General features: G+C 44.3%; 2 protein-coding genes across 2 annotated transcripts in view; both read right to left on the bottom strand.

The window, feature by feature from the left end:
• Nucleotides 1-9,957: 9,957 nt before the first annotated feature.
• Nucleotides 9,958-88,301, bottom strand: Dbp21E2 (putative ATP-dependent RNA helicase Dbp21E2). The gene is made up of 12 exons (XM_045751563.2): nt 87,857-88,301; nt 83,089-83,232; nt 82,288-82,434; nt 76,262-76,378; nt 69,192-69,392; nt 55,936-56,086; nt 48,682-48,788; nt 42,809-42,928; nt 38,115-38,272; nt 37,385-37,568; nt 20,006-20,158; nt 9,958-10,280 (listed from the first exon to the last, which is right to left on the bottom strand). The coding sequence occupies exons 1-12, from the start codon at nt 87,932-87,934 to the stop codon at nt 10,170-10,172; spliced, it is 1,671 nt and encodes a 556-aa protein (XP_045607519.1). The 5' UTR covers nt 87,935-88,301; the 3' UTR covers nt 9,958-10,169.
• Nucleotides 88,302-93,540: 5,239 nt separating this feature from the next.
• The window catches only part of LOC123764066 (uncharacterized), a gene marked incomplete in the record, with an annotated part of 50,737 nt that continues 34,485 nt past the window's right edge, over nt 93,541-109,792 (bottom strand). Inside the window, 2 exon segments of the mRNA XM_069329874.1 lie at nt 93,541-95,811; nt 101,927-102,721. Coding sequence (XP_069185975.1) covers nt 95,737-95,811; nt 101,927-102,721 — 870 coding nt within the window.

Genomic DNA, 109,792 nt, shown 5'->3' on the forward strand with positions numbered 1-109,792 from the left:
CGATGGACGTCGGCCCGCACAGTCAGGCGGCATGGAGAGCCAAGAGACGGAAGACTAGAAGGAGAGGAAATAGAAGACACAGGAGACGTGACAGACTGGGTAGAAAGAAGGGGGGCCCTAGACAGAGAACCAGGAGGGGGACCCTTTGGGACAGAACGAAGGGAAACAGGGGAGGTGGTGGTGGGCGTGTCCGGGTCTAAGGCTCGGAAACGGTTGTGAGACTGAGGAAGGCGGGAAGGACGAGGAGAGGAAGAGCGCACCACGCGAGTATAAGAGACACCGGCGAAAGAGGGGAGACGATGAACTTGGCGCCGAGCCTTGGGAAAAGACAAACGGTCCCGGTGCTTCAAGTTGAGGACAGCCGCCTCAAGTTTGTAATGAATACATGCACGGGAGAAGGTAGGGTGGGCCTCACCGCAAACCAAACAAAGCATGGAACGAAGTAGGATGGGAAGGGAGCATATGAGAGCAGCCGTGGCGGGTACGGCGATGAGAACCCGTAGAGAGAGACAGGTCGAAAGGTGCAGTAGTCGCAAGAAGAGATGGAGCCGTGCAAGGGGACGAGACGGTCACCACAGCAGGCTTGGGGCTCGACCCAACCACAGAGGAGGGAGGGGAGCAGGGAGGAAGAGTCCGGTCTGGGCCTAAACCGGGCTCTGTAGCGGAGGCTACAGATCCCGGTCTTCCAGGATGGTCCGACTCAGGGGCCTGGTCGCCCACCCCATGAGCCTGGTTAGGAGTAGTCAAGTCGTCATCCATATAGCAAACCAATATACAAGGGATGGGACCCAGAACCAAGGGATACTACCTACCAGGGCAGCCAGGGAGGCCGAGCGCGGGCCAGTGCAGGAAGGGTGTATCGTCCCCAGCGGTGCTCCCCCTTTCCAACAGGGGAGTCCTACTACTTCGTTCATTCTCCCACACTGGTGCTAAGACCCCAGTCCCCCTATCGCCCCAGCCTGGACACCCAACCATCCACTCAGGGCGGCCTCTCACAGGGGACCCCTCCAGCGGGTGGTCCGATGGCTCACAAGGCCCCTACATGGTGCCCTTCAGCACGTACACCACCCAAAGAGGGGGCAGGAGAGGGGCACAGGCAACCCACACCTGTCCCAGGGAGGTGTACGTGAGCCCCTCACCACGGCAAGGAGGCACCACAGAGGGGCCTAAACAATAGGAAGCAGAGAGTTACAGTGAGGAGTAAGACCTCAGATTGGCATGAAGTCACCAGTGGGGGTCCCACAGGGCTCTGTACTCGGACCTATCATGTTTCTGATATACATAAATGATCTCCCAGAGGGTATAAATGTTTGTATTCAAATTGTATGACTGTTGGGATGTAGCCAATCACAATCAAGTAAGCCTCTGACATAATTTTCTACAGAGAACTGAGACTAGCCGTTCCAGTGACCTGTCAGTATCTCACAGACCTCACAGTAGGTAGGACCTCGGCAGGCCAGATATTCAACCTGTTACCTTCCCCAATAAACTGCTTAAGTCATAAAGTGTATTATCTACTATCCAGCAAGAACCATACATATCCAAGACGGTAACTAATACTGGTGGCAGCGGTGGGATCAAGAATTAATTTTCTGGCAATCGAAAATTCAAGTACCCACATAGCCACCCGTTTCCAACTGCCACCCACGCATCAATTATTGTGCCAGTCCGGGGTCCTACCATCAGCCACTACTTTAGGTTGACGATTTCAGAAGTAAGACGCAATATTTGCAAGTGAGAATGCAATTTCATCAGTGAGGGGAGAGGAATTTGTGCCACCAGCGTCTTGAATTTCCCGCGCCATCTTGGAACCTGTGCCACTACCACAATCATCACCTAAGCTGACAGCATCAAACCTTGTGAGTGTTCAAGCTACTGCAATCGCCGTCAGTCATCGTCGCAAGTATCAACTGATCGTGTGTGTTGTACAGATATTTGAGAATAATTGGTGGACTGCAATTGTCTGACTAAGTGTCACCACAAGCTTACACACACCTTGCCTCCTCTCACCATCGCAACAGCCCCCTGCTACATCATTTTGCTGTGAACTCCTGCCTAGCAAATCGTGCTTCCTCCACCGCCATCAACGCAATATCGTCGTCTCAGCATTTATCGTCGCACCGCTAACATCAATTCCAGTGCAGGATCCCAGAAGAGCTTCATGTACGGCCGCTAGGAGCGTTGCATGCCGCACCAAAACAAAAACAAACCCTGCATGTGCCCTTCACGCACCTTCACAACGTTTCTCCTATTTTGGCTACTGGCGATACTCTAGATGACGCTATAAAAGAAGAAAAAATAACAGAAATGCTAAAGTGACACGACTTTCCTGTCAAGAAGAAATAATTTAAATAGGGAGATTGAAGAAATCGAGTGGAAATTGAAAACTCATATCAAACTGAAGAAAGGCAGTTAGAACAGAAAGCAATTCAGGAAATAAAGACAAATCCAAAATACTTCTTCACGTATGCGAAATCAAAAGTAAAAACCACTGCCAGTATTGGACCTATTCGTAGGAGTGAAAGTTCATACATGGAGGATGACAAAGAAATTAGTGAAATCCTAAAAAAGCATTACGAGGACATGTTTAGCACTCCAATAAACAACATGAAGTGGAAGATCCAGACAATTTCTTTGTGTGATATTGAAACCCCTGTAAATATAACTGATATCAACACGAGCATACTAGATTTTGAAAGAGAAATTGAAATGATTCATTCATAGATTCATGGACTTCAATATTTATAAAGAAATGCAAGGTGCCAGAAGTACAGGCACTCAGTATAGTGTGGAGGAAGAGCTTGGACACGGGGGAGATACCAGATGCACTTAAAGTAGCAGACATAGCCCCTCTACACAAGGGAGGGAGCAAAGCATTGGCAAAGAATTATAGACCAGTTGCACTAACTCTCAAATATTTTTATTATGTGGGACGAGTGATTAGGAGTCAGGTCACCAATTTCATGGAGACTAATGACCTTCACAACCCAGGCCAACATGGATTTTGAGCGGGAAGATTGATTGATTGATTGATTGATGATTAAGCCACCCAAAAGGTGACACGGGCATGAATAGCCAGTAAGTGGTGGCCCTTTTGAGCCATTACCAGTATCAAGAGCTGATACTGGAGATCTGTGGAGGTGCAAATGCACCCTGCATGATGGGAGATGTCTCCCTTGTGAATGTGTTAAGATGAAGATGAAGCCACCCAAAATGTGGCACGGGCATGAATAGCCCGTAAGTGGTGGCCCCTATTGAGCCATCACCAGTATCAATAGATGATACTGGAGATCTGTGGAGGTGCGACTGCACCCTGCATGACGGGAGATGTCTCCCCTTGAGCGGGAAGATCGTGCCTCTCACAGCTACTTGATGACTACAACAAAGTCACTGAGCCATTAGAAGAAAAACAGAATGCTGATGTGGTATACACGGAATTCGCAAAGGCTTTCGATAAATGTGACCATGGAGTGATAGCACACAAAATGAGGTCAATGGGAATAACCGGTAAAGTAGGACGCTGGATACTCAGTTTTCTGTCAAACAGGGCACAACGAGTAACAGTCAATCATATAAAATTAAGTCCAAGTGCAGTTAAAAAGATTTCAAGATGTTTTCCAAGATGGAAACGGAGCGGGAGTGTGAAGAAATGTGCTCAAGGAAAAGGCGGTTCAGAACCGTAGGAGGGGTAAAAGCTTTAGTAATGCGGGTTAAGAATGTTGACCAGACCACACACTAGAAGGTGAAGGGACGACGACGTTTCGGTCCATCCTGGACCATTCTCAAGTCGATTGTACCATTATTAATCCATTCTCAATCAATCCTCAATCTCAATTGACTTGAGAATGGTCCAGGACGGACCGAAACGTCGTCATCCCTTCACCTTCTAGTGTGTGGTCTGGTCAACATACTTTAGCCACGTTATTGTGACTCATCGCCTGCACGTGGGTTAAGAAAGTACAAAACTGTGGAAGGGGGACTCCACGGGGACAAAGAAGGAACAACACGAGGAGAAATATTAGAAATATGAACCAAAAGAGAATTCTGTAAGCGAGATAACCGGACAGAAAGAGGGAGGTTGTGAAGAGGAACAGGAACCACAGGAGGGGTAAAAGTTAAAAGTACAACAGAGGCGAGAGGAAGGATGTTGCAAGGACCATGCAAGATAGCGAAGACAGTAGCGATTACGGCGATCCTGGAGAGAGAGGAAGCCAGTGTCAACATACAAGCTGAGGACGGGAGTCAAACAAAAGGCACCAGAACTGAGGCGCAACCCAGTATGGTGCAAAGCATCAAGACAGCAAAGAGTAGGAGGAGGAGACGAGTAAGCAGGGCAACCATAATAGAGTTTAGACAGGACGAGAAAGGAATGTGAGGAGAGTGCACCTATCCACTCCCCAAGAAGTATGGGATAACACATGAAGGAGGGTAAGGGCCTTAGAGCATTCAAGTCGGAGGTAAGAGGTATGGGCTGACCAAGACAAACGAGTGTCAAAAATCAACTCCAAAAACTTAGCAGAATCCTTGTACACAATGCGGTGACCATAAAGCGACAAAGAAGGACAAAGAACGACACGCTTCCGAGTAAAAGTCATAGCACAAGTCTTAGACGTAGAGAACCTGAAGCCATGATCGGTGGCCCAAGACGACACGGCATCAATTGCAAGTTGAAGCCGGCGTTGAAGGAGAGGCAAATCATCATCCCGACAGCAAAGAGTAAAATTGTCGACATAAAGAGCAGAGAAGATACCAGAAGGAAACGAGGCAAGAAGACCATTGAGGGCAACCAGAAAAAGAGTAATGCTCAAAACACTACCTTGGGATACACCTTCGTATTGTCGAAAAGAGGCAGAGAGAGTGGTACCAAGCCTCACCTGAAAAGAATGACGTGAGAGGAAGTTTTGGAGGAAGAGAGGGAGATTACCACGAAGGCCAAAAGAACGAAGTTGCGACAGAATATGGTATCTCCAGTTTGTGTCATAAGCCTTTTCCAGGTCAAAAAGGACAGCAACAACGGAGGTCTTCGCAGCAAAGGCAGTACGAATATAGACCTCCAAGTTCACCAGGACATCAGTTGTGCTGCAACACTTGCAAAAACCAAATTGAGAAGGAGAGAAGTGGTGATGATGTTCCAAGAACCACACCAGACGAACATTTACCATAACCTCAAGAGTGTTTGCAGACACAACTCATAAGGGCAATAGGGCGGAAGTTCTTAGGGGATGTCCTGAGAGACCCTGGTTTCCGAATAGGAAGTACAACGGCATCGAGCCAGTCCTCAGGGACTGACAACGACTCCCAGACCTGGTTATACAGACTTGGTAAATACCGAGACGTGCAAGGAGGGAGATGGCGAAGCATCTCATAATGAATATCATCCGAGCCCGCTGCCGTAGAACCGCAGAGGGCCAGGGCAGACTGAAGTTCAGAGAGAGAAAAGGGCTCGTTATAGGGAAGGCAGAAATGAGTGCGGAAATCTAAGGGATGAGATTCAAGAACAAGCTTATGAAGAAGGAAGGATTGAGGAAGATGAGAACCAGAGCTAACAGAAGCTAAGTGGGAACCCAGTTCAGTCACGACCTACACTGGGTTCTCCGAAAGAGTACCACGGAGGTGAAGAACCGGCGAGATATCTGGAACGAACTTACCCGCAATCTTGCAGATCTGCGGTAGAGGAGTTTCGAACGTAATGGTGGAAACGTAAGATTTCCACCTCTCACGCTTAGCTGTACAGATGGTCCTACGGGCCACTGCACTTGCTTTTCAAAACGAAATAAAAGAATCAGCCGTCTGTCGGCGTTGGTGTTTCTTCCTGGCTGCACGCTTACAGTGGACAGCCCGAGCAGTCTACATTCCACCAGGGAACGCACTTCCGCGTGTCCCAGGAGGTAGAGCAAGGAATAGAGTGGAGGGCAGCATCGAAGATGGTGTCATGAAAAAGGAGGAGGGTGCGAGGAAGAGGCAGAGAGGAGAGGTCAGTGAGAGTAGCACAGAGGGTGAATAGGTTCCAGTCAGCTTTGGGAAACTGCTACCTAGGGAAGGAGAGGGGAGTGTGAAAAGAGAAAAGGGAAATAAGGATGGAAAAATGGTCACTGTTGTGGAGGTCATCAAGAACCCACCATGTGAGATCTAAGTAAAGGGATGATGAACAGAGAGAGAGAGATCAAGACAGGAAAAGGTGCGAGTTCGAGAGTCTACATGGGTGGGCTCACCAGAATTCAGAAGAGACAGGGAAGAAGAGAAAACAAAAGGTTCGATTAGGCGGCCTCGGGTGTTTGTCAGAACATCACCCCAGAGGGTATGTTGACAGTTGAAATCACCCAACAGGAGCACTGGCAAGGAGTCCAGGAGGTGCTTAAGATCATGAAGGAAAAAGCGGGACATTTGGGGGAGATAAATGTAACAGACTGTATACCATTTACTCACAAAAACACAGGCAGCAGAACAATGGATAGGCGATGAAAATAGTAGGGGGACAAAGGGAATATCAGTACGAATCAAGAGAGCAGTAAAGTTATGGGCCCCAGCAAGAGCTGGGGGGAGGGGGGGGGCAAGAAAGAAAGGAATAACCACGAAAGTGACCAGGACGAGCACCAAGCATCAGTTTCTGGAGACAAACACAAAGTGGTGAAAACTGTGTAATCAGAAGTTAGAGTTCATGGAAGTTGGCATAAAATCCACGAATATTCCATTGAAGAATAGACATTATCAAAAAGAGAAAGGACAGCAACAGAGAACAACAAAGAAACAAAGGTAAAGAGGAACACAGTATATTAAATAAGCTTAGGATCAGTAATATCAGGGTTAGGGGGGCATGGGTAAACTGAGTAAGGTTTGAGTGAAGGGAGCGGGAGGACAGACCAGAGGCGGACAGGTAAGGTCCGGAGGAGGAGGAGACAACTGAGAGGGAACGTCAAGGACAGCAGGAGAAGGGGGAAGGGGCAGAAACCAGGAGTGTATCTCAGCAAGGGCAGCAACTGAGAGGGAATCAGAGGCTAAAGAAACCTCCAAAGCTGGGACAGGGGGCCCGACCACCGAAATGGAAGGAGACGGAGCGAGAGAGTCAGAGGTGGGTGGGGGGGGGGGGGGGGGGGTGAGGTAGAAAGTGATGCCTTCTTACCCGCCGGGAGGATGAAGGAGAGGAGCCAGGCTTGCGTTTCTGACTCAAAGAAACAGGTGTTCCAGCAACAACTTACTGGGCGACAGACTCAATTGTCTCAACAGAAGATGAATGAAGTGAACAACATAAGATTGCTGGGAGGGTGATGGACATCAGCCTGGGCAGACAGGTGGCGTGGAGGGCCAAGAGACTGGGGGAAGGGATGGGAAGAAGGATTGGGGAAAGAAGACACAGGAGACATGGCAGACTGGGTAGAAGGGAGGGAAACTTCAGATGGAGAACCAGGAGAGGGCCCCTTCGGGACAGAATGTAAAGGAATAGGGGAGGAGGTGGTGGGCGTGTTCGGGTCTAAGATCTGGAAATGGTTGTAAGACTGAGTAAGGTCGAAAGGACGAGGAGAGGTAGAACACAACATGCGAGCGTAGGATATGCCAGCGAAATGGGTGAGACGGCGAACTTGGCATCTCGCTTCAGGAAAAGGCAGACGATCCCGGTGTTTCAAGTTGAGGACGGCTTCCTCGAGTTTGTAGTGTATACACGAGCGGGAGAAGGTAGGGTGGGCCTCACTGTAATTAAGGCAGCGAGCTTGGGAAGAAGTGCACTCGGGCTTAAGAGTGATCATCGGCCCCACACATGGCGCATCGATACACAGTACTTGAGGATTTGAGGACACCATGCCCGAACTTCAGCACTTATTACAAAGTCTAGGTGAGGGAATGTACTCCCGAAAGGAGCATCTGGCACCAGAAAGAATTATAGAGGGCGGAAGGGTCCTACTATCAAAGGTGATTTTCACAACTCAAAGGGGCTGACGGCGACGACCATGAGGGGGTCGAGTGAACGTGTCTACCCGGAGGACAGGATAGCCTTGGGCTTCGAGGATATGTTTAATATCCTCATGGCAGTCTTTTAGGTCCTTAACACCAGTTGCAACATGGTGCGGGAGGAGAACAGTGCCAAAACTGGCATTTAACCGAGCGTTTTTGGAGACCCGAACAGGGGTTTCTCCAATGCAGGACAATGCGGCTAAGCGGGTAGCTGCATCCAGTGAAGGAGCAGTGACGACACGTGTACCTAAACGGGTGGGGTTAAAGTAACAGAGGCATCCACCGAATCAACAAGATGTTTATGGAGTGAGAGATCATCAGGAGGTGTAGAATCCAGAGGGAGGAGATCAAAGTATTTAGCCCACGAAGCAGGACCAAACAAGGCTTGGTACGTATTAGTATGGGAAGGGATCATGCGAGTACGGCCGTAATGCTGTCTGGGGACGGCGTTAAGAACCCCCCCAAAGAGAGAGGGGTTAAAAGGTGCAGTAGTCACAATGAAAGACTGAGATGCGCCAGGGGACGGGGTGGTCACTGCTGGGGCGTATGGCTCGACTCAACCACAGAGGGAGGGAGGGAGAGTAATCAGGAGGGTCAAAGAAGGAGCTAGGTCTGGGCCCAATGTAGTGGGGGATACAGAGCCCGGTCTTCCAACACAGTCCGACTCGGGGGCTTGGTCGCCCACCCCACGAGCCTGAGAAGTCATAAGAGGAACGGTATTTATGGACATGAAAACGAGAGGCAAGACTTTCATTCATGAATGTGCCCTCAAACCCGCCACAATTAGAGGGTAGAGCACCCAACAAGAGATTTATTGCCAATCTTGCTTGGGACCCCAGGGGTGCGTCGTGAGTATACGCCCCACAAATGCCACCTTATGAACCATCAGTCCGTCGTGATCGGGTTCAGTGACGAAAGGAGGATTGACAATAAATGGGTGTCCTCGCTCGAGACATTGGGTACTACAGTTCTATGGGTGCAAGAGTATGCCTCCTCAAACACCCGGGCACCAAAACAAAGGAAGGCCGAAAGAATGATCAAAACAGGCAAAAGGTCGGCGGGAAATGACAATTTGAAAGAAGAAGAGGGGGGAGAAAAATGAAACACGAGGAAAAGGAAAAGATGTCTGGCACAATTGGTAAAGACACCAACAGGAGCATAAGGCTGCAAAAGGACAGAGGACTGACCCATGGAGCATCACACTCTGGCAGCTGCCCACCAAGCCCCCTCACAGCGACAACATGCCAGACAGGGAGGGGAAGGAAGCCAAAAGTGCATGCAAGATATTTGAAGTGTATATTTTAGTCCAAAAGTAATGGTTATGTACATCATCTAGACCATAAACCATTAACATTTCTCATTCAAATGAAGCAGAAAAATCAGTCTACTGTGTTTCTTATTTGTGCAGGATTTCAACCTGAACATTCACCACTCACCAGGCCAACATGTACTCTGACAATGGGAGGACCAAGAGTAGTAGTAGCATTGATATATATATAACCCTCCACCAAACGACAGAAGACCCAGGCAAGAGTATGACAACAACAACATAGCAGTTAATACTATAATTGAGAGGGCGGCCTCTGCTGCCTGTAGAAATAGATCCCATCTGCTCATCATGGGGGCCTTCAATCACGGAAGAATAGACTGGGAGAACAAGGAACCGCATGGAGGTGAGGATACACGGCGAGCTAAACTATTGGAGGTGGTGACAAAAAACATTTTAAGCCAGCATGTCAGGGGACCCACAAGAATGAGAGGCAACAATGAACCACCAAGACTCGACTTCGTCTTCACCCTAAACGACTCCGACATAAGGGAAATCGGTTTCGAGGCCTCAGTAGGAATGAACAATCATAGTAGTAGCCTGTATAGTAGTATAATTAAACAAAAGTGTATTGACGTTTGAGTATCTGGTCGAAGAAGGGTTAATGAACTCAAGGAAGGGACCTGAAAACAAAAGGCTGGCATTCCGAAAGGGAAACTACGAGGAGAAAGAAAATCAGCCTCTTTGAACTCTTATGCTATTTTACTCACATGCCTAACTAATTTACATACAGTTCTAAAAACCATAACAGTTACAGTCATCCATTCACAATGTCCTTAATTTTACAAATTTAACACTACTAATCCAAGCTGTGCTCTCTAATGTCTTCACACACGTCAATAAACACACTGTTTCTTTAACTTTTAATTGCTTTTCTCGTGTCAACTTTTTATGCTTATTGATTAAGTCTATCATTATTTTCTTCAGCTCTTGAAGCATTTGCAGTAATAATTCTTTTTATATTTGCATTGACATTGGGAAATTCCTCTAGTTTCCTTGCAGCATACTGAAAGAGAGATAAAATAACTGATTTAAAAGAGCTTAGAAACATAAAAGTATCTTTAAATACACTATAGTTTATTTATAAATAACAGCTTACACTCACCAAATTTATATATCACTAGTAAGGTACACACACCACAGCTTAAACATACAAATTTATATACCCAAACTGAGAAAACAAACAGATTTATAAATAAAATACACAACCCGATCCAGACACCAACATGATTCAGGACAATGAGCAGGCCAGAGGTAGAAAGGCACATGATACAACTTACAAAATGGTGCCGAATGCCAACAAAAACTGATACGCCAAGATTGATCAATAAGAAGCGACAGTGCTTACTTATTAGCGACTACGAAGGAGTGGGATCTAGCTCTTTATGCCCAATCCCCTAGCAGTTTAAAGCTGATGTGTTAACTACCTCTCTCAACATTATTGGTCATCATGCTTTTTTCATAACACTTTCGCTGCTTGATGCTGCATATTCCATCACGGAACCAAAATTCGGAGCGTGCATGATGATGCAAACAGCGTCATTAACTTGTGGTGTCCTGTCAACCCAGCACTCTTCGTCATATAACAATTTGAAATTATGTTTTGATCTCCATCACCTTCTCACCTAACTTGTTCCAACTGTCTACCACTCTGTTTGCAAAAGTGAATTTTGCAAACAGAGTGGTAGCAGCTTCAGCAGCTTTGTTTAGTTAGTTTAAATCTATGACCTCTTGTTTTTGAAGTTCCAGGAATTCTTCTCTATCAATTTTATTGATTCCCATTACTATTTTGTATGTAGTGATCACATCGCTTCTTTTTGTTCTATCTTCTAGTTTTGGCATATTTAATGCCTCTAACCTCTCCTCTCATAGTTCTTGTCTTTTCTTGGTAGTCTTAGTTGCATGTCTTTACACCTTTTCCAGTTTGTTTACGTCCTTCTTAAGATATGGGCACCATACAATTGCTGCATATTCCAGCTTTGGTCTAACAAAAGTCATGAACAATTTCTTTAGTATTTTGCCATCCATGTATTAAAAGCAATTCTGAAATTAGAAAGTGTAGCATAGGTTCCTCACACGATGTTCTTTATGTGGTCCTCAGGTGATAGTTTTCTATCTAGAACCACCCCTAAATCTCCTCCTTTATCAGAATTCTTTAAAGATTTCTCACATAATTTAAAGGTTGTGCAGGGGTCATGTTCTCCTATTGCACATTCCATAACATGGCATTTATTCACATTAAATTCCATTTGCCAAGTGCTGATCCATACACTTATTTTGTCCAGGTTTTCTTGAAGGGCATGACAATCTTCTAAGTTTCTTATCTTCCCAATTATCTTAGCATCATCAGCAAACATGTTCATATAATTCTGTATTCCATCTGGTAGCTCATTTATGTAGACAATGAACATTACCGGTGCAAGAATTGAACCCTGTGGTACTCCACTTGTGAAATTTCTCCAGTCCGATACATTGCCTCTGATTATTGCCCTCATTTATCTGTCGGTTAGAAAAATTTTCATTCATGTTCCACCCAGAGGGCGCCTGAGAGCTGGGTGGACAGCGCTTCTGATTCGTAGTCCGGAGATTCTGGGTTCGATCCCCGGTGGAGGCAGAGACAAATGGGCAAAATGTTTCTTTCACCCTGATGCCCCTGTTCCTAGCAGTAAATAGGTACCTGGGAGTTAGACAGCTGCTACGGGCTGCTTCCTGAGGGGTGTGTAACAAAAAGGAGGATTGGTCGAGGCCAGGGGAACGCTAAGCCCCGAAATTATCTCAAGATAACCTCTCGAGAAGATATTAGAAGCTTACCTGTCACCCCTTTAATATTTTCCAGTTTCCAGAACAACCTTTTATGTGGAACTCTGTCGAAAGTCTTTTTTTTAGGTTCAGATAGATGCAGTCAACCCAACCATCTCTTTCCTGTAAAATCTCAGTGGCTCGATCATAGAAATTAAGTAAATTCGTTATGCAGGATCTTCCAGATCGAAAACCATACTGTCTGTCTGTTATTATTTTGTTTTTCTCCAGGTGTTCTACCCATTTAGTTTTAATTATTTTTTCCAATATTTTGACTATTACACTTGTCAATGATACAAGTCTATAATTGAGGGGGTCTTCCCTGCTGCCACTTTTATAGATTGGTACTATGTTAGCCTTTTTCCACACATCTGCTACAACTCCTGTACACAGGGATGCCTTAAAAATCAGTTGAAGTGGAATACTGAGCTCAGGTGCACATTCTCTCAGAACCCAAAGTAAAACTGGTCATCTGGCCAACTGCTTTGTTCTTACTAAGCTCCTTGAACATTTCTTTCACTTCAATTCTAGACACCTCTATGTGCTCTATGTTGTTCTCTGGAATTCTTATTGTGTCTGGTTCTCTGAAGATTTCATTTTGTACAAACACACTTTGTAACTTTCGTTTAATGTTTCACACATTTCCTTTTCATTTTCTGTGAATCTGTTTCCCATTTTCAACCTCTGAATATTTCCTTTACCTACAATTTGTTGTTAATGAATTTATAGAATAGGCCTGGTTCTGTTTTACATTTGTCCGCTATCCCTTTCTCAAACTATCTTTTTGCTTGTCTCCTTACTGCCGTGTAGTTGTTTCTCGCATCTTTGTATCACTGGTACTGTATACGTTTGGGGGTTTTGGGCTCTTCCTATATTGATTTCATTTTGAACTTTTTTTTTGGTCTCTGGCCCTCTCGCAATTTCTGTTGAACCGATCCCGTTTCCTAATTTTACATCTCTGCTTTGGTATAAATTTGTTTGTGCCTTTATCATATACAGTACAGTACTGTAGAGTGGAACCTCGGTTTTCGTATGCCCGCGTTCTCGTATTTTTTGGTACTTGTACTCAATTTCTCAGAAAAACTTGATTAGGTACTCATTGTTTGCATCGGTTTTCAGAGTTTGTTTATACGTGTATGGGTCCACCGCGAGCGTGGTGCTTCAGTTTACCAGTGTCTTCCGCCTAGTGATGATCGCACTTGAATTGTTTATGAAGAATTTAACAATTTTTATACTTTTTTTGGTTTCTGAATATAAAAGTTCTTATTATATCATGCCATGGGTTCCAAGAAAGTCAGTGGTAATGTTCAACCTAAGAAAATAGTTGTGAGGATGACAATAGAGGAAAACAAGAGATCATTCATTGTGAAACAATATGATGTCTCACTACAGACAAGTGTTAAAACTTAAGGAAAAACAAGTGTCTATAGACATATTCTTAGTAAGATAAGCAAGCAGTGAGCCACAACCAGGTCCTAGTGGTATGCCTGCAAAAACGTGACAGAGAGAGAGAGAGTACCCCCTTTCACTGCTGTCATAATGGAAGGGGACTCCCCTTCCACACACTAACCCCTCTTCTCCCCCCTTCCTCACTGTCTTCCATATCGCAACAAAAGTCCTCAATAAAGATAAGGTACTTAAGAGTATTATTCTGTATAAAATGTATTTTTTAGTTAATATATTTTGGAGTGTGGAACGGATTAATTCAATTTACATTATTTCTTATGGGAAAATTCGTTTTGGTTTTTGTATTTTTTGGTTTTAGTACCGTTTCTGGGTACGAACTAACTCTGAAAACTTAGGTACCCCTGTATTTCACAAAACTTGACATACATATCATTTACTTCCTTGCCTAACAGCAAGTCTTTCCAGTCAAATTCCTTAAAGAAATGTCTAAGTTACCCATAATGTCCTCACCTGAAATCAGTTTTTTCAATTGCTTCAACTTCCTCATTTTTTTCCAGATTATAACTCATTGTATACTTTATTCCCAAAAAGACACGGTCACTTTTACCCAAGGGAGGAAGGTACTGAATGTCAAATATCTCTTCTTCTTTCCTGGTAAATAACAAATCCAGCATGGAGGGAACATTCTTCCCTCATCTTTGTAGCTGGTTGAATGTGTTAATACATGAATGTTTCAAGCATGAGGTTTACAAATCTACAGGTCCAAAAGTCCTCTATTCTTGCTTCATATGCCTCCCAGTTTATAGATTTCAAGTTGAAGTCTCCAACTACCAACAGTCATGATCTATCTTTATCTGCTACTGCTATAATCTCTCTCATTATTGTTATTAAACCCTCTCGTTTATTATCCAGCTCATCCTTTGACCGTGTGTTGCATGGTGGTGGACTATATACAGTACATTTATGATTATTAGTTATCATCCTGATCGCATATCTCCAGTGCTATTATGTCCACTTCTCGTGAATTGCCAATCAGTATTTCGTTTACCTTTAGGTGTTCTTTCACCAGCACAGTAATGCCACCGCCTTTCCTAATATTTCTGTCTCCTCTCCAGATTGAGTAGCCCCTTGGGAATATGACCTCATTTAAAATATCGTTTTCAAGTTTGGTCTCCGTAAGTGCAACAATGTCTGGTGTCTGCAGCTGTATTACATCACTTAACTCCACTATCTTCGATCTCACTCCATCCATGTTGGCGTTTACAATTTTCAGGAACATGTTCCCTCTCTCCTTATTCTTCACTCCCCTTTTCTCTATTGATTTTATTGGTTTGCCTTTTTGTACCATTTTACTGGCCTGCCTACCCCTATCAAATTATAGAAAAAAAGAATTGATTTCTTCCTTGTTCCTGCTCTCATTTAGATATTTTGCCTCGACAAGGTTCGGTTTCAGCTTCTGTCTTCTTTTGAAAGATCTCGTCTTAATGCAACCCATCCTCCGAATTGACAGTACGATTTAATACTAAGTGTAATAAGTACATCTTCTTACTGTCATAAACAGTGCATAACTGCACTTATGGGGCTGTTACATTTACCCAACCCCCTCCCACGATTTAATTCTCCTCGTTTTCTGTTAAGACACTCAAAATTTTAGGATGAAGTTTTCAATATGAATTTGCAATACACAAGTTTTAAATTTCAGGAATTTCTTTTTCAGGTTTATTAAACAATATAGATTTTATACAAAATTTTAAAATATCCTGAGTTACTTTACAATTTATTGATATATTTTAGTTTTGTTTTATTAGTTTTATAAAACTGTAATATCAATATAGCTATAGGTTAAGTACTAATTGTAATTAAGAAGCAATAAAATTATTATCTTCAAAAACTAAGACGGTTAGGTGAGGTTGTGGTTTTCTATTCAGTTTTTCAGGTAAACTCTAAAATTCACAATATATATGACAGTACGATTTAATACAAAGTGAAAACAAGTACAATTCCTAACTGCTATGAATAGTACATAATTGCACTTATTTGTCTCCTTATATTTACCGCCCCCATTTTTGGAGGACGGGCTGCGCAATGACCAGAATTTCCTTTCCTCATCACTTTGTAATTTCCTAACATTTCTTTGTATTATTTCCATCTATTTAGCACTGTTTAGAATGATCCTCAAGGGCCGATCTTTCCCTTTTACGTACCTGCCAATTCTCATATAGGTGCAGACATTCTCTTTGGTTGTAAGACCTTCCACTAGCCCAACTATTTTATCTACTACTTTCTCTTCTTATACAGCTCTTTCTGACCTAGATGTTATCTCTTTTTTTTTTTTTTTTTGCAACCAAAAATTAATAGTACACTTACACAGGACTTATACAGGGACTTACTTCGATTGACTGCGTTTTGCACCAATTTTGGGTTTGATACCAATTCCTTTCTGACTTCCAGCCTAATGTTTGTTTTGTCCTGGTTACTGCAGTGTTTGGCTTCCTTTACTGCTGCTTTTATTTTTTCCTTCTCCTTGGCTACTTGTGCATAGGTGAGTTGCATATCCTTCTTGCACTGTTCTATTCCGTGTAACTTCCTCCATCTGTACTGACAAAAGCTGTTTTTCCTGTTAGATTTCCTTACCTAACCTATCGTAGTCATTTATGATAGATTTACTTTGACTTCTTCCAAAGCTATTTTCAAGAGTTGATTTTCATCTTCTATGGCTTTGCAATTTGCTTACAATTTATTTTTATCCTTGCATAAATCGTTCACTAATCCATCAAGATTTAAGACTTTGCTACTCAAGTGGTCATTACTTTCTCTCAATTTACGGATTTTTTCAACATGATAGTTCACATTAATGCTAATTTTGCCAATTTGTTGTGTAGACTGCTTATATTAATACTTTCCTCATTGAATCAACCAAAATCTAGTTCTGTTTTGTTTTTCTTCCTGCCGGTGGCCATCTTGAATTTTGTCGTCTTCACTGTTTTCACTAGGGCAACTTTTATCTCGTCTGTTTTTCAAATACACTACACCTTTATATTTCTTGGGACACCACTCACGTTCATCAACCTGTTCTACAATATTTAGGAATTTGAGATATCCTGGAGCATCTCTGTACTCTGGTGCATGCACTGCTGCATGCACAAGAGAGCCAAACCCTTGTAAAGGTTTGGCTCTCTTGTAATTTGCCCTTGTAAAGTGTGCAGCAGGTCGCCTACTGGCCCAGCTAAAGTGTTAAAGTGGTGGATGAAATAATCTTCAAAAACCTCTTTTCTCAATCCATTCCACTGGCTGACTACCAAAAAAGGGAACGAGAACTTCCTTATATCTCTAACTCAAATGCATGTCTAGCTTCCACTTATGTCCCCTTGTCCTACCTGTTTTAGTTTAACTAGGCTTCCTCTGTCTACTATGTCTATTCCCTTCAAGACCTTGTATGTAGTTATCATATCCCCTCTGTTTCTACACTACTCTAAGGTTGTGAGGGTGAGTTCTCATCCTGTTCTCAAAGCTGAGGCCTTTCAATTCTGGTACTAATCTAGCTGTAAACCTCTCAATTATCTGAAGTTTTTGTTTGTGCTTTACAAAGGCTGCATATTCAAATCATGGTCTCACATAGGCAATGTGTATGGACATTTTTTTAGATTCTGAAATTATGTTCTTGTGTTTGGCAACTTCCCATATGTTGCTGATGCTATTGTGTACACATGAGCTTCTGGTGTTAATGTTGGACAATGTTTACTCACAGGACTTTTTCTCTTATTGTTTCTTGTACTGTAATTGTCTTCCTGTACAAAATAGTAACACAAATCACCAAAATTGACAATAAATTATTTTGAAAAACTACAACTTAACCCTCAAACCGCGCATATCATATATAAATGATATCAGTGACAAAACCGAAACCGTGCACATCATTTATATATGATTTCGTGTCTAGCGCTATAATTTAAACGCCCCGCCTGGGATAGGGGCAGCTATAGTACAGCCACGACCGATAGTTGCCAGATGCCACCTAGAAAAAAAAATCCAGGCCAACATTCTTGGGTGTTACAGCGTCAGTATTGAGCAAGCCACCAAGGCTGGCGCACGCAGCACGAGCTCACAGCACCGCTGTTCAGCTTGTGACCACAGCATCGCCTACAAATACCATAATATAAATGATACTGCTATTATTTAGCAGTGATAGTATTACTGAAGCCCCCTGACTGTGATAAAACTGACCAGGATTCTGATAATAGCAGGATTGTGGTGATATTTAGCGCTGTGCTCCACGGAGGGAGGAGTAAGGCTGTGGAGGGAGGGTTGTGGTGTCGTCTTCTGACTGTGTGTGGCCACCATTTATTGACTGCACTCACCATACCAGCTTAGTGGTTCGCTATGGTGAACACAGATGTAGATACTTATATATAACGTGTGTATAGTGTGAGATAACACCGAGAGGAGTAGGTTGGGAGCCGCCATTTTGGTGAGGGAGGAGCGTCGTCTGCACGACTTGTCATGGTGTTTACTGATGGCCACTATGGTCTTTGGGCACCATACCAGCTTATTTGTTCAGGTATGGTGAATAAAACAGGTAGATACTTATATATAATGTGTGTATATAGCGTAATAACACCACAAACAATATTGTTGGAGGACAAATATTAGTGCCTCTGGCCTTGAGGGCAGCCGCCGATCAGCTGACTATGTGAGTAGCTATGTCTTATGGCCTTCACTCACCATACAAGCTTAGATGTACAGTTATGGTGAACAAAACATGTAAATACGTATATATAACGTCTGTGTATAGTGAATAAATACAGAAACAGTATTGTGGGAGGTGAATGAGGGTGAGTGAGGTGGTGTTGAGGGAGGGAGTGGCAGTGAGTGGCTCGCTGGTGTTTGGTGTTTCACTCCTCGTTGCTTTTTGACTCACAAGACCAACTTAGTAGTTCGTTATGGTGTACAAAACATGCAAATACTTATATATAACCTGTGTATATAGTGTAACAACAGCAAAACTATTTGTTTATTGTTTTATGAACATAATAATTGAATCACTAATATGCACACCATAATTTTGAGTACAGTGATGGTTCACACATTTTATAATATAAATATACCACAATTCACTGTATGGAATAATATTACTGCAAAAAAACTAAGAAAAAAACAATCAGAGGCATTGAAATAACTAGGTAATAATATATTTGTGGCAACTGCCGTCTGACAGCTCGGGCGGAGTAGACCTCGTCTAGCGAAGGCTCTGCCAATGCCCCTTTTTTGCCACACTTCCCTACCCTATTGCGGCTAAAATATGCCACCTACGATTTTTTTGTTATTTTTTCCGTGATCAGGGAACAAAAATGTACACTTCTATAAGACGAAAGAATTTTTTGGAATTTTTTTTTTTTGTTGCGCCTGTGGGTGTGAATTCCATTTGGGCCCCTAGCGCTTTGAGGGTTAAACAACAGGAGGACATAGATTCAAACTATGAAAATAAACCTACCAAAATAACATTAGAAAGTTCATAATTCCAAACAGTTGTAGACAGTTGGAATAAGTAAGTGAGAAGGTGGTGAAGGTCATAATCATCAATAGTTTCAAAGCGTTATATGACAGAGTATCTTGAGATTATCTTGAGATGATTTCGGGGCTTTAGTGTCCCCGCGGCCCGGTCCTCGACCAGGCCTCCACCCCCAGGAAGCAGCCCGTGACAGCTGACTAACACCCAGGTACCTATTTACTGCTAGGTAACAGGGGCATTCAGGGTGAAAGAAACTTTGCCCATTTGTTTCTGCCTCGTGCGGGAATCGAACCCGCGCCACAGAATTACGAGTCCTGCGCGCTATCCACCAGGCTACGAGGCCCCTTAACCTAACCTAACCTAACCATGAGCATAGCACTCATCCTGTAAGTACACTTAGGTAATTACAGTTTCAAATGTTGAAATGATAAGAGCCCAATAGGCTCAAGAATATGTAGGCCCAATAAGAATGTGTACCTGTAGATTCGTAAACCCTCATCCTGGAAACATTCATGTATCAACACATTCAACAAGCTACGAGGATGAGGGAAGGGAATGTTCCTTTCATGCTGGATTTGATATTTACCAGGAAAGAGGAAGAGATATTTGACATTCAGTACGCTCCTCCTTTGGGTAAAAGTGACCATGTCTTTTTGGGAATAAAGTATGCATCAAGTTATAATCTGCAAAATGAGGAAGTTAAAGCAGTTGAAAAATTTGATTTCAGGAGAGGACATTATGGGTAACTTAGACATTTCTTTCAGGAATCTGACTGGAAAGATTTGCTGTTAGGCAAGGAAGTAAATGAGATGTATGTCAAATTTTGTGAAATATATGATAAAGCATGAAGCATGAACCTATTGGGTTCTTGAGCCCAATAGGCTCAAGAACATCATTTGACTGACAACTGAGAAGTGGGACCAAAGAGCCAAAGCATAACTTCTACAAGCACAATTAGATGAATACAATTAGGAGAGTACATGCTAAGTTGAAACAAGGTTATTATGTGAGCTTACCTCAATCTTCTGAACCAGTTCAATTTCTTCGGGACGGTGAACCAGATTTGTCACTAGACCAGTAATTTGACTTCCAACTCTTCCTATTCGTCCACATCGATGTATGTAGTCAGCAATAAACTTAGGAAACTCAAAATTGATCACATGACCAGCCTTGCAGTTGGTAAAAAAATAAAAAATAAATAAGTAAATAAATAAATAAATAAATAAATAAATAAATATATATATTAGAAACTGCAGATAATTTTATGAGGAGCAACATTTCACTATCATATATAACATACTATACATAATAATGTAAAAAGACAAAAAGAACATTCTTAAAAATAGAGCATCAAGTATAATAAAAAAGCCCATTTTAGTGGCTCCCCAGATATTACCACCACAACCAAATCTAACATACTAGGCATCTGCGATCATCTCGCATCCTACTGAGCGCAGGTACAGTACCAGAGTCCTGTCTCCTCAATGAGGCGGTGAATGGAGGAAATTAAAATACTCAGTGTATTGGGGAACCGCAAGAATGTCTGAAATGGAGTTGCAAAAATAAATGCATTGAGAAGTGTTTGGTATACCTTGAGATGAGGTGATTTTGGGACTTAGCGTCCCTGTGGCCCGGTCGTTGACCAGGCCTCCTATGAACGTCATACAGGCCTCGGTATGAACGAATACAAAACAAAAACTATCCCAAATACCACAATATGACTGCAATGCTTCCTCCTGCCATCACCAGATGGTACCACAAGACAACCAGGGGTCCAGCGAGACCACTACCATTACACTCATGTCTGAGCTAATCTCCCAGAACCTATGTGTAAGTAGAGAAAACTGAACAAGAAAAGGAGAGGCACTGAGAGACCACAGAATGGGGTATTTCATTATACTAAATGCTCTATTTCTGGTGGTCTCCTCAGTGGTTGCACAGAGCTTATCTCCCCCATTATTTTCATATCAGATATAGACAAAAAACAAGTCACAGCTTCAGATCTTCATGTTCCTGTATTTAGGGTATTTCTGCAGTTTCTTGGGTGGTTATATTTGCATGCTCCATTTGTTCTTCCCGACAGCCCATATTTACACACACCCCATGCATAATATTGACAGGTTCCACGTTCATGCTTTGTTTATCATGGTTCCTCTTCACTAGTTTCTGTGGTGGTTCTTTGCAAATATATTTAGGAGATCTTGCAGAGTTCTGTTGTTGCTCACTAACATTCTTTTGTGTTGGGTTAGGGGAGGATCTCCATATATGTAAAGTACTCAAATAATTTACTGTATTGACAATAACAAATTTCAATTTACCTTGTTGGACTTTATCAGTTTGTTTGATGAAGGGCTTCAATACAATACATTTACCTAACCTAACACAACACTAATACACGAGTTCAGCAAAGGCCTCACTGGCTGAAGACCCTTGGCTTTCTTTTCTTACCAAACAGCAATTACATTTGACTTGCTTCCTTTTTTCACCATCCACTTTTATGACTAGTTCTTTGCCCAGCCTGAAGTATTGATATGAACCCAGAGTTAAATGCAATGAAATGTCTCCTACTTGGAGGAGCCCTGGTGGCTCCTGGATTCCACACCCCCTCCGTGTGAGGGGTGTGGGATCCTCCAGTTGGGGCGTAAGGTGTAGGACCACTTTGCCCTTCCATTCGAGTGCTTGTGGTGTCATACATAAAAACTTGGACTGGCTTCAGTAGGGACCGCCACACTTCCTGTGATTTCAGTAAAAATTTGGTTGCATGACTTTTACAAGTCAACGATGGTCTAGTGGTAGAGTATGCGGATGGCAATGCCGCGGTCGTAGGTTATCTTGAGTTGATTTCGGGGCTTTAGTGTCCCCGCGGCTCGGTCCTCGACCAGGCCTCCACCCCCAGGAAGCATACCTGCTTGATGGGGTTCTGGGAGTTCTTCTACTCCCCAAGCCCGGCCCGAGGCCAGGCTCGACTTGTGAGAGTTTGGTCCACCAGGCTGTTGCTTGGAGCGGCCAGCAGGGGAACATACCCACCACAGCCCGGCTGATCCTGAACTTCTCTTAGAAAACAGTCCAGTTTTATCTTGAAGATGTCCACGGTTGTTCCGGCAATAATTCTTATAGTCGCTGGGAGGACGTTGAACAACCACGGACCTCTGATGTTTATACAGTGCTCTCTGATTGTGCCTATGGCACCTCTGCTCTTCACTGGTTCAATCTTGCATTTTCTTCCATATCGTTCACTCCAGTACGTTGTTATCTTACTGTGTAGATTTGGAACCTGGCCCTCCAGTATTTTCCATGTGTATATTATTTGGTATCTCTCTCGTCTCCTTTCTAGAGAGTACATTTGGAGAGCTTTCAGATGATCCCAATAATTTAGGTGTTTTATCTCGTCTATGCGTGCCGTATATGTTCTCTGTATTCCCTCTATTTCAGCAACCTCTCCTGCTCTGAAGGGGAAAATGAGTACCGAGCAGTACTCGAGACGGGACAACACAAGTGACTTGAAGAGTACAACCATTGTGATGGGATCCCTGGATCCCTCGAGCAGCCCGTGACAGCTGACTAATTCCCAGGTACCTATTTACTGCTAGGTAACAGGGGCATAGGGTGAAAGAAACTCTGCCCATCGTTTCTCGCTGGCGCCTGGGATCGAACCCGGGACCACAGGATCACATGTCTGGCATGCTGACCGCTCGGCCGACCAGCCCCCACGCCCACCTCACTGCCCTAGTTGATTTTCTCATTTATATATATCACATTAATGTAATTTGTGTTATTATTATTAATTATTATTATTATTATTATTGTTATTATTATTATTATTATTGTTGTTGTTATTATTATTATTGTTTTTATAGAATATTAGAGAAAGAGAGAAGAGTAGGCCAACACAGTCCAATCACACAGTTGTAAAGGCCAACCTCAGCGTCCTGGTAAGCTTGCGCAAACCTCAGTGCCAGAATCACTACCAACCTGAGGGAAGACAGAAAGCCAAAAACAACAGACTTACCTAGGGTGAGGACTCACGACAAGTGAGGAGGACCTCTTAGGAAGTGATTCTTGAACACTCCAGGGAAGACAACCTTGGCAGTGTTAGGGCAGCACTAGGGAACACACATGGGAGATAAACCTGTGCACATGCAAATGCAGCTCAAAGCACTCTTAACTCCTGGCTGCTGCTGCAGAAGAGTGCACAGAAACAGCCACAAAGGCAAAAACCACTACTTAGCAATAATAGGACACTGAAGCTAGAGTGACAGGGGGGGGGGGCAATCAGGCACAGTTATCATCAACAATAAAAGTGTGGGTGGAGCAACCGGCTGACCCCGGGCTGACCCCAGGCTGACTCCCTCCTTCGTCCAGAGGAGGGGGGGGGGGGAGGGGGGTGACTGAGCTTGCGCTAGTTTTGTGAACTTACTTTCATTTGTTTATATTGTTGGGGGAGTTCTTTAGACAGTTCTCGAGGCTCCGTTCTCACTTATAATCAGCAGTGGCATGTTTTGTTTTGCTGACTTTCTGGGGGTGTCCTCAGTGGTGGCAGAAATGAATAAATTTATAGAAATTTTATCACAAGAGCCACCATTCCCTGCACCTTTCTAGAGGTGGCAAGGTTCTGGCTCCTGGGCCCCGGTAGCCCAAATATAACTTCGCAACTGATGGCATCTAGTTGTTTGGCTCTATATCAGTATGGTAGCTTCAGGGAGCCACAAGGAGCTGCCCCCAGAAAAAAAACTCAGTTGGACTAGGTGGCTCATCTGCCTCCCTGCCTGAGGTGGAAGGAGCAACCCCCCAAAGAGGGTCAAGCCATACCCTGAGGTAAACCCCCAATCTGATTCCAAAACCCTTAGAGCAAGGTGTATGGAAATGAAGCCGGAAGCACCACACCCAATGGGGAAGAAAGAGGAAACATATATGGAACCAAAGTGAAAATCACCAACACCTCTAATTCCGAGTCCCCTCCCCCCCCCCAAAAAAAACAGCATTGCATATATTGAAATGCCATTTTCTGGGCGAGACCTGGAGGCTCCTCGGAGCTATACAGGGCTGATGTGTATATATTAGACCGTGGCAACAGTCAATCGAAGGAGTTCTAAGCCCACCGGAGACCAGAGCCAGAACCTGGCCCCACCTTCAAGAGAGGCACGAGGAGCAATGGCCTAAAGACACACCCGTGTCATTGGAAGGCGTCTTTGTCTGCCATCTACCAGGTCAGGCACCCAGAAAGGTAGGAATTTCAAAACAAACTACTGCTGGTCAAAAATTGCAAACCGAAAGCTGAACTAGTAAACAGAACTCCCCCAATCAAAAACAAGGAAACAAACACAACGCCACCACAATTGCCGCGCATCCGTCTGTGCAACCCCCCCTTCCCGGGAGGTGGACAGGGGGGATGGTCCCAGGCCTCCACGCCGGCAACTCTTCTCAGTTTAGAGGCTGAGTATCGAAAAACGCGAAAAAACGCTGACCGGAGGGATGCCGGGAAGCCTCCGGATCTCACCCAGAAAATGGCGTTTTATTACATTCAACGCTGGTTTACTGTGGAGAGCTCCTTCGGCCTCCCAGAGCTACTTAACAAAACATAAGAAGAAAAGGGACTCACCTGGAAGATGGTCGTCATTCGCTCCTCAACTCAAAGTCGAGACAACAGGCCTCGACCTGCGACCCAAGGCTGTACACGCCCGAAAAGGACTAGGAACATTAACATGGTAACGTGCAGCCAGGACCCTGTTCGACCTCCAATAGCCCCGTGCCCAAAAGATAGGCTAGGACATTACCAAAATAGCAGCCGAATGCCGAACTTACGAACGGCGTGGGCACGGGGAAAGACCACAGGCTGGCTGGACCGAATAATCTTGAGGACAACCTGGGATACCCACGCCCTGGAATAAAGGGAAGAAGGGAAACTGGGTCAACCCGAAGCGCGTCCTCTGCCACAGAGGCAGTAACGCGCAAATAACGGCGAAGACCTACAAACAGACACAAAACATCATGCATCCCCGGCCTAACCAACCAAGCATCAACAACCCAAGGATCCCTTCGAAAAGCAGCAGACTCACTCTTCGCCAGAAAAGAAGGAGACGGCTGCAAACTAAGAAAAGACTACCCGGACCGAAAGAGCAGAAACCCCTGCGCCAGAGGAGCGCATGAAACTCTTTGACCCGACCCCCAGAGGCCAATGCCAACAAGTAAAGAGCTGTAGAAAAACAGTCCTGAACCGAGGGGCCCACTCCAAACAGAGGAGAAGGTAGAAGAGAGCACCCGGTGCAACAACCAAGACAGCTCTGGCAGCACATGAGCAGGCTGGTGGTGAAAACAACGCCCGAGAAAGCTTGTGGAATGGAGCAGAAGTGACATCCACCCCAAATGCAAGCTGCAGCGGCTCCGCCAGCAGCACCCGAAACGAGGCGACAGTATTTGGCATAAGAAGACGGTCCTGAAACATCCTAGAGAGAAAGGACAAAACAACCTGACCAGAAATTGAAGACAACATACGAAGAGACAAGTACCGAAAAGACCGCCAGGAAATTTCATACTGCCGTCGAGACGAACTCGCAGGTGGGACACCAACTAAGCCACCTGATCACCATACAAGTGGTGATAAACCCACGTCAAAAAGACCAGACGTGAGAAGCAGAGAAGATCGAACCAGCCACATACCGGAATGGACTGATCTGCTAAAAGAGGCGGAGCCGCGGGAAGACCCTCGGGTTCAGACATTGAGCACGAAGCGCCTGAAACCATGGCTGGGCCGGCTATCACAGAGCCAACAGGATTACTCATCCCTGGTAAGTCTCTCTAAGCTAACCAGGACCCGGGGCAACAACCGAACTGGTGGGAAGAGGTACAGGTAACTCCAACTCGGCCAGTCCAGCTGAAAGGCATCGACCCCGACGATCTCTCAGTCTGGTAAGTGCGCCACATACACTTTTCACCAGTTGATTGACAGTTGAGAGGCGGGACCAAAGAGCCAGAGCTCGACCCACGCAAGCACAATTAGGTGAGTACATACACTGGAAGACGCCTCGACCAAATCGATGTGAAGAGAACCACCTCTAAGTGTCCGTACGTCCGGCAGAGCCAACTGAACGAGTCTGTGTCAACTGTCCATTCCATGGGTAGAGGAATGAACTGAGACAGTCTATCTGCCAGGATGTTTGACACTGCCAGGAGAGTCAAACCCCGAGAACTCAGCATACAAGTCACCTCCACGAGCAACACGAACCCTCTGAAGCGAATGCCACACCACCGTGAACTCCTACGCTGTGCTGTGAGCCCAACAGAAGGACGGACTCCACTGATTCTGGCTGGTCCGGTGACCACGGGTCACCGAGCTGAGAGACAAGGCATCTGTGAAAACATCGAGCGAGGACTCGGGAAGGTGTCAGGGCATAGAACCCTGAAAAAACCCTCAAGAGGAAGCCGGCGATGCAGCAGCCGACGCAAGGCTCCCGGGATCCGAACACAGCGACCACGAGAGCGGTGGAAGGGACGCCCCCGAAGAAACCAGAACATTCACTGAAGCCAGATCTGACCCGATGGGTAGACCAGCACGGCCAAGATCAGGCTCCCGCACCGCCGCCCATACAACCAACGTGTGACCCGGGTGCCCTCCAAAAACAGTCGTAAGCAGGACTGCAGCTGCAACAACGCCGCCAGAGGGAGAGACAAGGAAGCGGTCTGAGAGTCCCACACAAGACCCAGCCCAGTCCGAACCTGAGAGGGAACCAAATGCGACTTCTTCCAGTACACCAAGAACCCGAACCCGGCGAGCTGGTAATTAACCAAATCCCTGGCGAGCAGACACGCGGATTGGCTGGGAGCCCACACCAGCCAATCGTCGAGGTAAGCCAGAACTCAAACAGGTCACCACGACCCGGTTAAGGCGTGTGGACATGCAAGGTGCCAGATCCAAACTGGAAGAAAGGCAGCGAAAGCTGCAAGTCTATCACTCCACGACAAAACCGAGCCAGTCCCTGAACACTGGATCAGAGTGGTCATCTGAAAGGAGGGGGGCAAAAGACCCAGGGGATCAGATGGGACAAGTCCAGTACGAATCGCAGATCTGCCCAGTCCCATTTTGGAACTGAAAACAGGTGGGAAACCCACTCCAGGAAACCACACAGAGCGCAGGGAAAGAGGCCCGACCCGCAAGCCCCAATTCCCCCCGAAGGAGAAGGAAAGAAGCAAAGCCACTGCAGGCCGGAGGAAAATGACCCGAATAGCCCACGAGTCGTGGGACCAGGCGAAAAAAAACAATGTGAGCCTCCCCCCTATCGCCCCGCCAATAGGGCGAACAGTGAAAGGGCCGAAAACCCCTACGAGAGCTCGATTGACACTCAGATCGATCACTGAGCTAACGACTCCGCATGAGGGCCAGACCCGAATCTAGCACTACTAGTTTACGACGACTGAAGGAACCCCAAGAGCTGGTGTGTCAACTAGACAAAGCCGCCTGCAGAAGGTGCACCACCACAGACTCTGCAAACAGCAACAGACAAAAAGGGGATGAAAATCTAAGAGCCAGGACCCAAGACGATTCCAAAAATGGACGAGCACCACCTGTCAGCATGCGAGGCGAGAAGTGATGAACAGACACCGCCTCCCTCAGAAACGGTGCATACAACTTCACCAAGGCAGCCAGCACCTGAGCTGCCAATGCAAGCACACTGGACACTGGCCCAGAACCCAGCTCTTCCACACCCACCATGAGCCAGCCCGAAGACAGCTCCAGCAGGGAAAAGAAGCGCAAGACCGAAGCCAAGTGCCCACGGGCGCACAAATCCTCGGCCACCAGGGATGCTGAAAGGGAGCCGCACCTGGCCAACATCAGAAGGAAGGATGGAGGCGAACAAGCACGCATTGAGGTGCTCCAACTCACCCCCAGGAAAACCTGAAAGACCGTAGGCAACTCTCGCCATTCAAGTGAGCAGTCTGTCAGGACGAATGCCAAGCCCCCAATGAAATAAAAGGCAGTCTGCCAGCCAGGAAGACTCCGGCACCTTGTAATGCCCCCAATAATGAAAAGAGGAGCCAAACTCAAAAGGCGGCGGCTTCATTATCGAGACGTAATCCGGGTCTTGCAGGAGGTAAGTGGCAAGGACCTCCCACACCTTCCTCGGTGAGATGCAGGAAGTCAAAAACCTTCAGAAGGAGGGAACCGAAGAACCCAAGGGAACTTGGAATCGAACCCGAGGAGGAGTTGAACTCATAACAAAATCGTACAGGGAGGGGGGATGGGAAAACCCCCTCCCCCTGTAACAACAAGCCCCGTGCCAAGGGTACCAAACACCCAAGCAGGGACAAGTGGAGCTTAGGCCCCTCCCCCCCCAAGTCAACTCCTCCCCAGCCCCGGAATCTTCCACTTCAGGATCCGGGGCCAAGCCGTCCGCCAAACCCTCTGCCTTTGGGAGAAAAAGCAGAGTCCACCGGAAAAGCAGGGATGAAGGGGGCCCGCTGGCGTGGTCCAAAAGCTCCAGCAGGAGGACCAGGCTCGAATGCCTTCGCCGCCGATCAGGAAAGGGCAATCCCCCTAAGCCGCCTGAGTCTCACTACCAGTATAATTCAGCGGGGCAGCTGCAGGGCATCTGGAAAGGCAACCAACCTCAAACGTTGCTGCTACCTAAACCTCGCATGCAACGTTAAAGCTGCCTGCACCCGAATATCAGTCTCAGTGGACTGGTGAATCGAGTACAAGCAAAGAACACCACTCGCAGGACTCCGGGTCATAGGTGTCACTGACCCCAACAGGCAGCAAGGCGGAGGCAGACAACGAGTGTCACCCTGAGACAAGGGGACAGAGCAACCTTCAAACTCGCACAAGGCAAGGTGGGACTCAAGAGGTCTCCTACATTGAACCACTGAGCTCCAAAGGGGGTTTCCAGGGCCCTTAGACTGACTGCTAAGGGAAGCCCAGGCGAGGTACTGCTAACCGGTTATCCCAGAGTACTTACGGGGCACCTAGGGAAGGTAGCCCTAGGTGCATGCAACCCCAGTACTCTTGTGTTACTTCTGGCTCACACCCCAGCAAAACAACAACACCGCACTGCAGCACTGCGCAAAGAGTGGAGCCAGAGCGATCGACCGTCACCAACACAACAGCCTCTTGAACTGACAGTTCAACAGTTGAACTGATAGAGAGAAGCTGAAACTGAACCTCGCCGAGGCAAAACATTTAAATGAGAGCAGGAATGAAGAAGAAATAAATTCTTTTTTCTACAAAGTGATAGGGGTAGGCAAACCAGTAAAGTGGTACATAAAGGCAAACCAACAAAATCAATAGAGAGAGGGGGAGTGAAGAATAAGGAGAGGGGGAACAAGTTCCTGAAGATTGCATACACCAACATAGATGGAGTGAGATCGAAGATACTGGAGTTAAGTGATGTAATACAGCTGCAGACACCAGACATTGTTGCACTCACGGAGACAAAACTTGAAGATGTAATTTTAAATGAGGTCATATTCCCAAGGGGCTACTCAATTTGGAGACGGGACAGAAAAATTAGGAAAGGCGGTGGCGTTGCTGTGCTGGTGAAAGAACACCTAAAGGTGAAGGAAATAATGACTGCCAATCCACAAGAAGTTGACATAATAGCACTAGAGATCTGCTATGAGGATGATAAACTAATGATGATAAATGCATATAGTCCACCGCCAAGCAGCACATGGTCAAAGGAGGAGCTAGATAGTAAACGTGAAGGTCTTATAACAATAATGAGAGAGATTATAGCGAGAGCGGATAACGATAGATCACGACTGTTGATAGTCGGTGACTTCAACTTGAAATCCATAGACTGGGAAGCATATGAAGCTAAAACAGAAGATTTTTGGACCTGTAAATTTGTAGACCTCATCCTGGAAACATTCTTGTATCAACATGTTAAACAAGCTACGAGGATGAGGGAAGGGGACGTTCCCTCCATGCTAGATTTGATATTTACCAGGAAGGAGGAAGAGATATTTGACATTCAGTACCTTCCTCCCTTGGGTAAAAGTGACCATGTCTTTTTGGGAATAAAGTATGCAATGCGTTATAAGCTGGAAGAAAATAAGGAGGTTGAAGCAGTTGAAAAACCAGACTTCAGGAGAGGACATTATGGTGACCTTAGAAATTTTTTTAGTGAGTATAATTGGACAGACTTGATGCTAGGCAAGGAAGTGAATGAGATGTATGGCAAGTTTTGTGAAATATATGATAAAGGCACAAAAAAATTTATACCAAAACAGAGATGCAGAACTAGGAAACAGGATTGGTTCAATAGAAATTGCGAGAGGGCTAGAGACCGAAAGACACAAAAATGGAATCAATACAGGAAGAGGCCGAACCCCCAAACATACCAGCGATACAAAGATGCGAGAAACAACTACACGGCAGTGAGGAGAGAGGCAGAAAGAAATTTTGAAAAAGGGATTGCGGACAAATGTAAAACAGAACCAGGTCTATTCTATAAATTCATAAACAACAAATTGCAGGTAAAGGATAATATTCAGAGGTTGAAAATGGGAAATAGATTCACGGAAGATGAAAAGGAAATGTGTGAAACACTAAACGAAAAGTTCCAAAGTGTGTTTGTACAAAATGAAATCTTTAGGGAACCAGATACAATAAGAATTCCAGAGAACAACATAGAACACATAGAGGTGTCTAGAGACGAAGTGGAAAAAATGCTCAAGGAGCTCGGTAAGAACAAAGCAGCTGGCCCAGATGGCGTTTCACCATGGGTTCTGAGAGAATGTGCATCTGAGCTCAGCATTCCACTTCACCTGATCTTTCAGGCATCCCTGTGTACAGGAATCGTAGCAGACGGGTGGAAACAGGCTAACATAGTTCCAATCTACAAAAGTGGCAGCAGGGAAGACCCCCTCAATTATAGACCTGTATCATTGACAAGTGTAATAGTGAAAGTATTGGAAAAACTAATCAAAACTAAATGGGTAGAACACCTAGAGAGAAATGATATAATATCAGACAGACAGTATGGTTTTCGATCTGGAAGATCCTGTGTATCGAATTTACTCAGTTTCTATGATCGAGCCACAGAGATATTACAGGAAAGAGATGGTTGGGTTGACTGCATCTATCTGGACCTAAAAAAGGCTTTCGACAGAGTTCCACATAAGAGGTTGTTCTGGAAACTGGAAAATATTGGAGGGGTGACAGGTAAGCTTCTATCATGGATGAAAAATTTTCTGACTGATAGAAAAATGAGGGCAGTAATCAGAGGCAATGTATCAGAATGGAGAAATGTCACAAGTGGAGTGGGTTCAGTTCTTGCACCAGTGATGTTTATTGTGTACATAAATGATCTACCAGTTGGTATACAGAATTATATGAACATGTTTGCTGATGATGCTAAGATAATAGGAAGGATAAGAAATTTAGATGACTGTCATGCCCTTCAAAAAGACCTGGACAAAATAAGTATATGGAGCACCACTTGGCAAATGGAATTTAATGTTAATAAATGTCATGTTATGGAATGTGGAATAGGAGAACATAGACCCCACACAACCTATATATTATGTGAGAAATCTTTAAAGAATTCTGATAAAGAAAGAGATCTAGGAGTGGTTCTAGATAGAAAACTATCACCTGAGGACCACATAAAGAATATTGTGCAAGGAGCCTATGCTATGCTTTCTAACTTCAGAATTGCATTTAAATACATGGATGGCGATATACTAAAGAAATTGTTCATGACTTTTGTTAGGCCAAAGCTAGAATATGCAGCTGTTGTGTGGTGCCCATATCTTAAGAAGCACATCAACAAACTGGAAAAGGTGCAAAGACATGCTACTAAGTGGCTCCCAGAACTGAAGGGCAAGAGCTACGAGGAGAGGTTAGAAGCATTAAATATGCCAAAACTAGAAGACAGAAGAAAAAGAGGTGATATGATCACTACATACAAAATAGTAACAGGAATTGACAAAATCGACAGGGAAGACTTCCTGAGACCTGGAACTTCAAGAACAAGAGGTCATAGATTTAAACTAGCTAAACACAGATGCCGAAGAAATATAAGAAAATTCACCTTCGCAAATAGAGTGGTAGACGGTTGGAACAAGTTAAGTGAGAAGGTGGTGGAGGCCAAGACCGTCAGTAGTTTCAAAGCGTTATATGACAAAGAGTGCTGGGAAGACGGGACACCACGAGCGTAGCTCTCATCCTGTAACTACACTTAGGTAATTACACTTAGGTAATTACAGTAGTTTGTTTTGAAATTCCTACCTTTCTGGGTGCCTGACCTGGTAGATGGCAGACAAAGACTGCTTCTAATGACACGGGGTGTCTTTAGGCCATTGCTCCCTGTGCCTCTCTTGAGGGGGGCCAGGTTCTGGCTCTGGTCCCCGGTGGGCTTAGAACTCCTTCGACTGACTGTTGCCACGGTCTAATATATACACATCAGCCCGGTATAGCTCTGGGGAGCCGAAGGGGCTCTCCACAGAAAATAAACATATCAATTCTGGGGCATCCAATTGGGCACAAAGCTGGAAATGCTGAAGACAGGTAAACCAATCCCACAGGTCAGCAGCTGCCAGTTAAGCTTATGCTTCACTTGGAGGGTCAGAGAGGAGCCACAAGGGGAAACAAACCCCACAAAACTCAGGGTCGTAGGTATCACCAATGCAACAGGCAGCATGGTGGAGGCAGAAAGAATGATCGTTGCCCCATGGTACAGATGATGCTCTCAAACTTGCACAAGGTAAGAGCAGGTTCAGAGGTAATATCCATAGACCACACCAAAACCTGCAGGGGATTACCATGTCCCAAAGAACTGATCAAACAGGACACCCAGGAATTATATAAGTAGACCAACAGACTAATTAACATAGCAGTGAAGGACGACCTCGGTATGCAGTGTAAAACCAGTGCATGAACTCCCAGTGCACCCTAACCAGAGAGTCTAGACAGAAGGACCAAACACCCATAACACAGGGAAGATAGCCATAGCACATGGAGCTCAAAGTGCCCGAAGAGCCAGGCCCATACATCACAAACCAGACAGAAAATGCACTTGTGAAATTAACTAAAATAAAGAACAATGTGAAGCAAATGGCCTCCATATGACAAGGCCCAAGGCCCAATTTTAATGCCCATCATCGATTGGCACTGGGCTTGAACAGAACAAATGAAGCCGGCATACACATTACACATCTACTGGACCAGCTTCCAGAAATACAAATCCTAAACAAGAATGAACCTACCCACATCCAAGGAGGCAGATTAGACCTAACCTTCGTTTCAGCCTCCCTAAGAGATGCAGCAACATGGTCAGTTGAGCCCACACTCACAAGCGACCACTATGGGGTCCAAATTGATCTTCAGTTAGACCTACCCACCCCACCTCCGCCTCCATCTGAAGCCTGGAACTTTGCTTTAGCAAACTGGGACCTATTTCAAAACCTCATTTCAGAGTGGCAAAGAAACTATGATCTTCCCAAAGACATTAATCAGGCAGAACAAGAATTTGTCAAAGCGATTCAAAGTGCAGCCAACCACTCAATCCCACTAAAAAAACAGTCCACCAGACACCATAAAGATCATTGGTACTATTGCGAACGTGTCAAAGAACTCAACCATAGACTCAATAGAACAAGAAAGCTATACAAAAAGCAGCCAAGTGACCGCAACAGGATCTTACTTTGTGAGGTCAAGGAACATGTACATCAAGAGACCAGACAAATAAAAGAACAAAAGAGGCTGGAATGGTGTTCACACCTGAATGAACACACCTCTCTCGGAGAGATGTGGCAGCAAATTCACCGGGCCAAAGGGAATAAAACACCTAAAGCTCCACACCCCAAGGATCATCAACAGGAAGCCGAAGTACTGGCAACGAGGTTTGCAGAGAGAGCAGCCAGCAATCAACTTCCACCAGATGTATTAGCAGGACAGACCGGACTAGAGGAAGAAAGGTGACACAGAATCCTTACAGCATGTGAAGAAGTCTCTGACACTAATGCCCCCTTCACACTGGATGAGCTCAATCGGGCTAAGAAAAACTCCAAGGATACATCCCCTGGAGCCGACAAAATAACCTATAAAATGATTAGAAACCTCGGCCCAGAGGGAGACGCTGCATACCTAAGGTTAATTAATTTAGCCTGGACTTCTCAAACTAGACCTTCTGCTTGGAATAGAGCAGACATAGTGCCGATCCCAAAACCCAAAGATCCAGCTAATCCCAGGCCCATCTCTCTCCAAAGCTGTGCAGCCAAGACGGCTGACAGAATGGCACTCAACAGACTGGAGTGGAAAATGCCTAAACTGCACCATGATATGTATGCCTATAGAAGAGGGGTTGGCACAGTGGAATGTATTACAACTCTGTTAGCCCACTTGAATGACAGACCAGGAATGCTGATATTCCTGGACCTCGAAAAAGCCTTTGAACTGGCTAGCGCCCCAGCTATTCTCTGCTGCCTCATTGACAAAGAGGTCAGAGGCAACCTGCTCTCCTGGACCAAAAACTGTCTCATAAACAGAGAAGCAAGAGTAAAACTTCATGGCACAGTCTCTGAGTACAAAAGACATGAAAATGGTACACCGCAAGGAGGTATTCTCAGCCCTCTTCTCTTCAACTGTTTAATGGAAAGAATAATGAGGTTGAAACTCCCACATCACTGCAGGCTGCTAAACTACGCGGACGACTTTGTCATCATCATAAAAGGAAGGGATGCGGCGCGCCTTGCACCCAAATGCTTAGACTGCATCAGTAAAGAGGCAAAACAGATTGGGATCAAACTCAACCCCTCAAAGTCAAAGGCCATGCCCATAAAAATAGCGAAGCCCAACATCCAACTCACAGTACAGGGTCAACCAATAGAATGGGTCGACACCTATCAGTATCTAGGAATCATCCTGGACACACACATGAATTTTAATGCTGAGGTCACTTACTTGAGAGAGCGAACTGCGGCCCGGACGGCAATCCTCAGGTCGCTAACCTCCCTTTCTGGAGGAGCCAATCTGCAAGTCCTTCGCACATACTATGTACAGGCAGTCAGATCAGTGATCGATTATGCCGCACCTGCACTCACAAATCTATCACACCAACAGTGGAAAAAGCTTGAAGTTGCCCAAAACAATGCTATGAGAGCTGCACTGGGAGCCCCCATGTGGACCAGGCTTTAAACTCTTAGACTGGAGACGGGTTTGCCCTCTCTACAAGAAAGAATATCACAAAGAACAGCTACAATTATCAGTAAGATAATTATTTCTTCTGATCCAATCCCAGTACAGCAGGCCTTGGTGGTTGGACTAGGCCAAAACAATGGAAACTCTTGGGTTGCAAGAGCAGGAAAAGTCCTAAACAGACTACATTTAAAAAACATGATTCTTGATAGAGAGGGTGATCATCCACACCCAAATTACACTCCTTCCGAGCCGTGGGAAGAGCCTACTTTCAAAATAGTAATAGAAAGTCTCCCAATGAAAAAGGCTGCCTATGATCCGACAATCCTAAGGCGCATAATAGAAGAGCAAATGTATAGCATAGCAGTAGCAGGAGCCACCCACATCTTCACAGACGGATCGGTGGACACAGAATATGAGAGTGCTGGCGCTGCTCTTTGCACGACCAGCGTACAGGCATATTGGAGACTGGGAGGACTAGTATCATCAACCCAAACTGAGCTGTTTGCCATACAACAGGCATTCGCATATGTGATTGCACAAAACACTCAAAATGCAATCATACACACAGACTCAAAAGCTGCACTTCAAATACTAGGACAAAAACAGTGGAAAGATAATGTGGAAATAATTACCACCATTTTGTATCTTGGAGCAGTCGCTAAAGGCAAAGGACTCAACATAACTTTAAACTGGATCCCATCCCATATTGGAATCCCATTAAATGAAAAAGCTGATGAAATTGCTAAATTGGCAACTCGTCATCCAGTGATACATAAAACAATTCAACCCAGCCTAGAGAACATAAAAAACATCATCACCAAAAAACTCTCACATCTCAACAAAGCCGACCTACACCAGAGAATAGCTGAAGGTTCGCCATCTGCAACATGGTATCTTCAGGCAACCAAATTAGAAAGGTTAAATATCCCAAAAGGAATCCACAGGGAAATAGCAATTAGGTTATATAGACTACGTCTAGGTTACAGATGCAACTGGGAGATTGGTGAACCCCGACAGAGAGAGTGCATCTTCTGCCAAACTGTCACAGAAAAGCCATTACTTCACTATCTACTGGAATGTGAAGCAACCAATGACCTTAGAAGAGCTTTAAGAGTTCCTGAATCATGCAGTGGCCACCCTGAAGCCATCAACACAGCCACTCTCCTGGTCAACAAAGGTGTCCAGCAGCTGGACACCCTCATAAAGACTGTGAAGCAGTATCCTCCCCCGCGATAACAGCTTGATGGTTAAATGCAACCTCAGAATACTGAGAAAAAAAAAAATTGTACCACTTACGGGCTATTCATGCCCGTGCCACCTCTTGGGTGGCTTAATCTTTATCAATCATCAATCAAGGCCCAAGGAAGGCTGGCACTTAGCTGAGAAGCAACGGGACCTGTGTGGCTAGTTTATGATCCAGGAATCCTTCAGTGGACAACAGGTGCTGTCTACATCAGCGATAGAACAGACTTAGAAAGTTGTGTGACACCCAGAGCTCCAGGCTCCTCCTCACTGGCAGGTGTGGGGAAAGAAGGGAGGGTTGCTATCAATCTCATACTAGTTTCGTTTGTTTACACTGTTTGGGATGTTCGTTTGGCAGGTTTCCTTTGAACCCAGCAGTGATTTGGCAGTGATTTGTATTGGTTCGCTAACTTTCTGGATACTTTCCCAGTGAGGTGATGGAGTGTTACCTGCTCTCCGTGCCTCTGTGAAGGAGGCCAGGTTCTAGCTTTGGTCTCCACTAGGCCAAAAGAGCTCCACAGCTGATGTAACCTAGTACTTGGGAGCTATCTCAGTGAGATAGCTTCAGTAAGCCACAAGGGGTTTCCCCAGAAAACACAATCGTAAAGCATAAAGCAATGGCCCATCATAAACTATCGTTCTAAGGATAGCCAACACCACTTAGTTGAAGGTATGGAATAATACGGTCTAGTTAGAGCAGTGTTGCAAGGACAGACACCAGGCAAGTAAGAGAAGTGGAGAAGTGGGCGAGTGGATGGGACTCTGACCTATGCCACCATCTACAAGCAGTCGCTTAATTTGTTAATACTGGTGGGTTATTTCTAGGTTTTAGATCTATCTTTGATCCCAAAGCTCCCTTAGCCTAGTATAGATGACCAAGTTTTGTTTTTATCCCAGAATAGTAGGGCGAGGCCTGGTATGATTGCCTAAGGCATGACAGTACAAGTGCTCAAGCCCAGGGAGCTATTATGAGAGCCTTCCCAGAAATAATTTTGGAACATGTAAGATTATGACTTACTTTAATGGTATCTAAACCACGTGATGTTAAATCGGTACAGGAGAGGGCCAGCACCTGGCCAGATTGGAAGGATTCGAAGCGACCTTCTCTAAATTTAGCTGCCATATTACCATTAAGATTGACGCACGACACACCATTCTCATTTAGGAATAAGGAAACCCAATCACATGTCTTGCTATAGTTGCTGTTGTAATCAAGAAAAATTTTTTTTTTATTAATTTCATCTAACACTGAAGAGGAAAACTTAACCTGTTTAATATCTAAGGAAGAAAGTAGGATTATTGCAAGATAATGTTACAATTTTGTGGACAGACGTATCAATATGAAGGTAAAATCTGTGGATTGAAGGAGAGAAAAGGATGAAGTTAATGTTCGAAGAGTACAAGTGATTAGCTAGAAATCCTTCTAGCTAATCACTGATATTAGTATGATAATATGGAATAACATTTTAACAGACTGAGATTGTTTTTTGTTACACAAAATTAGCTGGAGGTCAGGAATGGACTTGTCCCATGCCTCCTATGCCAGTAACACATTATTTGCCTTTCACTCAATCTTCTAATCAAGATTTTTGTTTAGCTTTTGCCCATAAAATTCATGAATGGAATATACAGTATTTTGAAAGCAGATGTATTATATAAAATTTTTAATATTCTTTTTTACTTTAAACTTTATAATTTCAGTTGTGCATGAATATGATGATAATTTTGATCAATAATAGTAGTCTCACCTGAATATAATAACTGGGGTTCCTTTTTTGGCATCTTGCTTTACCAACTGCAGCAGTTTCTCTGCCTTAGTTATGTGATTAATGCGAAAGAAACGCTGAGGTACATGTGGCATGAGGCGGTTGAGGTGTGGAGTTGTGATTTTCTTAACAGACTCAATCTGAAAAGAAGCATATTCAATGGAAAGTCTAAATAAATTTATTTTCAAAGGCACTGATGTTATTTTATTTTGTTCATAATCAGGTTTAGGAATTAACAGATGAGGTTTCAAAATCCAAATACTGTAACTAAAATCTAAAAATATCCAGAATCCAAATACTGTATGACTGAAAAATACTTAAATAAATTTGTTTCCCTAATTCAAAAGTAAACCCAAAATATGAAACAGTTGGTTAGTTCCTGCATTGACAGTTATGCAGGGCAGTGTGATATGAGGGCACCACTTCCTGTTAGCACACTTACCACCGTTTTTCTTTAAGCTGGTACCATGAAGTGAAAGATTACAAACTGATTTTTCAGGCATTCCTTTGTACAGGAGTTCTAGCAGATAAGTGGGGAAAAAAGGCTAACACTGTTCTTATCTACAAAAAGTGGCAGCAGAAAAGACCCCCCTTAATTATAGACCAGTATCACTAACAAGTGTAATAGTCAAAATATTGGAATCCGCTTGGGCCGTGGCTCTTAGGTTTTCGTCTCCATTTTGTCCGTTGCTGTTTGCAGAGACTGCAGTCTCTCAATTTCTGCACGCGGCTTCGTCTAGTTGTCATCCTATGGCGGACTTGTTGATTCTCCGAAGCGGTCGTTCTCGGCAGTTTTGGAGGGGTCGTGCCAGGGTTCCAGGTTCCGCTGGTCGAGGTGGGCCATTGGTGCCAGTTTCTGAGCCATTGTTCTGGGTTGTGGTGACCCGTCTGCATCTTCTAGGGATTCGGGTTTTGACCTGGGTCTTGTTTGGGATTCTCGGACCGCTTCCTTGTCTCTCCCTTCAGAGTCTTTGTGGCAGCTGCAGGACTGCCGTTGGCTGTTTCTAAGGGAATCCTGGATCACTCGGCGGTTGCTCGAGCAGTTGTGTGGGAGTCTGAACTTCGCCGTGCTAGTCTACCCGCCTGATCGGGTTTGGCTTCTGCGTCTGTTTTGGTTCCTTCGGGGACATCCCTTCCGCTTCTCTCGCGATCGTTGGGTTTGTCCTCTGGGGGCCTTGTGTCGGTTGCTGCGTCACCGGCTTCCTCTTCGGGGTTTTTGGGGTTCGGTGCCTTGGTGCCTTCCCGAGCCCTCGCTCGATGTGTTCACGGACACGTCGTCTCTCGGCTGGGGCTTTGTGACCAGTGCTCACCAGGCAAGTCAGGGACGGTGGGGTTCGTCCTTCCGTCAGGCTCACAGCACGGTTCGGGAGTTTGCGGCAGTCTGGTTCACGCTTCGGAGGGTTTGGGTCACTCGGGGATCGACCATTCACCTCCATTCAGACTGTTTTCCAGTGGTTCATTGCCTGAACCGCGGGGGTTCTCTTCGGTCCTTGGCTCTTTGTGGTTGGTCCCTTCGAGTGGTTCATCTGCTGGATTCTTGGGGTTTGGCTCTCCATGCGGTTCATGTCCGGGGAGTGTCCAACGTTCTGGCGGATGGTCTGTCTCGCTTCCATTCCCTGTCCACGGAGTGGACGGTCGACGACGACTCGTTTCGTTGGATCTGCCAGACGTACGGCCTCCCAGATGTGGGACCATCTAAAGAAGGACGAGGGCGGGGCGGATTGAACCAAAGTCAAAGCGACCCTTACCCCCAAGTTCGGGTCCCTATAAGCAAAAACGGGGCAGCCGCAGGGCATCCGAGTGAGCAACCAACGAAGCGCGTTGCAACAACCTAAAATGCGCATGCAACGCCTGTACCCTCATAAGATCACCACCAGACTGGGTAAATTGAGTCACTAGCAAGCAGCAGAACTCACAGGACTCAGGGTCGAAAGTGTCACCGACCTAACAGGCAGCGTGTTGGAGGCAAAGACAGTGAGGGCCACCTGAGACATGGGGACCAAACAACCCTCAAACTCGCACGAAGCGAAGTCACATCCGTCAGACCCACGCACCCCCAGAGGTTTCCCAGTGCTCTGAGCGTTTAACGAGACTCACGCCCAGGTAACCCCCAGGCAGGGTACTGCTAACCGGTGCCCAAAACTACCAAGCAAACTCTCTAAAGCTGCACCCCAGGGATGTGTACACTCACAGGGACCTAGCAGGGGGCACCACCAGAGAAGAACTGTAATAGGTCTAGCACAAGTGGGCAAAAAACAGCAGATCCATCCCCCCACAAGGCAAACGAAAAAGAAAAAGAAAACCCCGCAAGAGGACAGCGTACCCTAGAGGAACAAAGCCGGCCGCTATAATCGGTGAAAACAAGTTACGCAGCACCCTGCACCCGAACCAGTGCAAACTGCCTCTTCCCCCTAAGGTAAACAAGGGAGACAAAACACCCAAGTACCCAAAGGGCAACCGAAAGACCGAGCAGTAAAATGGCCAGCAGAGACAGGACCCAAGGAACTTGTGGAAGGTAACCCCAAGGGCAGTACTTATAGGGCACCTAGGAAAGGGAATCCTAGGCACATGCAGCCCGCGTTCTGGAGAATAACTCCTGCTCTCGCACCCATAGAAGACAGCCATCACACTCAAAGCACAGTGCTGAAACTATGTCTGGAGCCAGAGCACATGACCGTAGCCTCTAGCATCAGCCTAAGAACTTAAGGGTGGATAGCCAGCGTGTGCGGTCTGGGGCCGCCCTTCCCCCTCCCGGGGTAGGAGGAGCTGCGTAGACAGCGGTGCGGTGACGTCATGATCCTTTGCTCTTTTTGTTTAGGGGAGTTCTATCCACTTGTTCGGCTTTTGGTAGCAATATTTTCACCAGAATAGGGGTTTGTTTTGGGATGCTTACCTTTCTGGGTGCCTGACCCAGTCGATGGCAGACAGAATGCTCATTTCTATAGGCCATTGCTCCCCTTGCCTCTTCTGAGGGGGCCAGGTTCTGGTTCGTGGTCCCCGGTAGGCCCATAGAACTCCTTACACACATGACTGATGTCAAAGTCTGACATTAGCATATCAGCCTAGTAAGCTCCGGGGAGCCGAAGGTGCTCCCCCCAGAAAAGAGTCAAACTCAAAGGAAGCCGGATCCATCACCGAGGCGTAAACCGGTTCCCCCCGGAGGTAAGCACTGAGAGCCTCCAGAACCTCTGCAGGGAAAATCCGAGAGGAAGAAAACCTCCGGAAAGACAAACCCGAGAAACACAAAGGCATCTGGAAACAAACCCAGGGTGGAACCCCACCCAACTCAAACTCAAAGGAAAGGAGGGGGTACAAAAACCCACCTTCCCTGCAGAAGAAGTCCCTGTGTAGAGGGCACAAGGGCTCAAGGGGGGGTCAAACGGAACCCAGGAGCTCCACTTGGAACCCCCCCCCCTGAACCGCAGAAACCACAGACAAAGACCTTGGGGCAAAGCCCTCATCCATGCCCACCACCCCAGAAAGAAAGGAAGAGTCTTGGGGAAAGGCTTCAAAGAGGGGAGTCTGCTGGGTTAACTCAGAAGTCTTGGCAAGAAATAGAGGCTTAACCATCTCCACATCCGTGTCATAAGGGGCATCCCCCGAAGTCACCAGAGTTTCACCCCAAACTAAACCCTGCCCCAACTCCAAAACCCTCAGACATTTGGGAGCCGGAAGCAGGGGAAAAAGAGCAGGACGAACCACGCCCACCTGGGAAGGAAGAGGGGGGTGTAGACAGAACCAAGGCCGAAGTGACCAATACCGCCAAATCTGAGTCCCTAAAACCCTGATATCCCTGACCACGCAAGGGCAGTTATCGCGGAGTGCCTGGGGAAGGTGTCCCTAAACAAAGGCAGTTCCCGTACCCAGGAACTCCAGGCTAGTACACATCACAAATGCAGGAACAGCCATATTAGGCAAAAATCCCAGAACATGAAATTGAAGCCTGGTGTGATGCCTGACTGCCAGCACCATCAGTCAAGAACTGAGGGGTTGGTAGCTGAGGCTCACTCGAGCCAGTTCCCTCTCCACCACTGCGAGGTGGAGGTGGGAAGTAACAAGCAAGGGGCTAGTTGAATGAAGTGTTGCATGTTTGCTATCTTTATGGGAGAGTTCTTTTGCCCGTATGAGATCGTAGGTCGCATTTTTCAACCAGACAACAGTCTGTTTTGTTTCACCTACAATTCTGAGTGCCTTCCCTGGTCGATGGCAAATATGATATACTGTATTTTAATTTAGTGTTCATAGGCCATAGCTCCTGCTTGATACCTGGTTGATGGGGTTCTGGGAGTTCTTCTACTCCATAAGCCCAATCCGAGGCCAGGATTAACTTGTGAGAGCTTGGTCCAACAGGCTGTTGCTTGGAGCGGCCCGCAGGCCCACATATCCACCACAGCCCAGTTGGTCTGGCACTTCTTGAAGAAAACTATTTAGTTTTCTCTTGAAGATGTCCTTGGTTGTCCCAGTAATTACTAATACAAAATCAAGTTTTAATGATATAGGGTTAACTAAAACTGTAACTATTACGAGCAATCATCTATCTGTAAATATCATTATTTGTGGAAATAACCTTTTAGCAAATCAATTAAACAAACCCTAACATACATATATATATTGACAACAAAAAAGAAGAATGCTCTCTCATTATATATATTTATATTTTCCAGTTAAAAACTTACATCAACTACAGGATCGAGGATAGTGTCCAGGCTGCGTGGCAGCGTAGCTGCCACTAAAGATAGTTGAATGCCCGACATCGTTAAAGGATGCTCATCAATTTCATATCTTGCTCCTTGAATCTAGGAAAAACCATAGACATTAACAAACACGTTCACTTAAAAATCTGTGTTGATTGTAATGAAACACCAATGTCTAGGTGAGCCCCAGTGCTATTGTCACTGATAGTGTACCATCTACTGGGTTGCATCAGCCACAGAGTTCTATCTGGCTTACTGGAGACCAAAAGCCAGATCCCACCCCCCTCACAGAGGCACGCAGAGCAGTGGCATTTGCAGGCGATGAGTCACAATAACGTGGCTAAAGTATGTTGATCAGACCACACACTAGAAGGTGAAGGGACGACAACGTTTCGGTCCGTCCTGGACCATTCTCAAGTCGATTGTGATGAAGTAGAGACAGGCAATAAATAGGCAAAAGAGAGCTGAGGAGCAAAGTAAGGTGTAGTAGAGGGAATAGTAGTAGGAATAAGAAATGCAGAGGGCCTATTGGCCCATACGAGGCAGCTCCTATTATAACCACCGAATGAGAAGGAGATAGTAATAGGAATAAGAAGAGGATAGCAAGGGAACACAGGAGAAGTCAATGAACAGAAAAGAGAGAGAAGAGAGAAAGAAAAGGAAAGAGAAAGAAAGATAAATGGAAGAGTAAGCTTATGTTAGGTCACGTTTGTTTGAAAGATTAGAGCATTTGAGTATATACTGTGAAAGGGAAGAGTTCACAGCAACAAAGCCAGGACTCAAGTTCATGTTGGGTACATTGTGTATAAGAGCCGATTCAACAAGACGGCGTCTGTGTAGAGGCAGGAAATATTATTTTGGATGAAGACCAATCATTATTTTGGAGGAATTATTCATTATTTTGATTATTTTGGAGAAAGTGCCTCATCACAATCGACTTGAGAATGGTCCAGGATGGACCGAAACGTCGTCGTCCCTTCACCTTCTAGTGTATGGTCTGGTCAACAGTGGCATTTATTTATTTATTTATGTCACCACCAGAAAATGCACCTATAAAGTTAATGAGACAAAACAAGCCACAGCTAGCTAAGCAGAGACAATAGCCTTATGAACAGCCAGAAGAATTCCTCAGCAATGTAAATTAACGATGGATAAGTTTCAAAACAAGCACATGCTTGTACACCCCACCTCGCCCACTCATTTGGGAGGGAAGATAGCTCGTGGTCAGCCAGTGACACAGCCTACAGTTCTATGGTAGAGGTGAGAAAAAACCCACTCGACGACCTGGAAGGAGGAAGAGTCTCAAAGAGCCACCAGGACTCGGAAATTGACGTCACATTACATTCAATGCTGGTTTTCCTATGGGGGTGCCTCTTGTGGCTCCCTGAAGCTATCTACCCACAGAGAAGGAAACCTAGGGCACTTACCAGGGAGGTGCCAGCACCATAGGATCAGGACAAGGAAGAAACACCAGGCCATGACACAGAGGCACTGGGGCACGGCAACATTGACAAGATACTAAGCTGCCAGAACCCTGTTCGACCTTCAAAAGGCCTGAATATCAGCAAGAAATGTTAGTGAACACAGCAGAGAGCGGCATACTTTTGAACATTATGGGCACGAGGGTAGGCTGCAGGATGGCTGGATTTAATAACACTATGGACAGCCTAAGAAATACAAGCCTTGGAACAGGGAACCAAGGTAACCAGATTGACCCCACAAAGCATCCATCGAGACAGAATCAGTGGCACAACGGTAGCAGTGGAGAGCCATCACCAGACACAACAGATGATGCACCCCCAGCATAAAGCTAAGCGACAGTATTCGGCATAAAATGCTAGTCAAGAAAGAGCCAGTTAAGAAAGGAGAGTACCATCTGCTCAGAAACCAAAAATTACACAAGTTAAGGAAGTGGAGAAAAGAGCTTCAAGAAACCTCATACTGCCTACTCGATGAAGCCCATAGGTGGGACACCATCAACTCAGCCATCTGATCACCGTAGATATGATAAAAAACCTGTGTCGGAAATACCAGACGCGTAGAGCAGAGAAGGTAGAACCAGCGAAGTACTTCACTGGGCCAATATTCTGAAAGAGGCAGAGCCTTGGGAAAATGACTAAGCTTGGACATCGAGCAAGCAGCACCGGAAGCCATGTCTAGGCTGATCATCAAGGACCCAGATCATTCTCTACCTGTAGACCTCCTCCTCGCCAAGACCCGGAGCAACAGACGCTGGACACTCCTAGAATATGAACAGCATGGAGTACCAAACTCTGAGAACTGAGAAGAAGAGATACAGGCAGCATTCAGCTCCAAAGAGGCAAGGGACCAAAGAGAAAACACCCTGTTGAAACAATGAACTATGGGGGAACAATTGAACACTGAACAGAACTGGACCATGGAGACCGTAAGAATCCAAATCCTTAGTAGTGCATGCCACATGGCCACAAACTCCCACACCATACTGTGTGCCCAACAACCCATCCTCCGAACTGACAGTACAGTTTAATACCAAGTGTCATAAGTACATTTCCTTACTGTCATACATAGTACATAATTGCACTTAGGGGGGCTGTTACATTTATTCTTCTTGTTTTCTGTTAAGACACTCAGAATTTTAGGAGGACGTTTTCGAGTTCAATTAGCTATAAACAAATTTTAAATATCAGGAATTTCTTTTTCAGTTTTATTAAACAATAGAGATTTTATACAAAATTTGAAAATATCCTGAGTTACTTTACAATTTATTGTAATATTTTAGTTTTGTTTTATTAGTTTTATAAAACTGTAATATCAATATAGCTATACTGTAGGTTAAGTACTAATTGTAATTAAGAAGCAATAAAATGCTTATCTTCAAACACTAAGAAGGTTAGGTTAGGTTGTGGTTTTCTGTTCAGCTTTTCAGTTAAACTCAAATATTCACAATATATTTGACAGTACTGTTTAATACTAAATGAAAATAAAGTATAATTCCTGACTGTTATGAATAGTACATAATTGCACTTGTGCTGTTACATTTACCTCCCAATTTTTGGAGGACGGGTTGGTGCCCAACAAAAGGAGGAGACCACTGCCCCTGACCTGCCTGGGGATTGCTGGTTACAAAACCCCTGTCGAGAGGTGAGGTGTGTGGAAAGACGTTGAGCGAGGGCGAGGAAAAGTGACAGGGAACCAAACCCTGAAAAGCCTGAAGAGAAGCTGGCAATGCAGCAGCTGATGCAAGGCCAATGGAGTCCGCACCCAGTGGTCGTGGCAGCAGAGAAAGAGTGCCCTGGCAGAGCCCACATCCAAGCCCACCAACCTTGAAGAAGGCAGAATCCAAGGGAAAAGCTTCAAAGAGAAGAGTCTGCTGGGCTGATTCCAAAGCTTTGGGAAGGAAATTGGGCTCAACCTCCGTTCCCGAGTCGGAAGGAGCAACCCCTGAAGCCACCCGAGCCTCATTACCAACGAAATCCCTCCCCAGTCCAGAAATCCTCAGATGTTTAGGAGCCGGAAGCAGGGGGAAAAGGAGCAGGGTGAGCAGCATCCACCTGGAAAGGAAGCAAGAGCGCGGACGGAACCAAGAATGAAGTAACCAACACCTCTAAATCCTGGTCCCTAAAATCCAAATGGGGGCAGCTTCGGGCTTCCAACCGGGCAACCAACCTGGTCCGTTGCAGCACAGAATATCTAGCATGTAACCAAGCTGCTGCCTGACCACTAACATCCTCAGATCATCCTCATCCTCCCATCCACGAGGAATGGGAAACAAGCATGAAACATGTCCTGCAAGACTCAGGGTCGTAGGTGTGTCCGACCCAACAAACAGCATGACAGAGACAGAATGGATGATCGTCACTACAAGGCAAAGCCAATGAACACCCCTCGTCATCGCACAAGGCAAGACAGGGCTCGGAAGACACGTCCATGGTACCCTTGAGCCCTATAGGGATGTCCAGGGGCCCATAGGGTATGATAGCCCTACGAGAAACCCAGGCACTGGGGCAGCTAAGTCAGAAACCCCTGTCTGCTGCAGGCAAACTGGCAACCAGCGTCGTCGTGAAACCTTGGGGCAACAGAGGAGTACTACCAAACAACCTAAGCTAACCTAATGGAAAACTAGGCAGACCTCCTATACCAAGGAAGTGAGATTGCACTAAAAGCAAATAAACAAAAAGAACCCCGAAGCAACAGACAGACAGACTAACCTGTTCCCAGAGAGAATCCTTGGCTGCAGCTGAATGCAAGCTGCGCCGGCCGCAGTGCGCCCCACCCAGTACAAACCCACTCCCTACCCGAGGCAAGATGGGAAGCCCAAGACCCCTGGCGAACCCCAAGCAATGACGGATATTACTTGGTGGCGAGTTATCCGTCTCTGGCGAGTCAGATGAAACCGACTCGCAAGGGAAGTATTTACAGGATACCTAGGGAAGAGAACTCTAGGTGCATGGAGCCCAGTATACTTGTAGGAACACCTGGCCATCTTCTTGAGGTTATCTTGAGATGATTTTGGGGCTTTAGTGTCCCCGCGGCCCGGTCCTCGACCAGGCCTCCACCTCCAGGAAGCAGCCCGTGACAGCTGACTAACTCCCAGGTACCTATTTACTGCTAGGTAACAGGGGCATTCAGGGTGAAAGAAACTTTGCCCATTTGTTTCTGCCTCGTGCGGGAATCGAACCCGCGCCACAGAATTATGAGTCCTGCGCGCTATCCACCAGGCTACGAGGCCCCTACCACACAACACAGCTGGCAAAGTCACAAATGCAAAGTCAGACAAAAGTTTGAGGCCAGAGAGGACTTGTGACACCTGGCACTTCAGTTGAAGAACTAAGGGTGGTGCGGCCTGCTCGCCTGATTGGGGTCCTCCGCTCAGGCACTAAAGGGGGACCTAAAGCACTAACAAGTGGGTGTGCTAGTTGGATGATGTGTTGCTTGTTTCATTGTTTTCAATTGGGGAAGGGGAGGTTCTTTGGCTCTGTTTGGATGTAGACTGCAATTTTAACTAAAGGTTTGTAATGTTTCGCCTTCCTTTCTGGAGGTAACCCCGGTCGATGGCAAACATGACAAGCTCTAAATATAGAGAGCTCATATGGCCATTGCTCCCTTCGTCTCTCTGAGGGGCCCAGGTTCTGGCTCGTGGCTCCTGGTAGGCACTCAAACTCCAAGGACTGATGTCATCAAACTAATATGGCACATGTCAGTTTGATAGCTTCAGGGAGCCAGCGGGACTTCCCTCAGAAAGAACTCTGCAACTGATGACACTTGGTAGTATGGCACTTCAACAGTGCTGATAACTTCAGGGAGCTGATAGGGGCTCCCGTAGAAAACAGAATTGGAAAAATATGTTATTTTTGCTTCATAGAAAATCCGTAGGAGCCGTGATGAGGGTTCGAACCTATGTGGTGGGTGTTCCCAAGCATAGGTTCTATATTTATTCCTTCCTTCCTTCCTTCCTATATAAATAGGAAGAATTTTCTCATTGAAAAAGTCATGTTAGTCATGTTCAGTGATTACTCTGTGTACTGAAAGAGAAGCATCAGAGGTAGAACATTTCTAGATAACAGCCTGAGTGAATGAGGAGATTTTGTGAAAATCCTGGTCCAGCTTCAGTGGAAGCCTCAGGTAACCCTCGTGTGTTCAGCAGATCTCCAGGTTACAATCCTTATGACTATGTTGTTATCTAGTTGTTCAAAGCATGTGTGTGGGAACACCCACCACATAGGCTCGAACCCTCATCACAGCTCCTATGGATTTTCTCATTGTTATTACAGTACTGTATTGTTATTATTGTTATTGTATTATATAGTTTCAAAGGGAGGTGAAAACTTTAGCGCTGAAGTTGATAAAAGTCAGTGGCAAGTGTTTTTACTGACCGGGAATTTGGTGATATACCGTGTCACTTGATCATTAAAGGAATCATCAAGAAGTGTATCTGCTTCGTCAAGAGCGAGGTGTCTTACAAGGGATATATCACAGACGCCTGAAAGAAAAAAGATTCACACTTAATTAAACTCCTTAATATTACAAAAATTGTCTACATGTAATGAAATGGCATTTTCTGAGTTCTGACTACATTTTTCCACTCTGCTTACACACTGGATAGCACCAGACAGGCAAGTGAAGCTAGGCCTCTGTGAAACACTGTACCCACCCAGGTCAAGGGCCCTTTTAAATCTTCCCTTTACCCTCCCTAGAGTGAAGAACACATGGGGCAAAAAAAAAAAAAAAAAATTCTAAAGAGTGCTAAGGCAAACTGCATGTAAAACATAAAGAAAGAGGATCAAAAAGTACCTCCCTCCTAACAAGAAATGTTTTGATGACTGCTGATTAAGAAAAACAAAAATATGATAAACTAATAAGTTAACGAGGAAACGTTACCCTACACCAATAAGTGACTATCTAGCACCGGTCAGAGCAAGATACCTACCCCATGCTCAACCAACAGCCACAGTCATGAATAAACTGTGGAGGATAGAGACCTACTGAGGCAGAGTGTAGAAAATAGCATTTCATTACACTCGATGCTCAATTTTTGACCCCCATTTCCATGTGTATTTCCCATTGCTTTCACAATGGCACCACATATGAGGAACCCTTATTTTATGACAAATAAGTCAACTGGTCCTTTCAAATAATAAACAGCATTTTGATGTCAAAATCTCCAGCGGACAAGAAAACGGGGTACTATAAATCATCTTGGCTCGCAAACATTCACATTTTCTGTCTATTGGTTTAGGTTACATTAAGTTAAGTTTAAGCATTTTAGTACACCATTTTCTGTCATTTGTGGCAACTTGAGGAGATAGGCTGAATAAATAGTGTAATAAGAAAAGCAAATAAAACATGCATCAAGCAATTCGTAACAAGAGAATAAAGTACAGTATGAGGAGACCTTGGCAAAGGCCTGCTAGTCACCAGGTGCCCGTGACCAAAATCCATACAGTGTCTCCTGGATGGAACCAGACCCGGGAGGCAACAGCCTGCAAACACCTGAAAACAAAAGCAAAAACCGTGAAGTGATAGTCAGGACCTCACGTGCCCAAGGGCAGTAGTCAGTGGACTGGCAACACCTGGCTATTTGGCAGACTAAAAGATAGATCAGCTGGGAAGTAGCACAACCTAAAGCATGGAGGAAGGACAAGATAAACAGAACTCTTCAAAGTTTACAAAACCCAACATTGATTGTAATGAATTGTCAATTTCAAGAGCCCAGGTGGCTCCCTGGAGCTATCTTCCTGAGATTGCTTCATATTAGAAGGTCACATCAGCTGTGGCTAGTTCTGTTTGGCTTACCAGGGACCAGAGCCAAAACCTGCCTCCCATCACTAAGGCACAAAGAGCAGGTGACAATACACCACCTCACCAGAGGACCCCCCCCCCCCTCCAGAAAGTGAGTGCAACTTAGCAGACAACTGGAGGGTTCACAGACACTGAGACGAGACAAAAAACAAACGACTTCCTCAAAAAAGTCACACAGAACAAAGGATTCATTGAAATGAGCTTGAAACTCATTAGTATTGACTACCATTGCCAGGAGGCCTAGCTCCAGCTCCCAGCCGGCTCGTTACGTCAGTTCTGGACCTCGTGAGCAAACCTACGATGAATTAACAAGCATGGATGGCAGGGATAGGCAGGGAGCCACCAGGGCTCCTCCAGAAACCCAGAAATTCTGGGTTTTGGAAGGAAGTCCCCTTGTGGCTCCTTGAAACTAATCTAACAACCGAAAACAAGAAATATACTTTTCAGAAAGGAGAGGTGGCAGGCACTTAGGAAGAAAGAGAGAAACTAAGCCAGGCTAGACAGTCCTGGTTGATACCTGGTTGATGGAGTTCTGGGAGTTCTTCTACTCCCCAAGCCCGGCCCGAGGCCAGGCTTAACTTGTGAGTTTGGTCCACCAGGCTGTTGCTTGGAGCGGCCCGCAGGCCCACATACCCACCACAGCCCGGTTGGTCCGGCACTCCTTGGAGGAATAAATCCAGTTTCCTCTTGAAAATGACCACGGTTGTTCCGGCAATATTTCTTATGCTTGCTGGGAGGACGTTGAACAACAGCGGACCTCTGATGTTTATACAGTATTCTCCGATTGTGCCTATGGCACCTCTGCTCTTCACTGGTTCTATTCTATATTTTCTTCCATATCGTTCACTCCAGTACGTTGTTATTTTACTGTGTAGATTTGGTACTTGGCTCTCCAGTATCTTCCAGGTGTATATTATTTGATATCTCTCTCGTCTTCTTTCTAGTGAGTACATTTGGAGGGCTTTGAGACGATCCCAATAATTTAGGTGCTTTAAGGCGTCTATGCGTGCCGTATATGTTCTCTGTATTCCCTCTATTTCAGCAATCTCTCCTGCTCTGAAGGGGGAAGTGAGTACTGAGCAGTACTCAAGACGGGACAACACAAGTGACTTGAAGAGTACAACCATTGTGATGGGATCCCTGGATTTGAAAGTTCTCGTAATCCATCCTATCATTTTTCTGGCTGTCGCAATATTTGCTTGGTTATGCTCCTTAAACGTTAGGTCGTCAGACATTATTATTCCCAAATCCTTTACATGCTGTTTTCCTACTATGGGTACATTTGATTGTGTTTTGTACTCTGTATTATGTTTAAGGTCCTCATTTTTACCGTACCTGAGTACCTGGAATTTATCACTGTTAAACATCATGTTATTTTCTGATGCCCAGTCGAAAACTTTATTAATATCAGCTTGAAGTTTTCAATGTCCTCAGCCGAGGTAATTTTCATACTGATTTTTGTGTCATCTGCAAAGGATGATACGAAGCTGTGACTTGTATTTTTGTCTATATCTGATATGAGAATAAGGAAATGCAGCGGTGCAAGGACTGTACCCTGAGGTACAGAGCTTTTCACTGCACTTGGACTAGATTTTATATGGTTGACCGTTACTCGCCGAGTCCTGTTTGACAGAAAACCGAGTATCCAGCGTCCTACTTTACTGGTTATTCCCATTGACTTCATTTTGTGTGCTATCACGCCATGGTCATATTTATCGAAAGCCTTTGCGAAGTCCGTGTATATCACATCAGCATTCTGTTTTTCTTCTAATGCCTCAGTGACTTTGTCGTAGTGCTCAAGTAGCTGTGAGAGGCACGATCTTCCCGCTCGAAATCCATGTTGGCCTGGGTTGTGAAGGTCATTGGTCTCCATGAAATTGGTGACCTGACTCCTAATCACTCTCTCAAATACTTTTATGATGTGCGATGTTAGTGCAACTGGTCTATAATTTGTTGCCAATGCTTTGCTCCCTCCCTTGTGTAGAGGGGCTATGTCTGCTACTTTAAGTGCATCTGGTATCTCCCCCGTGTCCAAGCTCTTCCTCCACACTATACTGAGTGCCTGTGCTACCGGCTCTTTGCATTTCTTTATAAATATTGAATTCCATGAGTCTGGACCTGGGGCCGAGTGCATGGGCATGTTTTAAATTTCTTTTTCAAAATTTAGTGCGCTCGTGTTTATATCAGTTATATTTACAGGGGTTTGAATATCCCACATAAAGAAATTGTCTGGATCTTCCACCTTCATGTTGTTTATTGGAGTGCTAAACATGTCCTCATACTGCTTTTTTAGGATTTCACTAATTTCTTTGTCATCCTCCGTGTATGAACCTTCACTTGTACGAATAGGTCCAATACTGGCAGTGGTTTTTGCTTTTGATTTCGCATGAGAAGAAATATTTTGGATTTTTCTTTATTTCCTGAATTGCTTTCTGTTCTAACTGCCTTTCTTCAGTTTCATATGAGTGTTTCAATTTCCGCTCGATTTCTTCAATCTCCCTATTTAAATTATTCCTTCTTTGACGGGAAATTCGTGTCTGCATAAGCAGTTCCGTTATTTTTTTCCTGCGTTTATAGTGTCGTCTGCGTTCTCTTTCTACGTTAGATCTCTTTCTGGCTTTCCTCAAAGGAACATGTTTCAGACAGACTTGATACGCTTCTGAAGTCAGTCCAAAGCCACACATGACTGACTGGGCCCAGGAACATTAACCAAGTACCAAGCTGCCAGCAGCCAGTTAGAACAACAAAACCCCTGGGCCAAAATATCAGCCCATGATGTATTAGAGAAGACAGCGGCCAAAGCCATGTACTTATGAACATCATGGGCCTGAGGGTAGACCACGGGCTGGCTTGACTTTATGACACCACGGACACCCTGGAAAATGCAAGCCTTGGAACAGGAAAACATTGGAATGGGATCAACTAATAAAGCACTTACTGAAATAGAACCAGTGACATGCATGTAGCGATAAAGAGCCACCACAATATATAACAATGCAGTCAAACTACCAAAGCACTGATCACCAAAGGACCCTTCTGGAATCCCACCAAGTCATTCTTCAGCAGAAAAAAAAAGAGTTGGCTGCAAATGAACAAACCGCCCATGAGGGCCAACCATTACAAGGTGACAGTACAGTACTAGGTATCAACCAGCAGTCCACAAAGAATCAGGGCAGAAAAAGCACAAAATGAAAACCAAACCAGATGACAGACATCAAACAGAGTGGAAGAGTTAAGAGGCCTGCAAAACCAACTCATACTGCCACCTCAAGGGGACACAAGATGCAACACCAAGAGGCCCACTTCCTGACCCCTATATAGGTGATGGCACACAAGGCCTAGAACCTCCTCAGTGGCTAGATGCCCACTAATCTTCTAGAAGTAGAGCCTTGGGGAGCAAAGGGGCAGGACCCCGAAGCAGATTGGCCAGAAACCTGGGCTGAACCGATCACACTGAAACTTAGAGAAGGTGACCCAGAATACGTCACCTACCTTGACAACACGAGAAGAAGCAACCAACCCGTGGGAAAGAGGTGAACATGAGACTACAGATCCCAATCCAGGCAAAATGTATCTATTGCAAACACCAAGAATCCAGAAACAGTGCCACAGACTGGAAGCCACTGTTCTAAATGGGGACAAACATTTGCACATGAGGACAGCCGAATGTCTTGCAATGCCAAAGGAAAGAAGCCTTATCCACCACACACTGCTGAGATCACATGAAAATGAGAAACCATTGACAACATGTTCAACACAACCCCAAATGTAAACCACACAGAAGAATACATTCTGAGAAGCTAGAAGTGAGACTTCTAGCTAGAATCCAGTCTTGCTGGGTTAGGCAGTGAACCAAGCTATCCCTGATGAGGCACTGAACCAAGCTATCCCTGATGAGGCACTGAACCAAGCTATCCCTGATGAGGCACTGAACCAAGCTATCCCTGATGAGGCACTGAACCAAGCTATCCCTGATGAGGCACTGAACCAAGCTATCCCTGATGAGGCACTGAACCACTGGGTGTAATCCAAATGAAGATGAGTTCAGAGCCCAGTAGGAGACACATATGCCAAAGGGCAATCAACATACTTTCCCCATCAGGATGGAGAAAGTATGTTGTGGTCTGGATTGCACTTTGACCTGATGAAAATACAACCACTCAGTGGAATGGTGGTCCAAAAGATCTGTGAACAGCCTGAGCAATGGGTGTCACAGAACTAAACTAAAAAACAAACCAAAGATGAAAATTATTTTGCAAAACCCACCTTAAATGAACTAAAGCCTGTACGACAAAGGTCCCAACCAAGGTGAAAGGACATCAATGAGGAAAGCTGTGTAGTGCACTCAGCCCAGCAGTAACACCATGCAGGCAAAGTTCAGGCTGCCCAAATGGCTAGAGGCCCTGATGGAAAAGTTGACTTCTCCCTTTCACTAGCTGAAGACTTAACACTTTCGCGCTTTCGATTAGAGATAACTCGTCACTGGTTTTTCTTACGATTCCGCATAACTGCCTACTTTTCTCGTCAATTGAAAAAATATTTCTATAAATTCCATTTTTTAACCGAAATGGATGGGGATACTTTTGTTTTGTAGAGAATTTATTTGCGATTTTTTTGGTACCAGAATGAATATTATATCACATAAACTTCTATGAGTAAAAAAAAAAATACACAAAGTATGTTTGGGGGTGTGGCGAGCGTGTGGCAGTGGGTTCCCTTTAGCCGTTGATATATCCAACACGTGGGAAATATTTGTATGTGTTATGTATATGTCTGTGTAGGGAATTTTACTGCGATCACTGTCATACAAATTATAAAATGTTTCAACAAGTATAAACATGACAAACATCAAACGAACGAAAACAATGCGTTCGTTTCTGCCGCGAACGCATACTGAGCGACGTGGTTCTATATTTGGCGCTTCTCTTACACATGCTTTGTACAAATGTTATACAGTTCATCTTATAGAAAATTTTATTGCGAACACATTGGTATAAAAAAGAAATACGTACATAGAAAATTAGGGTCAGGAAACGTATAAATTTTCCAAGCATGATTTCCCCCCTGTGTTTTCGCCAGTGCGCTCGCGGCTAACTACTCTCCACTTCACACACTCTTGCGGGTGGGCAATTACCTATATTAAACATTCATATGCATATGTCCGTGTAGAGAATTTTATTGCGATTCCAAGGATACCAAAATTAGCGATGTAGGACAACTGTAGGCTTCGCAACCATTAAGAGAGTGGAAACATTTTGTTGCTGTTTGGCGCTCTCGGCGAGTGATCTGCATAGTTTTTTATTTGGTGTTGATACTCCTTATGCTTGGGCGGCATTTTATAGGTATGCTCTTATAGACAATTTTATTGCGAACACAGTGACACCAAATTTAAATACGTGCGCCTTCAATTATTGTCAGGACAGTCAAAAGAGTGTACACTTTTTCGGTCTTACCGCGTAGGCGCGCGAAGTGCCGAAAGCATATGGGGTATTGTTTTTTTTTTGAGCGCCGAGAGCGCGAAAGTGTTAAGCACAGCCACAACTAAGCCAATAAAGGGAGAGAAAAACAGACTATCCTGACATAACAGAATAGTCCAGGGCAAGGCAGAACATGAGAAGAGCCTAACAAACTTCGACCAGTTGACAAAAGCCCATACAGACCAAAAAGAACATCCCTGCATCATGGCAAACATCACTGTTATAAGAACTGTACTCTCAAAATTTCTAAATTACTCATGGAAATAAGTCACACCAACTTCATCTGCATAATGACAGCAGCATAAGGTCTTCACAATACAGCGTTTGTAAACTTACAACACATTAACTTACCTACAGTTGTGAGTTTAGATAAAGCACCGATGGTTGCTATGAGAAGGTGCTGCTGAGACATGACTGGATGAAGCATCTTATTCTTGGTTTTTCCACCTTTCATCATCTCCACATTAATTCCAAAACTCTCACCTAAGCCTGAGGCAACACTCTGGAAACACAAAATACAAAAAGTTAAAACATAATTCACTATCTTATTATTATTATAATAATAATAAATTATATATATATATATATATATATATATATATATATATATATATATATATATATATATATATATATATATATATATATATACATATACATATATATATATATATATATATATATATATATATATATATATATATCTCACTCACTCACTCACTCACTCACTCACACACACACACACACACACACACACACACACACACACACACACACACACACACACACACACGCGCACGCGCGCACACACACACACACACACACACGGGATGTGTGTGTGTGTGGGAAACAGATTCACGGAAAATGAAAAGGAAATGTGTGAAACATTAAATGAAAAGTTCCAAAGTGTGTTTGTACAAAATGAAATCTTCAGAGAACCAGACACAATAAGAATTCCAGAGAACAACATAGAGCAGATAGAGGTGTCTAGAGATGAAGTGGAAAATATGCTAAAGGAGCTCGGGAGGAACAAAGCAGCTGGCCCAGATGGCGTTTCACCATGGGTTCTGAGAGAATGTGCATCTGAGCTCAGCATTCCACTTCACCTGATCTTTCAGGCATCCCTGTGTACAGGAATCGTAGCAGACGTGTGGAAACAGGCTAACATAGTTCCAATCTACAAAAGTGGCAGCAGGGAAGACCGCCTCAATTATAGACCTGTATCATTGACAAGTGTAATAGTGAAAGTATTGGAAAAGCTAATCAAAACTAAATGGGTAGAACACCTGGAGAGAAATGATATAATATCAGACAGACAGTATGGTTTTCGATCAGGAAGATCCTGTGTATCGAATTTACTCAGTTTCTATGATCGGGCCACAGAGATATTACAGGAAAGAGATGGCTGGGTTGACTGCATCTATCTGGACCTAAAAAAAGGCTTTCGACAGAGTTCCACATAAGAGGTTGTTCTGGAAACTGGAAAATATTGGAGGGGTGACAGGTAAGCTTCTATCATGGATGAAAAATTTTCTGACTGATAGAAAAATGAGGGCAGTAATCAGAGGCAATGTATCGGAATGGAGAAATGTCACAAGTGGAGTACCACAGGGTTCAGTTCTTGCACCAGTGATGTTTATTGTGTACATAAATGATCTACCAGTTGGTATACAGAATTATATGAACATGTTTGCTGATGATGCTAAGATAATAGGAAGGATAAGAAATTTAGATGATTGTCATGTCCTTCAAGAAGACCTGGACAAAATAAGTATATGGAGCACCACTTGGCAAATGGAATTTAATGTTAATAAATGTCATGTTATGGAATGTGGAATAGGAGAACATAGACCCCACACAACCTATATATTATGTGAGAAATCTTTAAAGAATTCTGATAAAGAAAGAGATCTAGGAGTGGTTCTAGATAGAAAACTATCACCTGAGGACCACATTAAGAATATTGTGCAAGGAGCCTATGCAATGCTTTCTAACTTCAGAATTGCATTTAAATACATGGATGGCGATATACTAAAGAAATTGTTCATGACTTTTGTTAGGCCAAAGCTAGAATATGCAGCTGTTGTGTGGTGCCCATATCTTAAGAAGCACATCAACAAACTGGAAAAGGTGCAAAGACATGCTACTAAGTGGCTCCCAGAACTGAAGGGCAAGAGCTACGAGGAGAGGTTAGAAGCATTAAATATGCCAAAACTAGAAGACAGAAGAAAAAGAGGTGATATGATCACTACGTACAAAATAGTAACAGGAATTGATAAAATCGACAGGGAAGACTTCCTGAGACCTGGAACTTCAAGAACAAGAGGCCATAGATTTAAACTAGCTAAACACAGATGCCGAAGAAATATAAGAAAATTCACCTTCGCAAATAGAGTGGTAGACGGTTGGAACAAGTTAAGTGAGAAGGTGGTGGAGGCCAAGACCGTCAGTAGTTTCAAAGCGTTATATGACAAAGAGTGCTGGGAAGACGGGACACCACGAGCGTAGCTCTCATCCTGTAACTACACTTAGGTAATTACACTTAGGTAATTACACACACACACAGAGGTTAGGTTAGAGATAATTGAGGATATGCAAAAGAAGTATGAAGAAAAAGTGCTTAAATTGGAAGAGGACAATGGAGCTCTTTGGAGTGAGCTTTGCACTCTAAAAGGGAGTATGCTTCAACAAGGTAAGATTATTACTGCATTAACAGACAAGGTAACAAATCTGGAGGAGCAAATCAAGGAACTAGTGAAAGAAAATGAGGCATGGAAAGTGAAGCGTGGTGACTTTGAAGAAATAAACAAGAAAATAGACTCATATGGTGAACAACTCCAAGCAAGCCTAAGGGCTAACATAGAGTTAGGTAAGGATCTCCAACTGGAAACTTCACTGACAACTCACATAGAGGAGGTGAATAAAGAACTAGAAAAGTATAAAGAAGAAATAAAAGCGACATATGCTGAAGTTGTAAAAGAGAAAAAGACTATCAAAGAAGTGTGTTCGGAAGTCAAAACCAGAAATGACCAACAAGAAGCAGAAATTAGGCAAGCAATTAGGAAAGAACTGGTTACCAACAGTAAACTGGTACAAAACACTGCAGATAGAACTAAGTCCATAATCATTTTTGGATGTTTAGAGAAGGAAATTTCATCTAGGGTGGACCGAGCGGCAGAAGAGATGAAAATCATAGAGAAAATAGTAGGTTTAGGAGAAGGCTCAAAGGAAAATGTCAGTGATTTTAGAAGAATAGGAAAATATGAGAAAGAAAAGAACCGCCCCTTAAGGGTGACGTTTAATGGAGTGAAAAACATGATGGAAGTGCTAAGAAATGCCAGGAAACTGCAGAGTGATGAGGTTGGCAAATTTTGGTCAATTAGACAAGACCTCTCCAAGGAAGACAGAGAAAAGCTGAAAATGAACCTAATTGAGGCAAAACGTCTAAATGGGGATAGAAATGAAGAAGACAGAAATTCTTTTTTTTTACAAAGTGACAGGGACTGGAAAGCTTGTGAAATGGTACATAACAACAAAGCAACAAGATCAGTAGTGGAAGGGGGAGTAAAGAGCAAAGGAAAAGGGAACATGTTCCTGAAAATTGTATATACCAACATAGATGGAGTGAGGTCAAAAACTTTGGAGTTGCAAGATATAATCCAGCTTAGGGTCCCAGATATTGTTGCATTATCAGAGACGAAACTTGAAGGAAATATAATAAATGAAGTCATATTCCCAAGAGGCTACTCAGTTTGGAGACGTGACAGGAAAACTAGGAAGGGAGGAGGAGTGGCTGTACTGGTGAAAAAACACCTGAAGGTAAAAGAGTTAATATTTGAAAACCCTCGAGATATTGACATAATGGCATTGCAGGTCTGGAATCAGGATGATAAGCTGATAATTGTAAATACCTACAGCCCACCAGCAAGCAGCACATGGACAAAGGAAGAACTGGATGACAAACGAGAGGGCCTCATAATGGTCATGAGAGATATTATTGTACAAGCAGATAAAGATAAATCACGACTGTTGATACTGGGGGACTTCAACTTTAGAGCAATAGACTGGGAGGCCTATGAAGCAAGAACGGAGGACTTTTGGAAATGCAGATTTGTGAACCTCATTCTGGAGACATTCTTGTATCAACACATAAAGCAAGCCACAAGAATGAGGGAAGGAGATGTACCGTCAGTACTGGATCTAGTATTCACCAGGAAAGAAGAAGAGATTTTTGACATCCAGTACCTTCCTCCCTTGGGAAAGAGTGATCACGTCCTGTTAGACATTAAATATGCTTTAAGATATCATCTAGAAGAAAATGGGGACATTGAAACAGTTGATAAACTCGATTTAAGGAGAGGCAACTATGGGGAACTTCGAAATTTTTTTAATGAGTGTAATTGGACAGAATTGTTGCTAGGCAGGGAAGTAAATGAAATGTATGCCAAATTTTTAAAACTATACGAGGAAGGCACACAAACATTCATACCAAAACAGAGATGCAGGGCCAGAAAACAGGATTGGTTTGACAGAAATTGTGAGAGGGCAAGAGACCAAAAGACACAAAAATGGAATCAGTATAGGAAGAGGCCAAACCCCCAAACATACCAGCGATACAAAGATGCGAGAAACAACTATACAGCAGTAAGGAGAGAGGCAGAAAGAAATTTTGAAAAAGGGATAGCAGATAAATGTAAAACAGAACCGGGCCTATTCTACAAATTCATAAACAACAAATTGCAGGTAAAGGATAATATCCAGAGGTTGAAAATGGGAAACAGATTCACGGAAAATGAAAAGGAAATGTGTGAAACATTAAATGAAAAGTTCCAAAGTGTGTTTGTACAAAATGAAATCTTCAGAGAACCAGACACAATAAGAATTCCAGAGAACAACATAGAGCGGATAGAGGTTTCTAGAGATGAAGTGGAAAATATGCTAAAGGAGCTCGGGAAGAACAAAGCAGCTGGCCCAGATGGCGTTTCACCATGGGTTCTGAGAGAATGTGCATCTGAGCTCAGCATTCCACTTCACCTGATCTTTCAGGCATCCCTGTGTACAGGAATCGTAGCAGACGTGTGGAAACAGGCTAACATAGTTCCAATCTACAAAAGTGGCAGCAGGGAAGACCCCCTCAATTATAGACCTGTATCATTGACAAGTGTAATAGTGAAAGTATTGGAAAAGCTAATCAAAACTAAATGGGTAGAACACCTGGAGAGAAATGATATAATATCAGACAGACAGTATGGTTTTCGATCTGGAAGATCCTGTGTATCGAATTTACTCAGTTTCTATGATCGAGCCACAGAGATATTACAGGAAAGAGATGGTTGGGTTGACTGCATCTATCTGGACCTAAAAAACCAGCATTGAATGTAATGAAACGCCATTTTCTGGGTGAGCCCCGGAGGCTCCCTGGAGCTTATCGGGCTAATGTGTGTTATGTTAGACCGGGACATTAGCTAAGGAGTTCAGACCTACCAGGGACCAGCGCCAGAACCTGGCCCCTTCAGAGAGGTTTCAGGGAGCAATGGCCCTGGAAAACCCCATATGGTTGGGGGTTTTCCTTATCTGCCATCGACCGGGGTTAGGCACCCAGAAAGGTAGGCGTAACAAAACAAACCCCACATGGTAAGAAACTACAACAAAAACCGAACAGAGAGGTAGAAAACTCCCTACAATCCCAAGGAAACAAGCAAACAAGCAAACATCACACTTTACTGCCGCGCTGATCGTCCGCGCAGCCCTCCCCACCCCGGGAGGGGGAGGGGGGAGCCCCGGACCTACCGCGCCGGCTGCCAAGCTCCAGTTCGGAAGCTAAGCTTCAACCAACGCGAAAAAACCGCCGACCGGTGGGAGGGAGGGTTTCCAGGGAGCCTCCGGGGCTCACCCAGAAAATGGCGTTTCATTACATTCAACGCTGGTTTTCTGTGGGGAGCCCCTACGGCTCCCTGGAGCTTCATACCCAAAGAGAAGGAAAAGAAAGGGCTAACCCGGGAGGCGGCCGCCACAAACTCTGCAACGCAAAGCCAAGACAACCGGTCGCAAACCTGCGACCCAAGGCAACAAGAACGCCCAAGAACAGACGCACATATGGATGGGCGGCCAAAAACCTGTGCGACCCACAATTCCCTGCGCCCGAAATGAGCCCGAGACGTCACCAACACAGCAGCAATTGCTGCAAACGTCTGAACAGCACGGGCGCAAAGACAGACCGCAGTAAGAAGGAAAACACTGCGGACGACCCGGGAAACCCGAGCCCTGAAAACAGGGAACGAAGGAACCGGATCAACCACAGCGCATCCCCAGGCACGGTACGCCGGCAACAGCAAAAAGCACAACTGGACAACACAGGACGCACCCCCCGGCCAAACCAAACAAGTACCAATACCCCAAGAACCCCTCCAGAAAGCAGCCGTCTCGACCGTCGCCAGGACAGAGAAAGGCTGCACACCAATAAAGCTACCACCAGTACCAAAGAGGAGGAAACTGAAACCGAAGGGGCTACCACAAACTGAGGGGAAGAGAAGAAGGCACCCTGAACAAGGACCAGGATGGCTCAAGCGACTCATGAGCAGGCCGGAGGGGAAACAAAACGCGAGAAGACGTAATAACCGTCATACAGTCTCCAAGACAAAGCTCGCAGGTGGGACACCGTCAACAAAGCCACCTGAACACCATAGAGATGGCGATACCTGCGTCAAAATACCAGACGCGAAGAGCCAAAGAGAAGGCCGAACCAGTCACGGACAGGACCGATTCGGCCTGCTGAAAGAGGCGAAGCCTCAGGAAAAACGCCCCGGGTACGGACACCTATCAAGCAGCGTCTGAAAAGAAGGCCGGGCCGGCCACAGTGGAACCATAAGGACTGTTCTCGTGGGAATGGGCTGCAACTGAGCCAGAACCCGAAGCAACAGCTGGACCGGGAGAAGAGGTACAGGTACCCCCCACCTCGACCAGGCCTGCCGAAAGCCTCCACCGTGAAGTCCTCGCAGGTGGGAAGGGCGCCACAAAACGGGCGACGCCTAGACCACGCCGACCCGAAGACGTCCATGGCCAGGAGTCCATAAGCCCAACAGAGCCAACAAAACGAATCGGCGACGACTGGCCAACCCACGAAGAGGAATGAACCGAGACAGCTGTCCACCAGGACGCAGGACACACCCCGGACACGAACCACACGGTTAACCAAACCCCCTGTGGTTCCGGCAAGAACCACCAGAGAACAGTCCAAACAGAGCTGAATGGTAGAGTACCTAGTGACCCAAACCCTCCGAAGCGCAAACCAGACAGCCATGAACACCTGAACCGGGCTGTGAGCCCGACGGACAGACAGACTCCATCAACCTCGGCCGACCTGGTGAGCACTGGTCACAAAGCCCCAGCCGAGAGACGACCCGTCCGTGAACACATCGAGCGAAGGCTCGGGGAGCCGCCAAGGCACGGAACCCCGAAAACCCCAAAGAGGAAGCTGGTGACGCAGCACCAACACCAGATCCCCAGAGGAACCCAAGGAATGCAAGAGGCGGAAGTGGAGTCTCCGTAGGAACCAACCGACGCCGGAGCCAAACCCGACTCCGCGGGCAGACAAGCACGCCAAAGTGCAAACTCCCGCACAACCGCCCAAGCAACCGCTGAGCAACCCGGGACCCCCTCCTGAACAGCCAAAGGCGGGACCACAGCCACAGTAACACTTCTGGAGGGAAGACAATGAGGGGCCCAAGATCCTGAACAAGGCCCAGGTCCGAACCCGGGACGGAAACAGAAGGTAAAACCTCCAGATCACCAGGAAACCAAACCCAGCGATCTGGAAAGAACCATCCCCTGGCGAGCAGACAAGCAGACTGACTGGGAGCCCACTCCAGCCAGTCGTTGAGGTAGGCCAGACACCGAATCTCAGACGCAGACAGGGCACTAAGATCCGGTAAAGATGCAAAGAGTATACAAAGTGCCCTTCACAAAATAGGGAATGCAATAAAAACAGCAAACCTGAAGCCCCACCACTAAAGCATTGTATGACAATCATATGAAGACATATTATGACACATGACAATCATTATATGACAATATGACAATTATAATCAAAGCATTATATGACAAAGAGTGCTGGGAAGACGGGACACCACGAGAGTAGCTCTCATCCTGTAACTACACTTAGGTAAGTACACATAGGTAATTACCAACCATGCTAGCCCCAGAAAAACTGGAGAGGAACGTGCCAAGAAGTGACCTGGAGGTCCAGGTCCACCATCCATGCACCCGGCCCTAACAGAATCCGAACAGGAGACAACAGTCCTCCGAGCAGGGCAGAGGATCCAGGGCGCAGACGGAAGTAGTCCAGAAGAACTGCAGACTGGAAAAGCTCATGACTGCAAAGAGCAGACGGGAAAAGCTCATGACTGCAAAGAGCAGACGGGAAGCCCAGAAGGATGGGGCGGATCGACCACGCCCCACGCACCCACGAAGAGGAAATGACGAAGCGCAGGGAAGAAGCCCACCCCGCCAGCTCTGAACCCCCCCCCAAGGGGGAGAAGCCGTCCTCCGACGCCAGCAGAGGCCGGAAGACAACCCAAAGCGCCCACCAACAGCGGGACCAAGCGAGAGGCAACAGAGCAAGCTGCTCCCCCAGCGCCCAGTCAACAGAGAAGGGAACAGAACCCCTTCAGAAAGAAAAAGTACACTACCGAAGTCATGAGGAGAGACTACGGGAATGAAACCACACTTCGCTGGAAGAGGAAGTGAGGGGAGACCTGATCACCACATACAAGATACCCAAGGGAATCGACAGGGTTGAGAAGGGCAGGCTATGTAACACAAGGGGCACACGCACTAGGGGACACAGGTGGAAACTGAGTACCCAAAAGAGCCACAGATAGAATTAAAGTTTTTTTTTTTTTTTTTTTTTTTTTTTTTTTTTTTTTTTTTTTTGAGTGTCAGAATGGGAACGGGAAATCACTAAGAAGTAATGTGGCGACTCCTCACACAAGTAACGAGGCTGACCCCCATACAATGTCACATGTAGACATGACAGAGCCCAAGAGGCACAGGAACCGATACACCTGTTGACGGACGGTTGAGAGGCAGGACCAAGGAGCCAGAGCTCAACCCCCACAAGCACAACTAGGTGAGGACATATATTGTAAAAGCACAAGCCGCCGACTAGTGGCAAAGAGCACTACGCTGGCCAGGCAAAGAAGGCACAAAACTGCATCAAAAGGCCCACCTCGACAGCAAAACCACAAAGTCCCAGCACAACCACAACATGTGCCAAGACCCAAAAAAGCACAGTCTGCAAGCCAGGAAGACCCCGGAACCCCAAAAGGCAGAACCGGGTCACACGAGGAAACAAAGTCCCCTGAACCCACAAAAGGGGGCCCAAGAGGAAGAAACCTCCAGAACGAAACCAAGGAAAACCCAAAGGAACCCAGAATCGAACCAGGGGGAGCCCAAACCACCACATTTGCCGGCGGAGAACACCACTAAAAGGCAAAGCACAGACCCCAGCAGAACGCCCTGGGAAAACGGTCCCAACAGACCGAAAACCGAGGGGCAAGGTGTGGGAGCAAGCATACCAGCCAGGGGCACTGAGCCTAAACCCAGAGGCTCAAACCCAAAATCAACACCCAAACGTTCCCAGAGGAACAGGCAACGGCAAGAAAACACCAGAAAAACAAAGAAACGACAACAGGAGAACAAAAACCCTGCAAATTTTTTGAAAACTCACCAGAGACGCTCGCTCGCACACCCAGACGCATGTAAACAAACCGCAACGCCGCCCTGGTGGCCATGCCGTGAAACCGGCAGACGAAAATGGCCGCCAGCAGGGGCTGTGATTGACGCTTAATACACAAAAACACGCCAGCAAATGTGGGAAGCTAGCAGACTGGAAGGGCGAAAAACGACGCCCAACAGCAGAAAAACCCCTGAAGGGGCAAAACCGCCCCAGAACTGCTAGCAGGCAACCCCCACAGCCCCGGGAACCAACAACAGAGGCCCCGGGGCAGAGCCGTCCTCCAAGCCCTCCGCCCTTAAAGAAAAGCAAGAGCCCATGGGAAAGGCAACAAGAAAGGGCCGCTGGTAAGACCCAGAAGCCTTGGCAGGAGGCACAGGCTCAAACCTCCGTCCCCAACCCGAACGAGGCATCCCCCGAAAACCGCCCGAGTCTCTGCCGCAACTGAACCCCGCCCCGACCCCGAAACCCGCAGACGGTCCGGAGCCGGGAACATGGAGAGAAAGGGGCGAGCAGCACCTAACCAAACGGGGCGGCCACGGGCATTCGAGTGGGAAACCAACCTAGCATGTTGCAGCAACCTAACCTAGCTTGCAACACGGATGCCGCCTGTACTCTGAACAGTAATAACATCAGGAGAGTACTGGAGAACAAGCAGAGAATCACTCGCAAGACTCCGGGTCAAGGTGTCAGTGACCCAACAGGCAGCATGACGGAGGTAAAAATGGCGACTGTCACCCGGAGACAAGGGAACAGCAACCAACAATCCCGTTCAAGACGGGTTGGAACCCGGAAGACACATTCAATGGTCCCCCGAGCCCAGACAGGGGTTTCCAGGGCCCGTAGGGTAACAACTACGGGAAGCCCGGGCAAGGTGTTGCTAACCGGTTAAGAAACCCAAACATAACAAGAGGGTAGATGATAGCACTGAAAACCCCTGAGATGTGTACAAGCACGGGGGCCTAGCAGAGGGCCGCCAAACACTACCAGTGGAACTATAACCACCTTAGGCAGACCCCCACCAGGCAAGAAAATGAAAAACAAAAGAAAAACCCCGCAAAAGTACACCGTCTCCAGAGGCAACAGAAACCGGCCGCCGCTTAGGTGGCAGGCTGCGCAACACCTTGACGCCCTAACCAGCACAATACCAATCCCTACCCAGGGCCAAACAAGGGCCCCAAGCCCCAGCTGGCCCCAAGGGCGAGGCAAATGCCGAGCAGCAAGAACCTCTACGGGAATGGTTCCCGAACGCCCCAGGGAAGATAACCCTGTAACGCAAGGGCAGTACTCACAGGGCGCTTAGGGAAGTCAGCCACTAAGCACATGCAGCCCCGGCACTGATGAAGTACTCCTGGCCACCGCACACCACAACACACGGCAGTGAACGCCACACAAGGCAAACACCGCCTAGGAAACTGAGGCCAGAGAAGCGTCAATCCCGGTTGACATTAGCGAACGAACTGGAGCTTGGCAGCCGGCGCGGTAGGTCCGGGGCTCCCCCTCCCCCTCCCGGGGTGGGGAGGGCTGCGCGGACGATCGGCGCGGCAGTAAAGTGTGATGTTTGCTTGTTTGCTTGTTTCCTTGGGATTGTAGGGAGTTTTCTACCTCTCTGTTCGGTTTTTGTTGTAGTTTCTTACTATGTGGGGTTTGTTTTGTTACGCCTACCTTTCTGGGTGCCTAACCCCGGTCGATGGCAGATAAGGAAAACCCCCAACCATATGGGGTTTTCCAGGGCCATTGCTCCCTGAAACCTCTCTGAAGGGGCCAGGTTCTGGCGATGGTCCCTGGTAGGTCTGAACTCCTTAGCTAATGTCCCGGTCTAACATAACACACATTAGCCCGATAAGCTCCAGGGAGCCGTAGGGGCTCCCCACAGAAAAGGCTTTCGACAGAGTTCCACATAAGAGGTTGTTCTGGAAACTGGAAAATATTGGAGGGGTGACAGGTAAGCTTCTATCATGGATGAAAAATTTTCTGACTGATAGAAAAATGAGGGCAGTAATCAGAGGCAATGTATCGGAATGGAGAAATGTCAAAAGTGGAGTACCACAGGGTTCAGTTCTTGCACCAGTGATGTTTATTGTGTACATAAATGATCTACCAGTTGGTATACAGAATTATATGAACATGTTTGCTGATGATGCTAAGATAATAGGAAGGATAAGAAATTTAGATGATTGTCATGCCCTTCAAGAAGACCTGGACAAAATAAGTATATGGAGCACCACCTGGCAAATGGAATTTAATGTTAATAAATGTCATGTTATGGAATGTGGAATAGGAGAACATAGACCCCATACAACCTATATATTATGTGAGAAATCTTTAAAGAATTCTGATAAAGAAAGAGATCTAGGGGTGGTTCTAGATAGAAAACTATCACCTGAGGATCACATAAAGAATATTGTGCAAGGAGCCTATGCGATGCTTTCTAACTTCAGAATTGCATTTACATACATGGATGGCGATATACTAAAGAAATTGTTCATGACTTTTGTTAGGCCAAAGCTAGAATATGCAGTTGTTGTGTGGTGCCCATGTCTTAAGAAGCACATCAACAAACTGGAAAAGGTGCAAAGACATGCTACGAAGTGGCTCCCAGAACTGAAGGGCAAGAGCTACGAGGAGAGGTTGGAAGCATTAAACATGCCAAAACTAGAAGACAGAAGAAAAAGAGGTGATATGATCACTACATACAAAATAGTAACAGGAATTGATAAAATCGACAGGGAAGATTTCCTGAGACCTGGCACTTCAAGAACAAGAGGTCATAGATTTAAACTAGCTAAACACAGATGCCGAAGAAATATAAGAAAATTCACCTTCGCAAATAGAGTGGTAGACGGTTGGAACAAGTTAAGTGAGAAGGTGGTGGAGGCCAAGACCGTCAGTAGTTTCAAAGCGTTATATGACAAAGAGTGCTGGGAAGACGGGACACCACGAGCGTAGCTCTCATCCTGTAACTACACTTAGGTAATTACACACACACACACACACACCGCACACCACACACACACACACACACACACACACACACACACACACACACACACACACACACACACACACACACGTCGTACCAAGTACCCAGAACACGCTTCTTGGCCTACTATGCAAGGGCCGATTTGCCTAATAGGCCGAGAGATTTTCTTTATTTTCAATAAATTGTTTCCAATTACCTTATTTGAATTATTATTATTATTATATTATATTAAGAACATAAATTATTGACTTAATATATCATACTCAGAGAAGGGTTTTTGACAAAAAAAAATAAAAAATTTTCCAGAGAATTTATTTCCTGCGCACTGATGGGGGGGGGGGGGGAGTGCCATATTTGGAAGCTGTGCAGCTGAGGGGTTAACAAAGATTTTAGCAGAGCAAGATGATCTAGGAGGACAGGCTCCAGTCTAAGGGTGAAAATGGGATGGGAATCACCTCTGACCCTTAGTACTCACCTCTGAAGCTTAGTACTGTTACCTGGTGACAGCACACAGTGGTTTGTTGTAGATTAATTTGTTTTAAAATGGTTCTTGATGATTTCTGAGATGTCAAGAAACACTTGGAGTTAGTTTTGAATGCCAAAGTTAGTGGTACTCAAAAATTATCTCACTTGAGCTCCTAGCCCCATTTATTAGGACAACACAATTAGCCAGGGTAGCTGGGACTAGCTCTGAGGCTAGTCACACACAGCATAGTGGAGAACTAGTGCTCTGGAGAGAACTACAACAGGGGGCTAAGGCAAGTAACGAAAGAGGTTCTTGCACAGAAATGCATCCTACATTCAAGCAAATAACTGTGTTTTTCACCAAGACATATGCTAAATAATTTCATGGCAAACACTGGACAATTAAAAATACATAAAAGTACTTACATGTATCTGTTCTGCCAGTTCTCTACCTGGTACTATGACAAGACCAAGAGGCGAGTTATGTGGCAAGTTGGATCCATACACTTTCATCTGTTGCCGTATTTGATGCAGCATGGGAGCAATAAATGCTAGTGTCTTTCCATTTCCTGTTTCTGCAGCAATAAGTGTATTTTTGCCTTCTAAGACATGGGGAATTGCTAAAGCCTGAAAGTAGGAGAATATAGAATATTTATATATACAAAAAAACTTTTAGTGGACTACAGTTCCAACAGACAAATCAGAGCAAAAAAAAACCCTCACACTGCAAACAAAATTCTATTGCATCCAAAGTTACTATTTTTCTCTATTTTATACCAAATAATAATATGTTTATATTAGTGCAAATAATATAACATCATTTTGTGTACATGTGATATACAAAATGACTTGGTACACCAGCAATTGAGCGCAATGAAACGTCTCCTTCTGGTAGATCCTCGGTGGTTCCCCCTAACGTTATCTCGTTGAAATGCCTACACACTAATGGGTCCCATCAGTTGCAAGTCCTGTTTGGCCTACTGAGGACCAGAGCCAAAGCTTAGGCATCCCCCCCCCCCCTTCCTTTCAAAGAAGCATAGAAAGCAGGGGACTATTACCATCACCCTCACTAGGAAAGCATCCAGAAAGTCAATGAAACTTTACAAACATAGAAAACAAAGCATCATAATGATCAAATGACTTCGTAAACAATTCAGACGAAACACCTGGTTCACTCAATCCTAGCTTGGACTCATTAGAACTGATAGCCACCACCATACAGTGAAAATATTTTTCACTATATTTCATATTTGGAAAAATATGCCTCATGCACTGGGCCCCTTAACCCTTAAACTGCTCATGGCGTATATATACGCCTGGAGTAACATGTCCCACAGTGTACAAGCCATATTTATTTATTTATTTATTTATTTATTTATATATATACAAGAAGGTACATTGGGTTTGTGAGAATACATTGGATAGTACAGTATTTACATTCTTGTAAAGGCACTAGTACGAGCAGCATTTCGGGCAGGTCCTTAATCTAGCAGATAATTTTAAGTAGGTAATTTCTATCAGAATTGATAAATGATAAAGATACATTGCAAGAGAAAAATGAGATGAGAGAGCTTAGTAAGTATATTAAAGCACATTGTTATATTAAAGCTCTGATTGATTACATTGACAGCTTGATTAGTAATTTAAACAAGATTAATAGACACCATACAGCAGATTGACAGCACATATAAGACAGCAATGATCACAATGGTAAAGATGTTCAGATTGGGTACATAAAGATTGGGAGACTGGGTAGCAAAAGATACAGATAACAAGATTTATAAACACCATACAGCAGATTGGCAGCACATATAAGAAGACAGCAATGATCACAATGGTAAAGATATTCAAATTGGGAACATAAAGGTTGGGAGATTGGGTAGCAATAGATACAGTGCAATTTTAAGGCAAAAAGTGAAAAACTATGAAGATGAAATTAGGTACTTTTTAGTATTGATTTTAAATGATGTAAAAGTTGGACAGCTTTTCAATTCAGTAGGGAGTGAGTTCCATAAACTGGGTCCCTTTATTTGCATAGAGTGTTTACACAGATTAAGTTTAACTCTGGGGATATCAAAGAGATATTTATTTCTGGTGTGGTGATAATGGGTCCTATTACATCTGTCCAGGAAGAGTTTCAGACAAGGATTTGCATTTAAGAACAGGGTTTTGTAAACGTAGTTGACACAAGAGAATTTGTGGAGTGAGTTTATGTTTAGCATGTTTAGGGAGTTAAACAAGGGGGCTGTGTGTTGTCTGAAAGCAGAATTTGATATTATTCTGATAGCAGATTTTTGCTGGGTGATGATGGACTTGAGGTGGTTTGCAGTGGTTGAACCCCATGCACAGATACCATAGTTGAGATAGGGATAGATTAGTGCATAATATAGAGAGATGAGAGCAGAGTTAGGTACATAATATCTGATTTTGGAGAGTATACCAACTGTTTTAGAGACTTTCTTAGTTATGTGTTGTATGTGGGTACTGAAGTTGAGTCTCTTGTCTAGGAATATGCCAAGAAACTTTCCATCATTTTTATTGCTAATGTTTACATTGTCAATCTGAAGCTGAATTGCATTTGTAGATTTGCTTCCAAATAGGATGTAGTAGGTCTTTTCTATGTTAAGTGTTAATTTGTTGGTTGACATCCATAAGTGGACTTTTTTTAGTTCATTATTAACAACATCATTTAGTGTATGTGGGTTGGGGTTGGAGTAGATGAGGGTAGTATCATCAGCAAACAAAATAGGTTTCAGAATGTTAGAGACATTAGGCAGATCATTAATGTATATAAGAAATAGAAGAGGTCCCAAGATGCTGCCCTGTGGCACTCCAACGGTTATTGGTAGAATGGGAGAGATTATATTATTGATGGCTACACATTGGTGTCTATCACTAAGATAGGATTGGATATAGTCCAGTGCATGGCCTCGGATTCCATAATGATGGAGTTTACATAAGAGGTAATCGTGATTAACAGTATCAAAGGCCTTTCTCAGGTCAATAAAGAGTCCAATTGGAAACTCATTTTTGTCAAGGGCTGAGTAAATTATATCAAGGAGACTAATAATTGCATCGTTGGTACTCTTTTGAGAGCGGAAGCCAAACTGACAGGGGCTAAGAATGTCGAATTTTACGAGATAGGAGTAGAGCTGTTTGTAGATAATTTTTTCAAATATTTTTGATAGTATGGGTAGGTTCGATATTGGTCTATAGTTGTTTATGTCTGCCGGATTACCTCCTTTATGAACTGGCGTTACTCTTGCTTTTTTAAGGATATCAGGGAAGGTATGACACTCAAGGGATTTGTTGAACAGCAGAGCTATAGGTGGCGCAAGGGCATGGGAGGCGCTCATGTATACAATGGATGGGATTTCACTGATGTTCCCAGCTTTGGTTTTTAGTGAGTGTATGATGGACACAACATCTGACGGGCTGACTGGTGAGAGGAGAAGAGAGTTTGGATAGCTGCCTGAGAGATATGTGTTGATATGTGTCTGAGTCTGTGGGATTTTACTTGCAAGGTTAGCACCAATAGATGAAAAGAAGCTATTAAATTCATTCGCCATTTCTAATATATATACGACACAGAGTGCTGGGCACAATTCAAATGGCCCATGGCTACACGAAGTTCACATCAGCTTCCTCAGGGCTCTTGTAAACAGATGCCATGTTTAAAAAAAATCATGGGCAACATTCTCTGGTGTGAGAGCCACAGTACTGTGTGAGCAACCAAAGCTGGTGCATGCAGCATGAGCTAATAGCATTGCTGTTCAGCTTGTGACCACAGCATCGCCTAAAAAGTAAAAATAAATATGTAACTGCTATTATTGGGCAATGACAGCATTACAGAAGATTCCTGACTGTGATAAAAAACTAGCGTTGAATGTAATGAAACGTCATTTTCTGTGGGGAGCCCTTACGGCTCCTGGGAGTTTATTGGGCTAATGTATGTTATATTAGATCGGGACATTAGCTATGAAGTTCAGACCTACCAGGGACCATGAGCCAGAACCTGGCCCCTTCAGAGAGGTTTCAGGGAGCAATGGCCCTGGAAACCCCCCCCCCCCCGATGGTTGGGGGTTTTCCTTATCTGCCATCGACTGAGGTTAGGCACCCAGAAAGATAGGCATAACAAGCCTCACATGGTAAGAAACTAAACAAAAAAATGAACAGAGAGGTAGAAACTCCCTACAATCCCAAGGAAACAAGCAAACAAGCAAATATTACACTTTACCGCAGCACCGATCATCCGCACAGTCAGCAGAGTCCAAGAGAGAGCTTCAAAGGAAAGGGTCGGCTGGGAGGACCCAGAAGCTTCAGCGGGATAGAGTAGCTCAACTGCCTCCAAGTCTGTGTCAGAAGGGGCAAACTCTGGAACTGTTCAAGTCACATCCCAAGCTAAACCCTGCCTTGAGCCCAAAACCCTCAGATGCTTTGGAGCCAGATGCAGGGCCCTGGAATCCCAGGGCTGCCTTCTGGTGGTGGGGATGTGTAACTAGCTAGGATAATGATCTAACGACTGTGTTTCTTGTTACTAGGGTTGCTAATATTTCTAAGCAGTTGATAATTTTTGCATACTCTACCTATCTGGTGGTTTTTCGTATGGTATGGGAGATCTAATATCTCCTGCTTCTTTTTGAGTAGACCAGGTTTTGGACCTGGTCTGCAGTAAGTGATGTTCAGACTCGCAAGGATCTGATGTGAGATGATATATGCAAAGTTATCAAGGCACCTAGCACCAGAGAGCTACCAAGGAAGCCCCTCCCACAAATGGCAGACACCACCAATTACAAGATATCATTACATTCCTATTTCAAATGTAGTAAATTTTGTCTCCAAGCAGATTCAAAGTTATATTTAGTATTGTAAATAAAAAATATAGTAAATACCTACACATTTTAGCCTGCAAGGTTGTAAAGGCATGAGTTGTTTAATTATTAAGATACTACTAAATTATTATGGCAAGATATAAGATTTAAGTTTTGCTTATAAAATGCCACATAGTAAAATGTTAATAGACTCTTGACATTTTTATTTATTTTATATATATATATATATATATATATATATATATATATATATATATATATATATATATATATATATATATATATATATATATATATATATATATATAATATATATATATATATATATATATATATATATATATACATACACAGTGGTACCTCGCATAACGATCGCCCCAAAAGACGAACATTTTGGGTAACGAACGGCCCGATCGGTGTCAAATCGTCCCGTATGACGAACGCTGGTTTGAGTAACGTCAACACCACATGGTGGGGTTGCGCTGCTTCTTGCACATTCTTAGACACCTCCGACGATGCACATAAATTATGTTGTTCTTGTTTAAAGATGCTAATGATGCTGGGATATAAAGGGGTGACTGCTGAGATGTTGCAAAGCATTGACATTTTTGTAGGAAAAAAGAAATGAAATGTCTGATATACAAAAAATGTCAAAAAGGTTCGTTCGGTGTTCAGCAGGTAGGCTGCTCCATTATAACAATCTTTCTTTGTTTCAAATGTGTTCCATTTGTTTTGTATTTGTCATTTACGTCTCAATAATGGAGAAGCCTACCTTACATACACTGAATAAACCATTATGACATTTTCCTTTCTTCAAATGTGTTCAATATTTATTTTTCATTTGTCTTATAGCAAAAGGTTCGTTCGGTGGTCGGCAGGTAGGCTACTCCATGTTTCTTACATACAAAAAACATAAATAATAAATAGAAAATTAAGATTTTTGAAAACCACTACAAATGTCAAAAAGGTTCGTTCGGTGGTCTACAGGTCGGCTGCTCCATGTTTCTTAAATAAAAAAATAAAAAACGAAAAATAAAAGAACTGTTGAAAAATGGACAAATGCCATAAAGGTTCGTTCAGAGTTTGTCGGGTAGGCTGCTCCATTATTGAGACGTAAGTGACAAATACAAAACAAATGGAACACATTTGAAACAAAGAAAGATTGTCTTAATGGAGCAGCCTACCTAACAAACACTGAACGAACCTTTTGCTATAACGAATATGAAAGACAAGGGCTGCTGGCTGGGTTAGTACTGCGTGAGCAACCATTTGTGGCACACGCGGCTCTAGCTCTCAAACACCTGTCACACGGTGTTGAAAGACTGCGCTCAGTCGGTGCAATTCAGACCCTATTGTTTGAAGAACATAAGGGTCATAACATTGGTGAAGCTAGGCGCAATAAGGGCTTAACACAACGGTCGGATGCCAGTGATACAGCACCTATGAGGATGATACAGCGAGCGTATCCAGTTGTAGCTCTGAGCCTCACCCTTGCCATCTCCAATTTATATAGATGATACATAGATGAATCGTTTTCTGTGTTCAGTGATGATGCATCTGATACAAGAAGCATAGATGAACAGTGTTAGCGGCTTCCATGGTGTTGTTCATTGATATTTTCAAGAATACCTGAATCTCTTCCTGACTGATGGACACTCTTTGAGGCTAGCTGAATCTCTTCCTGACTGATGGACACTCTTTGAGGCTAGCTGAATCTCTTCCTGTGTGGGACCTTACAGAGCGATCTTTTCAAGACTACCTTACAAACTGAGCTTTTCCTATAATCGTTTCAATACTACCTTATGCTTTACAAGCTTGGCTACATACCACCTACAAGTACTAAAGCCAAGGGTGCACGCGAGTGCGTTATTTGCAAGCACACAGAACGATGAAACAGGAAACTAAAATCTATCTGTAGCTGGTGCAAGGAGAGCAAAGTCGTGCTGTGTACCATGGACTACTTCGTTGACTATTACGGACCTCCAAAGTACTGAGTGTCTAATACAGTGTGTTACTGTGTAAATAGTGTGTGAAACTGTACATATTGTAATTTTAGTGAATTTTTACCACGTAATATTGTGACAATAAACATTTATTGTGGACACATTACTGACACATGTATCACAGTTCCATGGAAAATTATGAACATTCTACTGTATACATATTGTAAAGGTCACAAATATGCATCATATACGATAAAAGAAACAAATAAAACCGCATTGGAAATGCATAGAAAAAATATTTGAAAATATATTTGTGGCAACACGCGGTGCTTGAATGGCCTGCGCGACCTTGTCTGGGAGCTGCACACACGGGCGACCAGCCCCTGATGACGTCACAGCGCACCTTGTCCACGCCCTCACAGCCAAAGTAAGTGGAATTTGGTAATTATTTTTACATAGACATGTTCAGGGACAGTAATTTATAATTTTGCAAAGAAAAATGATATTTTGGGGAACATTTGATGTCATGCACACTGGGGGAATTTCACAATAAACACAGTGCATCACACTGGTTACATGGGGGGACACTCGTTTTGTATGACGTCCGTTTCACATGACGAACATGGAACGGATTAAATTCGTTATGCAAGGTACCACTGTATATATATAAAATTGCAGTAACCCATACCTGTATATATATAACTCTTGCAGTAACCCATACCTGTATATTTGTAGGCCTCTCAAATCCTAACTTATGTAGCTGGGACTGCATATCACTCTCAAGGCCAAGGGACTCAAAATCTGGTTCTTCTTCTTGGAATTCATGAAATGCAGGATTCTGAAACAGAATCTCACATTAAGTTGTTTATATCAATTAACCACTGCACTGCATTAAGATATGACGCCCCCGTGGTGCACCGAAAATAAATTCTTTAAAAAAAACTAGCGTTGAATGAAATGAAACGCCATTTTTCTGGGTGAGACCCGGAATCTCCCTGGAGCTATCCAGGCTGATATGGATTTATTAGACTTTGGCATCAGTTAATGTGCATGGAGTTCTAGGCCTACCAAGGTCCACGAGCCAGAGCTTGCCCCCCCTCAGAGAGGCACGAGGAGCTATGGCCTATAGAAACCAACATGTGGTTGGAAGCATTCTATACGCTTACTGTGCTTACTTGTCCTGCTGAATAGCAAACAAACCCCTATTCTGGTTAAAATATTGCTACTGAAAGCTGAACTAGTGGACAGAACTCACCAAATGAAACTGAGCATGACATCACCACGTTGCTGTCTGTGCAACCCCCCCCCCCTCCCCCGAACAGGAAAGAAGGAAAACAGGTCAACACAAAGCACGTCCCTGGCCACCAAGGCTGTGGAGCGCCGGAAATGGCAGAGCCGCAACTGGACACAACACATGATGCACCCCTGGCCAGACCAACCAAGCATCAACAACCCAAGGACCCCTCCGTAAAACAACAGTCTCATTCCTCACCAGAAAAGAAGGATACAACTGCAAACTAAGAAAACTACCACCAGGACCAAAAGAGCAGAAGCCCCTGCGCAGGAGGAGAGCATGAAGCCCCTCGACCCGATCCCTAGAGGTCAATGCCAATAAGAAAAGAGCCTTCGCCAAACAACAAACAAACCTGAACCAAAGGGGCCACCACAAACTGAGAAGAGGAGGAAAGGCGAGCACCCGGTCCAATGACCACGACGGCTCAGTCGGCACATGAGCAGGCCAGGTGAAACAATGCACGAGACAGCTTGCAGAATGAAGCAAAAGTAACATCAATACCGAACGCAAGCTGCAGCGGCTCCGCCAATGCAGCACAATACGAGGCAACAGTATTCGGCATAAGAAGACGGTCCCTTAACAATCACGAAAGGAAGGGCAAGACAACCCCATTTAAGACAGACAACTTCATACTGCTGCCAAAGCACGCAGACACCATCAACGAAGCCACCCGCACACAATACAAGTGATGATAGACTCAAGCAGAAGAGCGAATCAGCCACATACTAGGCTGGATCGATCTGCTGAAAGAGGTGGAGCCGAGGGAAGACCCTCGGGTTCGGACACCAAGCAAGCAGCACCTGAAACCAAGGCTGGGCCGGCCACCAAGGGGCCAGAAGGACACCTCTTCCCTGGTAAGTCTGCAAGCGAGCCAGGACCTGGAGCAACAGATGAACTGGGGGGAAGAGGTATAGGCAATCCCACCTAGCCCAGTCCTGCCTGAAGGCATCGACTCCAACGGCCTTGCAGGAAGGGCGCCACATATAACGCGAGACTCCGCAACCACGCCGATGCGAAGAGGTCTACTTCAGGAGTACGTCCTGTACGTCCAGCAGAGCCAATTGAACGAGTCGGCGCCGACCGTCCATTCCGCGGACCCCGAGAACACAGCAGACGAGTCACCTGAAGCGACCAGCCCCAAAGAGCCAAGGAGCACACCAAACCCCTGCAGTTCAGGCAAAGAACCACCGGGGAGCAGTCTGAATGAGCCGGATTGTTGATCCACAAGTGACCTGAACCCTTTGAAGCAACGTCCACACAGCCACAAACTCCTACATCGTGCTGTGAGCCCTACAGAAGGATGAACCCCACCGTCCCTGAGCGGCCTGGTGAGCACTGGTCATAATGCCCAAGCCAAGAAACAACGCGTCCGTGAACACACACAGCGAGGGCTCGTGGAGGCGCCAAGGCACTGAACCCTAAAAAAAACGAAGAGAAAGCTGGCGATGCAGCAGGTGACGCAAGGCCCCTGGAGGCCAAACCCAGCGATTATGAGAGAGGCGGAAGTGATGGCCTCGAAGGAACCCGAACATCCTAAGAAGCTAAACCCAACCCAGTGAGTAGACCATCACGGCAAAGTTCAGGCTCCCTCAGAACCCCCAAGCAACCGCCGAGTGACCCGGAAGCCCCCAGAACATGCGAAGGCGCGACAGCAGCCGAAGCATAGACTCCAGAGGGTGAGATAAGGAAGCGGTCCGAGAGTCCCCCCACAAGACTCAACCAAGTCCGAACTTGAGAGGGAACCAGTTCACCAAGAACCCAAACCCGGCGAGCTGTGAAAGAAACAAAACCCAGGTGAGCAGACACACAGACTGGCTGGGAGCCCACACCAGCATATAAACACACAATGGTGCCAGGTACAAGCCTAAGGGAAGGCAACGAAAGCAGTAAACGAGACACCCCACAACAAAACCAAGCCAGACCCCTGAACTCCGGATGAATCAGTATCTGCCAATACATGTCCCGGAGGTCCAGGAACACCATCCAAGCACTTGGCTCCAAAAAGACCTGACCTGGGACAGAGTAGTCACCTGAAAGAAGGGGCAAGAAACCCCAGGGGTTTAGATGGGACAAGTCCAGAATGAGCCATAGCTCCGCACAGTCCTGTTTCGGGACTGGGAACAAACTGGAAAACCCACCTGAGGGACATCGTCGTTTCGACCACGCCTCAAGCGTACCCACTCCAAGATGACTCGACAGAGTGCAGGAGAAGAGGCCTGGCCCCGCCAGCCCCGAACCCCCCGAAGGAGGAGTAGCCACCCAATGCCATCACAGGCCGGCTGAACGACCCGAGAAAGCCCACAAAATGTGAGACAAGGCATGAGCAAACAGCATGAGCCTCCCCCCCATTGCCTCGTCAATGGGGCGAACTGTGAAAGGGCTAAAGTCCCTCACGAGAACCCGACAGACGCGCAGAGCAAACACCACGCCAACCAGAAGCAAACAGGTCAGAAGCAAACAGGTCCGAAGGCAACGCTGGCCTATCACAACGAGGTTGCTGGCCTATCACAACGAGAGGAACACCAAGCCCTGACACGACGCCTCCGAGAAGAACCCCCCCTTCCCCCCCGGAGAACCAACAAGTCCGAATCCGATGGCAACTAGAAGAAGCTGCCCGCAGAAATTGCCCGACTGCAGAAACTGCAACCAGCAAAAACAAAAAGGCGATGAAAACCGAAGATCCAGGGCCCACGCAGATTCCAATAAGGAAGCGAGCACCAACTGCCAACATGCGAGAAGCGAAGCGAAAAATAGAAACGCTGCATCCCGTAGGACCGGCGTAAACAGCTCCAAAAGAGCAGATGACACACGCGCCTGCTGAGACCAAGGCTCCATACTCAGGAAAGCCCTAGCACCTCCACATCCCCCACAAGCCAATCCGAAGACAGCACCAGGAGGGAAAAAACCTCAAGACCGAAGCCAACAGGCCACAAGCCACAAAGAGGTCAAGTTAGCTAGGTGGGCTTAAGCAACCAGCGCAGCCAAAAGGGAGGGAACCTGCACATGAAGCTACACCACGCCAACATCCCGAGGAAGGGCAGGGGCGAACAAGCATGCTTTGAGGTGCTCAACTTGCCCTCTAGGTAAACCTGGACCACCGTCAGCGCTCACGCCACCCAAGCATGCAGGTACAACAGAAAGTACGTCAAGCATCCAAAGACAACACAGGGCAGTCCTCTAGCCAGGGCGACTCGAGAACCTCATAATGAACCCAGTAGGGAGACAAAGACCCCAAACCTGAATGAAGATGGATTCATAAGAGAGGCATAATTCGATTTGCAGAGGAGATAAGCCACAATGGCTTCTTGCACCTCATGAGGCGGGAAGCCAAAAACCTCAGGAAGGACAGAACAGACGGACCCGAAGGGACACGGAACCAAACCCGGGAAGAGGCAGACACCAATCCAACATGTACGCGAAGAGGGGGGGGGGGAAGAAAACCCCACTCCCCACAACAGTAAGCCCTGCTTGAAGGGTAGAAAAACCCAGGCGAGGTCTAATGGGGTCCAAGGCCCCCAAGTCAGCCTCTCCCCAATCCCGAGAACCTTTACACCAGGACCTGGGACCGAGTCGACTTCCAAAGCTCCGGCCTCAAAGAAAAAACAAGGGCAGCCGGAAAGGCAGGAAGGAAGGAACAAGGCCCACTGGTCAGACCCTGACACAGCTGGAGGAACCAACTCGAGTGCCTCTGTCGCCACCCTGGAAGCGGCATACCCCAAGACTGCCCGAGTTTCAAAACCAGCTAAACCCTGCCCCGACCCCAAAACCCGCATTCGCTTTGGAACCGAAGCAGGGGGGAAAGGACTAGAATGAACCACAGCAGGGGAAGAACGAGGGGGTGCAGACTGAACCAAGGGCAAAGCTACCAACACTCCCAAATCCGGGTCCCTTTAACTAAAACAGAGCAGAATCGGGGCTTCCGGATCAGCAATCAACCTAGCGCATTGCAGCAACCTAAACCTAGTCTGCAATGCCTGAGCTACCTGCACCCATATAGTCATCAGTGGACTGGGTGAACCGAGTCACTAACAAGCAGCAAAACTTGCAAGACTCCGGGTTGAAGGTATCACCAACCTAACAAGCAGCATAACGGAGGCAAAAGACAACGAGTCACCCTGAGACAAATGGACACAACCACCCTCAAACTCGCACAAGACTAGAGGGGACCCAGAGATTGCACCAAACGGACCCCTTGCACCCCACAAGGTTTCCCAGGGTTCTTAGACTGATATTGCCAAGAGAAGCCCACAGAGGGTACTGCAAACCGGTGCCCAAGTCTACCAACCAAACTTCTAAAAGCTGAACCTCTGGGATGTGTCCACTCACGGGGGGCCTAGCAGGGGATACCACCAAGAAACACAGATACGTATATAACCCTAAATATAGACAGCGGGTAACCAAAGGCAGACTCCCCCACCAGGCAGGGAAAACAAAAACAAAAGAAACGTGCCCAGGCGGAACAGAGCCAGCCACTATGAGAGGTGATAACTTGCTGTGTAGTACCCTGTGCTCCTACCAGTGCAAACTACCCCTTCCCAAATGCAAACAAGGGTGCAAAAAACACCCCAGCACACTAAGGGTGGTCAATCACCGAGCAGCAAACGACCAAGCAGAGGTAGATCCCAAGGTGACTTGTGTAAGGTGGGCCCAAGCCCCAAGGCAGCGACATCAGGGCACCTTGGGAAGGTGACCCTAGGCGCATGCAGAGTACTTGTGGGATTACTCCTGGCTCTGGTGCAACTGCAGGATAGATCACCGGCACGTGATCTGGGGTGGGGGGGGAAGGAGTTATGCAGACAAGTGGTGCGGCGACGTGATGATGTCATGCTCGTTTGCTCATTTTTATTTGGGGAAGTTCTGTCCACTCATTTGACTTTCAGTAGTAATTTCAACCAGAATAGGGGTTTGTTTTGGGATGCTTACCTTTCTGCTTTACCCAGTCAATGGCAGACATGGAATGCTCTATAATCACAGGTGCATTTCTATAGGCCATTGCTCCTCGAACCTCTGAGGGGGGCCAGGTTCTGGCTCGTGGTAGGCCTAGAACTCCATTCACATTGACTGATGTCAAAGTCTATTATATCCATATCAGCCTAAACAGCTCCAGGGAGCTGAAGGGGTTCCCCCCAGAAATTGCACAAGTTTAGATTAAGAAAAAAACGGGTAACGTAATAGATGTGGAGTTGTTTCAAACATAGGTTAGACAGATATACAGTATAAGTAATGATGGTTGGGTAAAAATAAAGAGCTGCTTTACATGGCCAATAGGACTTGTGTAATTCCTCTGCTCTCACGATTATCCATGCTTCCTTTAACACTCTTATACATATCCAGCCAATCATTAGGGTACAAAATATACAAAGAACAACAATAATCTATATGAGCTGTATATTTTGATGTACACAAATGAATCATATGAAAGACACGAACCAATGACATACTGCGATACATACTCCACCACAGCCATTGATAGTGAAGTAATCTCCAGCAGATTTTCTGTGGCCCCAGCCCTTTGATGCAAGGGAAACCTCAGTAAATTTGTTGTATGACTGGCCAAAATAGTGGTTATATTCTTTTCTTTTGCATGAAATTACAGGCCTCTGAAAATGCGAAAATTTTGTACTTTAAAAATCCTGAATATACTGTGCCAGTATTCTAAGGACATAAAATGACATTATATAATATAAGTAGTTTGATATATTACTTGATATATAAATTAATATATTAATATAAATCTATAAGGGCTGTGATGAGGGTTCAAACCTACATCCAAGAGGATCCCAGACGCGCCTTAATCGACTGTGCCATGACACGGTTATCCTCTGGGATCCTCTCGGACATAGGTTCGAACCCCTCATAACGGCTCTTGTGGATTTGTTCATTTGATGCATCATGATATTGTGATTTCTGTGTGTAATATTAACATAAAAATTGTATATACGTATATTAATTTAAGTCTTGATTCAAATTTTAATTAAATTTGGTTGCACAATTTAAGGAAATACTACAAATTTGCTTCTGCCATCCACCACGGGCAACATTTATTGGATACAGGGAACTGTTTTGAAGGGCACAGGACCTGATCAAACATTACCTGATTTGGAACAAAAAACTCTAGGCATGTGGCTTAAGTCAATTATCATGTTTTAATATAGATTTGGCCGAATTGACATTTATCACTTTGTGCAACCAAAGGGTTAAATATGGTGTTTATTGCTGATCAAATTTAAAACCATACAAAAGAATAAACATACAGAATGGTCACCTCTCCGAGATTTCTCCAAAGAGAGCTCTCTTTCTTGTCTCCTCCTTTTCCTATTTTCTCTCTTCAACTTCTCTGCTACTGCCACAGGAACACGAATCACAGGAAACGAATCTTGCGTTGAAGCCCATCTTCTCTGAAGAAGAAAAAAAAAAAAAAAAGAGTATTAGGAAGAATATGAAGCAGAAACGAAACTCATGCTTATTTACAGACAATAGAAATTGCCAAAATGTAAAGGGATTAACATTTTATGACTTTGGGAAATGTGTATATGTAAAAGTAATGTTTGATTGGGTTAGATTTGGTTTGGTTTGGTTTGGTTTGGTTTAGTTAAGCTAGCTTTGTTTGGTTAGCTTTGGTTTGGTTAGGTTACCTTTGATTTGGTTTAGTTAGGTTATGGTTGGGTTGGGTTTGTTTTAGTTTGGTTATGTTAGCTTTGACTTGGTTTGGTTACGGTTGGTTAGATTAGGTTGGGTCTGGTTTGTTTTGGTTAGGTTAGGTTAGCTTTGGTTTGGTTAGGTTTGGTTTGATTAGGTTTAGTTAGGTTTGGTTAAGTTATGCTAGTTTGGGTTTAGTTAAATTTGGTTAGGTTAGGTCAGGTTAACATTCACCAGTATGATAACAAGGTTGTTTCATTGGCATTATAAATTTTCTCCAGAGAGAATTGTCCTGCACAATCTCAACTTTGGACACACATTCCTCTGCACCTCTACCCAAGATTGCCCAAAGCCTCCTAGCAATACATAAGTAATGAAGAAATTCAATATATACTGTACTGTATACTAATTATAAAGTTGGTGCTGAATGCAGAACATGAAAAAACATATTTTTACTCAAAAATAACCTAGTTTCATACTAACATAAGAGGAGAATATGAGGCAGATGACATTATAGAAAGTTGATGATTCAAGCAACAATGTTGCAGAGCAACTTGTCCATTGTTATATTGTATATAACATAGATTATATTGTCCATTGATATAGTGTTGTATGGACAGTTTCCTGGCATATCAGCCTCCTGTTCTCAGTGATCAATTGTCACACTTTTCTGTTCAAATTGTTGCAAATTTAATGATTTGTCTACAATGACAGCCCCATTGTAGACAAAGAAGCCACAGCTTTGTTGAAGGCAGCAACAACCCCCAGTGATTGTGCATGCCTCACAGCTATGAAGGCTTCCCATGCAGGGGGACTTCCTTTTGGCACTCCCTATGTCTGCGACAGGCACACATCTTGATCCGCAGCAGCTCCATATTGCTGTCACTCTCTGCTTTGCTGCCCCTATACACAATGTTCATAGGTGTATTTGCAATGAGGCAGATGCAGACGAATATGGATTGCATGGCCTGCACAGTGGAAAATCAGACGGTTCGCACTCTAGACACGACGAAGTCAATGATATTATTAAAAGGAGCCTTGCCTCTGCCCAGTGTCCAGCAGAGAGTGTCCCGCAATCTAATGAACCGTAACTCTGTTAGCTTTGCCGGCCGACCAGATGGAATCACACTGCGCCCTTGGAAGGGTGGCAGACAGTTGGCGTGGGACTATCAGCAGTATCCACCCTGGCAACCACATACATCAACCTCACTGTGGGCCAAGCAGGAGCTGTGGCAAGTTCCCTTTCATTATAACATCAGGCAGTGATGACTTTTCTGGGGTACACTCTCTCCTACATTTTGCAGGCCTACAACTAGGACCTGGTTGTGGCTCAATGCTTGCTTGTCTTACTAAGAATCTGTCTAAAGACACTTGTTTTCCCTACATTTTAACACTTGTCTGTAGTGAGACATCACATAGTCATTCAAAACGTCAATGCAATGGCCTGCTATAGCTTTATCTGGGCGAATTTTTTTCAACAAAACTTTACAGCACTTCCCATACTTCACACATTTTCTTAATGAGGAAGGGACATCCTCTACTGCCTCTACTCAACTATTTTCTTAGGTTGAACCGTACCACTGACTTTCTTGGGACCCATGGCATGATATATAATACAGTGGTACCTTCGTTTATGATTATAATCTGTTCCCAGATATGCGTTGTCAACCAAAAATTTGTCAACCTGAATTCCTATAAGAAATAATGCAAATGTAATTAATCCATTCCACACTCAAAAATATTAACTTAAAAAATTATTTTATACAGAACAACTAGAATTATGTAGCCGATATTAGGCAGGTTCCATTTACATCAACTCTTTCATCCATGTACTGTACATAGCCAGTCTATTCTTGAAACCTGTTGAACTGGTTGTCTTGACAAAGTTCATACTCTTGAGAATTTGCTAGTGGATTTAAAACCTACCAAACCTTTTCCTACTTAACTGAACCCAGTTCTTCCTAACCCAACCAAACCTAGCACTGCCTAATGTAGTTAATACCTGGAGAGGATTCCTGGAGTTCTTGTACTTCTCAAGCCCTGCCTGGGGCTAGGCTCTACTTTTGATAACTTGGCTCATGCTTGGAGCAGCTCAAAGACCCACATATTCACTTTCTCATAACAAACATGGATGTAACACCACCAGAAAGCAAGAAACTCACATTCAGGCTACACAATGAAGCGGCTATAGGCAACCTCTCAAATGCACTTCACAATATTAACTGGGAATCTGAATTCAATAATACACAGGATATAAACTCATTAGCTAACCTTTTTCTCTCCAAAACTCTAAGCCTCTACAACACTCACTGTCCCCTCCTTACCAAACAAGTAACTGACAAAAGAATAAACAATCCGTGGCTCACAAGTGGGATTTTCAAATCACTTGACAAAAAACATGAATATGAAAAGAAATTTAGGATTGGCCTAGTTACAAAAGTAGTTAAAAGGTACTCATCAGTGCTTACCAGTATCATAAGAAAAGCTAAACATTCATATTATGAGAATAGATTCAAAGAAGCAAAAGGCAACATGAAAAGCACATGGAAGTCATTTCTAATATCCTAGGAACTAAATAACACTCCCACAACCACATAAAACTCTCTACCCTGGAAACACAAACCGAAACTGTCTCTATTTTCCGCTTGTTACAACTTGAAATAAAGTTGTTACATCTTGGCTTAACGTGTTTATGACGTATTAGAACGTTGTTACAACTTGTTATATTGGTTGTTATAACAGGTTAGGTGTTAAAACTTGTTCGAACGTTGTACCAACGTCTTAGTTTCGGTGTGTGTTTGGCGGGTAAGGATGACTATACACCGTTAACTGATTTAGAAATGGTAAATGAATTTAATAGCTTCTTTTCATCGGTTGGTGCTAACCTTGCCAGAAAAATCCCTCAGACCCAGACATATATCAACACATATCTCTCGGGCAGCTATCCAAACTCTTCTCCTCTCACCAGTCAACCCGACAGATGTATCCATCATACACTCAATAAAATCCAAAGCTGGGAACATTAGTGAAATCCCATCCATTGTATACAAGAGTGCCTCTCATGCCCTTGCGCCACCCATAGCTCTGCTGTTCAACAAATCCCTAGTGTCATACCATCCCTGATATCCTTAAAAAAGCAAGAGTAACGCCAGTTCATACAGGAGGCAATCCAGCAGACATAAACAATTATAGACCAATATCAAACCTACCCATACTATCAATTATATATTTTTTTCTGTATTTTTCTTATAGGAAAAAATTATCTACAAACAGCTCTACTCCTACCTCGTAAAATTTGATATACTCAGCCCCTGTCAGTTAGGCTTCCTCTCCCAAAAGAGTATCAACGATGCAATTATTAGTCTCATTGATATAATTTACTCAGCCCTCGACAAAAATGAGTTTCTGGTTGGACTTTTCATTGACCTGAGAAAGGCCTTTGATACTGTTAATCACAACTACCTCTTACATAAACTCCATCATTATGGAATCCGAGGCCATGCCCTGGACTATATCTAATCCTATCTTAGTGATAGACACCAATGTGTAGCCATCAATGATGTAACCTTTCCCACTCTACCAATAACCGTTGGAGTGCCACAGGGCAGCATCTTGGGACCTCTCCTATTTCTTATATACATCAATGATTTGCCTAATATCTCTAACATTTATTCTTTTGTCAGTTACTTGTTTGGTAAGGAGGGGACAGTGAGTGTTGTAGAGGCTTAGAGTTTTGGAGAGAAAAAGGTTAGCTAATGAGTTTATATCCTGTGTATTATTGAATTCAGATTCCCAGTTAATATTGTGAAGTGCATTTGAGAGGTTGCCTATAGCCGCTTCATTGTGTAGCCTGAATGTGAGTTTCTTGCTTTCTGGTGGTGTTACATCCATGTTTGTTATGAGAAAGTGAATATGTGGGTCTTTGAGCTGCTCCAAGCATGAGCCAAGTTATCAAAAGTAGAGCCTAGCCCCAGGCAGGGCTTGAGAAGTACAAGAACTCCAGGAATCCTCTCCAGGTATTAACTACATTAGGCAGTGCTAGGTTTGGTTGGGTTAGGAAGAACTGGGTTCAGTTAAGTAGGAAAAGGTTTGGTAGGTTTTAAATCCACTAGCAAATTCTCAAGAGTATGAACTTTGTCAAGACAACCAGTTCAACAGGTTTCAAGAATAGACTGGCTATGTACAGTACATGGATGAAAGAGTTGATGTAAATGGAACCTGCCTAATATCGGCTACATAATTTTAATGTTCTAATGTACACTGTCACAAAAATATTCCCAACACTGGGATTTACATCCTACCCACTAACTTGTCTTCGGCAGCACGTATGTAAAAAGTGTCCAAAACTTAGATGTTAATGATAAACAATGTTTAAATCTTTACCTGAGTAGAGTACGAGAGCTGAGAAAGTTTTAATGGTTGGAGCGCTAAGCGAAAGACTTCATTTATAATGTTAGCCATGATTATTCTCCAAGAAGTTCTTCTTTACAACAAGTGCAGTTTGCATTAAGGATATCTCCTCGTAATGACTGCACGAGCTCTCCAGGGCAGGTAGCCTCTTGTTGCTGATTTAGGGGGCGACGACGATCGTGCGGACTAGTAGCCTGGCAGTCTTCAGAGTAGGTGCAGTTTGCATGAAGGGTTTGTCCTCCCGATGACTACACCAGTACAGATGTTGGTAGAGGCGTTTATGTTGAGGATGATAAGAGTTTCAAAAGTGCTTGTTGCGTTGTGGTGTAGACAGAGGAGCGGCGACTAAAACATAGGTGTGTGTTGTAGTGAGACTTGCCGCACCGCAGGGCGGTGTGTTGTGTTTACGGCGTCAGCTGATCTTGGGGCTGCCACGAGGCGGTTGTTGTCTGTGTCCGTTGGTGGCGCCAGGTATAAATGTGGCGCGGGTCAGATGACTCAGTTTGTTGGTCGACTGTAGATATTTAGCCAGTGCTTTGACTAGTTGGTATTTTTCTTGTAACGAGTGGTCACCGCCTCCTAATATATGCTCGATGGTAAAGGGTATTTTAAGTGAGATAAGTACTTGTTTGAAATTTACTCTGGCACTATAATGTCGGAAGCAGTGAAGGAGATAGTGTTCGATTGTTTCAGGCACCTGACAGTGGATGTAGATTTCATTGATGTCTCTCCTGTACTTCGAGCTGTGTGCTGCCAGTTTAGTGTGGTGGAGGTCTCGGGGACAATGTTGTGGTAAAGCCGGCCGCACTGCCTGGCTGCCTCGCTTCTGTCCCACACTCAACACACATTTTCTTTTATTACTGAATTTTGGGGTGACTACTATAATAATAAATCAAAAATTCAAAAAATTCAAATGTTTATTCAGGTAAAGTACATACATACAAGGGGTGATACAAATATTGCTGAATTTATAGATAGAGCTAGTAAATACAATGCCTAAAGCCACTATTACGCAAAGCGTTTCGGACAGGAAAAACACTAAAGACTAAAACTTAATACTAATTGAGATTAAAGTATAAAATGTGTTGAGAAAATCTAAAAATAAAAAAGGGGAGAACATGGCAGAAAAACAGCAAAAATACAATTTGGTCGACAAACAGCATTGTTTAAAAAAACCGACATGGGTTGACAATGTAGGGGTAAGGTAGGTTACAGGGAATTTATTAGGTATAGCTTCGTTTTTATCTTAAACTGGTTGAGAGAGGTACAGTCTTTAACATGATTGGGAAGGTCATTCCACATTCTGGGTCCCTTGATTTGTAAAGCATTTCTAGTTTGATTAAGTCGTACTCTTGGAATATCAAAAAGGTACTTGTTTCTGGTGTTGTGCTCATGGGTTGGATGAGAGGATGTGCATGCCCGCCAAACACACACCGAAACTATGACGTTGGTACAACGTTCGAACAAGTTTTACCACCTCCTAACCAGTTATAACAACCAATCTAGCAAGTTGTAACAACGTTCTAATACGTCATAAACACGTTAAGCCAAGATGTAACAACTTTATTTCAAGTTGTAACAAGCGGAAAATAGAGACAGTTTCGGTTTGTGTTTCCAGGGCAGTGATTTAATATCTAACATATTCAGAAATTTGAGTAGGGGTACCGAGTGATGTCTGGGGCCAAAGTTGGATATTGTTCTAATATAGCAGCTTTGTGTTGAGTAATTAGAGGACGTAAATGATTTTGGGTAGTAGAACCCCAAGCACAAATACCATAGTTGAAATATGGATAGATGAGGGAGTAATAGAGCGTCACCAGGGCAGGGCGAGGTACATAATATCTGATCTTAGAAAGAATGCCAACAGTTTTTTATTTTTTTTATATATATTTAGAATGTGTCCCTGGAAATTCAGCTTGTGGTCAATGAGAATGCCAAGGAATTTGTCATCTAATTTGTTACAAATTTGGGTATTGTTTATTCTGAGATTTATTTGATTAGAGGATTTATTGCCAAACAGAATATAGAAAGTTTTGTCAATGTTAAGGGTGAGTTTGTTGACCGTTAGCCAAAGATGGACTTTATTTAGCTCAGTATTTACTGTGGCATTTAGAGCAAGGGGGTTAGGACTGGAGTAAATGAAGGTTGTGTCGTCAGCAAATAGAATTGGTTTGAGGTGTTGGGAGGCATTTGGAAGGTCATTAATGTAGATGAGAAAGAGGAGAGGGCCAAGTATGCTGCCCTGGGGAACACCAATGTTGATGGGTAGGGTGGGAGAAATTGAATTATTCACAGAAACATACTGCAGCCTGTCAGTAAGGTAAGATTTGAGGTATTGCAGGGAGTGTCCTCTGACTCCATAATGTAATTTAAGAAGGTTTTGGTGGTTGACAGTGTCAAAAGCCTTACGCAGGTCCACAAATAACCCAACAGGGAACTCATTTTTATCAAGAGCTGCATGAATCAAGTTAATCATACTAATAAGTGCATCGTTAGTGCTTTTTTTGGGTTTGAAGCCATATTGACAAGAGCTAAGTATATCGTGTTTGGCTAGATAAGAGTAAAGCTGCTTGTAGATTAGTTTTTCAAATATTTTTGACAAGTTTGGCAGGATTGGTATAGGTCTGTAGTTGTTAACATCTGTGAGATCACCACACTTGTGGACAGGGGTTACTCTTGCTTTTTTTAGAATATCTGGAAAGGTTTGGAGTTCAAGTGACTTGTTGAAGAGCAATGCAATAGCAGGGGCTAAAGATCTGGAGGCTTTTTTGTAGATTAAAGTTGGTATCTCCTCAAGGGCACTAGACTTGGTTTTAAGGGAAAGAATTATCTCATTAACGTCAGTGGAATTAGTAGGCTTTAGGTACAGAGACTGTGGATAGTTACCTGTAAGATAGTCCTTAACATCAGTACTGGAAGATGGAATATCACTTGCAAGGGATGACCCAATGGAAGAGAAGAACCTATTGAACTCAATAGCAGAATCTGAGGCTGAAAGCTGACCATCGTTATTGGACAGGATTGTTGGTTTGTTATTTAAAATCTTCTTAGATCCCAATATTTGTGAAATTGTGCTCCAAGTTTTTTTAATGTTGCTCTTTATTTGGGTAAATTTATCCTCGTAGTATTTAGTTTTGGCTCGTCTAATTATTTTAGATAGCAATAACGATCGAGTAATTCTTTGAGAATTCTTTGGAGATGGTTCCTAACCTATACTTCTTCTCAAGGTCATGTTTTTTATTAATGGATTTAAGTATTCCCTTTGTAAGCCAAGGATTGTTAAGCCTTTTGGTTGTGACTTGTTTTGTAAGCATAGGACAGTGGGTGTTATAAAGGCTAAGAATTGTTTGTAGAAAAGATTGCACTGCTAGGGGAGCCGGTCGGCCGAGCGGACAGCACGCGGGACTTATGATCCTATGGTCCTGGGTTCGATCCCAGGCGCCGGCGAGAAACAATGGGCAGAGTTTCTTTCACCCTATGCCCCTGTTACCTAGCAGTAAAATAGGTACCTGGGTGTTAGTCAGCTGTCACGGGCTGCTTCCTGGGGGTGGAGGCCTGGTCGAGGACCGGGCCGCGGGGACACTAAAAAGCCCCGAAATCATCTCAAGATAACCTCAAGATGTTCCCTATGTTACCTAAGTCGGACTCCCAGTTGACATTATCAGCAGCAGTTATAAAATTATCTATAGCAGTTTCATTGTGCAGCCTAAAGCTTAACTCTCTTGTCTCTAGAGGTGGTTTGTTAACAGAAATGTGGGGTAATGGTCTGTAGTGCTATCGGTGATTATACCTGAAGTAAGCGGAGAGGTTATGTTTGTCCAGATGTGATCTAGAGTCGTGGCAGTACTATCAGTGATTCTAGTAGGTCTAGTGATTAAGGGTATGAGGAAGCAGGAATTCATACAGTTGAGGAAGCTAACAGCAGTAGGGTGTTCAGGCTCGCAGAGGTCAATATTAAAGTCCCCTGCGATAATTAGATGGTTTTTGTTCAGTCTGTTATCGAGTATTAGATTTCTAAGGTTTGAGTTGAATTCGGACACATCAGTGTTAGGAATTCTATAGACTGCACCCACAGTCAGGACAGACTCGGCACCCTTGACTCTGAAACTGGCGAAGATATACTCCCCACAGCAGTCTCTAGTTCTAATTACTTTTAAGCATGTTAGTTCTTGGTGGTAGTAAAGAGCAGTACCACCACCTCTCTGAATTTGACGACAGTTGTGAATTGCCGAGTAGTTAGGCATGTTAAAGAGTTGAGTAATATCCTCATTCAACCACGTTTCAGTAAGTATAATAAAAGAGAATTTGTTGTCAATAGTTTCAATCAAGGCACTAACATCATCGAAGTGTTTACCTAGAGATCTAACGTTCAAGTTGATTTCAGAGATATTGTGATTATCTGTTAATACATTGTTTACATCATGTGCTGTAAAATATCTGCAATTTTGATCATTAAAGTGATGATTGTCATAGATAGTGGATAAGAGGTTTAGTTCTGGGTCTATACTTGTCTGCATAAAAAGGCTGGTTGTAGGAAAACAAGGCAAGAATGGCAATTACAAAATAGAATTTTGATATAAAAGGGGGAAAAATATATATAAACAAGACTATACAATACAAACACAAATGAACAAAAAAAAAGAAAAATGAGGTAGATTGCTTATAAATACTCTCAGGTACACTGTAAGTAATAATTTGCATTTTGAGACAGGCAAAGCCAGGGGGTACAATGGAGTAAGGGAGTATGGCGAGGCTAGGCAACCTAGGTAATAAATGAAATCAAAGAAAAAAGTTGAATAATAAACATAGGCAAATTTAAGCTAATGATTATTAACTATAAATAGTTCAGTTATGACTGTATAATTAACAAGACCTAAAGAAATATTAATGCACTCAATTAATTAAGACCAGTAAATGACTAGTAAAGAGTAAATTAAAAATTAATTTAAAACGTGAAACAAGGAGACTTAGGATACCTAGCCCGCACTAGGTGACAAGGGGGGTTAATTATGTTGATTCATTGAGAGTGATAATAAGGTGAGACAAACCACATTGGGAGAGGAAAGTGTTGAGGTTATCCTCTTTAGCAATTGTAAACATTTTACCTACTGAAGTCTTTCTCACTTTAATCAAGCCATCTCTAACGAAGCACTGATGAATTGCATCTGGGTTTTGATGACGGATTTGCCGCAGGCGGTAGAGGAGTTGCTGTCTTTTTCTAGTCAAGCACTCGTTGATGTATATTCCCATCCGTTGGGATGCAGCTGTCCGGACAAGATACGATTTCATGGACTGGCAAGTCAGCTTCAGGCGAATTTTCCGCTGGTTTTGTCCTGATGGATTCTTTTTGCCTACCCTATTTATATATACACGAAGTACATTGGATTAATGAGAGTACATAGCATTGATATTTTTACATTTTTGTAAAGCCACTAACACGCATAACGTTTCGGGCAGGTCCCTAATCTAACAGAAAATTTTAAGTAGGTAATTTTTAGCAAAATTCTGAAATGTTAACAGGTAGAATATAAGAAAATCTGTTGAAGATTGGTAAGTAGAGCACATTATTGTGTTGACCATCAGGCTCACCACAGCCAAAAAAGGCAACTCTATATATCTGTACATGCTTTAAGGGTTCTCTAAAGTAAAACAACATCGCCGTATTTTATTATTATATTGAAAAACATTAAATTATTAATATAAAAATTACATACAAGATGAGCATAGTAACATGGGTGGAGGATGGGCCATTTCAATTTATTTTCAATAAGGTTTTCTTTTGTTTTCCAACGAACATTTTTATATATCAAGACCCAGGGAGGAATAACCAACAACAAATTAAATGTGACTTATATTTGGTTTTATGCATCATTGTTATACATTGGAGCAATCACTGTTTATATATATATATATATATATATATATATATATATATATATATATATATATATATATATATATATGTATATATATATATATATATATATATATATATATATATATATATATATATATATGTCGTACCTAGTAGCCAGTGAATTAATGTTTTTTCGTCTACCTAACCTACCTAACCTAACCTAACCTAGCTTTTTTTGGCTACCTAACCTAACCTTACCTATATATATAGGTTAGGTTAGGTAGGGTTGGTTAGGTTCGGTCATATATCTACGTTAATTTTAACTCCAATAAAAAAAAATTGACCTCATACATAGTGAAATGGGTAGCTTTATCATTTCATAAGAAAAAAATTATAGTAAATATATTAATTCAGGAAAACTTGGCTTATTAGGCAAATCGGGCCTTGAATAGTAGGCTGAGAAGTGAGTTCTGGCTACTAGGTACGACATATATATATATATATATATATATATATATATATATATATATATATATATATATATATATATATATATATATATATATATATATATATATATATATATATCAGATGCATGATTGGCTTGCGGGCAACTGGTTGAGGAGAAGATAAATGTTGTGGAAGATGACCCGAGAAAACAAAATTAATCGAAAGAGGCTTCCTGTCTCAGGCAGTAGAGAACAGTATTTCTTATCTTCTTCATTTGTGAGAAAATGTGGAAGATTAACTTTCAATGCTTCTGATGTGAATTGTTAAATTGTACATTACGCTAAAGCACTCCTAAGCATCTTCAGAGACAGAGGGACGAATACAAATGGGCATATATTGTATGTGGGTATTAAGAGTGGTGAAGTGGTTATCAGTCTGAGGGAATGGGTAATATTTCCCTGCATTCTTATTGGTTGACTGTGGCAGCAAGTGGGCTGCAAACTGGTATTTGTGTCTTGAGCTTTTTAGGCCAAGATACAACTACTAGTTTACTTTTTTAACAATTTTTTCTGAGTGTGTTTTGTTTTTGTTTAAAATTACTGATGACAGAGATTATTTGTGAGGAATGACTAAAAAACTTAAAACTCATGCCACGAAGAAAGAGGAGTATGAACAGACATGATTATCACGTACCAAATTCTCATGGTAACTGATAGGACACAAAAGAAGGTAAATTCATGTGTGAAATCTGAGGACCCACATCAATCACAGGGTTATTATTTAATTGTATCCTCTGCATCAAATAAGATGCGCTGAGAAATGGTGAAAACGGACTCCGTACAAAGTTAATAATGGGTATGATAGAAAGGTGAAGAGGCTTGAACATAAACACACAGTGGAATGAAGGTATTTGTATATCGGGGCGGCCGGTGGCCCGCCTGAGGACGCTGGACCAAACACAAGCGAGTGCTCCCAGGAACACTGTGAGACACTGCCACTGGTTCCTCACACACTCTTTACTTTACTCAAGTTCATATCTGAAATTATTTGAGTTTTAAATTTGAAAGTTTTATTAATTTGATTTTTTATTTATCTTTCAGAAAACTTTACTCATGTAGAATTCTCGGCTACTGTTTACATTCCACTTTTATACTATACATATAATCACTTCAATGACAATTTTATACTATACATATCCGCTTCTGTGACAATTTCCTCATAAGCAACCTACTGAAACGACTTTGTTTTATAGTGACACTATAAAGCGGGGCGAGTGGGGGAGTCAGCGGTGAGGTGCTAGGGAGTTAGTGATCTCACAAGTCGCGGAAAGGGGGGTGCGTCTGCTCTTATATTCCTCAGGGGTGGCACCAGGGGGTGAGAAGTCCTCCAGCCGTCCCTAGGGGCGGATGGCACCAGGGGGTGAGAAGTCCTCCAGCCGTCCCTCTCTGTGTTGCACCAGGGAATGGTAAGGCCGCCAGTCTTCCTCCGGGGTAGGACTAGGAGCCTGCTGGACTACCAGCCCCTCCCATAGATGAATCATGCAGGCTCAGAAGGTCTCGTTATCCTCTGTATAATTCAGGTAGTCCGTCGCTTCCTCCTCCATCAGCGTCTCCGTCACCGCCTGTTGTGAGGGAAAATGATGAGAGTGAATCTTGCTGCATGTGTCATTATTTAAGTTATTCATATTATTATCCTGGCATGAGGGTAGGCCGACCGCCTCATTCCATATGTTTTTATTCTTTTGAGTACGTGAGTGTATAGAAGTCTTCACAAAATACTTTCAGAAATCAGGCATTCTATTCCCTCCTGCTCTTCTCACATCCCATTCTTGATCTTTCCCTATCTAACCTACGATATCTGGGCATGGGGCTCAAATCACCGGAAACTAACACTAAACACATCATCACGCAGCAAAAAATAGCTATCAGAACTAAAACAAATTCTGTCTCCAGCCATTCTATTGTGTTATTTACACTTATAAAGCCTTATTTCTCAATACTAATCCTGATTTGTCCGTCGGAGGGAACTCAGTGAATGAAGGCGGAGTTCAAGAAATTGATGCAGATGCTCAGGAGAGGGATGCAGAAACAAGGGATAGACAAAGATGAAAAATCTAATTATAAGAAACTTTGCGTGAAAAGAAGACAAGAATAACCAAGAATTCATTGAGAAAATAATAGAGAAACTGTTAAACAAGGTGGAGGAATTAAATAGATCAAAGGTTGAGAGGATAGGTAGGCCTGAAGCATAGTACTAATAACCATTGCAAATATTGAGCACAAAAAGGTTGATAGTAAGCAGGGCCCGCGTACTCTAAGATCTAGGAGGGTACAACCAAGTATACATATCCCCAAACCTCACAGGTGAGTAAAAAAAAAATAGACAGGGTGCTAAGAAGAAACCTGAAGGAGTTAAGAAACACAGATCAATAAAAAAATGCAAAGCTACGTGACTACTAGGAAGAAAACTGAGGATGAAATTAGGTAGGTTTTGGTGTTACTTTTGAATAAGGGGTAAGTTGGATAGGTTTTTAATGCGTTAGGGAGTGAGTTCCATAGACTAGGTCCCTTTATTTGCATAGAGTTTACGCAGATTAAATCTGACTGGGGATATCAAAGAGGTATTTATTTCTGGTGTAGTGATTATGGGTTCTATTGCATCTGTCCAAGAAGAGTTTCAGATCAGGGTTTGCATCTTGGAACAAGGTTTTGTACACATAAATGGCACAAGAGAATGTGTGGAGTGAGTTTATGTTTAGCATGTTTAGGGATGCTGCCGACCCATGCTCCTGTGGTCCAGGGCCCACCTCCACCATAATGCATAGGGTCTAGGTTTACCTCCAGGAGAACCTCGCTCTCTCCACCGCCGAGATTTTACGTCTCACCGGCCGACATCCTAGAGACAAGAGAGGGTGTTCACTCGCTCTTTTCCAGTGATTCGGACTTTGAGAAGATATTCACCACCATCGCCACGACCACCCTGCAAGACTCCGGCCTCACCCTCACGCGACCAAGACGTTATCTGGTGGACAGGACCGTGTTCGCCAGGAATATCAGCAAATGGATCACCGACTGCGACGACGACGACGACGACATCCTCGCCAGCATCAACGACCAGGACCCGACGCTGACAGCAGTAGCGGGATCGACCAAAACTACATCAGCTAATTTACTCCTGTTGGAATTCCCGATCTTACCCGGAAACCCGGGAATTCCGGGAACACACATGTGATTCTCTCACCACCGCCTGGCCTCTGGGGACGCCGCACCCAGCCGACCGCACTACCTCTGACCACACCTCCACTGGCCCAGCCTGCAGCCACCAAGATCACCCTTTTACCCGTCCTCCTTCACCTCGCCGACAAAATGGCGGACAACGACATACCCGCTACATCCACGTTATCAACAGTCTGCTCGTCGCGAATGGACTTCCGACAGTTGCTGTACCCGATGCCATTCTTCCAGCTTCCACAACTACTACCGGACCCTCCACAACTAGGGAGGGTCTGCCCTCGGGACCCCTGAGCCGACCCCGAAGGAGCTCTCACCGGTCGGCCAAAGAGACTACAGTCCCCGACCTTGTCCTACTGAAGTGACAGCTGACTAGGACGACGAGGCTAACTCCGAAGACTCGACCGACTCCAAACACGAAACCTAGGAAGCCGACCACAATGACTGGACCGACTCCGATGATTCAGTCGATGTCACCGGCCTTCCCGCTCCTCATATGACCGCCCAGGCACCATCTTCCCCTCCAGATCCCGCACCGGCACCAACCAGACTGACAGGCTCCCATGCTGCCTCTTCCCGGTATATTCGACATGGCAGCGCACTTTCCAAGGACAGACAGCATAACTCCATAATCCACAATGACTACAGAGAATATAAGTGCAGGGAAGCAGAACGGATCCTTTGCATGGTCGTCCCTCAAACGCCTCAACCACTTCTGCTACTACACCTTGAAGAAGAAAATTCGACCAGGCTACCAACATCAGGGAACTGGGAAACCAATCTTCTTGTAACACCCAGACATCTCCCTCTAGACCGGCCAGTCCGCCAACAGTCCTGCTGACTCCTGTAGCACTCAGCTGTGAGCAACATGTGTACCCCATCAATTCACCGGTCTGACCAACTATAAGGTCTTGGATTGGATTGACGCGTCCACGGACCTTATCCCCACATCTCCAGTATCAGCTATTGATACTGATAGTGGCTCCAAAGAGCCTCCACTTATAGGCTCACCACAGCCCGTGCTACATGGAAATTTTGTTCCAGTGGCTGAATTTAAAACAACACAACAACAATAATATGTGTTGTACCTCCTAACTACTGCTAGAGAAGTTTAATGTGTACTGGGGTTATGGGGGAAAAATCCAAGTGAATGTCTGCCTTCAGAGGCTGTAGTACCTATATAGTATTGCATTTGTAGGTCTTACCCCTGATAATGTGGGGTATTGTGCATAGAGTAAATGTTGATTTAGGTACTCACCTAATTGTGCTTGCGGGGGTTGAGCTGTGGCTCTTTGGTCCCGCCTCTCAACTGTCAATCAACTGATGTACAGGTTCCTGAGCCTATTGGGCTCTATCATATCTACACTTGAAGCTGTGTATGGAGTCAGCCTCCACCAAATCACTTCCTAATGCATTCTATTTGTCTACTACTCTGACACTGAAAAAAACTTTCTAACGTCTCTATGGCTCATTTGGGCACTCAATATCCACCTGTGTCCCCTAGTGAGTGTGCCCCTTGTGGTAAATAGCCTGTCTTTATCTACACTATCAATTCCTCTGAGAATCTTGCATGTGGTGATCATGTCCCCTCTAACTCTTGTCTCCCAGTGATGTGAGGTTTAATTCTCGTAGTCTCTCCTCGTAGCTCATACCCCTCAGTTCGGGTACTAGTCTGTTGGCAAACCTTTGAACCTTTTCCAGTTTAGTCTTATGCTTGACTAGATATGGACTCCATGCTGGAGCTGCATACTCCAGGATTGGTTTGACATATGTGGTATACAAAGTTCTGAAAGATTCCTTACACAAGTTTCTAAAGGCCGTTCTTGTGTTAGCCAACCTGGCATATGCCGCTGATGTTATCCTCTTGATATGAGCTTCAGGGGACAGGTCTGGCGTGATATCAACCCCCAGGTCTTTCTCTCTCTCTGACTCTTGAGTGAATGTTCAAGGTAGTGCAAGTTCAAAGGTAGTGCAATGGGTCTTGTTATGGCCTCGTAGGAGGAGGGGGCCTCATAGCCTGGTGGATAGCGCGCAGGACTCGTAATTCTGTGGCGCGGGTTCGATTCCCGCACGAGGCAGAAACAAATGGGCAAAGTTTCTTTCACACTGAATGCCCCTATTTCCTAGCAGTAAATAGGTACCTGGGTGTTAGTCAGCTGTCACGGGCTGCTTCCTGGGGGTGGAGGCCTGGTCTAGGACCGGGCCGCGGGGACACTAAAAAGCCCCAAAATCATCTCAAGATAACCTCAAGAAGATAGGCTGCCGCCTGGAGCATTCTTACCCAGGCGCGCGTGTACCCGACCTGCGCGCCCGCACACTTGCGCTTCTCAACACGGCTCACTTCTTGGTCATTTAGATATTTCATCGTTTCTTATTGCTTCGTTTTCTACACTCAAATTAGTTTGTTCTGCATTTATAACTAAACCCAGCTTATGACAGGCTGTTCTAAGAATGTTAAGAGAAATATGATTTTTGTTACAGAGATTCTTTGAGTAAGAATGCGTAAGTGTCGTCGTGACCCCTGGAGGATACACCTCTGATACTAATCTGTTTATTAACACATTCAATAAAGGCTTAAAAACCCCTTAAGGGGTACTTAGCTGAAACACCATTTCCTCTTATCGGAGACGCGACAAGCGTATACTGATACGAGCTCTAGTACTGGGGATCCGTGCCAAAGTGGGAACAGTACCAGCAATGCCCCTGACAACACACAATAGGCTGGGACAACACTTGAAGCAAAGTTGGCAGCCTTGCGAGCACAGAGAACTTGCAGAGAACATTCACTTACACACCATTCCGAGTTCTTCAATGATCAAGAGCCTGATGACATCAGCAGGCGCTACTGAAGAGACCAAACACTAAGTTGGTGCGGCTATTTATGTCGTACAGCCACTTATTAACACATTGTGATGGGACAAGCACACCAGTGCGACCACCAGTCCCACGGAGAAACAACACTGCCACAATGGCTGCTGCTGACACAAGGAAAATTAGGTTTCTCATTTGGAACATTTGTAGCATCAACAGAAGACTGGATGACTTAATTGCACATGTTGCCAGCAACAACATTAATATAATTGCTTTACAAGAGCCCCACACGTCTAACATCGCACTGTTTCTAGTGCTACCCAATTCCCCAATATGTACCTATGCCATACAACTTTACCATTGTGCTCATTGCTGTTATCTTATATCATGCTGTACACAGAGTTTACTGCATTATACCTTGCAATAATCCTCAAATTATGCTACAATATACTTGTGGATAATCCTTAAATTTAATTTAGTGTACCTACTAATCCTCTAATGTACCTAATCCTCTTAATTTTCTTATACAATGTATTTTTTTAACAAATCCACAAGGGCCGTGATGAGGGTTCGAACCTAAGTCAGGGATGATCCCAGACGCGCCTTAGTCGATTGCGCCACGACATGTTTAAAGAATGGTTTTCTGACATAGTTTTCTTTTACCATGTCATGGCGCAATTGACTAAGGCGCGTCTGGGATCATTCCGAACGTAGGTTCGAACCCTCATCATGGTCCTTGTGGATTTGTATCATCATTTGATGTATCACGCTATTGTGATTTCTGTATTTGATTATATGATTTAATGTATTTTTTTATACTTCCTTACAATGCATTTTTATACTTTCTTACAATGTATTTTCATACTTTCTTACAATGTACCTGTAAACATTTTTAAATATTGCTAGAACTTACCTTCTTAAAATCATATATTAGATTAAGGATCTGCCCGAAACGCTATGCGTGCTAGTGGCTTTACAAAAATGTAAAACTTCAATGCTCTGTACCCCCTCATAAACCCAATGTATCTTCTTGTATATAAATAAATAAATAAATAAATAAATAAATAAATAAATAAATAAATAAATAAATAAATAAATAAATAAATACATAAATAAATAAACATGATAAACAAACCCCCACCAAAGATCATAGAGCACGTTCTCTGCGTGGAAGACTCTTTCTTGAGTGGGCGGGAAGATTCCCGCCCACTCCTACCAACAGGCTGCAATGTGTGGCGCCCACGAGCACTGGGCCTTCACCCACCACCAATGTCACCAAGATTGCTTGGGTAGTTAAGCTATTTACAGGCAAAATATGATTGATTGATTTTTTTTAACAAGAGTGCATAATGTTTTATATTCCGAAAAGAAAAAAACACAATGACGGCAGAAAAGAAGAAAATAATACAAAGTTGATGTGTCATAAATCCTCGTTGTGCTTCCATTGGCACTACGTCAATTGGCATTAAGTTTTTGGTGCCAACCCAGACCCAACCATGATGAGCACGTACCTCACAGGGATCAGGGTGCAAAATTGAGTGAGATTAACCCCAAGCGTCTGGCCTGAACCTCGGACAGACATTTTAATTTATAGATATAGAGTAAAGCTTATTGCATCTTTTTTATATATTTTTTTGGGGGGAGTGGGGGGTGGGGGAGGTGGGAGGATGTGAGGGGGTAAGTAGCAGTACCTACCTCCTCTCCTTTAGTAACAGGTTCCACTTGGAACACGTGGTCGGGTAAGTCCTCCGTAGCGGTTTCAACCTCAGCAGGTTCCACGACGCTTTGGTCTGTGACAGGCTCCAAGAAGCTCTGGTCTGTGGCAAGCTCCATGAAGCTCTGATCTGTGACAGGCTCCATAAGGCTCTGGTCTGTGACAGACTCCATGAGGCTCTGGTCTGTGACAGACTCCATGAGGCTCTGGTCTGTGACAGGCTCTATGAGGTTCTGGTCTGTGACAGGCTCTATGAGGTTCTGGTCTGTGATAGACTCCGCCTCCACAGCCGTGTTCTCCGATTCTACTGCCTCTGACTGCACCGTAGCTGGCATCAATGTCGCTGGGTGCAACGTCGTCGGGTGCATCATTCCCGGCATCATCGTCGTTGGTGGCATCATCGTCGCTGGGTGCATCGCACTCGTGGTTGCTGGATCAAGTGCACTCGTTATTGGTGACACTACCGGCAACCATTCGTTAGTCGTTTCTGGCTTCGTCATTTCTGGCTTAGTCATCTCCATATCAAGTTTCGTCATCTCTGGATGCATCCCTTCACTCTCCGGGTCTGGCTTTGTCATCCTAGGCTGCAGCCCCTCGCTGTCCGTGTCTGGGTTGAGCATTTCAAGCTGCGGTCCTTCGCTCTCCAAGTCTGGCTTCGTTATCTCAGGCTGTAGTTCTTCACGCTCCGTGGCTGGCTTCGTCATCTGAAGGTGCAACTCTTTGTTTTCTGTGTCTGGCTTAGTCATCTCCGGCGGCAGCATATTTTGGTTGAATCTCTGAAAAAAATGGAGGATATTAATTCACCTTTTAATATCTGCTTTGATAATCTTTCTTTAAATAATTCAATTTCAATTTCTTTCTTTGTTATGCACCCCATACCCATCCCGTGGGCGGTGGTGTAAAGGATTACACAGGCACATAATCGGTTCAGGAACTGAACCCTCTAGTTTGTTTAGCTAAGCAAATAACAATTTTTGACGCTAGTTACAAAATTATTAATGTTATATATACATGTACACATTCTCATGCATACATGTACATATATATATATATATATATATATATATATATATATATATATATATATATATATATATATATATATATATATATATGTATATATATATATATATATATATATATATATATATATATATATATATATATATATGTATATATATATATATATATATATATATATATATATATATATATATATATATATATATATATATATGTATATATATATATATATATATATATATATATATATATATATATATATATATATATATATATATATATATATATATGCAACAATGATCACAAAAACACTGATCCAAGTATGCAGAATAACCACATATGAAAAATAGAAAATGCTTAACGCGTTTTCGGCTAATTCGCCTTCATCAGAGCAAAGTAGAATCAAAGTCAGTCTCTTTTAAAGTCTTATGAAGTCTTCGACGAAGACTTCATAAGAAGGAAAGTGAAAAGCCATGCAACCTCTGAAGAGACAACTAACACAACACCTATACCCCCTATTAGACTATTTTACAGGAACTTCTTTTCCACAGCTCATAAAACGGAGGAAAGGGTCCTGAAAGATATTGTTAATAGAAACGTTATCCCTACAGACAAAAATCAGAGGATACAACTGACGATTTACTATAAAACCAGAAAAACGGCCAGCCTACTCATGAGAAACTCTCCAGACACAAAACAGAACGCTTTAAAAGAGACTAACGTTGTCTATGCCTTCAAATGCCCACTTGGGGACTGTAAGCTCCAAAAAACCCAGTATATAGGCAAGACAACAACATCTCTTTCTAGGCGTTTAACGATGCATAAGCAACAGGGCTCCATTAAGGAACATATAATCTCTTCCCACAACCAAACCATCGCCAGAGAAATCCTAGTAAACAACACAGAAATCATCGATAGATACAGCGATAGCAGGCGGCTTGACGTTTGCGAGGCACTACACATCAAGAAGTCAACACCAGCAATCAACAGCCAATTATTGCACAACTATATTCTACCCACCTCAAGACTCCGCTCCAATATAGAAGCATCAAGAAATATGGACCAATAGGCTTTCTACAAACACTTCTATTCAATACCCATTGTTTGTGTTCTGTCTTGTGTTGATACTTTTAATACCCTATTAATATTCCCTCTTGTTCTGTCTTGTGTTAATGCCACATCACCCCTCCCACCTCACTCAAATGTAGATATAAAATCGGAAATACGTAAGTTCTATTCAGTTGTGTATTTGTGAACTAAAGTCTTTGAAAATGTAATAAGTTTTACGAAACGCGCCCGTGTCGCGTCAGACTAGAAATAAAAATGAATTTTGGAGAATTAATTTTTGATTTACCTCCAACAGTGAAGCGTAATGTACGAAAAATTGAGAAAATTCGTGTTAGAATTATTAATCTTACTTTTTCGGTCATATTTAATAATATATGTCTACAGGAAAGACTGCTACCAAAATATACTAATATATATATATATATATATATATATATATATATATATATATATATATATATATATATATATATATATACATACGTATATATATATACATACACATACTTTAAATAAATAAATTAAATCTTCCATGATGATAATTTTAAAGTGTTGGCTGAAGGTTGTACCAGAGCCTTGGCGGAGCATTAACCAACCAATACGAACAAAAATGCTCACTGTCTGATTTTATAATCAGGTAAAACCTGGTGAAAAGCTATCCCTTCATTCATAATGATATATTACCAGGAATCTTAGCAAATTATCCAAAATTTGCTTACTGTAGGTGCAGCCTGCCCATGACTGTAAAGCTGCCGCCCAGTTGGGTGGGTGTGGAGCACATGACTGTAAAGCTGCCGCCCAGTTGGGTGGGTGTGGAGCACATGACTGTAAAGCTGCCGCCCAGTTGGGTGGGTGTGGAGCACATGACTGTAAAGCTGCCGCCCAGTTGGGTGGGTGTGGAGCAAGACTAGTAACTGTGTGACTCACCATAGACGTAAAGTGCCTTGTATTTTACTGATGTGAGCCTCTTGTTGAATCACTTGTGATATAAAAAGATTATTGATATGTATTTGTGTACATGGATGTTTTGACAGTAACTTGCATGAACCGCAAGCTGATTATATCAGAAAGCTCCTCTCGTGAAAGGGTCAAACCTTAGACTGACAGGTGTGATGAAATCTATATACAGAGACTATAACACACTGACATATAGTTGTCAATGTTTTCATTACACCTGTCAGTCTAAGGTTTGAACCCTTTATGAAAGGAGCTCTTTCTGATATAATCGACTTGGGGTTCATGCAAATAAGTAATTATCAAAAGAAGGCACCAAACCGGTAAAGCTTTGAAGCACCATCAAGTGCGCAAAATAATCAGTCTGGGATGCTTCTATAAACCAAAATAATCAGTCTGGGAATCTACGTCTGGGATGTTCCCAGACGCAGGTTCGAATCCTCGTCACTGCCCTTGTGGGCAGTTCATTAGATGCATCATGTTAGTGTGTGTGATAATCAGAGGGCGCTAAATATCATTAAGGATGTCAATACAAGAACAGAAACGCATAAGGCGAACGATATCAAAGTAACCGATTCACCAAGAATTCTATCGAGGAATAAGTGACCGCGAGGGACGGTCGGAAAGCAAGACACACGCTCGTTCTGGAAGTCAGGACATTCAACAAGGATATGCACAACTGTAAGAGGGGACAATGCAATTTGGACAATAAGGAGCAGGGCGGCGCTCCATTAAGTGACCGTGAGTTAAGCGAGTATGGCCAATCCGCAACCTTGCTAGAACCGTTTCCCACCGCCGGTTACGGTGGTAGGAGGAAGGCCACGGGGACACACTACCCTCAAGAGTACGCAGCTTGTTACCAACTACAGAAGACCAACAACCCTGACAACGGGCAAGGATGGAGGAATGAATAACCGAGCAAAAGTCGGAATAAGGAATACCTTTACGGGAGATGGGACAAGAGCGGATATCTTCTCTAGCGGCAGCATCCGCACGCTCATTTAATGAAGCACCAATATGGCTGGAAACCCAGCAAAACTCTACGGATTTAAATTTTCAAGAGATAAGAAACAGCCAATGTTGAATCTCGACGACCACCGGATGGCCAGGATTAAAGGAACCTAGAGCTATGACGGCATTACGAGAGTCAACGACAACCACAAGGGAGCCCGCCGCTGTAGAACCGCAGAGGGCCTGGGCAGACTGAAGCTCAGAGAGAGAGAAGGGATCGTTACAGGGAAGGCTGAGATGGGTACAGAAATCTAAAGGTCGGGATTCATGAATAGGCTTACGATAAAGCAAGGATTGAGGAAAATGAGAACCAGAGCTAACAGATGAAAAGTGGGAACCCAATTTGGTCGCGACTTGTAACGGGTCCACCATAAGAGTACTACGGAGGTGAAGGACCGGCGAAACATTGGGAACGAACTTACCCGCTATCTTGTGGATACGCTTCTAGATCTGTGGCAGAGGAGTTACGGACGTAATGCTAATACATAAGATATCCAACGTGCACGTTTAGCTGTATGGATGGTGTTACGGGCCACCGCACTCGCCTTCCAAAAGAAAAGATAAGAAAAGACTCAACCGTCTGCCAGCGGCGGTGTCTCTTCCAGGCTGCACACTTGCAGCGGACAGCCAGAGCACAGGCCACATTCCACCAGGGAACGCACTTCCGCGTTCTCCGACGGTGTCATGAAAAAGGAAGAGGGCGTGAGGGAGAAGCAGAATGGAGAGGTCGGAGATAGTAGCACGGAGGGTAAAGAGGCGCCAGTCAGCCTCTGCAAACCACCACTGAGGGAAGGAGAGGGGAGGGTGAAAAGAGAAAAAGGTAACAAGGATGGGAAAATGGTCCCTGCCATGGAGGTCATCAAGAACTCGCCACTTGAAATCTAAGTAAAGAGATGACAAGCAAAGAGAAAGATCAAGACAGGAAAGGGTGCGAGTCCGAGAGTCTAAATGAGTGGGCTCACCAGAATTCAGAATTGACAGGGAAGAAGAGAGGATGAACAGCTCGAGAAGGCGACCTCGGATGTTTGTCAGAACATCACCCCAAAGGGTATGTCGACAAATGAAATCACCCAGCAGGAGCACAGGCTCCGGTAAGGAGTCCAATAGGTGTTTAAGATCGGGAAGAGAAAGCTAGACATTTAGGGAGAGATAAATGGAACAAACCATGTACCATTTACGCACAAAGACACAGTCAGCAGAACATTGAAGAGGCGATGGAAAAAGTAAGGGGAGGAATGGAACATCAGAGCGAATCAAGAGAGCAGAAGAGTTATGGGCCCCAGCAATAGCTGGGGAGGGGGGAGAAAGGAATAGCCACGGAAGCGACCAAGACGAGCACCAAGCACCGGCTCCTGGAGACAGACACAAAGGGCAAAAACTGGGAAATTAGAAGTTGGAGGTCAAGGAAATTGGCGTAATATCCACGAATGTTCCACTCAAGAATAGACATCGACAAAAAGAGAAAGGATAGCAACAGAGAACAATGAAGAAACAAAGGTGAAAAAGAAACACAGCACGTTAAAGAAGCTCAGGGTCGGGATCAGGGTCAGCGAAGTCAGGGTTAGGGGGCATGGGTAAACTGAGTAAAGATGGAGGGAAGGGAGCAGGAGGACAGACCAGAGGCGGACGAGCAGGGTCCGGAGGAGGAGATAACCGAGAGGGGCAGTCAAGGGCAGCAGGAAGAGGGGAGCGCACCTCAGCAAGGGCAGCGACCAAGAGGGAAGCCGGGGCCAAAGAAACCTCCATAGCAGGAACAGGGGGCTCTCCCACCGAAACGGGAGGGGATGGAACGATAGTCAGAGATAGGGGGCGAATAAGAAAGCAAAGCCTTCTTTCCTGCCGGGAAGGAGGAAGGAGATGAGCCAGGCTTTCACTTCTGACTCAAAGAGGCTGGTGTCCCAGCAGCAATGTACTGGGCAACAGACTCGAGCATCTCAATAGAGAAGTCTTCAATAGATTCGGGGTCTTCAAGTGGGTAGAATGTAATTATGTGTTAATTGGCTATTGATTGCTGGTTTTGACTTTTTGATGTGTAGGGCCTCACTGATGTTGAGCCTCCTGTTATCATTGTATCTGTCGATAATTTCTGTGTTGCTTGTTAAGATGTCTCTAGTGATAGTCTGGTTGTGTGTGGAGATTATATGCTCCTTGATGGAGCCCTGTTGTTTGTGCATTGTTAATCGCCTATAAGGAGATGTTGTTGTCTTGCCTATATACTGAGAGCTTTGGGGCCGACAGTCCCAAAGTGGCATGTGAAGGCATAGACGATGTTGGTTTCCTCCAAGGTGCTCTGTTTGGTGTCTGGAGAGTTCTTAATTAAGAACTATCCAGACACCAAAGAGAACGCATTTGGCAGTTAGCCAAAGATGGACTTTATTTAGTTCAGTATTCACTGTAACATTCAGAGCAAGAGGGTCAGGACTGGAGAAAATGAAGGTTGTGTCATCAGCAAATAAAATTGGGTTGAGGTGTTGAGAGGCATTTAGAAGGTCATTAATGTAGATGAGAAAGAGGAGAGGGCCAAGTATACTGCCCTGTGGAACACCGATGTTGATGGGTAGGGTGGGAGAAATTGAATCGTTCACAGAAACATACTGGAGCCTGTCAGTAAGGTAAGAATAAAGGTATTGGAGGGAGTGACCTCTGACTCCATAATGATGTATTTTAAGAAGGTTGTGGTGGTTGACAGTGTCAAAAGCCTTACGTAGGTCAACAAATAACCCAACAGGGAACTCATTTTTATCAAGAGCTGCATGTATTAAGTTAATCATACTAATCAGTGCATCGTTAGTGCTTTTTTTTATTATGTTTTAAGTTGAGTGCCTCAAGGCTCTGTTCTGGGACCTCTGTTATTCATAATATATATAAATGATTTAGAATCAGGTTTGAGCAGCAACTTTGCAAATTTGCCGATGATACAAAAATCGGGAGGGAAATGGTAAGGGAAATTAGCGCGTAGTATAGTCAGAGGAGATCAGAGTTTGGAACATAATATCTGGTTTTATGTATGGTGGACGCGGTTTGTCCTTAGTTGATGTAACAACGATACATTAGGAGCTGTAAGAACAATTATACTTGTTCGAGGACCCACTGATGGATGGGTCCCAGTATTGATTCACAGGAAGATTAATCATTGTGGAGGAGACTTGTTGGTTAACATACGAAGCTGATCTTCCAGACGAGATAAAGAGGGTTGATTGGGCGTCTATATATGTTTGAGAGATGGATAGATAGATACATGTAGTAGTATGTCTAATGCAATAAAAGGGGAGAGCGTTGATAGTAGTTGGGAAGGGAAGGGAACTATCAGGGAAAAGCGCTAAACCATTACGACTATGCAGTACTGGGAAGACGTCAGGATAAGGAAATGGGATGGGACGGGGGAAAGGAATGGTGCCCAACCACTTGGACGATCGGCGATTGAACGCCGACCTGCATGAAGTGAGACCGTCGCTCTACCGTCCACCCCAAGTGGTTGGGCACCATCATGTTTACATGTACAAAGTCTAGCCCAGACGGCGGGGGTGACTGATGCGCTGTGGGTTGCTGAAGAGCAACTAGCTGAGACCTTTGGGCTGAGCACCGATTATATGGAAGTGTGATGCTGCGGTTTTGTAGAACCATCACCTGCTAATATTATATTATTGTCTTATTGTTTGTAATACATGTTTGTGTGTCAGACAACTGTGCTTGAGCTCGTCCTTGTGAAAGTTTCTGAGAGGAGAGAGAAATAATTGGAGGCCGGACAATAGCAAACAGAAAGGACGGGGGAACCAGGAGGAGGTGACCTC

This window comes from Procambarus clarkii, chromosome 23, assembly GCF_040958095.1.
Source record: "Procambarus clarkii isolate CNS0578487 chromosome 23, FALCON_Pclarkii_2.0, whole genome shotgun sequence".
Taxonomy (NCBI): domain Eukaryota; kingdom Metazoa; phylum Arthropoda; class Malacostraca; order Decapoda; family Cambaridae; genus Procambarus; species Procambarus clarkii.

What these genes read in the sequence shown, in the direction of transcription:
- Dbp21E2 (XM_045751563.2), bottom strand. Translation starts at nt 87,934, where the DNA reads ATGGCTAACATTATAAATGAAGTCTTTCGCTTAGCGCTCCAACCATTA. An exon ending in ATCTAAACTCACAACTGTAG is followed by an intron (nt 48,789 to 55,935) that starts GTAAGTTAATGT and finishes TTTTTCTTTCAG; the next exon opens with GCGTCTGTGATATATCCCTT. An exon ending in AACTGGTTCAGAAGATTGAG is followed by an intron (nt 10,281 to 20,005) that starts GTAAGCTCACAT and finishes TCTCTCTTTCAG; the next exon opens with TATGCTGCAAGGAAACTAGA.